The sequence below is a fragment of the Urocampus carinirostris genome, chromosome 9, assembly GCF_059441175.1.
Source record: "Urocampus carinirostris isolate Australia breed hairy pipefish chromosome 9, RoL_Ucar_1.0, whole genome shotgun sequence".
In the NCBI taxonomy this organism is placed as follows: domain Eukaryota; kingdom Metazoa; phylum Chordata; class Actinopteri; order Syngnathiformes; family Syngnathidae; genus Urocampus; species Urocampus carinirostris.
Genome location: NC_142357.1, coordinates 37,346,647 through 37,483,900, shown reverse-complemented (window position 1 = coordinate 37,483,900; position 137,254 = coordinate 37,346,647). Strand labels below are relative to the sequence as shown.

At 39.0% G+C, this 137,254-nt stretch overlaps 1 protein-coding gene across 2 annotated transcripts; it reads right to left on the bottom strand.

Moving 5' to 3' along the window:
• Window positions 1–17,765: 17,765 nt before the first annotated feature.
• On the bottom strand, window positions 17,766–110,885 carry trpc7b (transient receptor potential cation channel, subfamily C, member 7b). 2 transcript variants are annotated; one of them, XM_088343675.1, is made up of 12 exons: window positions 110,255–110,885; window positions 90,693–91,455; window positions 80,868–81,050; window positions 77,080–77,244; window positions 72,304–72,520; window positions 68,098–68,331; window positions 61,980–62,244; window positions 33,064–33,259; window positions 29,729–29,950; window positions 26,818–26,904; window positions 24,890–24,965; window positions 17,766–23,225 (listed from the first exon to the last, which is right to left on the bottom strand). In XM_088343675.1, exons 1-12 carry the CDS (start codon window positions 110,668–110,670, stop codon window positions 23,086–23,088), a joined length of 2,964 nt encoding a protein of 987 aa, XP_088199801.1. In that variant the 5' UTR covers window positions 110,671–110,885; the 3' UTR covers window positions 17,766–23,085. The 2 variants fall into 2 exon arrangements, with proteins under 2 accessions (XP_088199801.1, XP_088199802.1); XM_088343676.1 differs by lacking the exon at window positions 110,255–110,885 and adding an exon at window positions 92,169–92,298.
• Window positions 110,886–137,254: the final 26,369 nt, after the last annotated feature.

Here is a 137,254-nt window from a genome sequence, read left to right as displayed (position 1 = left end):
CTATTGGCACTCACTACGATGTCCATGATGTCTTTTATTTCTTTCTAAATCAGTCTTCAAAGGTGGTTACATCTTCCTTCATCTCTCCCCCAGAAAAAAGGATCAAGTCAAGTCATGTTATTTGTCGAATACCTCCAAACTCAAAGGCCTCAACAACTTATTTAAGCAGATTCCTCCATTCAAAGATACAGCTGAGTGTCTTTTGCATACCAAAGGAAAATAATAATATATTTGTAAATAATATCACCTAACAGAAGAATATAAATTCTGAAAAGAAGGAGTCCAAGTACTGAGCCCTGTGGAATGCCACATTTCACTGTGCAAATCATTGTTATAAGCAGGGGTCTCAAACTAAATTTTTTTGGAGACTGAGATTGGGTCTGAAGGTAGGGTCGAGCCACATTTCTACATAAAAAAGCTCTAAAAATGAAAAATAAAAATATGACAAATTATTAAGAAAACCAATCAATCAATTGTGAATAACAAAAATACAGAGTATTAGAAATACATTCATTTTTTGTTCATACCTCCTATCGTGATTATTAATGTGGGTGCCCCGTTGGCTCAACAGCCACAGGACCTGATTGGCTGTTGGACTCTTTTTAAACTCCTGCCTTCCTGAAAGCACCCGTCAGATCGTTTGTGACCTTATGCTCCCAACTAGGCAAGCTTTTGTGATTCTCCGACTCTATCCTGCCTTGTTTTCTGCCTGGTACCTGTTGCCGACCTCTTGTTTGGACCTGTTTTTGCTCCTCCGCCCCGGCCATCGACCTGTTTTTCTCGCTGCCAACGACTACCCTCACTCGACACGGAAGTGCCATTTCCGCGTTCCTGTTATCTGCTACCCGTGACCGACAATCATCGGATAGTGGATGCAAGCACTGTTCTCTTTCTTTATAAAAACTGAGTAAAATGAACACTATTGGGTTCCAACTCTGTTCCTGGTCTGTGACATCATATATTTGAAAATAATATCACCTAACAGAAAAATATAAATGCTGAAAAGAAGGAGGCCAAGTACTGAGGACTGTGGAACGCCACAGGTAACACTAAGGGGCTCAGAGGTCATTTCACTGTGCAAATCATTGTTAAAAGCTCAAACTCAACTTTTTTGGAGACGGGCTGAGATTGGGTCTGAAGGTAGGGTCGAGCCACATTTCTACATAAAAAAAGCTATAAAAGTAAAAATATTACAAATTATGAAGAAAATCAATCATTAATTACAAAAATACAAAATATAAGAAAAACTTTATCTACATATGCTAGTGCATGCATTATTTCGTATATACCACCGGCCACTAAAAAATACTTATCGGGCTGCCAACGGCCCTAGGGCCCTAGTTTGGTTTCAGCTCCACAAATACAAAACAGAATCGAGTATATTATCCTGTTCTCTTTTCCGATCCTCTTCACAGGTGCTTAAAATGAATCAGAATGTTGATATTTTGATATTGTTTGAGCACTAAACGACACAAAGAAGCCCACTGACCCTGAAAGCTTTAGCGGTCCTTTTCATATTCATATGCACCTGTTCCCTTACAACGGGGCGCTCTACAAGGACACTCGACACAGTCACAGTCACACCGACGTGAAGATCGTAGCAAAACAAAAGGAATAAAAAGGTAAAAATGCTGATTGCGAATTAGAAGCAAGCACACTAAAAATGAAGCGCATAAATGACAAAAAACAAACCTTCCGCATTAAGCGGGCCACACACATTTTTATTTATCTATTTATTCTCTTTGGTGGATTTTCTCACGGGAAATTTAATCCTGCCCCAAAGCTTTGTTTACACGTGTGACGGAGGGTAATTACGCTTTATTACACGCATTTCCTGCATGGCTTCATCAGGGAATCTAAAAATATATAGAGGGCGAGCTGAGAGGAGAAAAAAATTATTTCACAAAAACAGCCTCAAGTTATCGGTCTGGCGGCTATTAGAAAAAAGTATTTGCATGATAAAATAATCTGGATTATCAAAAAGGATTGGGAAGAAAAAAACCTTACGGGAGAAAAAGTACGCATAATCCCTATGGTAGCTGGTTAGCACATTAGCATTAAATTGCATTGAATAACTATGTAAATTGTTGCTATTTCTCTGGTTAGCATTTTACGGTGAAATTAAAATCTGAATTTCTATGGAAGTTTAATGGAATTACTGTATCTAATTTGGAATGTTAACATGAAACTACAATGGTTCTTGGTGCTATTTATCTTGTTAGCGTGATAACATAAAATTATACTGATTGTACATGGAAGCTGATGCTAATTATGTGATTAGCATGTAATCATGAAATTAAGATGAATCTCTATTCAGGTTGATGTGAATAATCCGGTTTATTCAGTTAGCATAAAATTACACTCAATCTCTACGGAAATTGATGCTAGCTGATTCGTACATTAGCATAAAATCACATTGAATCACTATGTAAATTGTTGCTATTTCTCTGGTTAGCATTTTACGATGAAATTAAAATCTGAATTTCTATGGAAGTTTAATGGAATTACTGTATCTAATTTGGAATGTTAACATGAAACTACAATGGATCTCTATGGATATTGGTTCTAATTATCTAGTTAGCGTGATAACATAAAATTATACTAATTATATATATTATATGCTAATTACGTGATTAGCATGCAATCATTAAATTAAGATGAATCTCTAGTCAGGTTGATGTGAATAATCCGGTTTATTCAGTTAGCATAAAATTACACTCAATCTCTACGGAAATTGATGCTAGCTGATTCGTACACTAGCATAAAATCACATAGAATCACTATGTAAATTGTTGCTATTTCTCTGGTTAGCATTTTACGATGAAATTAAAATCTGAATTTCTATGGAAATTTAATGGAATTACTGTATCTAATTTGGAATGTTAACATGAAACTACAATGGTTCTTGGTGCTATTTATCTTGTTAGCGTGATAACATAAAATTATACTGATTGTACATGGAAGCTGATGCTAATTATGTGATTAGCATGTAATCATGAAATTAAGATGAATCTCTATTCAGGTTGATGTGAATAATCCGGTTTATTCAGTTAGCATAAAATTACACTGAATCTCTACGGAAATTGATGCTAGCTGGTTAGCACATTAGCATAAAATCACATTGAATCACTATGTAAATTGTTGCCATTTCTCTGGTTAGCATGTTACCATGGAATTAGAATCTTAATTTTTTATAGAAGTTTAATGGAATTATCTGGCTAGCATGTTAACATGAAATAACACTGAAACTCTATGGAACTTGATGCTAATTACCTGGTTAGCGTGTTAACCTAAAATTATACAAAAATATCTACGGAAGTTGATACCAACTATCTGATTAGCATGTTTTCATAAAATTAAGATGAATCTCTTTATGTTTACGTGAATAATCTGGTTTATTCGGTTGGCATAAAATTACACTTGAACTCACTTTAAGTTCATGTTATTTGTCTGGTTAGCATGAACATACACTGAATCTCCATATAGAGTTGCGTTAATTATCTGGTTAGCATGCTAGCTTGACATTAAACTAAATCTCTGTGGAAAATTATGCTACTAATCCTGTTAAAATGTGAACCTGAAATTATGCTAAACCTATGTACATTGATGCTAGTTATCTGGTTAGCACTTTAGCTTATAATCGAGCTGTTTTTATAAATAATTGATTGCAACTCTCTGTGTAGCATGTTAGCATGATATTAATGTTTTTGTTTTATTTTGAATTCCTGGTACAAAGCACAAAACTTCTCATTTTAGATATACATTTGTGGATTTTAGGATACAATTTTTTTTAGCAAAATAAGAAAATGTATACTTACAATGAACAAAATTGGCACGTCTAGCAGATCGTAGATGATTTTGTTTACTTTAAATCTTTGTCAAATATATTTCTTCAAAAGGGAAAACATATCCGCTGTTAGCTAGCTAATACGATTTTAATTATATTAGATCTTTTTTCATTTTATTAATGAAAATAAAATAAGATAAAAAGATTAAGTAATCTACTATCGGGGTCGGATTTCTATTTGATATTCTAAAATGTAGCGTTGTTAACTTTGGGTAGTTTTGGGGCCATTTGGCTACATGATAAATGGAGCTAGCAATAAGGTTGAGATCATTAGCCGTAAGCCGCTAGCATTGAATTTCAATGAAAGGAAAAGGTCAATTGGAATTCTACGCAGATCTGCTGCCTCCATTATAACCCTTTAACAAACTGCTGCTAAAAATAGAAATTGAAATGTAATGATTGCTGCTGCCATTTAGCTTCTCCCTCCCCCACCCCCTTACTTTCATGTTCTGTACTTTTTGTATTGTCATGTTCTTTGCTTTGCCGCTCCTGTTATTGTTCTATAAAACAGTCATGATATGTTTCTTTCATGTTTTGTTCAGTTTAAGCCAGCAAGTGTTCTAGCGTATCGTGCCTTGTCACACTTTCAAGTTTTGTTCAGTTAGAGTTAGCGATTGTTCCAAGATATCCGATGTTGTCTTCGTTTTATGTTTTGTTCATTTAGAGCTAGTGTTCCAACTTCTACTGCATCATCTCCCCTTTCATTTTTTGTTAAGTTATTTAGCTCGTGTTGTAACATCTATGTTTTTTGTTTTGATAATTATAGCTGGAAAGTGTTCTACCATATTATCTGTTCCTGCATTGTCTTACTTTATTGTTATGTTCAGTTAAAGCTAGTAAATGTAGTTTATCTTGCGTCAGCTTTATTTCAACTTTTGTTAAGTTAGATTTATTTAGTGTGGCAACATATCCTGTGTTATCCATTTTTCAAGTTTTGTACAGTTAACGCTAGCAAATGTTCTAACATATCATGCATTGTCTAGAGTTCTAACATCATGCATTATCTTTCTTTTCATTTTTGAATTCAGGCAGAATTAGCAAGTGTGGTCACATATCCTGTTTCAGCCGACTTTCACATTCTGTTCAGTTACATATCCTGCTTTTTCTATGTTTATGATTTGTTCAGTTAGACCTAGTTAGTGTGTCTGCATTATGTGTCATCATCTTGATGGCACTCTCGTTTTTCTATCCTCTGGTCTTTCTTTCATGTTTTGTGTTGTTAGTATACTCTTAGTATTCATTGGCACTCCATATCTTGTTGCGTTCTTTGATGTTTTGTTAGTTAGTGATACAACATGTTCCGCATCGTCTTTGTTTCATGTTATTGTTCAGTTAAAGCTACTCAGTTTTCCAGTATTATATATTTCTTGTCATCATGGCTCTCTTGTTCTTTTCCCGTGCGTAAATCTTTATGTTTTACTTTCATGTTGCGTTCAGGTAAAACTACTTTGTATTTGAACACATTCGGCTCATTCACTCTTTCATGTTTTGTTCATTTAGATCTAGTAAGTATTTTGACTTGATGTAGCAGGGATGTGTAGTTGAGCCTGTGTTAAGAGTCATTTTTAGGTCTTTGAATTTTGAAAAACTTCCTTGTTTTGTTTCTTTACATAATCCAATTCCGATTCCTTTTTTCTCTAAAACATTATTTTGCGTCTACATTTATAGCATGTACTTCTCCAGCCACCCCATGAAAAAAAATTACATCGTGTCACATACGAGTATACGTTAGGGACCACGCTGCGTTTTCAACTCTTATTGCCTTTTATCTGTCCTCCATGTTTTGTTTCGTTATTCCCCCCATTATCTCCTCCGTGCTTCCTTCTACAACCATAATCCACTTAATCCAAAACAACAACCAAACTAAAGCAATGGGAAGACAAGTCATCCATGAAGCGCTCTCCAAGCTTCAATTTGAGATAAACAAATTCAGGATGAAGATGAACGTGCCAATTATTCTTATGACTTAAATAACATTGCGGGGAGGTGGGGGCAGGGGGTACCTAATGTGCAGGGCCTTCACTCCAGAATTCACTGTATTAATGTACATTATATGTGCATTTGTTTTAATAATTTTTGCCATTTCATTTCCATAGTGTATTAGTGTTTTTCTAATTAAGCATTTGTACAATTGAAAACCACATCTACTTTTTTTACCCGTTGGCATTTTTTAGGGTGCGGAAGGGGGCTTGGGGGTTGGGGGCTCGGAGGGGGTCTTGCCCAGGGAGTAATTTATTGTATAACCATCATCTCATTTTTGTTACACTGTTGTCATGGACGATTTTGGACAATATTTAAGGCTTGAGGTTTCGTTACTGTCATGCACTTTCTGGACAAATTTCAACATATTACCTATGATTCTTTTTATTGATGTTGACTATGTATTATGTACTGTTACCCAATGCTAACAGCTATTGTAATTGGTAATTGCTCATTCTTTGTCCTTCAGTGACACTCGCCTTTCACAGCCAAGTCCAGACAAAATTTTCCACGTTGTTCCTCTCTAGCCACTCATGTTAAACATTCGGTTGTGGGATATGACCTGCAACTAGCCCCTGTTGTTATTATTAATTGCTCATGCTTTGTCCTTCAGTGACACTCAACTTTTACAGCCAAGGGCGGTCATTTCGTTCTTCTGTTTCCTTCTTTAGCCACTCATTTTAGCCACTTGGTGGCAGGCTATGGCTCGCTGTTAACCACTATTGTTATAATTAACAGCCCATGCTTTGTCCTTGAGTGTCCTTCATTCGTCACTCATGTTAGCCACTTGAGTGCAGATTAGGGAATGCCACAAGCTGCTATCATTATTATCCAGTCATTCGGGAATTTCCACTTTTTTCCACTGTTTCCTTCTCCGACCACTCACGTTAGCCTCTGAACTGCAGGCTATGGATCGCTGCCAGTCTATATTATTGTTAACTTCTCTTGCTTCATCCTTCAGTGTCACTTGCCTTCCACAGTTGCACATGCAAGCGAATGTTGCCGAGTTCCGCGATTCAGGTAGCTCCAACAGTTTTCCACCAATTCCTTCTCTAGCCACTCATGTGAGCCACTTGGCTACAGGCAATGGCATGCCACTATCATTCTTAGCAGCTCCTTGTAAATAAAGCGTGCATGGTCCTTCAGTGTCACTCCCCTTTCACAGGTGTTCAGTGACTTTTTTTTTTTTTTTTATAGTTTCCTCCTTGAGCCACTTGAGCCATGTTAGCCACTTGGCTGCAGGTTATGGCTTCTGCTTGCCACTATGATTGTTAGCTGCTCTATATACATTTAGCTTACTTTATTTGAGTGTCACCCGCTGGTCATCAGATTTTTATCCACGTTTCCTTCTCTAGCCAATATTGTAAGCCACCTGCTGCCAGCCGGACTTATGGATTTCTAAAACTAATATGAAGCGTGTAAAAACCTAATGACCTGAAATCTCTCATTGGGGTGGGAGGGGCATGTGTGCCAGCTTTGAAGGATTTGTATTTAATTTTCAGCGTTAGCGCCGTTACCCGCAGTGTTGAATCCCACACAGGCTACAATTAGCGACTTGATTATCCTGCCACAGTACACAACGCTGTGTAAAAGATGGCGATGCTGTAAAACTGATTGGGAGTTTTGGTGCAGGCTCACAACACCCCCACTCATGATTAGGACCACCACAGAACATAAAATTTACAGGAAGTCATTATGCAGCCAATCAAAAATGTTTGCAACTAAATAGTCTGTAATCAGCGTCAACTGATGCGGACAATCAACAAGGTCTTCTTTTTGGAGAAATGTAAAAAAAAATGATTGATGACTCTTTTAAAGTAGGGGATGCACAGTAATTAGCTGATAATGGACAAATGTGACACACAGTTATCAACCTAATGGAAAAAACGACGGAATAATTAGTGACTTGACACGATGATAGAATATTCAATTAATAGAATATATGTTGATTTTGTATAGAAGTAGCATAGACTGGTTGTGTCGCCTCTTGTCCTCTTTGTAATGTGAGCTGAGTACTGTAGAGCTAGGCTTGTTAGAAATATTTCAAGAATTTATGTTCTTCACTAGAATACATTTACATCTTCTACAGCGATATTGGCACCACTGGGTTGTGTCTCCTCTTAAACTCTTCATGTTGTGTGCTCTCATACTCTCTCTCTCTAATTTCTCTCTACCTTTATATCTCTTTCACTCTACCTCTTTCTCTCTCTCCAACTCTCTCCCTCTACCTTTCTTCAGTTATGTCTATCTACCTCTTTTTTGTTCACTACTTCTCTTTCTCTTACTGTTTAATGTGTACATGGATGGTGTGGTGAGAGAGGTGAATGCAAGAGTATTTGGCAGAGGTGTAGAGATGATGGATAACAGTGGAACGGTGTAGCAGGTAAAGTGTTGACGTCATGGAGTGGGCATGGCATTAGAAATAAGGTTGGATGGACAGGTGTTGGGTTGTGATGTGGCTACAGTTGGTGGAATGGAGTGCGAGGTATTGCACGGAGTCAATCAAGGAAGCAAGATTTTGGGTGCTCTGAGAAGATAAGTAACAAGAGTATGAGTACGGATGTTAAAAAAGGACTGTATTGTGCCGACTGTGTTGTATGGTGCAGAGACTTGGAGCCTGAACGCAGATTTAAGAAGGAAATTAAGTGTTTTTGAGATGAAGTGTTTGAGGAGTATGTTAGGAGTGACAAGATTGGATAGATTGAGAAATGAAATTTTGAGAGACAGAACTGGAGTAGTAGTGGAACTGAGCAAGCATGTGGATAAAAGAGTACTTGGTGTGGACACATGGAGAGGATGGATGAGGAGCGAATGTTGAAGAGGATCTACAGAGCAGAAGTAAACGGAAGGAGACCAAGGAGAAGGCCGCGATTGACGTAGATGGATGGTGTTATGAGTGCACTGCAGGAAAGAGGTCTAAATATAATGGAAGCACGAGCTCTTGTTAGTGATAGGAATGAGTAGAGAGGTGTTGTGAAAGGATAGTGGGATGTTTGGACGCATTCTAAGGGATGGGCAGGGCACCTGTATGATGCGGCAGGGGTAAACCAGTGAAAGCTGGCAGGCCCTGCTGTTGAACAGAAGAGTGTGTTGTGTCACTCTCACCCGAGTGACATGGCCGCTTTCTTGTGTCGCGTTTCATTTGGAGGGACGAAAGCATGACTTGGGTGCCGAGGTGCTTACCTTGTTTGGGCATTTGGGTTGGCCATCGTCCAAAAACTTTTGTGTTTTTTGTGACTTTTTACCTTTTTAAAAAATAATTCTTTGTTTTTGTATGTGTTTGTCTTGCTGTCGGTCACACATCTCAAGGGATACGACCAGGGTAGATAGATAGTGGACTTCTCTTTCTCTTAACACATTTCTCTCATTATATCGTCCTTTACTACTTTCTCTCTACTGCTGTGCCCAACCACCTCTCTTTCTTTCTACCTGTTTCTTCCTCTCTCTCTCTCTCTCTCTACCTAGACCCTTTTTTTACCCTCATCTTTTACACCCGACCTCTGTCTTTTTCTCTACCTCTTCCTCTTTACCCTCTTGGCTCTCTTCTCGTCTGTCTCTCTACCGTCTACCTCTTTCTCCCTCGCTTCACCTATACATCTTTCCCTCTTTCTCTCTCCCTCTCTACCTCTTTCCCTCTACCGGTTTTTGTTGTAAAAGAGCAAGAGCCATGCGTCTCTGAGTGCAGGACGAGTATAAAAAAAGCAATAGAAAAGCAAGCAAAGTGGCTACAGAGAACAGGAAAGATGAACGGTGTCACAATCGGCCCATAAAAGGCAAAGTATGTCGCGGCAGCGTAAATACACCGCAGCGTATTGTTGCTGTACATTACCGACAATGGCTCCTGCAGTTGCAATAAACACAGTTTCCTTTTTTTTAAATTCACAAAGTGCTCAGTATTTGCTAATACTCAAAACATTCGAGTAGTCTGCATCGCCGGTCACTATTTCAGGCACTGCGATACTATTAGTATCCACTCGTAGCTGTTATTGCCGCTCTCAAGACACGTATAAACATGCTTTAAATTCAAGTAGATGGAAAATTATTCAAAGCATTTCGTTATTTGGGAATGCGGGCAGAGTATTTGGGGAAAAAAAAACGCAGGAATGTTGAGAATGTTTAAACAACACGAGGGTCTGATTTTAACCTAGAACTATTGAGTTAAAGCGGTTTTACCGGTTGTTGAAGCTTTAAATATGCTTGGATTCATGAGATAAAGCTTCCAAAACTTATTCAACACTTGGAATAAAGCTTTTAATTTTGTTCACGGGAAATGGGGAGTCATGCACGTTAGGCAGCAGTCTGGCATGGAAAGACAGGAAGCCAGAGACCGACGAGATTGATAATGAAACAGGATATCGAAATAAACAGGACAAACAAGAAAGGAACGAAAACAGGAAAGAATAAGAAACAGGACAAAAATAGACGGAACGAAACTGGAAACCGATATTTAACAGGACAACGGGAACAAAACCGGACAGGAAATACCAACAGGAAACCAGGACCGAGTCAGAACCCACGTCTTGCGGGACAGAGGTTCTTGACGGACTGACCGAGGAAAAATGAGAGCACTGAGCTTAAAAAGACGGAAAGCCAATCTGTCAATGAACCGCAGCTGGCGCCACACGGGTGGGGCCAATTGGGCGCCATGGCAACTGTGACATACTGCATAAGTTAAAGCTTTGAACCTAGTTCATTACATATATTTACTGAGTTCAAGTTGGTTTAACTCTAAAGTATTTGCTTGTAAACAGCTTTAACTTGAGCTGCTTCGACTTGTGAGTTTAAAGCTTTCAAATTGCTTTAACTAACAAGTTAAAGGACAGAAACGACTAACTCTAGAGTTAAAAGGGCTGGGTAGGTCACGTTTTTTTGATTACAAATTACATCAATAACCTTTTTTTTTACAAATTTACATTGCTTACAATGAGTGAAAGGTTCAAGATACTTTAACTATTGCCTTAAAGGTCTAAAAATGTCATGATTACTGATGTGACTCAGCTGTGCCCAACCTTTTGGTGCCAACTGCCGCGGGTTTTGATTGGCTCCCAGTCAGTATTTGAACCCAGTCCCGTTTGTCACCTTTTGTTAGTCCGTCTGCGAACATCAGTGAACACTAGGCAAGCCTTTTTCGACTACCACCTGTCCCGTTTTTTGCTCCCGTCTGTCCCCGGCTTCGACCTGTTTTTGATCCTGACCACGTCTGCTCTTCCATCCCGGCTTTCGACCTCTTTTTGTCCCCGACTACGTCTTCTCTCCTATTCTGGCTTACGACTCGCATCCGACCCCGACCACGCCTTGCTCTCCCAGACCCGGCCACCGACCAGTCTTTTCCGTCCCCAACACCGCAATCGTTCGCTACGGTAGTTCCGCCATCTGAGTACAAGAGCGACTTGCTTCCCGCGTCCATCGAACACCGGATCGTGGGCGCAGCCCTTTCTCTTTCCTCTGATAAAACGTGTGAGAAACGTAACGCAATTGGGTCCTGTTTCCATTCTGGTTCTGACAAAAAAATGCTTAAACTCATACTTTAAAGCTCTAAGACTGCTTGGACCTGTAAATTAAAGTTTTAAAAGCGATTTAACTTTAGAGTTTAAAGTTAGGGGTTGATGACAAGTATTATTTTCTTCAGATATTTGTTACGTTGCATGGAATTAGTGCAGTTCGGAGTTAAAGCTTTATGTCTGCTTTAACTCTAGAGTTGAATTGTGGGCTAGGTCACAAATATGCCGAAATACATGCTGCACATATTTTTTCTACGATTAACATCACATAGAATTGTTGCAGTCCAAAGTAAGAGCTTTAAATATTTGTGCTTGGCTTTAAAACTGCTAAAACTCATGATTTGAAGCTCAAAAGCTGCTTTGACTTGTGAGTTACATTTCTTGAGATGCTTTGACTTGCGAGTTGACGCTTGGAAACTGCTTTAACTTAATGTGTGGAATACAAGACTAAATTTGGTGAGCGGTGTCATGATTTTTAAGAAATTAATTTTAATGCTTTAACTCATTTGCTAATGTTGCTTTAATGGTACTATAAATGTAGTCAAAGTGTACAGGTTGCTGGTGCAAAATTACGGCCCTAAATGTTTTTGCTAATATGCCAAAAAGCGAAGTGATGTTGTAGACTCACTTTAGACAGTGTGAACTGGAGTTATTTCGTTTTTTTTACTCATGATGATAGCAGATTTCCGTTTCAAGTCCTCGAGGACTAAATAGGCACAACGGACAGCTTTTGCCGCCATTCCCTATTTCAATTCATCCATCTTGGAGAAACTCGATCATTGCTGCAGAATTGGTAAACAGTCGACAGCTCTTTAATTTCTGGCAACCATAGGAACGGACTTCGGCAAATGAGATTTTGAGATTTCACCAATCATTGACTCACAGAATAGAAGAGTTTCACTTTCATACCAGATCGTTTTTGCAACACTGTAAGGACGTGCTCTGATTGCTAACAAAACAAAAATAAAACTGGCTGGAATTGTAATCCCCTTTCTAAACATCACTTTTTCAAGCTTTCTAACTCTTGTTTTTTTCTCTATCTCTTTCTCATCCTTCTCCTGGTCTCTCTCTACCTCTGTCTTTACTACCATCTATCTCTCGCTTTACTTCTGTCTCTTGCTACCTGTCTCTCTCTCTCTTTCTCTCTTTCTCTCTCTCTCTACAATGGTATTTATCTCATACCTCTTTATCTCTCAATCAACTTCTTTCCGCCCACATCTTTCTCTTCACCTCTTTCTCATTTTCTGTCTCTTTCTCTACATTCCTCTCTACTTTTACGTCTGTGTTTTGCTACCTGTCTCTCTACTTTTCTCGTCCTTTCAATGGTAGTCATCTACCAACGTGTCTCTTTCTGGAAATCTACCTCATTCTGTCCACCTCTCTATTTAACTCTCTTATTTTCAATCTCTTTCTTTAGCTCTTCTTCACTACTTCTATCGCTGCAATTTTTTCTCTCTACCCCTTTCTCCTTTTCTGTCTCTTTCTCTCTCTCTACCTTTATTTTTAACCATTTCACCCTACCGCTCTCTCCATGTTTGTCTCTCTACCTCTCTTTTCTTCTTTCTCTCCAATTATACCTCTCTCTCTCTCTACTTCTTTCTATCTTGACCTCTCTCTCTAAATTGACCTATCTCTCTCTACCTTTATAATTACTTTTTTCTTTGTATAGCTCTCTTTCCCTCTCTACAGTTATCTTTATCTATTTCTCTCTCTCCACCTTTATCTTTACTTCTTTCTCTCCAATTCTACTGCTCTCAATCTACTTCTTTCTCTCTTGACTGCTCTTTAATTCTACCTTTCTCTCTCTCCACATTTATCTTTACCTCTTTCTCTCTACCTCTACAGCCGTCTCTCTCTTTCTACCATTATCTTTATGTATTTCTCTCTATCCACCTCTATCTTTACTTCTTTCTCTCCAATTCTACCTTTCTCTCTCTCTACAATTATCTTTACCTCTTTCTCTCTAGTTCTACTTTTTTCTCTCTACCTCTATGGTGGTCTCTGTGTGTCTCTCTCTCACTCTCTCTCTCTCTACCCTTATCTTGATGTATTTCTCTCTCTCCACCTTTATCTTTACTTCTTTCTCTCGAATTCTACTGCTCTCTCTACTTCTTTCTCTTTTGACTGCTCTTTAATTTTACCTTTCTCTCTCTCTACATTTATCATTACCTCTTTCTCTCTTCCTTTATGGTGGTCTCTGTTTCTCTCTCTGTCTACTGTTATCTTTATGTATTTACCTCACTCTACTTTTATTTTTATCTGGGTTTCTCTACTCCAATGTCTTTGGACCTCCCTCTTTCTTTCTCTTACACTCCACCTTTGTCCCTCTCAAGGTGGACGCCTCTCTCTGACTCTCTACCCGTTTTTCTCGAACTCTACCTTTCTCTCTACCTCTCAACCTTTATTTCCACCTCTCTGCACCCCCTCTCCTCAACCACCCACCGATCCATCTAAGAGTGTGTGTGTGAGACCATCACTCCAAGCAAACAAGACGAGTAATCCATTCCCCCCCAGTGAGGCAGCACTCGAGAAGAACAACAGAAAGATCCTCCAAATCCTTCTCGAAATCCTCCCTTGGTCTGAGGCAGGAGGTCACCTGGCTCTGAGAGAGAAGGGCCAAACGGACGAAGAAATGAAAAAAAAACGTAGGTCGATGAGACGAGAGAGGGGGCCAAGGAGTCAGAGTTGCGGGGGGCGTGAGGGGGAGGAACCTGTAAAGATCTTGTTTGGGCCCCCGGGGCAAATTACACCAGTAAAGAAGATGTCGGTGAGTGTGTTGTCTGAAAAGCACGTACAAAACTACACGCTCCAGTTTACGAAAGCACATACACAACAAGGACACAAACGCGGAGCTAATAAAGCAAACGGCGGCCGCGATGGAATCAAACAACGTTGACAGAGAACATTATTAAGGAAAGCCCCGAAGGCCGACACTCGCATCTGACAAGGGAACGTTGAAGGAACAGGAAATGGAAAATTCGTCCACTTGATTGCTGTGGAGATCTTTCTGATTTGGGTTTGTTATTGTGCTCGATTGCGGCATAAAAAAAAATCACGTTTGCGTGGTCTGGAGAGCAAAGATCTTCAGAAAGGACCACGTGGCAATACCTCTTTATAGTTTATGGATTCAATTTAAACAAAGTTGGACATTGAGAAGAATATGATTTGATCAATTGTCAAGCAATACCCATTGAAATGTATGATATGTCTGGTGATTGCCAATCATTCAGCTCTATATGATCTAATTCAGGGGTGTCAAACTCATTTTAACTCAGGGGCCACACGATAGAACAAACATTTTGTCGGGGGCCGGACTTGTACATTAAAGAGAAAGAAAAAGAGAGATCAAGAAATAAGAGAAAGAGGGAGGGCAAAGGAGAGAGGGCGGGAAAGAAAAAAAAGGAGAGAGGGAGAGAGCGTGAGAAAACAAAAGAGATGAAAAGTGAAGTCGTGAGAGAGGGGGAAAGAAAGGGAGAGGAAGAAAGAAATCCAAAGAGAAATAGAAAGACAGAAGGAGAGAAAAGAGAAAAGAAAGCACAAAGGGTAGAAAGAGAAAAGGAGAAAAGAGAGCAAAGGAAAAAAGGAAGTTAGAGCAAAAGAAGTTAAAAACACAGAGAGAGAGAAAGAGACAAAGAGCAACAAAGGAAGAGAAAAAGAGAGACATAGAGAGTGAAAGAGACAGAGGCGGAGAGTGGGAGAAAAAGGGTGGAAAAGAGAGAGAGAGAGAGAGAGAGAGGAAGAAATACAAGTACAGTGTCTTTGTTCGAGGCACCTGGCTTTGGCAACATCAAGTTGACATATTCAACCTGCAGCTCTTTTTTCTCTTGCGCTTCTCCGAGTCCTGTCTCGCGGGCCGGATTCAATCCCTTAGCGGGCCTGATCTGGCCCGTGGGCCGCCTGATTGACACAGTGATCTAATCCATCCATCCAAAACCATGTGTCCATCCTCTAATTACTCCATTTTCTAAAGCTATACATCCATCTATCTTTTAAAGCTATCTACTGTCCTCTAGAGCCATCTTCTCATCCTTCTTGCCATCTTTTTCTTAAGCCACGCAACCGTTCTCTAAAGCCATCCATCTAAAGCCATCCATCCATCCTCTAAAGCAGGGGTAGGGAACCTATGGCTCGGGAGCCATATATGGCTCTTTTCATGAGTACATATAGCTCCGAAATAAAATGTAACTATTGCACATCTCTCTGTGGCGTTCCAAAGTCAAGTGATTTCATCCCTATTTTGGTCCATATAAAGCCGAAGCAACTTAATGCAGTAGTTCGATAAGAAACAATTTAAACTGAAAAATAAAAACGCTGGCAAAAGACTTTGATTGATTGGGTGAACAGTATAGGTGGGCGGATCCCTGCACACAGCGCAAGGCACTTCCTTCTCCCTCTCTCGCTCAGTGCAGTCTACACCGAAAGTGAATATGACGAAATGCTTATCGTTTGCAGTCATTTGTGACATTTTTACAAAATAACTTTGCATGCACATTGTTTTGAAACCGTTATTAAGGACAAACTTTACGGAAAAAATTTGCCTCAACACTCTTAACTGAAGGTGGAAGACAAATTTTAAATGGCACATTTACATTGATTTGGCATTATTATCATTTCATACATTTGATTAAATCATCAAATGACACACGGTGAAATAAGATGTGCTGAACAATAAGCTTTTGTCTACAGAGCGCGTTTGGCAGTTTGTAGAATTTTGTCTGAAAATATATGGTGTGGCTTTCTCAATTTCTTTTTGAAACATTTTTTTGCTTTTACGGCTCTTTGTGCCAAAAAGGTTCCTGACCCCTGCTCTAAAGCATGGGTTCTCAACTTTTGAAATCGACAAAAACACAAATATTTCTTGCACACAATACTTCGTGCCTTGAACACATTACCTGGCACAGCTTTTAGCCACCGCAAAAAACGTTTGTTGGACAGCAACTTGTCAAGGTCCAAACTAAACGTTGCTAAGTGTATAGTAAGTAGACCTGAGACATGCGTCTGCTCTGAAAGGTCCGACTAAAACCAAATCACCATTTTGATAGTTATTATAGTTACGTCATGTTACCACCAATGTAAATCGGTTGTTAGGGTCTGGGACGCCTACGTCCACCAGAGGGCGCCTAATTTGTAATTGGGTTAGTGTGTCCAATCACCCAACACCTGTCTCTAATTAGCCTCACTACATAAGGACATTTTGGGACTACATTCAGGGTCGGGTGATTTTCATTTCCACCCTGGTCTTTCATCGTCACATTTTCCGGTCCATCTTGCTTTCTGAGGTTTGTTTTATTCTTCCATGATTAAAACAGTTTTATTTTTGTTTTTCATCGCTTGTTTGTTACTTTATTAAGCATTTTTGTGATTGAATACAATACTGTGAGTTTCCTGCGTTTGGGTCCGTCAGAAACCATTACATAGGAGAGTTATTAAAAAGAAATTGATAAATGTGACCAAATGTTTTTAGTTCGAACAAATATAAATCTTATTAATGTATTCACATTCTCAAGACTTTCGAAAATTGAATTTCTGACATTATAATGCCTTATTTTTAGACAAATGAATTCAATACCTTTTAGGAATTTTTGTGGAAAAGGCCCGCGACCCACCAGTTGAGAAACATGCTACTCTTAAAGCAGAAGTGTCAAACTCCTAGTCTGCCACATCACTTTATGTCGCATGCGAGACAATGCTTAGAGAAGCACAAGAAAAAAAAGAGCTGAATTGTGTCACACAATGCCTCGCAGTTTTAATTAAGTCCATTAGATGTCCCCAAAGCCATGTGTCACTTGCAAAGCACCCACTGCAACTGCATTTCCTGACTTCGATTTATCAACCAGAGAACCTTGAGGAAACCCAACCCCTTGTTATTTTACTTCAAATAAGTCACAAACACGCTGTCGTTTTTGCAGAAGTTTAAAGAATATTTAGATCTATTCTATAAAAACAAAAAGCGTTTAAATCATGAAAACGATCATTTTAATGAATGTTCATCTGCCATTTTTGTCACTTTTGAATCTATTTCCACAAGTTAAACAAACTTCAGTGGAAATTAATTCAATAGTTGTTTTGTTGAGAAACACAACAAGATCTTAATACCTTAATAATCGTTTTAGAACCAACTCTTTTATCCATGAATCATAATTTAATTATGAGCCCCCCAAAAGACCCTGAGCCCTCCAACTTTTTATGCCATTAACTTACTAGTCTGGCCCCTGTGAGCATGTCTCTTCTACCATGAGGCCCCCGAGCTAAAATGAGTTTGACACCCCGATTTTAAAGCCATCCATCATCCGTCTCCTACAGCCACTCATCTATCCAGCCATCCTTTCGGGGATTTGAGGTTTTTCAGGCATCACATTTACACTTAGAAGATAAAAGAGTGAAAATATATCTCCTTTAAAATACAAACCACAAGGGAGAGCAGTCATTTCCTTGGACTATTTATTTCAAGGAGGCAAAAATATGACAATATACTGTAAGGTTTAATTGGAATATTTGTTATTAAAAAATACAGTATTTTCACTTTGCTTAGAAATGAAAGGCTGTGTTTTGTCTTTTGTAACTCTACCTCTTCATAAGCCGCTTTAATATTACACAGTTTAATAAGCCTAAGTATGTAAATGGTCAGATCTATAATGGAGAAACACATCATTGAATGAGAAGATGTAACAGAATTTCATATTCCTTGAAATGGACGTACAGTGATACTTAGGTACTCGACCCTATTGTAGAGGATCGGTGTTCGGAAACCGAATTACTCGAAAACCGAAACAGTTTTTCCCTTACAGAGTCATGGTATTTCCTATTCAACTCGATATTTTTTCTCCCCGTTTCCTTCCCCTTACTTTCTTGGGATCCATTATTATCGGCACAAAAGTCAATGAAATGCACTAAATCGTCGGACTTGCAATCCCTCTCGAAATAATGCTAGCCGACCGGCTAGAATAGCCAAGATGGCAGCTCATCTCACTTGTATTTTCCCATACAAAGTTGTGGGATTTTTTATAATACAAGTTTGTATAAACTACAAAATACTAAGTTACCGTATTTTGCGAAGTCGCTCCGGTATATAAGTCTCAGCAACCCAAAAAATTCATAAATAAGAAGCTTAAAACATATATAAGTTAAACCAGAGTATAAATCGCAAAAAATGAGACCTGTAGTCCAGAAAATACGGTACTTAATCATAAATACCCCAAAAAATACAAATAAATAAAGAAACGTGTTGTCGTATTTACAATCTCACTTGAAATGCTAGCGGACCGGACTACAGTAGCCAAGATGGCCACTCATTTCACTCAGCCACAAGACTGGGAGGTCGCTGGTTCGCGCCTCGGCCGAGACATACCTAATTGGTAAAATGGCGGCGCCCTCTGTTGGCTGCGGCTGCATCGACTCGCTACAACGGGTCAGGTGTATCGACATTTCGTTCTGTGTACATTGTTACAAAGAATGACAATACAAAGGAAATTATTATTAATTATTATTATTATTGTGTTCGGGTTGCTATTTTCATCTGGATACCAAAGGTAAAATTCCCAAATTTTTGTTCGAATAACAAGGTAACAATGTTTTTCCCATACAAAGTAACGGGGTTTGATTTTTCTCTGCATTTCAAAATACACAAAATATGCATTAAAAGTGGAGCTTAACAACCATAACTACGCAAAATATAAATAAAACCTGTACCTATAGAACGAAACAGATCGCCGGAATGACTCTCCGAATAATGCTAACCGACTCAGCGAGAGTAGTCAAAATGGTTGCTCATCTCACTCGGCCACGTCTCCGTTCGGCTGTGTTCGAGTTCAGATTGTTCAATCCAGTACAGAAGCAAAATTCCGTTTTGAGTCGAACACTGAAATTGTTCAAAAATCGGAAAAAGAATTACACGTTCATACACTTTACAAAATACTCAAAATAGAAAATAAGATGTACAGATGCTGCCCTACTTATGAAGGAGATTCCGGACGAGGCTTGAGTGTCTATTTTCCTCAATTTTAGTTTGAATACCGATTTGTTTGAATACAGTCATTGGAGTAGTTAAAATACTTTTTTTCATTTTAACTCCATACGTTCTTAAGCATTCCGAATTTCCCAAAATACCCATAAATAGTGTAACTTACCAACCATAAATATCAAAAATACAAACAAAACGTGTAACTAAACAAAACGGACTGCCAATCTCGAAATTATGCTATTTGAATGGAAGAATAACCAAAATGGCGGCTCGTCTCACTCGGCCACACCTCTATTTGGCTGTGTTTGAGTTGTGAATTTTTGTTCCGATACCAGAGCAAAACTTCCTCAAAATTAGGTCGAATACCAATTAGTTAGAGTACTTTGAGTACCGAGGTATCACTGCACCACACAACTTCGATAACATTCAATATTACCCGATACCTCATCTGTCCAGCCAAACAAAATAAGAAAAAAATAAACGTTTTTCTCGAGCCCCGTGCGATCCTTATTTGCATTTCAGGCTTTGGGAAAAAAACAATAAACGTAAACAACAGAAGGACAAATTAAGTCGCAAACAGCGGATTGGTTATTGAGATGTAATATTCTCGCGTTTAATGGCTCCTCTGAATATTGCCGGAGCAGTTGGGATTTTAAAATGAGATCCTAAAATATAAAAACAAAGTCAGGCTAGCAGCTGAGGCTTTAACGATTCCCATTTTTTAAGAGGTGATGCTATTTATGTCATCTTGTTTTGTTTTTTTTCATTTCAATGAGCGACTGCTACGAATACGAAGTGTGCCGAGAGATAACGCCGTTGAAGTTATAATCGTACGGTTAGCATATAAAAAAAGTCGTACGTTTTACATTCGGTCTTCCCGACTCGCGATTGGCCAGTTTAAAAAGGTGATATTTGACTCAGGGGTCAAGCAGTTAGCATCACGAAAAGATCGTAAGCTACAATTTTGTGTTGGCTTGTCTCAAATAGTGATATTTAAACGGTGGTCGAGTCGTTAGCGTTAGCAAAATATCGTACGCTACAATATTGCGGGGTTTGTTTCAAAACATGATAAATGACCATGTGGTTAACGGTTAGCTAAGCGCAAAGATCGGAGGTTTCGTATTCACGATTGGCTCATTTCAAAATGCTATATTTTACCAATGTTTGAGTGGTTAACATAACAAAGATCGGAAGCAACAAATTTGCTTTCCCCGACTGGCGATTGGCCCATTTACAAATGTTACTTTTGACACAGTGGTTGAGTGGTTAGCATTACAAGAAGGTCTTAAGCTTCATATTAATATTTTGACCAAATCTAGAAGTTACATTTGACAATGTGGTCTAGGGGTTAGCAAAACAAAAAGATCAGAAGAATTTCACCGACTGACATTTCTATAGGTTATATTTGACACAGGGTTCGAGTAGTTAGCATAACGAAAAGATCATGAGCAACAATTTCGCTTTGGCCCATTTCAAAAAGTGATATTTAAATGGTGGTCGAGTCGTTAGCATAAGAAAAACATCATAAGCTACTATCTTGCATTGGCCAGTTTCAAAACATGATATTTGACAATGTAGTTTAGCAGTTAGCCAATGCTTGAGTGGTTAGCATATCAAAAAGATCAGAAGCTACATATTCAATTTCACTGACTGGCGATTGGCCCGTTTCAAAAGGTAACATTTGACACAGGGGTCGAGCAGTTAGCATAACGAAAACATCGTAAACTACAATTTCGCTTCGGCCCATTTCAAAGCATCATATTAAATTCGTTAGCATAAGGAAAATATCATAAGCTACTATTTTGCATTGGCCTGTTTGAAAAACATGATATTTGACAATGTAGTTTACCAGTTAGCTAAGGGCAAGATCGGAGGCTACATATTCACATTAGCCTTATTTGAAAATGCGATATTTAACCAATGCTTGAGTGGTTAGCATATCAAAAAGATCGGAAGCTACATATCCGCTTTCAACGACCGGCAATTGGCCCAAATTTACAAATGTTATTTTTGACACAGTGGTTAAGTGGTTAGCATTACAAGAAGATCTCAAAGCTTCATATTAACGTATGGACCATTTCAAAAAGCTATACTTGACAATGTGGTCTAGTGGCTAGCATAACAAAAAGCTCAGAAAATTCAAATTCAGGGTTGACTCATTGCAAAACGTTTTGTTTGACACGGTGGTCGAGTGTTGAGCTTAACAAAAATATTGTAGGCGAAATTTCTCCTCTCACTGATCGACAATTTGCCCATTTCAAATGTTATACTTAGCACTGTGGTCGATTGGTTAACATAACGAAAAGATCGTACGCTACTTTTTCGCGTCGGCCAGTTTCAAAATGTTAGATTTTGCATGGTGAACGGGCGGTTAGCATGAGAAGAAGACCAAAAGCTACATATTCACTCTTACTGTCTGGTGTTTGGCCCGTTCCAAAACTATTTTTCACTGTGTTTGAGTAGTTAGCATAACGAAAACTATTGTAAGCTACATTTTCGCATTGGCCCATTAAAAAACGTGATATTCTGTGTTTATTATAAGAAAAAGTCTGGAAGTTTCATATTCGGGTTTGGACAATTTTTACATGTTGGTCAAATGGTTTGCATAAAGAAAAGATCGTAAGCTACATTTTAAAAATGTTATATTCACAGGGTGGTCGAGTAGTTAGCATAACGAAAAGATTCCTTAATATTTGTGTTTATCGCTTCAAAATGTTATATTTCACATTGTGGTCAAGCATAATAAACGATTGTAAGCTACAAATTCGCTGTCAACGATTGGCGATGGGCCCGTTTGTAAGTTTGAGCGATGGTCGAGTGGTTATCATAACAAAAAAGGTAGAAACCCAATACTCTGGTTTGGCCGATTTTTAAAACGTTATATTTGATGTGGCGTTCGAGTGGTTAGCACACTGAAAATATCGGAAGCTTCATATTTGTGTGCGTCTCGTTTTAAAAACGTTACATTGGACACAGTGTTCGAGTAGTTAGCATAACATAAATATGGTAAGCTAGGTATTCGCCCTCATCAATTGGCCCATTTGAAAAAGTCATATTTGACACGGTGGTTGAGTGGTTAGCATAACGAAAATATCGTAACCTACATTTTCACGTTGGCCCGTTTCAAAACGTTATATTCAAACAGTGGTCAAATGGTTAGCATAACAACAAACGGTAAGCTACATATTCGCTCTCGCGACTGCCGTTTGGCTCATTTCAAAATGTTGTATTTTGCTAATGTTGGAGTGGTTAGCAGAGACAAAAAGATCGGAAGCTACATTTCCTCTCAAAAACATAAACGATATCCGTCTCCAGAAGAAAAATGTTATCGGTTATTGTGCACCCCTATTAAAAATCGTCACGATTTTTAAAGTTGGCGTGTTTGTACCCTGCTTAACTTATTTTGTTATCATTGCGTTTGAAGGTCATCTTTTTTAGCGAAGTGATTGCAACCGAGAGCGCTAATCAAATCTATTTCTAGGACAGTGAATTTTCCCTCGTCGCAAAATCGAAAAGCGGATGAATTAATTAGACTGCCTGCCGTATAAAAGGCCGTGTCGTCCCTTGACAAGCCTTTGCAGAGTGAATCAAGATGTTTTGGGGGTCGTTTCCTCTGTTTTATCATTTATTGTCATCTCTCATTTACAAAGGAGATGTTATTCACCCGAGAGTCATATTTGTTTTCGCAATGTTTTGTTTGCTTTTTTTCGTCCTCCCCAAACATCCTGCTTCCCGTTTTCCAGTCCTCCGTTCCACCAACCGGAAGCCCCGTTTTCTAACCGTCCTTTCCAGTCCCGTCAGTGCCTCATGGTGTTCTGGCCAAATTTGTTGCCCAGTTGCTGAATAAGCAACGAAAGCTCGCCGGCGGCTTCCGATTTTTCCTCCAGGAGCTCGTAGCGGAGGCTGGAAATATCCTGCTTGATTTCCTTCAGCTCACCTGTGAAGAGATTGCAATATTGAATTAGTAGTTTATTAGTTTTCCCTGCGTTGGCTTTCCAATGCTGTGAAAAAATGCATTTCAGTGTGATACAGTATTGTTGGGATGCATGACAGCCAGTAGCATGCAGAGATAAACATGAGGCAGTGCTATAGCTCATGTGTTCTGCCCTCCTCAAAAAATGGCTCTTTTTGACTTTCCATGTGTCACAGTGTTGTTGAAATACATTGCTAAAAGCCAATGGAGTGCAGAAATGGACATGAGGAGGTGCTAAAGCTCATGCCTCCTGCTCTCTTTAAATAATCACTTTTTTGATTAGGGAAATATCTTTCTGGGTGATACAATGTCGTTAGAATAAATGAGAAAAGCTGATTGAGTGCAGAGATGGACAAAAGGTGGTGCTAAAGCTCATGCTCTCCGACCTCTCTCAAAAATGGCTTCTTTTGAGTAAAGAAATGTCTTTCAGTGCGATACAGTGTTGTTAAAATACAAAAAGGACCACCTGATATATTTGAATAAAGAAATCTCTTTGCATTATGATACGATGTTCTCGGAATACATGGATGACAGCGTTGTGTGCAGAGATGGACACACGGGGGTGCTAATGCATTCCGACCTCTATCAAAAATAGCTCGTTTGGTCTTTCGGTGTGATACAATGTTTTTAAAATACATGAGTCACAACCATTTTTGTGCCTAAATGGACATGATCCGCCCGGTTTAGTCTGCCACCCCGTAGAGCCGGGATCCCACCGCGGGCCGGCGCGCGCCGGCCCCTCACTTTCATTGCGCCGTCGGGTTTCGTTCGTGCCCTCAGACTCGCGCGTGCGTTAGACTTCTTGAGGTGGTGCTAAAGCTCATGCATTCGGCCCTCTCTCAAAACTATTGCCAAATATAAAACATCTTATTACAGAATGAATAAAAAAGTTCAGATTCTGACACTTTTTAGTATGATTGAAGACTACCGGTACTATTTTTAGGTTGGAAGTGCTTCTTAGACAATGTTATAATTTAGAAAAAAAAGTGCATTTTTTATGGATTCCTGTAGGTAGAATCTTTGTTCAAAGATGCACTGGAAAAATAATTGAACTAACCTTTCTATTTAAGCTAAGACCACCATGTAGAGGGGTAAAATGAACATCTATTGATTTTTTTCTCTTAGTTTTCAAAGAAAATGCATATTTCGTAATCCGCTAAAAACTGGGATTGTAAACTACATAATTTAGTATTTGTTAGCCCTGCATAGAGGTTGAAATGTGCCAGGGGAAAAACATTGGTGTCATTGGAATAGACAGATATCAGTCAGTTGCGTGCAGAGATGGACACAAGATGGTGCTAAAGCTCATGCCTTCTGCCCGCTCTTAAAAATATTTCTCTGAAATAAATGTGTATTCAAGTGTGGTACAGTATCGTTGGAATACATGGATAACAGCTGATGTTGTGCAGACATTGACACAAGGTGGTCCTAAAGCTCATGCTGTCTGCCCTCTCTTAACAAGAGCTCTTTTTGAAGTAGATTTTGTTTCTCATAGTTGAAAAATCAATATGAAGCCCAAATATATCGTCAGATTATGATACCAATCAAGCTACTTTGTATGCTAGTAACATATTAAGAAATGGTCTGTATGAAACAAGCAGGCGTTAAGTGACGTCTTGGTCGTTTACCCTCGTTGACTTCATCGCTCTCTCGATCCACTTGGGCCTTGAGCACGTAGCGCTTAATGAGTCGCTTCATGATTTTCTGCAGGGGACAGCGAGGACAACAAAATGAGGAAGAGAGGACACTTGGACATCTGCACGCGAAACCGGCTGCTCGTGAAAAATTCAGCTGATGACTATTGATCTCAGATATGTCCTCTCTGTTTAATATAAGCTGCCGTTATTTGCTTGAAAATAGCTTTTTGAACAAGAAAGAAAAATATAAAATGAGCTCCATTTTCTGACAATGAAATGGGATTATCATCTACCAAGAAGGTTGGGAAAGATGGAAAAAATATCTCAAAACAAGGAAAACATTATCTCAAAATAGCAAACTTTTCTGCCAATGAGGGAATATAAAAGATCTTATAACAATATAAACAACATGTCTGACCAATACAATAAGAAAGATAAAATAAACCAAAATAGGGGACAAATAATCATGAAAAGAATACATTTTAATACCATTAAGGTACGAAAAATATTTAGAGAAATGCAAGCTCAATTGAGAAAAAAATGTCCCATAGAGGTAAAAGGATAACATAACTAAAAATGAGAAAAAAATACCATAAATGAATATACTCTCTGTCAATAAGCTAAGAAAGATCAAACAGGAAAAAAAATTAAAACAAGAAAAAATACAGAAGAGCAACATTTTCTGTCAATAGTGTAAGAAAAATAAAACATCTGAAAACAACAAAAAATAAAAATAAAATGAGCAAAACCAAAAATATAATAGAACATAAATACATAAAAGTTTAAAAATGAAGTTTGCTTTTCATAAAAAAAGAGGTAAGATATTATTAGATAAATTAAAACAAAACATGCTAAAAATTGACAAAATGTTATTATTTGAATGAAATGAAAGATGCAAATATATATAGAAAAAAACCCTAATGTGAGCATATTTGCTAATTACATGAAAAATAAATATCCTAAAAAAAAAAGAGAAAATTAAGAGAAAAAAACAATTTTCTGCAAATAATGTATGAAAGATAAAATATGATCCCCAAAAAACATTCTAAAAACAAAAAATAATTGTATGTACTAGCCAAAGAATCACAAAACCCTGTGCACATCCTGATCTTGATTGAGCTCTCCACTGCCTCGCACAGATTGTGAAGAGGTGGAGAGGAGACACGACCAAGTTGTGCTTGTAGTTAAATAGAAAATTAAATTATAATCTAATGAGGAACATAAATGCTTAGAATATTATCTTGGCCTAGCTTTCCAGTGCCTCGCTTACATGACAAAATGTAAAAAAGAGACACAACCAATCTGTACTACATCTTCAATAGAACATAATAATATATTCTAAAGAGTGACATAAATGCAGAGAATCTATCCAACAATCCAAGCTCTCAAGTGCCTCGCTTACATTACAAAAAGGTAAAGAAGAGACACGCTCATGGGGTGGTTGTATTTCAATAGAAAATCAAACTATACTCTAATGAGGAACATAAATGCTTAGAATCTTATCTTGGCCTAGCTCTCCAGTGCCTCACTAACATTATGAAGATGTAGAGAGAAAACACGAGTAAGTTGTGCTTCCACTTCTACAGAAAATCAAAATATATTAGAACATAAAGTATTGTAATCTTTCCATCAAGTAGCATTTGCTGACTGAATATTATAGCCTAATTATCGTCTTTTTTTCCATGAGCCGATAACTGATATTATATTCAGCCATTATCACTTTGATAACTAGCCAATAATTATCATGCACCTATGAGAATTGTCATTCATAGTTATAGGGATTTCGCAGCTTGGCTCCATTTATCAGGCCAATAAATGAGATGTCTTTTTTTGCCATTATCTGTTCCGTAATTACGAGTTTCCAGTTGAGTTCTTTAACACTACCAGTTATCTTTTTTTTCTTAAGCTTTCCCACTCACCTCATATCTGGTGGGATGTTTTCTGGAATTTCTGGACAAATTCTGGAACTCCTCTCCTGGCGGCTGGTAAGACCTGAAATGTTCTGCCTGGTGCAGGTGCAAACAAGAAAGAAATGTTAACAAAAAAATAAAAATAAATTGCTTTCCACAACATAACAATTTTGCAAAGAAGAGAGGGCAAAATTCCTTCACAGCACTGTGAAAGCTTTTTCTACCAATTATGGTAAACGTTTATTACCAAAGGGGACCAACCGGTAATAGATTCTAGGGGCAATTACCGTTTCACATTTATTTGTATAGCCTTTAATCACAACATCGTCTCAAAGGACTGCACAGGATTAAAATTGCGCCTGATCTTAAACCAACATGCAGGCAAGGAAAAACTCAAAACTTCAGCATGAGGAAAAAAGAAACCTCGAGAAGGGGCCTCATAAGTGGTAATAATCCCCCTTCCAGGATGACCAGGGTGGAATAGATTTAGCATTGGGTCACTGTACACAAACATAGTAAACATCAATAAAAGAGAACACTAGGTAACATGTCTAAATTTGTCCAGAAAGGGAAATAGGTTTTTATGTTTATTTTGAGCCTTATTTAATGGAATCAACATTTCCAAACTGCATTTTGTATTCCGTTGCAATGTCTCTCTGATAATACAATTGGTTTAATGATCTGAAACCTTTGTGAATGATACATATGCAAAAAACACAGAAATCAGAAAGGGTGCAAATACTCTCTTACAGCACTGTACTTAAAAACAGCATACTCACAGACCAATGAGGACAGATGGATTAAATACCTTACAAAAATGAAATGAAAATAACTGATGTATATGTTTCTCTTCTGACATGATTAAACAAAGTTCCATTTGAATAACTCTGAAAGAGAGATGAAGAAAATGGAAGTCTATCTGCACCTCGACTGACTTGTGCCTTAAAGTGTCGGCGGCGCAGACGCCCGTAGAACCCGTGGAAGCGGAACGTTTCTCTAACAAGCTGTCTAAAAGCTTCTTCTGACGGTATTGGATTGATTCCCCGTTGCACGGCCTGTTTGCATTTTATGCCGGAGACCTTCCCTGGCGCTGAGGAACGCAAAAAATGACGTTTCTTTGCTCAATTACCTCGATATTTGTGGGAGGATTTGACATTTGAGGAAATCACGATAGCATTCGAAAATTGTTTTGTTTTGGCTGCAGTTTAAATTGATTGCACTTTCCAACTTATATGATGCTTAAGTCACAATAGATATTTATTTCCTTGAAGGAAATAAATAATAGCAATTAACAATATTAGCAGCTGAGCTAAACCGGAGAGCATTGCTATGATATCCTTACACACAAAACAATTATCGAGCCGATAACAAATATAACTTCGCAGTAATCGTTCCGATAGAAGAAAATGCTCCTATAATTAGTCACTTCGAGTCACAACAATTTTTAATATTTACAATATGACTGTATTTTACAATACAACATGTTTGTCCTAATTAGAAACATATTTTTTATACAAGTAGTGCCACAACTTGGTCGTTTCTCCTCTCTACCTTTCATAATGTGCACGTGGCGTTGAAGAGCTTGGCTTCTCAGAAAGACTCAAGCGTTTATGCTACTAATTAGATTTCTTTTTTTCATTTTATAAACTTGGGTTGTTTCTCCTCTCAAAATCTCTTTATAATGTGCGGGAGGCATTGGAGAACTTGACTCGTTAGAAAGATCCCACGCATTTATGTTCTTTAATAGAACATATTTTTATTTTGTATGGTTAGTAGAGCAACATGGTTGCGTCTCCTTTCTACTTCATGATGATGTGTGTGAGGCACCAGAGAACTTGGCTTGTTAGCAAGACTCAAACAATGTATGTTCCTTGTTAGAATAGATTTGGATTTTCTAGAAAAGTAGTACCAAAATTTGATCTTGTCCCTTCATTAATTCTTGATCATGTGTGCGAGGCACCGGAGCATTTGGTTTGTTGGAAAGTATTTTTGTTTCTCATTAGGATAAAGTTTTATATATATATATATATATATATATATATATATATTATACATTTTTTAAGAAGTAGTAGCACAACTTGGCTATGTCTCCTCTCTACCTGCTCATTATTTGCACGAGGCCCTGGAGCATAATTTTCTCTGAAACAAGTGGTTCTATAAATTAGTTAAATCAATACATCCATACATCCATCATCTGCACCGCTTATCCTCAAAAGGGTCGTGGAGGTGCTGTAGCCGATCCCAGCTACCTCCGGGCAGGGGACAAACCTGAACTGGATGTTTTTGGAAACCGGAGTGCCCGTAGGAAACCCACGCAAGCACGGGGAGAACATGCAAACTCCACACAGGGAGGTTCGATCTCATGACCTCAGAACTGTGCCGCACATGTGCTAACCACAGCACCGCCGTGCTGCCCTAAATCAATCCATAACATTTGAAAAACAATTTTGTAAAATAGGAATCAACCTTAAACCGCAAACAAAAATTGGAACACATTTTTGGGAGTTGTTTAAAACAAATGGACAACTTTTTAGGATGAAATTGGATTTTTCTTAGTTTTATTTTACACAATGCCCAAGTTTTGAAGAGCATCTGTTCTATAACATCTACTGATAATTTTTTGGGGTTGTTTGAAATGAAGCACCTAAAAAAGCTGGAAATATGGTCAAAAAGAACAGAAATTCATAATCATTCTTAATAGTTATGTTCTATGATATAATTTTTTTTTTTCCCTGATCGTTTTTTTTTCATGCAACCCTCGCTCTTACTGTAGTTTAAGTTTCATGCGCCTTATAGTCCGGTGCACTTTATTCATCAAACGAATAACTCACAAATGAATATATTTTGAAGATAATCAGGTGCGCTTTATAGTCCTGAAAATACGGTACTCTCGGATTTAGTTTCCTTCAGCGATCCTCACCTTGCCCTGAGAGTTGAGCATGCCGAGCTCCAACTCGTTGCCGCGCTGGTGTGCGCCCGCTTTGCAGATCCCCAACAGACCCGACTTGATCCGAAGCACCAAATAGTAGAAGGACTTAGGACTCGGAACCAGGTTGAAGGGGGCAGGCAAGGTGCGACCCTCGTCGAAATAGGACAGCCACAGCTTGGCCCGGGCGAATTTCCACTCCACGTCGGCGTCCTCCTGTAGATGACAGTTTTGCATTAAAGGTGAAAGGAAGAAAAAACGCTGAGCTTGGAGAGAAAGGCTCAAAAGGGTCAACAGGTGCAGTGTGTTCCCAAGTGGCTCACGAGTACCAAGGCGCTGATCTCTCAAGGACTTTTCAACAGCCGTCCTAGGGATGCATGACAACTGTTTCTACCGATACTAATAACTGATATAATCCTGCTCTTGGAGACCAATACAGATTGTTTACCAACATTATCATGGTTAACCGTGACCAGAATTATTAAGATATGAAGAAATCCACAAAGTAGCCCAGCCCCAATTTTTACTCGTTCTCCTGGTCTCCACTCGCAGCAATAGTCGACTGAGGATAATGGATCTTGGCCACAACTGTGCATTTCATTTAAGGTGGGCTAAAACAACACGCCTCTTGACAAAAGTGCTTTCTGTCAGTCCCATCTTGCAGCAATATGAATAAAAGAATGGTCTTTATTGTCATTATACAACAGTTTAAAATAATTGTGCAAAGGCAAGTAAAATGCATTAAAAAAAATTATTTCTTTGTCCCACCCTCTCTCCTTTACACTCCATCTTTCTCTTATTTCTTTATCTCTCTTTTTCTTTCTCTTTAATCTACTAGTCCGGCCCCCGAGAGAATGTTTGTTCTATCGTGTGGCCCCAGAGTTAAAATGAGTTTGACACCCCTGTGCTATAATATAAGAGCAAAAAACTTATACCAATGATATACTGTATAATATGTGCATATCCAAAGTGGCAGTTGTACAATGCATTGTGCAAATGGATGCTCTAGAGCTATAGATGGGTTTACAGGGTCGTAAGAGCTCTTGGGAAGATGTTCCTCATTCTGTTGGGGGTATGAAATTGGGGATAATGGATTGTGGCTGTTAAAGTGCAATACATCTTAGGTGGAAATAACCGCAAAAAAGAGCCACCAGGACAGAAAAAAAATCTTGCAGCAATATGGGATTGGAGATGATGGATATTTAGTTCATCTAATAAAATAAATATCCTTATTCAGAGCACAATTATGTACAAGATTTTTTTTTTTACAGATATTACAGTAGGGTATTTGACAACTGGAACTGCATAAAAATGTGGAAAAAACTGTGACTAAGACACATTCGACCGGTGTCCTTCTTGCAAGAAGATAAAGTGTCCGTACTCAGACTTCTGTCTTTTTATTTCACATGTGAGCGGACTGAACCAAAGTAATAGAGGTGATCACACAAATATGGGAGTGGCACGGCAGCGCAGTGGTTAACGCGTCCGTGGCACAGTCCTGAGTTTGTGGGTTCAAATCCAGCTACGCTGAAGAACTGCACACTATGTATGCTACCCTGACTACTATGGAAGGTTGATTTTTGCAGTTTGTGGTCTGAAATGGCAAATAGCCCATTTTTGAGGCATTCAGGGTAGTGTGCATGCTGTGCACTTCGGAGTCAAAGTGCCCGCCTCGGCACCAGGCTGTCTGTTGTGGTGATGGCAAAAATCACCCTTGCAAGATCTTCATGTTAGCCAGCATGTGCCGCAACTCGGTGCCGGGCTTTTTGTTGTCGGCGACGGCCAAAATCACCTCTCGTCCCCACAAATAAAATGTGAAAATTCAGGTTTTTAAGAGGCTCAGTCACTCAAATCAAATTAATTTGTCGGGTTTGGGCATTTATGGGCTGGATTTTTTTAGGCCCGATCTTATCTCTACTTAGAATACTAATGTAGAGCAAATAAGCCCAGCACAAAAATTAGGTGCACCTTCTTTGTTTCAAATAACTCACTTTGGAATGGATGGAACGACGGCGTCCACTTTTGGACAGTTACCGGTCGTACTAATTCACCATGTACCATAATGATATCTGATCACATGAAGTTGTGAATGTTATTAAAACATCCAAGGCAATGTATTGATAAAACATGTTCTCACCATATATAATTATGTCGATTGGAGTGACATTCTCAAGTACAGAACATTACGCAAATTTCTCACATCTTGGGCTTTCCAACAAGTTTAGCTATTTCAAGCACCGTCACCCGGTACTGAGAGTATCAGATATTTGAGACCACTTCCATGGAGGCATGATCTGGTCGAGCGTTACTGGTCCATATAAAAAGAATTGGCTGAGCAATAGTCTTTCTCTTTTTCTCCCACCTGATTGACTCATCGCAAGTTGGCAGCATTGCGCGGGCCTGCTCTGCGCCCTGGAGTTCAGGCCAAACATTGCGGCCATCTGCAGCATGAGACCAAATCTCTCCACAACGCAAATAAGGTGACTGCTATAGAGTTAAATCTATGTTAGCTGGTTCTTGGGAATTAGCGTTTTTTTCTGTACAAGAGAATTACCCCAAAGTGACTAGCATTATAGCAGAAACTATCTTTTTGTGCAAGTACTTTCAAGACTTTCAGCGGTCGAAAACTCCCATAATCTCTGGCGCCTTTTTCTATCATTGATTTTTATGTTAATAAACTGTGTGTGAACGGCCTGGTTCATTGAATCAATTTTCTTGGAATTAGTAATTCATATCAGAACTCAAAGCAATAACGCATTTTTTTTTCCTTTATCAGTGTAGGAATTCTAGCATCTTTCAGAGAAAAAAAAGATTTATGGCGGAGCACAAGCAACACCTAGAGTCAAATTTGTTTACCGATTACAGGAAAGAATAATTTGTTTCAATCCAAATGATTTTCAAAATTATTGCTAGAAAAATCCCTACACTAATATTTAAAAGAAAAAAAGCAACAAAAATAGTCTACTTTTTTCTTTTAAGTCTGGTTTCTTTATTTTTATATCTTAATATTTTAAAATTATAAAGCATCACTTGTATTATTTACTACAAATATAAGCCCAACAATCTACTACTTTTAATATGAGATTACGTTTTCTTCATTTTATTCAAATATTTTAACATCAAAATGCCACTCAAAAAGCAAAAACAAAATGAAACTGCTCTATCAGTATTTATTTTTGTTAATCATTTGTTGATGCTGCTTTGTGCTATGTCTACATAAAAAAGCTACGAGCAAGCAAAATGTGGTTAACTAAGCACCAAATCCTTGTCCTTGATTGCGATTTAAGTCCTTCAAAAAAAAAAAAAATAGATAATGCATACGGTTATACCTCGATCTCCTGATAGGAGCTGTTGATCATGGCGATGAGCATGTTGAGGAGGACGACCACCATGGTGACGTTGTAGACGCCGTAGAGAACGTAACCGATGTTCTCGATGAACTTGTGGTCGTACTTCAGCACCACCGAGATCACTTCTGAAAGACCGAAGATCGACCAAAACAGTGTCTTGAAACTCTCCTCCACTCTGGCGAGACAAAAAGGGAAACAGCAAGAGGGTATCAATTCATTTGTTGTTTTTTTCTTTTTGAGATAATAGGTTTTTGTTTTATGCAGAAAAGACTTGAACAGCCACAATTAAACCTGTACGACCCAGATATGGAAACACATAAAATATTTTATTAAAAACTTTGATGGTGGTATGGGAGACCTTTTGGAGGTAAAAATTAAATGTTTGTATCAGGGGCATGCTTCTATACAAATTTCCCACCCAGAAGAGTTGTGAGTCTGAACAATAGCTTCTTATAACTATGTTAATGTGTAGAAATTCAGAAAACATTTTTCCACATATTAGGAAAAAGAAAAATGGGGTGCTGACGCATGCTTTTATCTTCTATCGTTCTGATGACAGTAATTCCTTGCTCTCCGGTTCCCTTTCCTCACATAGTTGAATGGTGCTTTGCCATATTTTTACATAATCTTGTGTATAAATAGATAGATACTTTATTCATCCCCGTTGCGAAATTCAAACTTGAAGCAGTATCCTTGTGTTGAAAATAAAACAATAATAAAGTAAAAGGAATATGATACATAAATACCCAATGTAACGTGTTGATATAGAGTATTTAGATAGTGCTACATTAAATACACACTGTAATAAAAATAGGGTAATATGCAATGTGGGGGTGTGGTTTAATGTGGGCTTTTACTCCCCCGGGTGGAGTTAAAGAGCCTTATGGCATGAGGAAGAAATTATCTCCTCAGTCTGTCCGTGGAACAAGACTGTGACAGCAGTCTGTCGCTAAAGCTGCTCTTTTGTTTGGAGATGATGCTGTGTAGTGGATGTGATGAATTGTATGTATAACCCATTATGGGATGTTGGGTGGGGAGAAGAGGCTTTTTAAACTATATTTTAAATACATAGTAGACCCTTGGTTACAGCATTCCTATTATGATATTTTCACGTTACAACGTGGAATGCAATGTTTTTCTGCCGCTCATTAAGATATTTTTCCTCACTATAAGACACGGCGGCTGGGTGGTTAGCGCGCAGCCTCCCCGTGTGGAGTTTGCATGTTCTCCCCGTGCCTATGTGAGTCTCCTGCGGGCACTCCGGTCTCCTCCCACATTCCAAAAACATGCATGTCAGGTTAATTGGCCGGTTCGAATTGTCCCGAGGTGTGAATGAGCAAATGAGTTGTTCGTCTCTGTGTGCCCTGCAACTGTCTGGCAATCAGTTCAGGGTGTCCCCTGCCCACAGCCCGAGGGTAGCTGAGATGGGCTCCAGCACCCCTGCGACCCTATTGAGGATAAGCGGGGCAGATAATGGATGGATTGATGTATATTTGACAATGATAAATTCTTTCACGTACTCAAAATTTGCAATGTTTGTGCATATAGGTTCGTCTCATATGTCTCTAAGATGACTGTCAGCCATTTGTCGCCATCACCCAAGATACTGATTACTATTAGTTTGTGCCATGGCACTATGAAGATACCAAGATGTTTTTTGCTGAACTTCTTCCAGCAATGCTACCTTTCTATCTCTCTCTACTTAGTACTAAATCTCATGGAAAAAACTAGAATTTGTTTGGCAATATGATCCAAGACTTGCAGTGATGCTGAAGGTAGAAGCAAAAGTTAATGACCTTGGAAATGTATGGAAGCCCAATAATGCCAAGACGAAAACAATACAATAAAAAGGACAAATAGAACTAAAAACGTAAGAACCGTTAAAATATAAAAAACATTTGGCAGTATAAAAGGAAATATAAACATATCTTAAGTTTTATTACAATTTCTGTCATAATTAAATATTACATAACATTCATATTCAATGGAAACGAAGGTTGAGATAATAAAGATGGACATGCATTGTTATCATTGCTAGAGAATATGGCCATAACAAATGATCGATTATTAGGAATAAAGAGTCCATCTGAGCAACACATTCTTCTCAGGTCAATTTCACAATCAGCTCTAATTATAATCCGCAGACCCCCACCCCCCACAGTGCATCCACCCACTACTCCATTGTTCCAGCTCAAGTCACATCACACAAACTGTGAATAAAATGTCATTTTTCATTTTCATACAGTTATTTTTCTACTGTTCTTTAACCCTTTAGACGTATAGTACACATAACCAGAACTAATTATATAATATGTTGTGAATGTCCTGTTTTTTATTCGGGTTACCTGGGGTTTGGAACACTAGCTAATTAGCAAAAGTTTGTATACCCCGCCATACAGTAATTTCACTTTACGACAGAACAGATTCATGACATATCCTGGGGTCCACCATTTATATTTTTTTGGTCATAGTTTTCTGAGGAGTGGTGCAAAACAAACTAAAGGCTGGCTCAGCGGGGAGGAGTGCGCCGGCCGGTTGAGTAGCTGCAGGCAGGTAGCGGCAAAGGCCAGCAGATCTGTCAGCTTCCCCGTAAGGCTCTGTGGGTGTCTCCCAAAATCCACTCGCTTCAAAGACACACTTTTAATGGCGCAGAGAGAGCCAGATGAAGGCACAAGAGGAGGGGAAAAAGTTTCAGGACAGGCTCAGACTTTTCTTGTTTGCTGCATTTTTAAAAAAAAAGACTGCATGCATTTGTACATTTTTCATCAATATATGTGGGACCGTATTTTCATAAGAAAGCGGTGGGAAACTTCAATAAATGCAGAGATCATTGGAATAATTTGATGCGTTTTTTCTTAGTCATGTACAAAATACATTCCGAGTAGCTCCAAACCATTTATTGTTGGTCAACTTTTGCCAGCTACTCTTAAATCAATAGACCGTTTACATTTTGGATATATAAAAGGAGTCCATTAAAGCAAGGAAAGGCGACCTTTGCTTAATTGCATGGTTGTAACCAAATGAAAATCAGAACTATTCTTAAATCAAGTAGAAGATTAAAGCAACAAAATATTCTAAGAGAAAAATCTGTAACTTTTGCTTGTATTTAAATGTTATTTGTCCCAAGACGTGCAGTGATGCTAAAGGGAGAAGCAAGAACATGATGACAATGGAAAAAAAAACCTTCATTTTGCAGTGCCATGAAAAAGTATTCACCCCTGCCTGATTTCTGTGTATTTTTGCATATTTATCACTCACAATAATTTCAGATCAAACCAATTCTAATAACATACAGAGACAGCCCAAGGAATACAAAATGAGTTTGAATGCACGGCCTGATGTCTGGACATTCTGGTAAACACCAGAATTTGTGATTCTGTCAACAACAGCAAGTTGTCCTGGTCCTGAGACAGCAAAGCAGCCTCAGACTATCACACGGGATCCACCATGCTTTACTGTTGGCATCATTTTTTGGGGGGCAACCGCTGAGCCATTTTTATGCTAGATGTAACTGGCTGCACAACTTTACAAAAGTAAATTTTTGTACTCATCACTCCACAGAATGTTTCTCCAAAAGTTTAGAGGATAATCAAGATGCTTTTTGGCAAATGTGAGAGGACTCTTTGTGTTATTTTGCGTCAGAAGTGGTTTTCTGCCAGGAAACTCTCCCATGGATGCCATTTTTGGCCAGTGACTTTCTTATAGTGGAGTCATGAACACTGACCTGTGCCACCCCCTACTATTTGAGAACCACTGCTTTACAGCTATACTTATTTAAAATTGTATGTGATCAATTACATGAATATTACCCATAAATACGACTTACTTTATATATACTGTATACTTTTTGGTTACTCATATTTAATAAGTATATACAATTTTATTGTTTTTAGGTGGCATGCAGGCAATAGCCAATTACCAGTTGTTTTTATCCCCAGCTATGGGACAGTTTCACCTTTCTATCCCCCCTCAAAACGGATTTTTGTCATATCCAAGTTGATCAACAAAAACTGTGAACTGTATATCGATCCGATCGTAAACACACAATTGGACCTTGCGCTACCTTTTGCAAAACCTTAAGAAATCTCTAAAGTTTGGACTTCACGGAACGACCTCCGGCATAACTGGCAACGTACCGAAGTGACAGCAGCTACTTAAGTAGCCGTCAACAACGCTTCTCCCCGTGTTTTTTTTTATCTTTGTGATTTATTTTGCAAAGCCCAAAAAAGCTTTCTAGCGATCCTTACCTGGCAGCCACCAGGCTGTCACGAGGACGGCCGAGCAAGGTGATTCTGCCGGACTCTGCCTTGAAAGCCGGTTATTTTCAGCCTTTTAAAGCGCGTCTCGTCCCTAATCCCGGCCCCCTCCATCCTTTGAAATGAGCCGCGTTCAAACACAAAGGATAATTGCAGAGTCTTGATGATGTGTTAGCCCAATTACGCTTTTCAAAAAAAAATAAACGTCCGTCCCCGTCATTTTTGCTCCTCAGATAAACACGAAGAATTGCTGTAATGTTGAAGAGTGGCTCCCTGGGAGATCTTTATGTTATTATAAAAACATAAACCCACTGAAAAGTCCTAAGTCAGATTGACTAGTTCTAGAAAAACTTCGTCTCATGGGCCACAAATGGTTCATTCGACTTTTTAATATGGCCCACTGAATAAAAATAGTAAAAAATGATCGTAATAAAGTACGATAGACCCCCGGGATACGACAATCGTATTGGAATTGCAAAATTAAATTGTTGTATGGTGGGAGATAAAAACCTGTACTAATTTGCTAATCTTCCAAACAACTGGTACCCCAGATGAAAACATTAAAATTGTGTATACATTTTGAACATTAGTAACAAGTAGTATAAGGTAAGTACTATTTATCTGCAATATACCTGCATATGATTAAATAACATTAAAGATAAGTATACATGTGAGAAAAATTAAATATTTTTTTTATCTTTGGTGGAACATGACTTATGTTGGTACAGTGGAGTTAGTGGGTGGATGCAGTGGGCAGATGAGATGGTGGATTCTAACTAAAACTGATTCGGAAACTACTACTTGCGCATGTTCTCATGACCTTAGATGATTTCTCTTTTTTTATGGATCTGATTGCTGATTGGTAATGGCCGTGCTAGATAGCGATTCTTATATCTTTGTATTTCTAGATAATTGCAAGCTTGCTTTGTATGCATGTAAATCATCTTTTTGCTTCTCCCTTTAGCATCACTGCAAGTCTTGAGACCCGTAACCAAACAGATTCTAGGTAGTTACACAAGATTCTGATCTGAATAGAGAGAAAAGGGGATTTTGGGGGGTATTTCAACCAATAGCATAACTGCATTTTAACTATGACCAATAGTAGATCAACATCTTGATGACATTGACCAATAGCAGACAGGCGTAATTCTTCATACACTGGCACCCTGTAATATTAATTTTATGTTGATGTGGTGGGAATAATGGTGGCAAAAAATGTTTTATCACACACTGTAAAGTATAAACCTAATAAAGAGAGAACTCTCTAAGCTAAGTGTCTACGGCTGATATGTTCAAAGTCTGGCCCGGGAGCCAGTTACGGCCCGTCAAATATTTACTGGCCCACAGCGGATGTCATAAAATGAAAAATATGTGGCCCGTCAGTAATGTTGACCGCAATAAAATAAAGGTGTACAAAAAAACAACCTTTCACCAGAAGATGGCAGTAGCGAGAAATTTAGCCCACGCCATTTCTGACAGTCACTGTACAAAAAAAAGAAGGAACGTTAACTGTCAGGGTGGTCGCTCCCAGGACAATTGGAAATTGGAGTATTGTTTTCACCAAAACGACTGCGTCTGCCGAATTCTCTAATAGACTGTGGCTGTTTTCAAAGAATATCGAAAGGGACTGACTGACAAAACGTGCAGACTCCTGTCCAAAAAATGTACTGGAATCAAAAGCTGTGAAAAGGTGAAGGAACTGGAAGCTGAGAAGCAGGGCTTTTTCATGAGATCTTGCAAGTCAAACCAAAATGCTACGAAGGCGAGCGATGAGGTCAACGCTGATCGACAAGCGCTACAAACCATTCATAGAGGTTGAATTTATGAAATAGTCAGCCCTCATACATTTTTAGCTCACCAAAGCTGGCCCGCTCTCTGAAAACTTTGGACACCCCTGGTCTACAATATTAAAAAAACAAATTTAGAAGATTGGCAGCTCTGATTTTTAAGAGATTGGGGATCAATAATCGGCCCATATCTGCAATCCGTGCACATTTGTTTATTCCTGCTCGGCGAAAACTGGTTGAAAAATACGTTTAAATATTTCCATCTAAAGCAAGCCTTTATTTTGCTTGAAAGATTTAAAACACATTTTTAGAGGCTAATTATGGATCACATTAGACCAGCTAAGCACAACAACAACAGGCAAAACCAAATGTACTGCATCAAGACTGTTTTGGAGCTACTTGAAGGGACATTGAGTATTAATTAGCGCCACCCAGTGGCAGAAAAAACACACAGATAATTGAAAACTATAATTTTGCTTAAAATTAACAAAAATAAATTACTTAAATATAAACAAAAGACTTTTAGGTCTCTCTACCCTAACCCTAATTGATTTTACATAACATAAACCTCACCTTGGAAACTGATAATTGTCCACCATCTTGCTGCAAACAGTACCTAGAAACCTCAAAAAGACGAGGCAAAATAATGAGAAGTAAAATGGTGCGTTTTGGTCACTTTGAGTCTGTGTAGTTTAGACTCTTCAGGAGGTTTTTAGCACTCTTTTTCCGGTGGCACTACACAATAACGCAATATTTAGTGACCAAATATTACACAGCGTGATTTCAAAGCAATTCATTCCATCAATTCATTAATTTTCATAATGGCCTGACCCCTTTTATAAAATGTTAGAACCCATTGCAGCAGTCAAGAGGTTTGCCCACCCCTGAGCTAGACAAACCTCGAGAGTCAGTAAAAGAAAAAAAAGATGCTAGTGTTTGTATGAACTAAGGTCTTGAGTTGTCCTGGTTACTTGAGCCTGTGTTTGTGTGTGTTTTTGTGAGTGTGAGGCAAGCCATTAGAAAAGCCTGTTGGGAAATGCCACTCTTAATAATAGATAATAGCACGCCATCCATCTCTCCTGCCAGATGTCCACTTCTCCTGCTGCTTCGACAATGATGTCAGAACACACAAACGTGTGTCACCAGATCACAGACGTGACCAAATCAAGCCAAAAACCTATTGAAGAAATGAAATGAATCTGGTATGTTTACCTTTTCATTTGCAAAACCATTAGTAGAGTTTTGGGTTTGTTTTGTATTTTTCAAAGGCGCTCAGCAAATGTGTCGCTGTGATGTTAGCCATTAGCGTGTGTGAAATGATCCTTCTTGTTGATTAGCTCGTAATTGGGCTGCTTTCCTAAAGAGCCTTTCTACCGCTCCCGCTGTGCCACTTTAAAGTGACAGTATGTGATAATTCACGAATAGTGGTTATTGTACCTTTAAATGGAGCTCGAACGATACCACTTGGCAAAAGTCAGAAAACTACTTCAATATTCATCAAATACTAGCCAGCGCCACGACATGAAAAGTTATTACAAAAGAATGATCCAGTTGGATACATCGGGAGCCAATAACTGGAGTTGGTGTAAGCAGATAACTGGTGGTGAGCATGAGAAGCTACTAAAAAGGTTAGTAAAAAATTGCAAGAGCAAGACGAGTTATAGTTTGCAGGCAAGTGGCTAACAAGAGTGGCCGGAGAAGAAAACAGTGGAACAGAGAGCGCCAGATCCCTGAATTACAGAACATGGCGACACTCACTTGCAAGACCACCTGTTGAAGGCGAGTGACACTCATTGTTGGAGTAGTAGCAGCTAACAATAACAATAGTGCTAGCCATACATTGCAGCCAAGTGGCTAACATGAGTGGATAGAGAAGGAAACAGTGGAGCTAAGGTCCAGATGCCAAAACCCAGAACTCGACAATGTTCGTATGCATTACCAGCTACAAAGGCGATTGACAATGAAGGACAGAACTGACAATAACCATAGGGGATAGAGGCAAGCTATAGCCTGCAGTCAAGTGGCTAATATGAGTTGCCAGAGAAGAAAACAGTGGAAAAATAAGCACCAGATGCCTAATGACAGGACTCAAAAACTACCACTATTGGGGCACAGTTGTGTGCGAAGTAACCCACATTTCTAAATTGTGTTACCTCGCGTTTGAAACAACCTGATGGAGTTTCGAAAGTTTAATTTACGTAAAGTAGCAAACAACAATAGTTGCTAACCTGTCCCCGAGTGGCTAGAGAAGGAAACAGTGAAAAAAATTACAATATGTCGGGATTTGGAGGCTATCACAGCAGGGTCCTTGAATGCTAACTTGGACAAGCTAGCTTAGCAAAATCCTCATTTGGGCTTCCTTAGTAGTAAGATGGCGGGCAAACACGTCAGCTTCTAATTGTTTACCCTAAAATCAGGTATATGAGATGCATGTATTTTCCCTTATTATCTGTTCAAAGTTTTTATTAAAATGCATGAAGTATTTTTACACCCTTATGGATAGCAATATAATACATACTTTGACCTTAAGGGTGATGTCTGTAACTTCAAAATGCTCTACTTGCTGACGCCATCTTCTGGCTGAAATCATAATTGAAGCCTCCGTCCAGCCTTGTATGGCGCGTGCACGTACTTTTCTCTCTTAGATGCGCTCAAATAAACTCTTTCTTTTTCATTTTTATTGGACTTTGGGTTTACATTTGGACTGTATCTGAAACAGTCATTTTCTTACTTTCATCATTCTCATCCTAGAAAAAAAGAAAAGCCTCGAGCACGCCCGTGAAGTAACTCTCCTTCCCCCGTCCCCCCCGCCTGCTTTCTTCGAGCCTAATGTCCTCCGTAGCAAACACTAATGATAAAAGCTAAAATAAGATAGGCGAGAATAAACATATATAAAGGCTCTTTGAACTCAGTTGGGCATTGTTAATGCCTCGTCGACAAAATATTTCATTTTAAAATGTTTAAGGATAGGGCAGCATGGCAGTGGTTAGTGCGTCTGCTGCACAGTTCTGAAGTCATGGGATCAGATCCAGCTACCACCCTTCCTGTGCAGAGTTTGCATGTTCTCCACATGCTTGGTTGGGTTTTCTCCGAGCACTCCGGTTTCTTCCCACATTCCAAAAACAGGCACGTCAGGTTAATTGACCCTAGGGGTGACTGAGCAAGTGAGTTGTCTGCGTGCCCTGCGACTGGCTGGCAACCAGTTCGGGTTGTCCCCTGCCCGAAGGTAGCTGGGATGGGCTCCAGCACCCCCGTGACCCTACTGAGGATAAGCGGTGCAGATAATGGATGGATGGATGTTTATAACTCAAACAACGCATCCCATTGTTAAGAATAAAATCTTATATTCTGAAATCATAATTCAGCAATTTTAATGCAGTGTTCGTGGATGCTCATGCACCAAACCTTGAGTAAAGTGTGTTGAAGTGCACAGTAAAATGGATCGAAGAAAGCAAAATCTCGGGAGGCTCAAAAGACAAAATTATTATTGATAAAAACGCCAGAGTGAATGTAGGAAAATAAATCAATGGCAATCGGAGGGGTATTGCGACGCGGCAAACAAAAGAAAAGGGGATGGAGGCTGCAAAGAGGAAACGGACAAAGGCGAGGGATGCGGAACAAAGGGTGTTTGGGGCGCAGCAGTTTATCCAAGCACAAAAAAAAATAGAATTGTGGGAGAGCTGCCAGCACACAAAGACAAAAGAGAGCAAAATGAGCAGAAGATGAGAGAAGGTCAAGATGACTGCCAGCTGTGACATGAAAACTGGCATTTTGCTTCTAATGGACAACAGTAAATACATTTTCTTAATGGTATTGCATAACTGCCTTTTTTTGCTGGGAAAAAACATTTAATATGGAAGCCCAGGAGTGCCAAAATGCAATAGAAAAATAAACGTTTATGTTAGAAACAAACACTTGACTAAATGACAAAAAAATATGTACCAGTAGTTATTTCTTCCTCAGGGCCATCACCACCCTAATAAAAGTGTGCAAAATTGTGGAAATGTTTATCTTATGACTTATTTCGGGAATTTTTGTGGCTGATAAATGTTATTGAACTAATTTTCATTGCACTGCTGTTTTCATTACACTATCTTTGAAACTTTGGACAGTATTTAAGCATTATGTTGTAAATTATTTTGTCTATTTATCCTTCCATCCATCCATTACCTGCACCGCTTATCCTCAGTAGGGTCGCAGAGGTGCTGGAGTCCATCCCATCGGTCTTCGGGCTGTGGGCACGGGACACCCTGAACTGGTTGCCAGCCAATCGCAGGGCACACAGGGACAGACAATTCGCCCGCTCATTCACACCAAGGGACAATTCGGACTGACCAATTCACATGACATGCATGTTTTTGGAATGTGGGAGGAAACCCACGCAAGCACGGGGAGAACATGTAAACTCCACACAGGAAGGTTCGATCTCATGACCTCAGAACTGTGCCGCACACGCGCTTACCACTGCGCTGCCGTGCTCCCCCTGTCTATTCATCCTTATTCCATTTGTTTTTAGCTTTTCAAGTCTTTATTACCGGTACATGTTCACTTTACTTTGTGTTAATTTGTAGCATACAATGTCTAACTACGTTGTTATTGAAAATTTTCTTTCAAATATATTAACAAAAAATATTATCGAAACTAAATATTCAAAAGTGTGAACCAATTTTGCTAATCATTTATTCAATCTATCTTAGCACATTTTTTTTAATGTTTTTATCACAATGTTGATTAAAATAATAAAATAATAAAACAAATGCCCCCCAAAATTTTCCACTTAAAAACATTGAGAAACTACAGGAAATAAGAATGTTTTTTACAAATATTCGAATTAAAATGTAATCAAAATAGAATATTTCATTAGTTTCACATGTATGAACATCATACTGGATCATCATTTATTTCATTGTATTGTATTGTCCTTATGTTTATTATTTTCAATATTTTAAGAAAACAAGAATATATTTGGTAGTTTATTTTATATAATTCTATCCATTATTATTAAATATAAACTTATTTTCTTTCATTTATTTATTATCATTTGAACATCAAACCTTTAATAACTTATTTTATGTTTTGTGTATCTACAACGGTTAATTTTAAAAAATGTTTTAACTATAGAAAATTGGTTTATTTTTCCTATTATTTAGCCTTTTTTTTCATTTCAAAGGGGTATTTTTTTCGTAATGATACTTTTTAAATTAAAAAATAGGATTAATAACAAAGTTAAGCAATATGACTATTCAATTTTAAAATATCATTATAAAATATGCACCTTTTTATCTTAACATAATAAAATAAATATTAATAAATATAATAGAATAAAAAATGCCTTTACTGAAATCAAATAATTATAGTTGTAACGATAATATTCGTAAATAGAACATTTCTAAAAAAAATTATACATTTTAATTCTTATATTTAAAATAAACAAGTTCATATTTCATGTTATATAGCCAAATGCTTTCTATTTCGGAAGGTCATTTTTATTTATTGCACTTTGGCACTCTCGGGCTTCCATAGTTAAAAGGAAAGAAGCAAAAAGAGATAATAAAAGAAATGTCTGCAAGAGCACGTTGTGCAGAAGTCGACGCCACAAGTAACCGAGGGCGACGCCGTAAAGAAGATAAAACAAAGCGAGCGTGACAGAAGGTGAGAGGAGATTTTATTAGCTCGGTAGGGAGTCGCCATCATCATCTGCCAGGATGACGAGGAAAAAAGAAGAAAAAGACGATGTTGTGACAAAGACAAACTAGACCATAAAAAATGAGATGAGAAAATGCAACCAAAAAAAAAAAACACACGCACATTCAGCTTTTCTATGAATGTTTCATGGTTTTTCGCATAAAATGCCGAGCTACAGCACAGATGTAATGGAACATGTTTAAATACGTCATAAATCTAGCAATTGTCTTCGATCAATCCTAACATAAAAAGGCTTACATTGACTTTAAATTAAAAATGTTCAAGACCACTAAGCAGTGTCTGAGGGCGTGCATCTTTTACGTCTGCCCGGGTGGCTGACAACTTTTTCGAGAAAAAAAAAACGAAAGACTTTTTTCAAATCAAATGTTTGCTTTTTTCCGATTTCGAAATGTTCGTTCAGTTTGGAAATTTCGGAATTTTGGTTCGTTTAGAAATTTGCATACTAATGGCTAATATAATGGTTCATTCCAACAATTTAATATTCTTGTTCTTGCCGTGTATTGTGAGATTTTGGGGAATAACTTCCTTTCCTCAGTCCGAGATGGGTCGTGGGTGGGTCTTCCAAAACGACAACGACCTGAAGCACAGGGCCAGGAAAACCATTGAGTGGCTCCGTACGAAGCATTTCAAGGTTTTAGCATGGCCCAGCCAGTCTCCAGACCTGAACCCAATCGAAAATCTTTGGAGGGAGCTCAAACTCCCCGTTTCTCAGCAACAGCCCAGAATACTGACTGATCTAGAGAAGATCTGTGAGGAGGAGTTCTGGATTTTTCTTTTTAGTTTATCTCTCTCACAGTGGACATGGACCTAGGATGAAAATTTCAGACCCCGCCATGATTTCTAAGTGGGAGAAATAGACAAATAGCAGGTGTGTTCAAATACTTATTTTCTTCACTGTATAAATGTATACATGTATAACAATTGTATCAGGAACTGTTTCACTATTCAAAAAACAGCGTATATAGTTTTAAAGCAATTCCTTTTACATCCCCAAATTAGGTTACCTTGATATGAATAGTGTTAACATTTTATGATTCCAATACCTTCTAATTCTTTGTTGTGAAACGTCCACTTGAGGGCAGTCAATAGCATTGGACCCTGATACAATTCTTAAAAATAGATAGATAGATACTTTATTCATCCCCATAGGGAAATTCACACTTCCAACAGTATCCTTATAAATACCTAATGTAACGAGTTGATATAGAGTATTTAGATAGTGCTACATAAAATACACACTGTAATAAAAATATGGTAATATGCAATGTGAGGGTGTGGTTTGTTGTGGTTTAATGTGGGCTTTTACTCCCCCGGGTGGAGTAAAAGAGCCTCATGGCATGAGGAAAAAATGATCTCCTCAGTCTGTCCGTGGAACAAGACTGTGACAGCAGTCTGCCGCTGAAGCTGCTCTTCCGTGGGATTGATATGACTAATATAATTTTTCTTTCTTCACCCCCCAAAAAGTTGATTTTAAAATAAATTACCTTAAATACCATTATCATATTTTTATTTTCCAAAATATTGGATTGCAGCCTGGTCATCCTGGAAGGGGGATTAGCTCATGTGCGGTCCCTTTTCAAGGTTTCTTCATTTTCCACATGTTGAGGTTTTTGAGTTTTTCCTTGCCCTCATGTATGTTTTAGATCAGGGGGTGGTGTAATAATAGTCTGTAGTTTGCAATTATCTGTGGTCTGTGTCGCCTTTTGAGACTCCTTGTGATTAAGGGCTGTACAAATATAAATGACTTGACTTGATTCATTTATTATTCCAGTATTTTCTAGTTATTTATTATTAACTGTGCACTATTGGGCAGTACTGTCGGCTCCCAATTTGATTTTACTTTTTAAATTGGGATTTTAGTGTTCTTGATCCATGCATCACTGCTCATTTTTTCAACTTATTTTAATCGTTGAAAAAAAGGGTGGATATCAAAACTGTATCGGTACTTGCCCATCTCTATTTTGAATGGAATCACATCTCAAAAGAAGCTAACATAGGACAGTTTGTGCATACTTCTCTTCGTAAATGTACTTTTTTTTTTAGCCTAAAAAGTTTTACTTTTTGTGGCGATTTGTGGTCGATCCCGTTAGATCTTGTTGGAACATTCCATATTTTGACATTCATTAAAACTAAAAATAGAAAAGCCATTTTGACCCACATTTTTGAGAAGCGTCACTTAAAGAGATGTTAACTCGTCACTTAGAAAGTAATTTGCTGCAGCCGTGGCTCAGGTGCTGGAGAAGCCGCCACATAATTGCAAAATGTTACACAAACTTTCTCGGAGTGTCGCAAACAAAATGAGAGACTCCGTAAGTGAACGGCTTCGGATTTATCCTCAGTGCCTTTAGCAGGGTTCACTCTTTAGAAGTGCCACAATCTGTATCATATGGAGACTCCCTAGTGGTGTATAAATGCTTCATTGATTTACAGAATTCAAAATACATCTACTATGTCATAAACCAAATTTGAGGTTTAGAAATTTGTAATGATATGACAATTTGCAAAAAAGACATTCTACAAATACTGAATTATTAAAAAAAGACACTTTTTTTAAAAAAAACTCTAGGTTTTCTAACTCAGGGTATCACAACTCAGAAGCCATGGTTTGTTGAACCTCTTGCGTCAAATGGACTCCAAGTACAAACAACATAGTACAAACACTGGAAAGCGAAAAGACAATTTTTTTAGCTCAGGGTTTTCTGACTCAAGGTATCACAACTAAGAAGTTAGGGTTTGTTGAAATGTGTGAAATGGACCCCGTGTCCACACAACATACTACAAACACCAAACTACAAAAAAAGACTAATTCTGTTTATTTCTCACTCAAGGTTTACGGACTCATGGTATCACAAATCAGAAGTCAGGGTTTGTTAAACTTCCTATGTGAAGCACGACACACTACAAATACTGAGTTACAGAAAAGACAAGTAGCGTTTTTAACCCAATGGTTTTCAAAATCGGGGCATCACAACTCAGAAGTCATGGTTTATTGAATTTCCTATGTCAAATGGACTCCTAGTACAAACAACATAGTACTGGATAGCAAAGAGACAGAATTATGTATGTATATATATCTTTATTATTTATTTATTTTTCCCTAAAGGTTTTCTGCTTCAAAAGTCAGGGTTTGTTTAACCTCATGTTTAAAATGGATCTCGCGTGATATACTACAAACACTGAATAACAAAAAATACAAATTACTGTATATTTATTTAACACGGGGTTTTCTTACTCAAGGTATCACAACTCAGGGTTTGTTAAACCTATGTGAAATGGATCCTAGCTCGACACGACATAGTACAAATACTGAATTACAAAAAAGGCAAATACTGTTTATTTTAGACTTACTGGTTTTCAAACTCAGGGTATCAAATCTCAGAAGTCTGAGTTTGTGAACCCTTTATATGAATTGGATCACATGACCTACAACAAATACTGAATTTCCCGGTAAATACCATTTAAATAATAAACCATAGCAGATTTTAATAACCAAAGTTATGTTTGAATCATTCTAAATAACCAGAGTATAGATTTGTGCTCCCGCATTTGTGAAGTGATGACTTTGCAGGTTTTCAACAGTTCCTCTGAGGTGACGTCTGGTTTTAATTGCCGAGTTGGATAATCCCGGGGGTCGCATACGTTCGGCAGCCGGCCCACTCCTGAGTTAGACTGAGCCGGACTATCTATTGTTGTGCTGGCTGCGAGTGGTCCCATATGTGCAAATAGACACGGATACACACATGCATCCTGCCTGTGATGTGCATAATTTAACAGGTGTTCAAACAGTATGTTTGTACACACACAGTTATCAGGATTCATATTTGGACAGTCCTAGTGGACTTTTTTTGCATCACATTAAAGTGACAGTGTGTCATAATTCACAACAAGGTTAAAACACGAAACAATTACCAAGATGGTGTGTGTGTTTGTGTGCCTTTTTTTGACATTTTTAAAGGCGCTGGAAGTACCGTCTTGTAATCGCTGGGTACATTTTTAAGTGACAGTGTGTAATAATTCACAACTCTAGGGTCATTGCATCTTAGAATGGAGCTGAAGCGTACACATTGGAAGATGACAAACTACCTAAGCCCGAAGGATTCCACTTGGCATAGTTCCGAAGCCTACTACCTATATTTTCTTGGACAAATTTCAGCTAGGGACAAGACACAAAAGCAGCTTTTAATCACCTACAGCGACAACAAAAGACTGCGAACAAGATACGACCGGAGTGGCTGAAAAGAGTAGCTGGAGTTGATCAGAGCTAGTGGAAGCGGTTAACTTTAGCCGCAAACAGGAGAAGCTACCTAAAGGGCCAGTAAAATATTGTGAGAGCAAACTGGAGGACAAAAAGTTTTATGTAAAGTTTTATTTACAAAGAGTAGCTAACAACACCAATATCTGGCTAGCGGTGAGCCAAATTTTGCAGCCAAGTGGCGAACATGAGAGGCTAGAGAACGAAACAGTAGAGAAAAAAGCGCCAGAGGCAAGCTTTAATTACACAGAGCAGCAAACAATAACAACAGCGGCTTGCAGTGAGCCATCTCCTGCAACCAAGCAGCAGACACGAGTGGCTAGAGAAGGAACCAGTGCAAATAGGTACCGGATGCCTGGCAACTATCACATGCAAGACTCAGTTGTGGGAGGCGAGTGACACAGAAGTACAAGGCAGGAGCAGCTAACAATAACAATATTGACTAGCTGCGAGGCATAGCCTGCGGCAAAGTGGCTAACATGAGTGGCTAGAGAGGGAAACAGTTGGGGGAAAAATACACAGAGCAGCAGAACAGTGGAAATAAGTCAAAGATTACAAGCACCAGATGCCTGAATGACAAGACTGGGCCGACTATCACATGCAGGACTCAGTTGTGGAAGGCGAATGACACAGAAAGGCGAATAGTGACTTGTGTCGATCTATAGCATGTAGCCAGGTGGCTAACATGTGTGGCATGAGAAGAAAACAGTGGAATAAAACAACAGATGCCTGAATCTTTGGACTCAGGGTCAGCTGTCTTCGGTAAGTGATGATAGTGTGTTTTTACTTAATAAATAGTGTTTTGCTTAAATGAATTAGTATTTTCACTAAGGGTCAATATATAGCACACACTGGCCTTTTAAAAAAAAAAATCGAACTTGTGTGTGTGTGTGTGTGTGTGTGTGTGGAAGACAGTACTTTTTCATCCTCTCCTTAAAGCCCCCAACCCAAACGTCTCCTCTTGGGATATCATTAACCACTCCACCTGGCCCTCTCCTCATCTTCCAGCTTCAGAACATCCAACATATGTTCCTCAAAAGATGGCTCAAGTTGCACATATACACACACACACGAATTAAACTTTGCATTTAGGGGACCATGGTCGAGTCGGAATGTTTGTTTTTGGAATTATCGTTAGAGATAAAAATAAATTGGAAGTTATCCATCGTAACACTTAATATGCTGCAGCCTCTCACATCATAAAAAGGAAAAAAAAAATACAGTGCACCAACAAATGAGATTTTTATCGAGTAATAAATAAGGGGTGTGTCTCGCTACTTTCTTCCAAGTAGCATATAGTTTACAATACAAACATTCATATAAATACCGAAAATAGGACGGACGAAAAAAATTGAGATATATTTATTTATTTTCCCCCAAAAAACATCACCATTGGGGGAAAGTTTTTCTCATTTTAAGTATACTGTATATTTCTTGTCTTATTGTCATGATGACTGATTAGTATCACCTGTGCCCGTTCGTTGGCGCCAGCCGCTGCGGGCTACCTGATTGGTTCCCTTTCCTTTTTAAGCCAAGTCCTTTCACTCGCCTGTTGTCAGTCCGTCAGCGAACCTCTGTTTCTACAAGGCAAGCACTTTTTGCACCTGTTTTTACACTCGTCCGTTCCTGATCTCCCTGTTTGTCTCCGGCTACGACCTGTTTCTGACCCCGACCACGTTTGCTTTCCCGTCCCAGCTTACAACTTGATTTTGATCCCGACCACGTTTTTGCTCTCCTGTCCCGGCTATCGACCTGTTTTTCCCGTCCTCGACACCTCCATCTCCCGCTCTGGAAGATCCACTTCCGTATTTGGAACACGATCCGATTGTGTGAGCGACTTGCTTCCCGCGTCCAGCGAGCACCCGATCGCAGGCGCTGCCCTTCCTCTTTCTATCGATAAACTTGTGGTTAACGCTACTGAAAGATTTTATATTTTATTTATTTAACTATAAGGGATTTTATACAAGTTACAGTTAGTGAATGCAATGAAGATTTTTCACAGGTTCGTGTAGGTTCGATGACAGGTCGTGCCGTTCCAAGCCTGGAGTGTTTTGGCTGGGGAAATTTGATAACGGGGCGCTGACGAAGGACGTTAGGCCTTGTTTTGTTAAACGCTTGGCATTGTTTTGAGAAGCGCTTTATTGTTGTGAGTTTTTTTAGACGTTGCCGCGCCTTTCAGCGAGGAGGTGGTGAAGCTGGCACCAGACCCGCCCCGGCGGAGGAGTCAGCACGCCCAGGGGAGGAGTCAGCACGCCCCATGGGGGAGGGCGACACGCTGGCTTTTGAAAAGACGTGGGCACAAGACAGAGGACTTCGGAAGAGAGATGGGAGATTGAGAATGAGAGGGAGGCTCGACGAAGACTAATTCGACAATAATTCGGCTAAATTCGATGGAATTCACTTAGTTAAATACTTTAAGAAAATAAATCTGCCCCCGTGTGGAAATGCTAGTCTCTTGCCTATGTTTTCCCTAAATTAAGAAAAGAGCATGCATTGTTGGGAGAATGAAGGTTTTGTTTGGTCAGATAATTAATTCGAATAATTTGGTAAACGCTACATTTGTAATGTAGTTTTTTCCCCAACACTACGCATTTGGGTCCTGATTCCGTTATGGTTGTGACACTTATACCTACAATAAAACAGATAAAATATCCTTAAAATCACCAAAATCCTTTATTAGCTTATTTTGCTCAATTGTTTCCTAACACACTTAAGACTTAATACAATTTTGCTTCATTTAAAAGAAAAACAAGTCCAGATATTATGCTTAAAATAAGCAAAATGTTTCATCTCTTTTATCTAAAATAAAACAAAAAAATCATGAAAAATAATTATAATTATATGAAATAATTTTAAAATCAACATCTCCTACATAAAACAATTTTACTCAATTTATTAAAAATAATATCTAAATATTAAACTGAAAACAAGCAAAATGTTCTGTCATTTGGTATGTGTATTAGTTAAATTTCAAGTTGTTAAATAAAATCAATTGAAATAATCCAGATAATATGGTAGAACATTTAGATCCAATTCAAAAATATTTTTCTGAAATAAATTCCTTATGGAAAAATTAAAAAGTTAAAATATTGCACTTAAATTATTTTGTGCAGGAGTTTATCACAGCATGTGCCAAATAAAGAAAATACCAATTGACCCCCCCAGCCCCCCCGAAAAAGCAATATTGTGTTTAAATAAGTCTCGATATCATCTATAAATCCTAATCCAAGGGTCACCAACAAGGTGCCCAGGTAACCCTTTAGGACCCCACGAGTAGTCCATGCCGTCATGATTTTCTAGAAAATGTAATTTCTAATCATTGATAAGATCGGTGTCTTAAAATACATGATCAATTCTTTTAAAATGCATTTTAAAATTAGCCTGTAATTGATATATGCTAATCTTTCACTGCCTTTGTTACAAGGTGGGTATTTTAGTGGTTGACTAATCCTGTTTTAACTCTACTTCTAATCACAAACTGATAATAACGTAGTAATAACGAAGTCGTTGCAACTTTGGCAGACTTCACACGACGGTGCTTGTAGGAAGCCCTATGCATCTTAATATTATTTTTTTTTCAAATCTTGCTTTTTGTATTTTTTGGACATTTTTATCCTGGAGTGCCATGTCTAATCTCATAAAATGCTCACCAGGAATCTCTAACCTTTTTAATGCTGAGAGCTAGCTTTTGTTACCAATGAGCGCAAAAAGCACCCAGTTTGACATGCATTACTAAAATAAAACCTGATGTTATTACTGCGTTATTAGGTTAAATATTGGAAGTAGGATTAATTAGACTCAGTCAAACACTGTAAGGAAATCATTTTACCAGAAAATCACAATGACTCAGCACTGGGGAGCTATTTTCAAAACAGGTCGATCGTCATCTCAGCTGTCTTTAAGGAAACCCCAGGTGCCCACGGGCACCACGTTGGAGACCCCTTATGTACACTCAGGGTTGGGTAGGGTTACTTTAACTTGATTACTTTCAATGACTTTTGGATTACTCCAATACCAAATATGCTAATAAAAGACAAAAGAAACTAAATATGAATAAAATGACTAAATTTTGTGCAGGCTTGGGGAGTAACGGAACACATGGAACGGCAAAAATGATGTTGGCAAGCTGTTTGCATTTATTTTCATTTTGTTTCTGTCGCATTTTATGTTAGTTTTGCCGGAGATCAAAGATCAAAGCCAGTAGAGAAAGCTTACCACGTGTTGTGAGTCATCATTTTATTCATATTGAGTTTCTTTTGTCTTTTATTAGCATATTTGGTATTGGAGTAATCCAAAAGTAATTGAAAGTAATCAAGTTAAAGTAACCCTACCCAACCCTGTGTACACTATGTTGTAAACAATGACAATAAAGAAAATTCTAATTCTAATTAGTGTCTACTTTAGGAATGCAAATGGAAAAAGGTAGACCGTAGCGCCAATTAGTAATAAAAAACATTCTCCCAGCTTCTAAAAGGTTAGTGATCCCTGCCTTAATTATTCTCATGAAATTACCCAGGTATAGGTAACCTCAGGTCATCGTTAAGGCAGCAGCGCTGCAGGCTTGAACCAAAAGCCACACTGACCCCTGGTGGTCACCATCAGAACAGCATCAAACCAAAATCTTGCAATTGTATCCATCTCCACTAAAAACACAGCTTCTCGAAGAACACACTTATCGCTATTTGACTAATGAGAGCTCTTTTCAACCTCAAAGGAGAGGAAAAAAAAACTCTCCCCACCCATCTGTCTCTCTCCTGGAGGGCGCCTTTCTCGATTACAGCCGGTGAGGTTCTGCTCATCTCCTCTCCTGGATCTTGAGCAGCCAAGCAGAACTGTCCGAGACGCCAGCGTGGCAGAGAAACTGCTCTATATGCACGGCACGGACGCCGGGAAAATAGTGGAATTCTCACTGCAAAGGTTGTACCTCTTTGAAAATGTTTCCCGCAATCTTACAAATTCCAAAGAGAACCCGTGTTAGATGAAAACCGTGAAGTACACGTATTTGAAAATAATAAATATCATAATTTTAAAGAAAAATAATGATATATATATATTATATATACAAAACTCAATTCCAATGAAGTTGGGAAAGTGTGTTAATTGCAAATAAAAATTGATCCAAGTAAATTGCAAATTCTTTTCAACCCATATTTAAATGAATGCACAGCAAAGACAACATATTTATTGTCTTCACTCATAAACTTTATTGTTTTGGGAGAAAATCATCAACTCTGTAATTTGATGACAGCAACACGTGCCAAAATAGTTGGGACAGGTGTCAATAACTACTCAGAAAGTGGATGAATGGAAATCAACCAACTATTTGCAGGTGAACAGATGAATTAGCAACAGGTGAGAGTTGTTACTGGGTATAAAAAAGGGAGACCCGAACAAGCTAAGTCATTCACATGCAAGGATGGGGCGAGGTTCACCTCTTTGTGAACAACTGCGTGAGCAAATTGTTGAACAGTTTAAAAACAACATTCCTCAAAGTACAATTGCAAGGAATTTAGGGATATCATCATCTACAGTCCATAATATTGTGAAAAGGTTCAGGGAATCTGGAGAAATCACTGTGCGTAAACGGCATGGCCGTAAAGCATTATTGAATGCCCGTGACCTCCGAGCCCTCAAGCGGTACTGCATTAAGAACCGACATCAATGTGTAAAGGACATCACCACATGGGCTCAGGAACACTTTGGAAAACCACTGTCAGTCAATACAGTTCGACGCTATATCCGTAAGTGTGGGTTAAAACTTTATGTTGCAAAGCGTAAGCCATTCATCAACAACATCCAGAAACGCCGCAGGGTTCTCTGGGCCCGAGCCCATCTAAAATGGACTGATACAAAGTGGAAAAGTGTTCTGTGGTCTGATGAGTCAGTTTTCCAAATTGTGTTTGGAAATTGTGGACGTCGTGTCCTCCGGTCCAAAGAAGAACAGAACCACCCAGACTGTTATGCACGCAAAGTGCAAAAGCCAGCATCTGTGATGGTATGGGGGTGCATGAGTGGCCAAGGAATGGGTAACCTGCACATCTGTGAAGGCACCATTAATGCAGAAAAGTACATTCAGGTTTTGGAACAAAGTATGTTGCCATCCAAACAGAATCTTTACCATGGGCGCCCTTGCTTCTTCCAGCAGGATAATGCCAAGCCACACACTGCACGTCTCACGACAGCGTGGCTTCGTAGTAAGAGGGTGCGGGTGCTTGACTGGCCTGCCTGCAGTCCTGACCTGTCTCCCATTGAAAATGTGTGGCGCATTATAAAGCGCAGAATAAGACAAAGGAGACCCCGGACTGTTGAACAGCTGAAGCTGTACATAAAGCAAGAATGGGAAAGGATTCCACTATCAACGATTCAACAACTAGTCTCCTCACTTCCTAAACGTTTATTGAGTGTTATTAAAAGGAAAGGTGATGTAACACAATGGTAAAGAAGCCCCTTTCCCAACTACTTTGGCACTTGTTGCAATTATAAAATTCTAAGTTTATCATTATTTGCTTATGGAAATAAAGTTTATGAGTTTGAACATGGATAATCTTGTCTTTGTGGTGTATTCATTTAAATATGGGTTAGAAAAGGTTTGCAAGTCATTCTATTCTAATTTTACTGACATTTTAAACTTTTTCCCAACTTCAATGGAATTGACTTTTGTATATCAACAAGATGGAGAAAGAGAGAGAGAAAGAAGACAGAGTGAAAGCCAGAGAAACAAACACGAGGAAAGAAAGACAGAGTTAGAGAGGGAAAGAAAGACTGAGAGAAAGAAAGAGAAAGAAAGACAGAGTAAGAGAGAGAAAGAAAGACCGAGAGAAAGAGAGAGAGAGAGTGAGAGAGAGAGAGCGAAAGGCAGAGAAAGACAGAGAGAAAGAAAGACAGAAAAAGAGAGAGAAAGAAAGACAGAGGGAATGAGAGAAAGAAAGCCAAAGAGAAAGAAAGACGGAGTGGGGGAAAGAAAGACCGAGTAAAAGAGGGAAAGAATGACAGCGAAAGAAAGGGAAAGAAAGACAGAGAGAAAGAAAGACAGAGAGAAAGAAAGAGTAAGAGAGGGAAAAAAAGACAGAGAGAAAGAGAGAGAGGGAGACCGATACTTTGTTCATCCCCATAGGGAGATTCACATTTCCAGCAGTATTAAAAAATAAAACAAAATAAAAGCTATGGAATACAAAAATACCCAATAGAATAAAACGTGTTTCAATAATGTTCCCAAAAATAGACACTGCAATTAAAAATTAAGCAAAATACGCAAAAACGATGTTAGGGTTTAATGTGGGCTTTCACTTTTATTACACATTGTATTTTACAAAGTTTTCTAAAGGTATGTCCAAGCGATTCCAAAAGTGTCCATTTGAAGACCAGTTTACAGCCCTCAAAACTTTGCAACTGTTTAAATTACTTTGGCCAATTTTTAGACATTGCGAAAGAGTTGAAAATGTTTGACTCCGTTCCAGAAGTTAATCACTGGTTGTGCACACTTGCGCGGGATAATCACACAAAAAATGGATCCCTGGTTGCATTAATGTGCGTTTATTTCCGGCTCTGATCTAAAGTACAATTGGATGAAACAATGTTGGGAATTCCATTTAATCGGTCACTACTGGCTGATGAAAAAAAAGCCAACGTTATGCTTTCCATCTTTTTTCAATACAGGCTGAAATAGGCTATCGCAGGCTAAGGACCTGGAAAGAAAATGTTGCAATTGGCCGAGAGCGGTGTCAATCTAAAGGTCTGAAGCCAACCTGTATATTGGGAATCATCTGACGAGTGTGTTTATTTCTAAACAGGATTTATGGAGTGAAACTAACTGATTACAACAGATTTCATGAAACAATACAGGAATATTTTTAAGCAGATTTTTGTTATCTGTCGGCATTACCGTTTGTTTTAGAGTAAATATTTCACAAAGTTGGATTCACTGGACTCTCGTGAATGTAACCAGACCATGTTTGCGAATAGTCCGTTCACGAGTGAAATGTTACAAGATTTGGGTGAGTTATACGGGCTTTATGGTTTTCGGGTATCTTGTTTCAGACTGATCTTGATGTTTCTGTGATGAGTACATCTTGGAATGGTCATCCTATCTTGAATCCCAAGAGTTTAAGCTTTCCAATAATATTTGGCACTTGAAAAAACACAACATTTAAATACAACTATTTTGAAGGATTTCAAGCACCCATACGAACCCTGACAGTAAACCCCTGGTATACAAAGCATTTTCCCTTCTATACAACAACAAAAATGCAAATTGGGATGCTCGAAAACTCATCAAATTCAATCTTTGCAGTGTTTGTGCATATGACGAATTAAGTCTAAAGTCTGCTATTGGTCAATGTCATATACGATACTGGTCTCATGTTATCATGAAAATGAAGAAATGCTATTGGCTGAAATACCTCCCATAATGCCTTTCTCTCTTATTTCAGTTCAGAATGTTGTGTGCTTCCATAAGACTGTGTGAATTAGTGATAAAGGTGCAGTGATGCTAAAGGGAAAACCAAAAACATGATAATGTAAACAAATCTTGGGATTATCAAGAAATACAAAGAAGGTAGACAGATTGCTACCCTTGCAAAGATGCATGGCAGTAACCAATCAACCATTGGGACAGTTATTAAAAATAAGGGATTCTAAGTACATGACCATCTTTGCAAGTGGGAGTTTTTAAATCATTTCTTTAATCTGCTGTCGCACCCCGTCCCCTTTTTTGCATCCTCCCGCTACTCCACAGAACCAGCCCAAGTTACTTCATACCAAAGGTTAATCTAATTAATTTTTTTCGTTTATATTAATATTTATTCCTGAATTAAAAACCTAAAAAAAAATTAATAATAAACATTAAATCCTAAACTTGAAAAGGAGTAAAAAAATCAATTTTTGCCAAATAAAGTATTATTTGTACTTACCGTAAATTCCGGACTATAAGCCGCTACTTTTTCCCCTAACTTTCAAACCTGTGGCTTATTCAGTGATGCGGCCAATTTATTTAATTTTTCTAACGGCCGCTAGCGGCGCTCGAGTGTTGCTACCATTAACTGCCCTGTCAAAGCTATATAAATATTATTATTAAAGTTTTGAAAACTCTCCCTGTGTACCGTCTTTCTTTGTAAATATGTGTAACCCATGTATAATATGTATTTGCAACTGTATATTTTTGTAATGTATTTATTTGTATTTTTTTTTTTAGACACTTATTCTGATTTGCACAGGTGAACGAAAAATGAGGAGCGGAACAAAGGCGGGGTGCCGAGTTTAAGTGGGGACCGCTAAAGGTGAGGGACAGACAAGGAAAGAAGAGGGGGTAAAAAGTTGGTTAAAGAAAGAGGAGTTGCGTGAGTAAATGTGTTCATCTGATATATTTTTCCCACCCTTACACCTTTGGAAATATACACCTTTTTCCTTGGATTACTTTCAACGGGACCTGGACTCTGCAGGTCTGCATCAAACCTTAAGTAACGGTATCATTTTGCCGGCTGTGATTTTTGGACTGTGGACTTTGATGAAGGACATTTAGTTTCAATCGCGGGACTTGAAGTCGGGTTTGGGTTAATTTTGTGTTTGTGTTACATGTTTAAATGTGGGCGCATGCAGCTTATATACAGGTGCGGATTGTGTATGTACAAAATCGGTTTTCCTCTCAAAATGTGGTGGGTGCGGCTTAGAATTTACGGTACTTGGAAACACACGTTTTACCTCTTGTTTGACTACATTTCATTACCAGGACATGAATGATCAATTGGTTATCACCATTAAGTGAATTGAATAACGTTGTGCAGCACACCAGACAAGATTTCACGGCACACTGCTCAAAAAAATGCAACAAAATACAGATTAAGTCTAATCTCCGAAGGCCATTTTGGTTATCAGACAGAGAAAAGGGATTGTCGGATTGAGCTATCTCATGCCGGATGGATTGTTGGCTCCTTCCCTCATTTGTCCTTAACGGAAAACAAGATAATTAATGCAAATGACAAACCGTCCTATCAGATTCAGCTCAAATTGGGTCATTTCGACTGATAACAAAAAAAGCAAAAAATAAATGTAATGTACCATTAAAACGTTGATTTTTTTTCTCTTAATAAACACGATGCTTTTGTCTTACACTATAGGTACAAAATGCACAATATTTGTTGTGTGTATATTTTAGAAAAAAATAAAATAATCTTCCAATTTCGAGGCTCTATAATCGTATTCATTTAAAAAGCGCTCCAAGCGAGACTTAATACCCCAACAACGATAAAGTTAATTATGGTAGTTTGTGCCGTTACATTTTGCCCTTTAAGTTCATAAACAGTTAGATAATCTGCACATCGCTGGTACTGTATGGTATTTATCACTAATTTGAGCAGTGACGGTTATTATATGAGCAGAACCTTTTTATAAATCGAAGAACAAAGCAGCTGTTGCTCAATGTTTTTTAATTTTTAATTTATTTGTTTATTTTTATTCATTGATTTTATTTATTTGTTACTTTAATCTATTCGGTTTAAAATGCGAATTCATTTTCCAAATTTATTTATTTATTACTTTATACTTTTCAGAAGGAAAAACAGCTAAAGTACATCCCCAATACAATCATGATTATTAATTAACTTATTTATTATTTGTTAATGTTTTCATTTACTGTATTTTCCGCACTATAAGGCGCACCTAAAAGTCTTAATTTTTTTCAAAAGCTGACCATGTGCCTTATAATACAGTGCGCCTTATTTATGGATCAATATTACCGGTAAGTCGCAAAGTCTTGCAACTAATGCAGCAGCCGCCGACTAGATTTTCCCCCGAACGCCAACTAGTCCGCGGTGTATGCTGGGATTTATTTACCGGCGTTTCATTGGCTAACCAATGTGTCAATCAACATTTGAATCGATCACTATTGGCTAAAGTTATTCGGAGGTCAAGGGGCAGATCCTTTTTATCATTTACAGGCTGGCATAGGCTTAAGCTGTAAAACAAAGCCAGCAATTGGCCGAAAAAGATGTGTCAATCATCAGTTGAATCGATCACTATTGGCTAAAGTTATTCGGAGGTCAAGGGGCGGATCCTTTTTATCATTTACAGCCTGGCATAGGCTGAAGCGGCAAAACAAAGCCTGCAATTGGCCAAAAAGATGAATGTGTATAGCACGTGGTTGACGGCATACAGAAAGCATTTTTTTACTATTCTGTCTTTGTAAATATTTTATTATCCTGGATTTACTAAACTCACGGATATAAGAGGACCATGGCTGCACATTATTATTGAACACAACGACTTCGGTGAGCTACTCTGGCTATATATTTTCCCTGTATCTTGTTTCAGACTGAACTCAATGTTTCTGTGAAAAGCGGTGCAGATAATGGATGGAATGGAGTGTCTATTTTTAAATTAAATTCAATTCCAAGTGGTTATTGTCATATGCACAATAAAGTCGCGAGTGAAAAAGAAAATAGAAACTAAGGAATGGTTGGCATTTCTTGAATCCCAAGACTTTAACCTTCCGAATGATGGAACCATGCATTTGAGTGACATCGTACGGACACCGCATCCGCACGTGTTCTCGACACGTATTTGCGTCTTTGCAAGCTTTCGGAACGTTAAGGGGGTAATCAGTTGGACTGAACTATCTGTTTTGTCGACGTTCCCATTGTAGCGCCTTATAATCCGGTGCGCCTTATCTATGGAAGATATACTGTAGGACCAAAAAACTATTTTTTTGGGGTGCGCCCTATAACCCGGTGCGCCTTATAGTGTGGAAAATACGGTATTTATTTTTACTTATTTATTTTTAATAAATATATTTATTCCTTGTCAAAATGTAGTTGGTAGGAAAAACTGTGCATTGTTAATATTTAGAATGCTACAAGACAACAGTTATATTTTTGTAATAATGTTTTTATTTAACTCTAATTGTTTATTTGAATTACTATTTTTTTGCTTAAATTATTATTTTTAATTGTATACTTAGTTTTTTAAGTAAAAAACGTTTTCGTGCATCCCCGATATTAATAGAATTACAAAGCACAGGTTGTTAGAATGATTGTTTTAAATGTGTTTATTTATATTTATGTAACTATTTAGCTCTAACCTATTTATGTCCATTAATTGTTCATTTACCAGCTCAGTAGCCTAGATGGTAGTGTGCCGGCTTTGAGACTGGGAGGTCGCTGGTTCGCGCCTCGACCGAGACATACCTAATTGGTATAATGGCGGCGCCCTCTGGCTGCGGCTGCACCGACTCGCTACAACGGGTCAGGTGTATCGACATTTCGTTCTGTGTACATTGTTACAAAGAATGACAATACAAAGGAAATTATTATTATTATTATTATTATTATTGTTAATGTATTTATTTTCATTATATAATTTTATTTATTACTTTTATTTTTTTCTTATAAAATCTGTCAAAAAAGAAGTTATTGTGCTTCTTAATATTATTATACTATACAACATTTTATGGATTTATGAATGTATGTTTTACTTTTTATTTCTACTTACATGTATATTCTATTTTCTAAAATATGTATTTAAAACGGTTATCCGCAGCCAATGATCATTTTATATCTAATGATTTGTTTATTTTTATGTATTTATTGTATTCTTAAATTTATTTAGGTATATTATTTATTTATTCAGGTTTTTTACTTGATTTACAAATACTTATCTGATGCCATTGTTAAAATTATTGTTTTATATTTAATGATGTATTTATCTTTATTCATGTTTTTTTTCTACTTTTCCCTTTTTTATTTCATTCTGAAATGAAATTTCTTTAAAATAATAACTCCTTTTTTCTTTGCTTTATTGTTTTCTTAAATCATATACTTATTTCATATTAGTTTATTCCGTAGGAGAAAAACAGTTATTATGCACCCCCAATATTAATAATAAAATATCTAAATTTGAACTCACGTGGTGAAGGCCGGGTTGTACTTGGCTCCCAGGTAGTAGGAATAGAGGTTGAACATTCCGATCATGAAGGCCACAAAGACCATGATGAAGATGACCATGAACTTGAAGATGTCCTTGACGGTGCGTCCCAACGAGATCTGCAGCGGCCCAAAACTTTCGTTTGCAGGCAAAATGTAAGCGATGCGAGAGAAGCTCAAGACCACCGCGATGGCATAAAGACCCTCAGAGATGATTTGAGGGTCCGATGGTCGCCACTTGTTCCTGGCTGGAGAATCATAAAGGGTAATTAATTGTACTGTTACGAAAATAATACATATAACCTCATTCAAAGTGTAGAACTGTTTATTTTTATAGTTAGAAAAGTCATACATCAACTGATTATTGTATTAAGTTAACGTGTTATGACCAGTTCTAACCACAGGATGGCAGCACTGGTGAAGATTGTATTCCAAGACTCCGGCACTGTACAACAGGCATTGAGAAATGCTGCAGAAAAATAAATAAACCATTTTTATAATAATGAATGCATAATTGAGGAAAAAATGTCAAAAAGGTAATAAATTATTCAATTAAATATAAAAATATGCTGATTTTTTCTATAAGTGAAAAACAATATATAAAATTGGGAAAATAAATAATAAAAATATTTCAGAATTATGCATTAATTATATAAATAAATATATTGATTAGATTGCATTTCATATACAAGTGAAAAATAATACATAAAATAAAGAAAAATAATAATATAATTTTTTAAATGTGTGCAATATAGAAAAAACTTTTTATATATGTATATACACACAAACACACACACAAAGTATACATACACAGTATATGTATCCATCCATTTATTTTCTGCACTGCTTTTCCTATATATATATATATATATATATATATATATATTTTTTTTTTTTTTTTTTTTTTTTTTTCTATAAGTGAAAAAAAAATCATAAAATATGCTTAATATTGAAAAAAATATTTTTAATATGTGTAAGAGATTGTATGAATATATTCAGTTTTATTATGAGTAAAAATAATACATCAAATCAGCTAAATTAATTCTTAAATTATGTAAGAACATGGATACATTTATATTTCGTTTTTTATGAGTGAAATAATATTTCCTAAAACCAGCACTATATAAATAAAATATCTTTGAATTACAAAAAGAAATAAACATTTCTAATAAAAGAAGAAAAACTAGCTGCTGATATATTTATTATTACAAATATAAGTCAGTAATCAAACAAAGAGAAAAATTAAAATTCTAATAAAACATGTAAAATGATTCCTTTGTTTTCTATTATTTTTATTTAAAAAAAAAAAAAAAACGTGGAATTTTAAAGAAAAATAATACCTAAAATTATGTGTTTTAATTTTGCACATTTACGAAATTATATTTTTATAAGATAAAAATATATGACTGTTCCGAAAGGGTCGTCAAGGCACCAACGAGGATGCAACTCTGGACAGCCTTCTCCACTGTTGACAGTCCCTGGTCTATTCTTGAGTCGTGACAAAGTTGGCAACATAAATTCCTTAATGTTGTTGGCCCAGTTCATTTCTGGTCTTCCTTTCCTCCTACCACCTAGGGCTGTGCCATGTAGAATTATCCTGGTCAGTTCTGATGATCTTGTGACGTGACCATACCACTGAAGTTTGTCAGCGCAGTTGACAACAGTTCTCCATAGGGTCCAATGTGTCCTCTGATGGTGTTGGATACCATTTTGTTTGTCACATGGGCTAAGTAGCTGATGCCTAGAGGTTTCCTGTAGCATCGCATTTCCATGGGCTGGATTTTCTTTTCCTGTTTTGCTGTGAGAGTCCATGTCTCGCAAGCGTGGAGCAAGATGGAAGTATTCAGCGCTTAATTAAGTCTGATCTTTGATTTCACTGCTATGTTCTTGTCCCTCCAAATGTGTTTAAGTCTGGCAGGTGCTTCTGTTGTTTGAGCTACGCTTGCTATGATTTCTGGTTCTGACCGCTCATTTGATATGACAGCTCCAAGATATTTAAATTTGGTGACAGGTTTTAGTTCGCTGTGGTTGATGGTGATGTTTGTGATGATACCTTGGAGATTGCTGGCCATAACTTTTGCTTTTCTGTGCTGATTTCTATCCCATACTGGCTTGATGCTATGTCTAGGTGATTGACCAAATCTCTGAGTACATGTTCGTCTCCTGCCAATCCGGCAATATAATCAGCATGACTGTAGTTCATGTTGCTCCAGAGCTTTGGACATGATCCTCTTTAGGAAGTTGTTTAATTGGAGAGAGAGAATGTAGCCTTGGTACCATTGATCAGCACCGCAATGTTGGCATTTGCATACAGTTGTTTGTTTAATGGTCTGAACATGTTTCTGGCCCATGTTGTACTACAGCATGGTGGCCCGTAAAGCGTTTGCAATACTCTGTCAAACGCTTTCTTGAAATAAACATATATTATAGTATATATTATAGTAAATAATATATATATATATATATATATATATATATATATATATATATATCTCATCTCATTAACTGCACCGCTTATCCTCAGTAGGGTCGCGGGGGTGCTGGAGCCCATCCCAGCAATCATCGGGCAGTGGGCAGGGGACACCCTGAACTGGTTGCCAGCCAATCGCAGTATATATATATATATATATATATATATATATATATATATATATATATATATATATAGTACAATGAAAAATGAGATAAATTACAATCACTACAATGGTTTTAAAAAAAGCTAAAAACTGCAAATAATTAGTATTTTATTAAAAAAGAAATTTAAATGAGCCAATGTGTCTCATTTTATTTAATTTTCTTACTTGAAATACGATCAAGTTAAGTAATGAGAAAGAAAGTTATGATAAGAAAATAAACTTAAATGTATCTATTTTCAGTATATAATTACCGTAAATTCCGGACTATAGAGCGCACCTGATTATAAGCCGCACCCACCAATTTTTAAGAGGAAAACCGATTTTGTACATACACAAGCCGCACCTGTATATAAGCCGCATGCGCCCACATTTAAACATGTAACACAAACACAAAATAAACCCAAACCTGACTTTAAGTCCCGCGATTGAAACTAAATGTCCTTCATTAAAGTCTACAGTCCAACAATTATAGCCGGCAAAATGAACGGAAAATGATACCGGTACTTAAGGTTTGATGCAGACCTACAGAGTCCGGGTCCCGTTGAAAGTAATCCAAGGAAAAAAGTGTATATTTCCAAAGGTAAGGGTGGGAAAGATATATCAGATGAACACATTTACTCACGCAACTCCTTTTTCCTTAACCAACTTTTTACCCCCTCTTCTTTCCTCGTCTGTCCCTCACCTTTAGCGGTCCCCACTTAAACTCGGCACCCCGCGTTTGTTCCGCCCCTCATTTTTCGTTCATCCGTGCAAATCATATCAGAATAAGTGTCTAAAATAAATACAAAAAAATACATTACAAAGATATACAGTTGCAAATACATATTATACATGGGTTACACATATTTACAAAGAAAGACGGTACACCGAGAGAGTTTTCAAAGCTTTAATAATAATAATATAGCTTTGACAGGGCAGTAATGGTAGCAACACTCGAACGCCGCTAGCGGCCGTTAGAAAAATTACGTAAATTGGCCGCATCACTGAATAAGCCGCAGGGTTGAAAGTTAGGGAAAAAAGTAGCGGCTTATAGTCCGGAATTTAAGGTAAACCATTTTTTAAATTATCTGCAGTTATTTTGCATATTTTCCCAAATAATTTGTTATTAGAAAAAAATATAATCAAGAAAAAACAGATTTTTATTCCTGTATATTACATTCTTTATTATTGTTATTATAATGTACTACTTCATTATTAAACCGTTGTTTATTTATTTAAATAGTAAAGTAAGACAATTAAAAAATACACATTTACTGATTGACATCAAAACTTTATAATATTTATTTATTATTATTCCAACCAAAATTGCATTTTGCTGGCTGTTTTAAAAGCTTATTTTATTGTCACAGCACGATTGAAACACTAAAGCCTGTAGCATGAAATAAACAAAAAAGCTACAAAATCTCGCTTGACATTCTTCAGACGCTTCAGCGAGTGATAAAGCTTAACCTGTAGCGACATTAGCTCGGTCAAACGCTCGGAGCAAAATGATTATGTCCCTGCACAACCTCAGTAAAGCTTTATCCACTGAATTGAGCCTTGCTGAAATGCAACCCTCCGGGTTCTTAGACTCTCATGAAATGTTGTTCCTAGGGTTCCTAAACCTTTTTTTCATGGCCAAAATCAAGGACTTTTCAAGCATTTTTAATGTTTTTCAGTACCTTTAAAGAATGAAATCCAGCCCCGATCAAAAGAACGGATTTTTAATAATGTTGTTATCTTGCAGCTAGCACATACTTTGTGCTATTCTAAACTGTTTCTATGATCTACGATAGAGCTACACGATTAATCGAAATCTATGACTAAAATAAAGTCACTATCTTGCAGCTAGCACATATTTTGTGCTATTTTAAGCTGTTCTTATCTCTGATCTAAGATAAGGCTGCACGATTAATTGAAATCTCATCGCTATTACGATGTGACGTAGTGGGATAGTGTAATCGCAACATTCTGCGGTTTGAGCCTTGTGTGAGCAGACAGAATCCCTAACAAAGTATCCCCAAAAGAGGGCGCTGTTTCGTTAATAAAGTGTGTCAATAGGATTAATTCTACTGTTTTCGTTTCAAGAACCGTTTTTTGTAATTTTTATACAGCTTACATGGGAATGTGAGTAAAATGTCAGTTTTCTACTGTTGGGACCAATCTTAAAAAAGGAACAAGTTAAATACAATATTGTTCAAGTGGATTTTTGGGGTTTATAACAAAACAGTGGCATGTAATTTTGAGGAGAAACAGGAGTGTTAAGTACTCACACACAAAAAAAACTTCGCACAGAAAATGAACTTTGTTTCAAAATCAAAAATCACGTCAAAATTAAAATACTGGTCTGAAAAATCTCAGGTTTTTTTCCAAGATCAACTAGCCCTAATCTACGATCTTTTGGTGTCATTTGGATGCTTTAAACTGACACTAATTCTGCCATTCTGCTTCAACTACGCACACACACCTTCAATACATCACACTTGTTAACAAACACGGAAAAGGCTCTTTAGAAAGAATGTACTGAATGCGAGGACCTGGAGAGAACACCTTTGTTGGATTTGGTGGCTATCTTTAGCTGTTCCGTCCACCAAAAATTGAAATGCACTCATGCGGCTGCAATCCATTATCCCGATCGCACATTGCTGTGAGCACACTTGTCAGGAGTGGTGGCTCTTTTTTGCTGTTTTTTTCCCACCTAAAATGAACTGCGCTTGTGTGACCAGGATTCATTATCCCCAAAGTCAGCATTGCTGCCAATGAATGAGCCAAATTTAGACTAATTTCAATGCTATTGATTCAATGCACTCTGCTTCTGAACAATCTTTCAATCTTTGGGACTTCTGATCTTTTCCGATTGTTTTACTTATTTTAATTTATATTTTTTTCAGACCTGGGTCTAAATTGGTTAAAAAAAAGATAATTGTAAATAGTAATTTATAGCACCGTAGAGAATGTTTTTAATTCATATTTTATTGTTTTGCAATTTTAGGCATTTGTGTTGTTGTTTGCTTTAAATCTATTCCATGTGTAAAAAGCTAATATCGTTGTGTATTTTTTTGTAGATCTGTGAATATTTTATTTGCTATATTTCATGTGTTCTGCAGGGATCCCCTACAAATCATATGGGATTACCAAGTCCTAAATCATTTGGTGCATAATTATATTATCTTTATTGATAACCTACCACTAAAAAATAGAAATCTGGAGTAGTACTGCTTCAGATGACAACTACAATGTGGACTGTATCCACCATTGCCGTCATTTACACACACACACACCCCTTTTTTTATTTTTCTTCATTTAAAAGTGTAGTCTATTGAGTCAGACTGCCATGAAACATGGCAATGGCAACGGTTCAAGCATTTTCAAGCACCTCACCCAAAATTCAATCAATTGTGCTGACTTTGACAACACACCATTAAAATTTAAAGCATTTCCAAATATTTTAAGCCACCGCACGAACCCAGCGTTTCGATAGCTCACCGAAAGTGAAGTAGGCCACCTCGTCGGGCAGCGAGGCGTTGCTGATATCTTGGTCGGGCACGTGCATGTCCACGTACTGCTGAGCTTTGGAAGCCTTAAGGAAGGCCATGAAGCGTGCGGTGAAGGACGCCACGAATATGGAGAGCATGCCAAAGTCCAAGACGTTCCACAGGTGCATGATGTACTCCCTAGGACCGTCGGTCCAGATCTCCTTGCACTCTGACCAGATCATGCCTGGGGGAGACAAGAGCAAAAACTGTAAAAGTGAAATGCACCTGTGTGGCCATGACACATTATCCTCAATGGCATATTGCTGTTGACGTGCTTCTTGGTTCGAATCCCTGGACTGTGTGCAGAGTATTTTAGATGAGAGGTTTATGAATCGCGAGTCGAGGTGTGTGTTGTTGACGTAAGCGGTGACGTTTGTAGCCCCGCAAAGCAGGTATACCACATGACTGACTGGTGGCTCTTCTTTGCCATGCTGGTTGGTTGGTTGGATCCCTTAACCACTGGGTTCATAGGGGCACCTTTTCCTGTTGTGTGTCTTGGGCAAGTACAGCCTGGTGGCGAACATCCCTCTCCAGGCCAACAAATGTTTCTACCTGGTCTCGATCTTTTCCACCCAAAAAACGAATGCACTTGAGTGGCCGCGTTCAATTATCCTCAACCTCACATTGCTGCAAGCGGGGACCGAGAGTGTACACTTTTGTTGGGTTGGGTGGCTATCTTTAGCTGTTCAGTCCACCAAAAATTGAGATGCACCTGTGCGGCTGCAATCCGTTATCCCGGTCACACATTACTGAGCAGAGACCAGCACACTTTTGTCAGGAGTGGTGGCTCTTTTTGCCATTTTCTTCCTACCTAAAATGAACTGTGCTTGTGTGACCAGGATCCATTATCCCCAAATTCAACATTGCTGCAAGTGTGGACTGGCAGAATAATTTTTTTTTGAGAGGCATGCAAGTCTGGCCCGCCTAAAATGAAATGCACAGATGAGGTCGCGAATCATTATCCCTGATCAAGTGTTGCTAAGAACAGGGGCAGCAGAACGCATTTTATTCCTGGTTAAGGCTGTTGAAGTGTGCCCGCTAAAAAAAGACTACACGTGGAGCAAATTTGTTTCCCAAGTGGTGGCTCTTTTTTTGCTTCACTCATGCAGCCACAATCAATTATCCCCAATCCCATATTGTTATGAGTGGGGACCGGCACAAGGCATTTTTGTCAGGGGGCATGCCATCTGGTCAGCCTTAAATTAAATGCTTGGCTGTGGCACCGATCCATTATCCCAAGTTAACTTTTGCAGAGAGCACCAGAAGAGCACTTTTTTTTCCCTTTAATTCGGGCCACTCATGCGTGCTATTGCAGCCCGCCTAAAATGAACTGCATTGTGTGGTCGCGGTCCAATATCCCCAACAGATTAATGCTAAGAGTACATTATGAGAAGGAACATTTGTGTATGCATGGCGGGTTTTCTTTCCTATCTATTATTTACAATATTTTGATGTCAATGGGCTGTTACAACTTGACATGAATTCCGCCTTTCTGCTTCAACAATGCACGGCCATACTTTTTTTAAAAATACGGGAAGGAATTTAAATCATTTTAATGATATTGATTGCTCCGATGCAGAGTACATACAATCTTTTCAATCTTCGAGCATGCTGATCTTTTGCTTTTTGTTTGACTTATTTTTTTGGGCGTGTTTCTCAGAGAATTCGACTGTAAAATGGTTCAAATAGAATTGTAAATGTCATTTATTCATAACAATGAAGGGTTAATATATTTTTTTTTTAGATTATTGTTTTGCATTTTCAGGGATTTTGTGTTGTTGTTCGACATAAAAAGCTAAAATTGATTTGTACTTTTTGTAGATCTGTGAACATTTGTATTTATATATCTTGTGTTTTTCCAGTGATCCCCTGCAAAACATATTAAATTACATAATTTGGTTATGTATGATATATCATTTAAAAAAAAAAAATCTGAGGAGCTATTTCGGAGGCGAGCCAAAAGAGCAAATTTTCTAAATAGAGCGGTCCTCCTGGATGCGACCAGTAGGGTGCGGTGACACTTTACATGTCAATTCCATGATGACAAGCCACCAGAGCAGACGCAGCGGCATCATTCTAACACACTTTGTATTCTTTTTTTATTAATCGCGTGGTCTATATAGTCAGACTGCCAAGAAATATTGCAATGGCAACAATTTCAAGCATTTCTCCCAAAATTCAAACATTTTCCTGACATAGAGAACACAACATTGAAATTCAAGCACCCATGCTAACCATTTAATAGGTTTCTATCTCACACTATACAGCAATTTCACTTTTCGATCCTCACCTCGAAACAGATTTGCGTCGTATCCTAGGTGTCTAGTGCATTCACAGAGCAGATGTCCAAATTCAATATTCAGAAATGACGCCTCGGATTTCAACGTGGTCCAATTTTCAAAAATAATAAAATAAAAAATAAAAAATTCAAGGCTGATGCCTTTGGCTCCAAAGCGGCAACAAAATTGCTAATTTGGACGGCAGCCATCAGTGTCACTCTGACCAATTACAGAGACTAAGAAGCCAGATGCTGGAATCATCGGCTCCGATTGAGCCAAACGGGTGAAAATTGATTGCGCTCGAATACGAACGCAAAGTGGGTCGATGGAAGGTTCCTTTACTAGGAACAGGGGAGTACTGAAATCTGGTATTGGTTTGGAGATGATTTTTGAAATTGGTCGGCGCAAAATCAATATTTGTTGCCCTCTAGTGACCCATTATTAACCTTTTAATTAAAATTTCATGCAATTTAAAGCCTCACTTCATATTATATAACAATCCCTAGTGGTGAATTAATATTTTAATAAAAAAAATAAAACACGAGTGATTCAAATGAAGAATAAACACATGTAACATATCATAAAAATATGATTTTATGTTTAGAAATATGTAGTTACATTACAGTTCTATTATGATACAGCTATAAGACAGCACTTATATACACACTTTGAGGAAGCTGACATTGTATATTGGGATTTTTAAGCATTTATCTGTCTTTTGGGGAGAATATTATAATTGTATGTATAAGTAGTATCTGTACAGAGTAAAATTGTTCATATTACTCACGAGATGAATATCAGTATTTGTTTGAAAATAATGATGTACCAAATATACTTTTCTCCCCACTAGCCAATATTTCTTCATATTCTTCATATTCTATTTTCAATTTATTGTTTTATATATATATATATATTGTTTTTACGCTAAAATCTGCCTTGTTCACTATAATTGTGTTCATTTGACAAAAAAATTGTTCTTACAAATAAATCTTAAATTATAAACCACATAACAATTATTTGTCAGTGAAAAAGTACATTTTACTTGGACATATTTAGTATTTTTCTTCTAAAACAACATATATTTTTTTCTTACTGTAATTTATTTGCAGAGTAAACGAGTACAGTGCTAGAAACTTATGATGAGTACCGTTATCAGGTATCCGGACAGTAAAAGTTCCAATTTTAATGTACAGTATTGGCACTCGCAATGGCTACCGTAATTGATATCCAAAGACAACCTTGTAGAAAACTGAAATTAGTCTTTATTGAATTAATTTATTTTTAACACATTGAAAAACTAATAATAAAGCTTATACTTCAAATAATCAAGAAATAATCAAGATAATCTCTCAAATGTGTCAAATAGTAACTTGTATTGGTCTGAAAAAATGTTGTATTAAATAGACCTTGTAAGACATTCAAAACTGTGCCTCTAATTTAACAGAGCAATATTTTAGTGCCTAATTGTATAATGTACATGGAATTAAATTGTAAAAAGGATGATCAGTTTTGCTGGTTCTCAGCTCAGGGATGCTGCTGGAAATGTGAATTTCCCTTCGGGGATGAATAAAGTATCTATCTATCTATCTATTTTCATCAGCAAATACCTGTAATAAAGCGAATCCAAAAAAGCAATTCTTAATCTTTCCACTGTACTTAAATAAGTTCAGGTATTTTTTCATATTTCTGCCTTAAAATTTTGATAGATTATGACAATATTGTTGGTTTTATAGCATGAAGGATCTTCCCACCTCACTTTTGTCACAATGCCGGCTTAATTGACTTCATAAAAGCACCATAAAAAAAGAAAAATAATGTAATGATAATGTAATCCACCCCTGCGCTAAAGGAAAGAGTCGTCGTGGCGGCCAACTCACCCAAAACCCACTTCATGATCAGCATCTCGGTCCAGGAGAACTGCGTGGTCTTGACCCGGAAGACTTGCCGAGGGTGATCTGTGATGGTCTCGTTGGGCAGGTTCTTAACGCCTTCGAAGCGGTCCGAAGCGTTGATGACCAGCAGGCCCAGGAAGATGGTGAAAGAGACTGCGTGGGCCACAAATTTCATAAACGGGCTTCGCAGGATTTGACCCAGCTGGGGGAGCAAATAGATATAAAAACAAATATTAGGATTACAAATTGACAAATTAAAATGCCTTTCACTATTCAAAATATGGCTTATCTCAATCTCTCCTCTTGCAACAAAAAAAAAAAAAAAAAAAAAAAAAAAAGGAAAACATTATTAGGGATAAAATACATTTAGGATCCAACGCTGTGAGAGTGCCTTGAATGCACCATGTTCCCTGAGGCCTCCCTAAGTGTATCTTAAAGTGACAGTATGCAATAAATCCCCACTAAAGGCTTCCCACACCTGAAGATGTGATGCATCTTGGATGGTTTTCTACCGTTTCCTTCTTGAGCCACTCTTGACTGCAGGCTATGGCTCACCGCTAAAATCTATTGTTAATGTTAGCTGCTTTGGTTTTGTCATTCAGAGTCACTTGCCTTCCACAGCTGGTCCTGGAAGTGAATTTTGCCGAGTTCCGTGATTCAGGCATCTGTCGCTTCATCTCCTGCTGTTCCCTTCTCTAGTCACTCATGTAAACCAATTGGCAACAGGCTAGTCGCGGTGTTCAGTAATTTAGGGTCTCGACACTTGACAAATTGTGGTTTTCTCTTGCAATCTTTAGAAGGCCTTTTAAGAAGCTTGTCCCGCTAGCTGCTAGAATTAGCCACTTCCACAAGCTCTGACCAACTCAACGTATTGGCTCTTCTCAGCAGCTCGAGGTGTGTCAAACTCACCCGGTCTTTTGTTATAGTAAAGCTTGACAGATCCTGCTTTGCTCATGAAACCTTTTAAAGACCGTTTTAGTAGCTACTCCTGCTAGCCGCTTAAGTTAGTCACTTTCACCAGCTCTGACCAACTCCAACAAATGACTATTTTCAGCCCCTCTGGGTGTATCTACCTGGCTCAGTCTTTTATCAACGCTATGCTTTGGGGTCTTCTTCCCATGCACACACTTTGGCTCCATTCTAAGCTACAATGACCTCGAACAGTTATATCCACAGGCACCTCAAAATTTGAATTTTGTAAGTTTAAATAAAGGCTAATTCCTTAAAGTGATGGTGTTTAATAAACGTCAATACGATCCAAAGACCATAAAAGAAAAGCTTGAATTTACAGGGATCAGAATGGAGATTTTCATTTTCAGCTGAAATAGCCAGCGTCCAGGAATAAACCAGGGCGGAGCCCCCCCAACGCTGATCCCTGAATTTATTAGTAGTATTTGAAGTAGTAACACTATTTTAGTTATATAGTTCTTAGGCTAAGGTCATAGTTTTGATAAGTTGAGATGAAAAATGTATACATTTGTGTTAAAAAAAAACAAAAGATCACAATTTTAATCCTAATCGGAAGAACTGTGATGATTATTATAACATTTCTCCCGACCCTTTCACTATAAAAGTCATTGTAATGCAAGTCAGGACAACTCCCCAAGCTGCAAAAGATACCATCGAAACAAGAAATAAAAGGAAAGAAAAATATGGTGTGATCACACCAACCTGAGAAGCATCTTTAAAATGATCTATAGTGGAAAGATGAGGGGAGGGGGCAGCAATATACCGCAGGACTGTAAATGCGGTAAGAAAGTCGCATGGACTTAGACAATAAGGTGATTTCCCGCTTAGTCTCTGCTCATTTATGTGCTGCATATAAAGTCTTTACACCCCAGTTTGAATTATGGGAGTTATAGCCGATGTAAAATGGGGTCGGATCACCAGTTAGCGTGCATTCTTTTGGGGTTTGTGCTAAACTTTTATGAATTACAGCCCAAAAAGTTCAACCTTTACTTTAAATGGGGAAAAGTAAAATCTCTGAAAGGTGCGGGAATTTAATGTAATATTGGTATTGCTGTTGTTTATGTTCCCTCTCCCTCTGGATATTTTTTACCAGCCACTTTCAGTTGCACAGGTCAGAAGTTGGAAAAAGTTTTGAATTTGTTTTTTCTGCTCTTGTTTAACGACACCCTAAAAAAACTCGACATTTCAATGGGAGGTTTGAGATTTTTACATCCTTGGTAACTTAGACAGTAAAGATATGTTTTTTATAGAAAAGTTGAACTTGAAAGTCTTAGAATTTGGACAACTTTAGCGAAAAGAGGGCTTCAAATAATTACTTGATCATTATTTTTTTTTTTGATTCATTTGACGGTGTGGAATAAGATGCTTTCTCTTGCCCTCCTTAAGGCATTTTCAACAACAGATTGTTCTGTGTGCCAGAAGTTATAACATTCAAACTGCAGCCTTCGCGCAAATGACAAGCTATGTTGCTATAATGCCTGTCTAAAATTGGTCGAAGTCATAAAATGCTGGTCTGATATTGGGTTGTGTCAGGACTCAATGAAGATACAGACAAACTATTGGCTGAACTCCATCCCACAATGCCTTTCTCTTAATCCATTCAGTTCAGTTGTGTTTGCTTCATTAAGACCAGGCAATACAATACAGTATTTTTGTAATATATGTATTTACTAAGGGTCCAGAGACTTGCAATGATGGTAAAGGGAGAAACAAAACATGTTAACCATGGAAACCTGGATTTGTCAAAAAATACAAGGAAGTTACATGAAAGTAATTGATGTGTGTTGCCTGACCGTAACCAATTAACCATGGAGGACTATTACTAACATTAAGGAAGCAAATAAAGCTTCTAAGAACACGACAATCCTCACTAGAAGTAATTAAAAATCAGTTTGATTTTTTTTTCCCCCCTCTCACTCTGCCTCCACCCGCTACTCCACTCAAGTCATGTCACAGCAAAAGTAAATAAAATGCCAAATACAAAAGCACGTTTTATTAGGTTGTACTATTTAATCAATTTGCACAATTTCGTTGTCACAATATGTTAACCCATTTTGTAACAATGACAATAAAGGTATATTCTATTCGATTCTATTTTACTTTGGTTACCAGGGGTTCAGAATGCGTTAGCTTGTTAGTATAGGTTTCTATCCCCCCGCTACACAGCTATTTCACTTAGTGATTACCATCTCAGAATGAATGGATTCATGTCAAAAGTCTTCTGTACCATTTTCCCAATTTCAATTTAATGTTGCCCTTAAATGTAATGCTTTGGACTTCCTGTTGACCCATTTTTAGGAACGATAACTAAAATTGTAGGCCTTTAAAAAAATGTTCTCAACAATTTACTGAAAAAACAAACAAAAACTATGGTAAATTTGTTATCAGTTTGTGTAAGATTTTTGGGGGGGAGGATTGGTGTTCACCTTTTTCTACTTTCTTGCGCCTTTTTATTTGCATGAACAAACCGCGTACGCACATGCGTGTGTGGCATCGGAACCTCGGTGGGACCTTGTGTGAAGCAGTGATCTCCTGCAGAAAGATAATATTGATCCCAGCAGGTTGTCAGTGTGGGGCTTCATATGTGTGTGTATTTTTATTGGATTATTTGATTACTTGCGTACTGGAAACATTGGTCAGCATTAAATTTCTAATCATAAATTCGTAACAAAAATGATGGGACAAAACACCTAAAAGTACATTTTTAAAAACATTCAAATCAACAAAATAATGATTCTGTTCTGAGGTACGGATCGTTAAGTAAAATAGCCATATAGGAGGTAATAGAAACAAAGGTTTAGTTTTGAACCCTCAGTACCACAGAAACAAACAAAAATGGTATATTGTAAGCACTACTTATGTGTAATAAACATACATATGATTAAATACCTTGATTATAATAATACATATGTAAAGGATAAACATATTTTAATTTAAGTTGTTCCTGTAATATGACAAGAGCTGGTCAAGAGGAGTTAGTGGGTAGATAAATAGGGAGGGGAGATGGCAATGAAGGATTAAAATGACATTGATTTAAAAACTTCCACTTGCAAGGATTTACATTGCCTTAATAGTCTTCGCCCGAATGTGATTTGGTTAAGGTCATGCAATTTGGGGAAGGTAGAGATTTATGTTCTTACTTCGTATTTCTTGATAATCACAAGCTTCATTTCTATGGTTATCACGTTTTAAATTCCCCTTTACCATCACTATGAGCTTTAGCCCATTGCAAAATACAGCACAAACAATACAGTAATGTATGGCAGTAATACATAAAAATCACAAGATTCTGAACTGAATGAAGAGAAAATTATTATAGTGGTGGATGGGGGGCCAATTGCATATCAACATTTTCAAGATGGAGTAATGGAAACGCGATGTAAAACGTCCACCAATATATGACAGGCATTCTACCGAAGAGAAGTGTGTCGTTGATGTCGAATAGTGGGGAAGAAAAGCGTAAAGATGAGTCAAAATCCTTCTATTTTAATCGTAAAGTGAAAACGTTGTAAGGCAAGGTCTACTTTAAAAAACTCCTGTATTTTCCGCATCTTGTCAACAAAATTAATCAGTCACACCTTTGAAGCACTTAAGGGCTCCTTGACGAGATTTATCAAGCCCCGCTGCGAACATAAGTGTGCACATGTTGGGACTTCTCTAAAAGCCTGATAACGTTGAGGATTAAAAAATGCTTCATCTGGAATTTTGCCGAATAGCTCCCGAATCTCAGGAGAATGTCAACTTTTCAGTCCTCAATTGAAAATAAAGTTCGGCAAGAATGTTCTGTCATACCTTACTACACGGCATGATCCAGTAGGCTAAGGCCAGAAAGGGCAAGCCAACGGTGACGCCCAGCACAGTCCAGCATTTTACCCCCACCGACTGCTGCCTGAGACCAGGGAGGTTCTCGTACCAAATGGTCAGGAGCTGCTGCTGACAGTTTGGATGGGCCACAAACTAGGGAAGACAGTGAAAAACAAAAATTAGAATGAGATAGACTGGGTTGTATACTAACCGTTGGAAGTAAAACTTAATTTAGAGCCAGAAAAACAATACTGTAATCCCTGGTGATTCCTGTTATTGGCAAACAGAACCCACTGCGATAAGCGAAAAACCCTTTTTTTAACATGCGCTCTGCCGGCCCTCTTTTTTTGTAATAGGGGACTGTGGATAAAAGATCCTGGCTTCATGATCGCTGTTCATTTTAAACGAAACGGACGGAAGAAAGAGCTGAGATGCATGACAAACTCTCCCACACTCAACCATTATTGACTTGGGATAAATGCAGATCACTTTAGGCAGGCCACAATAGCATACTTCAGCAGCCTGATTTGGAATAAAAAAATTTGCTTGGTCGGCCCCGTACATAACAATAGTTGACCAGAGATAATAAATCACTGCCGCATAGGGGCTGTTTATTTGAGACAGAAAGAACACAAAAAGAGCTGCCATACATAATGTTAATTTGTTCCATCTATTCTCGCTCTCAAGGTTAGTAGACTGTAGACAATGGATCTAGGCCAAACAAAGCAGTTTATTTTAGCAAGGCAAGAAGGGCACACCTGACAAAAGTTTCTTCTGCCGGTTTCCCTTTGCAACAATACAGGGATAAAATATTTTATCCGCATGAGTTTAGGTCATTTAAAGAAATGATTCCCGAGATAAATATTCATTTTCTGCAACCCCGCTCTCCGCAATTGTCAACTAGGGAAAGAGGATCAACGGCAGATTTCTACGGTACAAACTGAATAAAAAATGCGCTCTCGCTGCCCCTGCTTTCAGCAATACTCAACCGGGGATAATGGATTGCGGCCCCAACTGTGCATTTCATTTGTCAGAGCGCCACACTTCCTGACAAAAGTGCCTTTTGCCAGTCCTCGAGTTATATTGGATTGCAAAAGGCACTTTTAACCAGAACTACAGTAACAGCGGAAAAAAGGGCCACCAGGCAACAAAAATGTCCTCTGCTGTTCCCTGTTTGCAGTAACATACGATTGGGGATGATGGATCGCGGCCAAACATGTGCAGACACTATTTAGTGGACAGAACTCCAAAAAAGAGCTGCCAGGCCTGACGAAAATGTTCTCTGCCTGCCCCAGCTTGCAGTACTAAGCAGTCAGGGATAATGGATCACGGAGTATTTTGCAGCTCAGTCTCAATTAACTCATCCACTGCCATTGACTTCTATAGATGTCAATTTACACTTTAAATGAGCTGGCAATGAAAACTACATAATATATTAGCCGGAATTAGCTTCAGTAATAAACACATAAAATATGCAATATGAGAGCCAAAGTATACATCAAACACTACCGGATTAATCAAACTTGTCGTCCTTCGTACATTCTTTTCGCCCGTCACTTTCACGGACACATGATCTCCTGTCGTTAGCCAAATCGATTTGCACGCATAGAAGAAAAACAATCCCCTGGAACCGGCAACATGCATCACACACACGGTTATGCACCACCTGGTTTCCATGGCAACAAGGCCCCCTCCCTCTCTTTCTGCTGCGCAATTATCTCCCTCAGTATATTGGCCATGCTTGCCTGTAGAGAATGACGTGAAGTATCAACAGTTTGGCCGATACTTGATGATGACACGGACCAAATCAAAAAGATTTTACAGAGGAAGGTCAAACTTATGGGTGAAAATGGAGGAAGCAAGAAAGTAAATTGACATTGACATTCAGTTTGGCAAACAGTCTAGTCCCAGTGAGACTACTTCCCCCTCCTCTCAAGGATGAGCAAAGGTAAATGGCTACTGCACACCCAAAAAAAGGAAGTGTCTTAGAGCAGGTTCTGCAGTAGGCAACAGGTGGTTTGGAATCGATGTGCTTGAAAAGGTTGTGTCACTCAGCTGCTTATTGACCTCTCGTGGGAGGATGTCACCAAGATTCATTGAGACGGAAATTTGGGGGCTCCTGACACCTGACCGAATTATAGTACACTTTGAGATACGACATAAATCTGAGGTGAGGTAAGGATTGCAAAGAGAAATCAATGTATGGCGGGAGATAGAAACCTATAGACGTTAATTGCTTTCCAAACTATGGTACCCAAGATAAAAACGTTCATCAAATAAGTGGTTATGTGTAGTATATGATTAAATAAAATGATTAAAAATATAAATGTAAAGGAATAGTGAAATTTTATTTACCTTTAGTGTGACCTGTACCTCTCACAGGATTTACTCTCTCCACTCTGTAGGATTTTTTTTTAAAAAAGCTACAAAACCTACCTAATTTTAAGGTAAACAAGCACACTTTATAATCAATATGCAGACACCCTAACTCTGATTTTCAGACCATACACCTCAACCCTTACCCCTAAACCTACACCGATCCCCAATTCCTAACCCCTAAGCCTACCGACTGTATCCCTTGTCCTGACCCCTACCACTAGAGAAACTATATCATTTTCCATTATCAAACATTTTTGAAAAAGTGGCAGGTAGCCACAAAAGGGCGCTAAAGAGTCGCATGCGGACTCAGAACAGTCTGTGGCTGACCCCTGCTCTAACCCCAGCCCTTAACTTTATCTGTAACCCCCAACTCCAAACTAGCCCTACCCCTAGACCCCAACCACTAACCCTACCCTTTTACCGTAAATCTAACCCCAAACTATCAACTACTAACCCTTATCATGATCCATAACGCTACCATAACTTCTAACCAGCCCCCAACCCATAACCCTACCTATTAACCCTCGTCCCGAGCCCTAAACCCAAACTTTATTACAGGGGTCAGCAATCTGTGGCTGTAGAGCCGCATATGCTTATTTAGCGCTGTACTCAAGGCCCTCTAAAGATTTTTCAGAAATGTTTAAAAATGAAAACAAAAATGGCAGAGAGAAATACATATGTATTTTTTGTGCGATTGTTTTCGTTGGAAAAAGTATTAAATAGCGAATTTCTCACTTTTATGTATGAATCACGTGTTTTATTGAAATAAAAGTTTTTTAATTTATTACAGCTTCAGACATATTTGTTCTTTGGGTCCGTAATGGATCTTTCAAAATTTTGGGTTGCTGACCCCTGCCCTGTACAATACAAAGTGCTGTGCGATTTGAAACACAATAAAACAAAAGAGAATTGACCAGGTGAGAAAATTCTGGCATCAAATGAGAGTTGAATAAACTTTGTATCCCCAGCTGTCTCTGTATACATAAATAACCGGGAAGGTGGATTCATTGAGAAAATAGCCACGTCTGTGCATACTTCCTCCTGCAGTCAAGTCAAAAGGAGGATTAGCTCTTAAATCCAAACATTATCGCTTAAATAGCAGACAGAATTCAGTCTGGAATCTAAGATAGAAACCTTCAGGATGAAATATGAAAAGTGTTGCCAATATTTGGGTTCCACCATTTAATGCGTGGTATTAAAGTAATATCTCTCCAACTGAGCATGATTATATTTGAGAAGACGTCATTTTTAATCAAGTTCTTATTCATTGATCTCACGATTTTGCCCTTAAACTGGGATTAAGGACTATATTTCCTGTTCGGTTCCATATTACAAGCTGGTTTTTATACGCTAGGCAACAAACCATAAAAGGAAAATTGTGGGAGGGTTTGGTTTACCTTCTTGACTTCATATTTGATGGCCAGTTTGACTCTGCTGAGGCAGGGTCTGTTGTAAGGGCTTGGGGGGCACAGGTCCACGTCGCCGTTGACGATGGCTACCACTTCTTCCGTGTCCCGGCAGAGGTCCAAAACGCCCACCACAAAGTCTTTACATTGCATCGATAACTTACGGTAGTCATTCTGAAACGTGGAAAGGAAATATGAACGTTAATTTTACATCCAAATTTTACTTTTATATCCATTCCATCCATTATCTGCACTGCTTATCCTCAGTAGGGTCACGGGGCTGCTGGAGCCAAGCTATCTTCGGGCAGTGGGCAGGGGACACCCTCAGCTAATCGCAGGCCATACAGAGACAGACAACTCACTCGCTCATTCACATCAACAATTTGGACCGGTCAGTTAACCTGACTAGCATGTTTTTGGAATGTGAGAGGAAACTGGAGTGTCTGGGGGAGAACATGCAACCTCCACACAGGAAGGTTTGATCCCATGACCTCAGAACTGTGCCGCACACACGCGAACCACTGTGCTGCCTACTTTAATATCAAAATGTAAAACCATATTATTTCTTTTAATCTACGCTAAAAATAATGTTTCAGGGTTTTTACTAATCTGACAATACTTGACGCTACATCTCGATGATTACCTAGATACTTATTATATATTTACTGTTTAAGGGGGCCTCATTCTTTTTGGCCCCCCTCTCAGCATCACTCACTGTCCCAGTGCATGAGCATGAAGTTATACTTTTTCAGTAATTTACTATGGGCCTCATTCTTCTTGGTGTAACAAGACCTGCAGGGTTGTACTAATGCTCCTTTATTCTGGGCAAATTTGCAGTGTCAAAATGCATTCAAGGTGTGTCACGCATACAGTTAGTTTCAAAGATGAAAGGGCCTTGTATATTGGGTGAAGTGCTTGTAAATGCTTGAAATGTTTCTCAACAAGTCTGCTTAGAAATAACGCAGACACTGCTCCACTGTGGCTTGTCTATGCCATTGCATTTGGTCTTCACTCTTAAATAACGGCAGCTGGCATGAGTTTGTATTATATTGTCCTATAAAGCGTCATTGCTCCCAAGAAGACATGTGCATGCTACACCTAAACAGGGCACTGTGAAATGTTTAGTAGTGCAAGGATTACCAATTAAGGACATTTATTAATAGCCATGCAGAAAATTAAGGTAGCGTTTCCCAATGGTAAATTCTAATGGGAAGAAAGGTGCATTATACAGAGACTAGATTACACACAAGTGGATTCCATTAATCATCGTTTGTCATTTAGATCAACATTGAATCATTCAGAGATCCTCACTGAACGTCTGGACATGGTTTGCTGCACTGAAAGTAAAGGGGCTGAATAATGTCGCACACCCACGTTTTTGTTTTTTATTTGTTAATTTTTTTTTAAATATCCAATAAAGTGTGCTCCACTTCATGGTTGTGTCCCACTTATTGTTGATGCTTCACAAGAAATTGCAGTTTTATATCTTGATGTTTGAAGTCTGAAATGTGGCAAAAGGTGGGCCAAATAGTTTCGCAAGCCTCTGTATTTACTAATTACCTAGTTTTACCATGGGCTTCATTCTTTTTGTCTGCCTCCTAGTGTCACATGACATGCAGGGCCTTAAAATGGGTCGATTTCTTTTAGGTGTCAAAAGATATGATATAAGTGTGCCACAGAGTTATCATGTATTTCCTTATTAACTGGCTTTACCATGGGCTTCAAACTTGTTAGCGTCCTCCTGGAGTCAAAAGACGGGCAGGGTTTTGATATGGGTCTCAGTCTTTTGGCCTCATCATGATGTCACAAGACAGGCAGGGTGTGTCACACATATAGTTATCATATATTTACCTGTTAACCAGTTTTACTATGGGCTTCTTTCTTTTGGGCTTCTTCCTGGTGTCACAAGAGGTGCAGTGTCTTACTATAGGTCTTATTCATTTTGGCCTTTTTGTGTTAGAAGACAAGCAGGTTATGTCATACATAAAGTTATAATATATTTAGTCTTTGACTAGATTTATTGTGGTCTTTCTCTTTTTGGCGACCTTATGTCACAAAATGTTCAGGGTCTTACTATGCGTCACATATCTTTTGGCCCTCTTTGTGGTGTCACAAGATATGCCGGGTGTGTGGCGCATAAAGTTACCATATTTTAACTTATTAACTGGTATTACTAGGAGTCCGATTTGTTTTAGCCTCTTTGTGGGGTCACAAGACGTGCAGGGTCTTACCGATGGTCTTATTGTGTTTAGCTGCTTTTTTGGTTCATCAAAAAATCCAGGGTGAATGTCACATAAGGTTATAATTCACTAGTATTACTATGGCCTTTATTCCTTTTGGCCTCTTTCTGGTGTCACAAGTGCAGGGTCTTACTATGGGCATGGGTTTTTTTTTTGGGCCTCCTCGTAGTGTCACAAAACATGCAGGGTGCATGACACATATAAAGTAGTTATCATGTATTTTTTTTGGTTTGAACAAATTTATTGACACTAATAACAGAAAACAATCATGACAATCTCAACAGCAATTTAGCACATTCACAATATTATATTCCAATATGAAGTTTTTAACAGCAAACACAATGTGAGGTTTGAACAACCATTCTCGAAAATCTTATTAACAATCAAGCATATTCACAATTTCATTATATAACATCTTTGTTAGTGTCAATAGATCCGTCCAGGCCAAAGTCGATTGTCCTCGGTCTGAACAAATCCACCGACACCAACAGCAGCAAAACAAACACGACAATCTCAACAGCCATCAAGCATATTCACAATTTTTTTATATCTGACAATATGACGTGACGATATGACGTTTTAACATTTTTTCCTGACATTTTCAACATCAACCAGTATCACTACAGCCTTCATTCCATTTTGCCTCCTCTTGATGTCAAACGACCTTACATCAAAATACATGCAGGGTGTGTGATGGTTCAACTGCAGGCAGCAAGTCAACTAGAAAGGTCAGCTCTTCTCATTTCCTTCACTTATTATGTATAGACCTTATTATTTGTTATAATAATGTGCTTCAAATTTTGTCAATAAAATGTCATTAAAGCATTAAATCGGTCTAACATCCTTCCCTTGTGCGTAAATCAAGCTTGAGTGTTTTTTGTCTTGTTCTGGATTAAACAAGACCCTGCCTGCCTTTCTCTGCAATTGCTGCTTCCACTCATGTTTGTGCGGCGATTCTATGACGGTACTGCGTAAGAATATCAATGAAGCTTGCATCGTAAGACCGACATGGGGTTATTACACGCACATTTAAAATTACACTCACGGCTACGCATATGGTTTTGTGGGGGGTTGGGTCGCTTTTAAGATAAAAGGCAGTGGAATGATGTTGAGAGAATGGAAAAACAGAGCCAGTCGTGTGAAGTACAGGGAAATCAGTTACATTAAAGTGGGGAGAAAAGGAAAAACTCTTTTCTTCAGGGTTCGTACAGCTTTTTCATGGCCAAATTCACTCACTTTTTGAGGATTTTCAAAAACAATTTTTCAATTTCTCCAGTACCAGTAAAAGAAGAAATCCAGTGTGGAACATGTATTTTGCAAATCCGCAAATGTATCTGTGATTTACATATCCAATTTAACTTAAATTTTCAGTTGCAGGAATTTCTTCCCATTACAATTTACCACTGGGAAACGCTACCTTAATTTTCTGCATGGCTATTAATAAAAGGCCTTAATTGATAGGTAATCATTGCACTAATAAACATTTCATAGTGCCCTGTTTAGGCGTAGAATGCACCAGTCTTCTTGGGTGAGACCTGTAGGGAGCAACAACGCTTCATAGGACAATATAAAATAAATGGATGCCAGCTGCCGTTAATCAAGAGGGAAGAAGAAATGCAATGGCAAAGAGAAGCTACAGTGGAGCAGTGTTGGGGTTATTTCTAAGCATAATTGTTGAGAAACATTTCAAGCATTTACAAGCACTTCACCCAATATACAAGGCCCTTTCATCTTTGAAAAGACAACATTGAAATTCAAGCATTTTCAAGGATCCAAGCACTCGTACGAGCCTTCCATCTTCATTGTTTAAGATTTTAGATGTAAAAAAGTTTGGTTCTACCACTAAAAAAGGCCTGGTAGCAGAAAATATTACTATATTAAATAGTCCAATTCAGATGTTTTTTTATAGCATTTTTACTCAAATAAGAGTCAATACTCAAAGAGCAAAATTATTACTTTTATTTTCATTGAAATATGAAAAATTCTTCAATAACCAAAGCTATTACTTGTATGGAAATGTTGAAATTAAATCTTCCGATTCAGAATCCAATTGGTTTTATTTTATTTATATTTTTAACCAAATAGTAAAATCAATACTTACTACTTAATACTACTGATTAAAAGAAGTTTTCTTAGGGTATGACAATACTAGCAAGTTTTAAAATAAGTTTCAATTTGAATCCCCCCCCATCCCTGTACCAGTTCGGATCACGTCACATAAAAAAATACATATTATATAATTTACCCATTACATGTATATTTTTTATAATGAAAAGGAATGATAAAATTGAATTTATTCATATACATATGAATTACATATGAGTTGTACTTACTATACACTATCTTTTACTAATGTTTGATATGCATATACAATTTTATCGGGCGGGCTGATTATTGGCACGGATATTTTGAAATTTGATGGATATCAGGATCAGCATTTTTATTTATTTGACAGGCCGATTATTCAGGCTCAGATGCAGCTGAGACTCTCTCGCCCTCTCTTCCCTCCCTCGGTCTTGGTTGCTACCCACCCCACGCCTTCTGATTGTTTATGTGACTGGGGGCAGAGCCACTGAAGCAGGAAGAACAACGTTAGAGCTGAGTAAACAGCAGCAGCCCTGCTAACTCCCGACTCCACGCCTGTGAATCAAGACTGCTGATTATACTGAGATTTTTAAAAGTCTGTTAGAAAAGCGAGTGTGATTAAGAGATATTAAATACACTGTTTACTCTGTTTAGGGAAGCATTTTCAGGTGGAAACTGATATTTTAGCTCTTATAACATTAGTTTGTCAATAACGCACATGCGTTTAAGATCAAGAGAGTGCATAAAAAGCACGCTAAAGTGGAAGGCTGAGTGATTAGCTATTACCATAACATTAGTTTGTCAAACTGCCTCTAAAACAGGAGTGCCAACCCTTTTCAATTTGCAAGCTTTGTTGAAGTTTCAATGCACTTTTGTTTTGAGTTAATTTAATTAAATGTTGGTTGAATTGACGTTTTTATTTATTCATTTAAAAAATAAAGGGAGCTATTTTAAGGTTTTATGTACTTAATACAAGTTGCTGCTAAGGCTAATTTTATTTCCTGGTCTATTAGTTTTGGGTTAAGTGAAATATTAGTCAAGTTAATTGTGGTGATATTCCAATTTATTTACTGTAAAAAGTTTTCAGAGAGCTAGTCAAGTTTTATTTGACTTTATAACAAATATTCTTTGTTTCTTTTTGCATTGTCTGAAAATTATTTGTGACCATTTTTAAGCTTTTCCAGAGAAGAGCTATTGGCTCCAAATATCAGTTATCGGACAATTACCAAAGATTTCAAACTCCCGCCATACCAGCGTTTCCCTTTGAGAACGGATTCATGTCATGTTCAATTTGATTCCTAGCTCATTTAAAAGGGCTGTGCATTATATATAACACATATTTTCTGGTCTCAGTTTTTCTCGCAAGCCACGGCTGTAAAGAATTAACACGGCCTATTGTTTTCCCCGCGCCATAGTTTGGACACCGGTGCCCTCCAAAGTCTTCCAGTTGTATCTCATCTCCTTGATTTGCCCCCTCGTCGTCACTCTCCACAGGATTGAGAGAAGAGACTTATGAGAAATTGATGTGCTGTCTTGAAGATAAATATTCCGCTGTCGGGGAACTCCGCCACATCTTTTCATAAACTGTTCTCATCCCTGCGTTTGTCTTTGTGCACACGGGATTAGAATTTCCTGTATGAGTGTGAACGTCCCATAAAACATCATAACTCTGAGTGTTTAATCAACATGTTGACATTGAGGATGTCCGAATCTTATGATTCATAACAAATATGTCCCAAGTCCACAAAGGATGCTATCTGTGAGTGATGAAATTACGTGTCACAGGCAGGATTTCTTTTTTCTTGAGTATCAGCAAAGTATAGAGGGACTAAAAAAAAACAAGGATTAAAACTGTATCAAATAAATAAGCAAAAGTAAACGGGAAACGGATGAAAAACATGTGAAAAGGTAATCCAAAAAATAATAAAATAAATACGGTACACAAAAAGTGAGAATAAAAATGTAAAACAAAAGTAAATACAAAACAAATTATGGATTTAAAAATGTTAAAAAAAATGCGTAAAAATAATGGATATCGAAAAATATTTCAGATAAATGAAAACTAAAGAGAAAGGAGAAAAAACAAATGTTAGGTAAAACATTTTAAAATAAACCAAAAACAAGACAAAATTCAATCAAATAATGAGGTAAAAGTAAATGAGATCAATCAACAAACGAAAGCAAAAATAAAATTGTCTGAAGAACATTGTTATTAAAGGGAATTTGTGTCATATGTAGTGCCTCCTAGTGGTTCTTAAAACTTATTCAGTAAAAGAAGATTTGAATACTAGAAAAAAAATACATCAACTATAAAAATGTTAACATTTACCAATTAACAATGGTAATTTTGTAAAATAATTCAAATTTCGAGAAATTTGCATTTCATTTACATTGTGGAATCCTTTCTTAGGTCGCCTCCATTTTTGTCATTATGTTGCCTGCAGTGGCACTTGTTTTCATTCGCATTAGACAACAGTGCCATCTAGTGGTGAGATATTACACACTGGGGCTTTAAATGACATACAATATATATTGATACAAAAAGCAACAACATGTAATTAAACCAATCAATCAGACAATAAATAAAAAGACACATAAAATAAAGGAAAAATAAAGTCCCGTGACTCAGGAATCTGTCGCTTTTATCCTCAGTTTTCATCTTTAGCCACTCATGGGTTCAGGCTATGGCTTACCTGTAGCCACTATTGTTAATGTTACCGGCTAGCTTCTTCATTCAATGTCACTCGCCTTCCACGGCTGCTCATGCATTTTAGTAGCTTCTCCTGCTAGCCGCTAAAGTTAGCCGCTTACACCAGCTCTGACGATCTGCAGCTATTGGATATTTCTGACTGATGCGGATGTATCCAGCTCGATTGGTCTTCTTTGTACTACTCTTCGGTCCCCCGAAGTCTAGCATCAAAAGCCCGCGGCTAGTACCGAATGCTCAAGCGAAGCGTTTAACTAAGACAAGGAAGTTTAATCACATTACCCTGATTTTGGCTGACCTCCAATGGCTCACTGTTATTTTAAAATGTGATTTTTGGGGGGTAATATGCAAAATTATGCATGAACTTGTCTCCTCATATCAATCAGATTTAATTGCCTCCTACGTCCCTGCTTGGAGCCTTCGCTCGGAAAATTCTGGTCTATTAGTGACCCCAGGAGCCAAGAAGAAATCCGTAGGTCCGAGAGCGTTCTCTATTCGGGCCCCGGTGCTGTGGAATGCACTGCCCTTTGAGATTTGATCTGTAAAATCAGTCAAAGTGTTTAATTATAGGCTTAAAACAAACTTATACTGAATAGTTTATGAATGATGTTGACCTCAAGAAGCAGCCAAGCGAACCCTTTATTATGACCTGGATTTCATGTTGATTAGGTTTTTGAGTTATTCCTTGCCCTCATGTAGGTTTTAGATCCTGGGATGGTAGAACAGCCCTTTGAGACTTCTTGTGTTTAGGAGTGACACAAATAAACATGACTTGCGGGCTGAAATTCATATTGAAGAAATAGGTTTCTGAATCTGCCGAATGAAATCTTTGGGGCTTCTGTAGTGTGTCCTCTTCATATATACATACATGCTTCATCTCCATTCTAGACTAGGACCTCTAGTGGTGAATGATTGCACAGTGTCCTTTTCAATACCAAATTTTACTGGCCCTTCAACAGCTGCCCACCCTTCAGAACCATACCCACGAGCCCATTCCAAAATTTGGACAAAAAAGACAGGCAGCTGATAATGAAATGCTAATGAGACAGATGAGAGCCAAAGCAAGCATATTCCCTCAGGTGCGGCCTTCTCATTAACTTGTCTGGAGACGGCAAGTCCGGCTAGCCGAGAGGCTGTATGACAAACAAGATTGGGCAGAGGGACGGATGAAAGAGTGGGCGGATGAGGTGAGGGACGAATTAAAAGAGAAACAGATAAAAGCACCGGACGATTCATCAGCGAAATTGAAATTGTTATCAGATGGTTGCTATCCCGTGCAATGATCTCGGACTGTAAATACAACGGCGAGGGTAATCAACTGCAGCGGCGCAACGGGAACAAACGACTTGGGAGTCTGCGATTAAGTCTGATGCGGGCGAAAATGGAAACGTACAAGGAGATGGCCTTCTTTTTACGGTTATGATAGCTTTTTGATCTTCTGGGGTTTCTATATGGCCCTTGTGCACTGAGTCATTCTGGAGAACAAATTCGACAAACCTCAGAGCACGGATGGACTTAAATCGGGGCGGTCGCACGTTAACATTAAAGCTGTCGGGGGACACCTTCTGCATCTGATGTGTGAAATGCTATTTCATATGGCAAATAGTGGAGGATTAAACCAGGGGTGAGCAAACTATGGCCCGCAACTCTGTTATAGTCCGTAAGGCTTTCTAACCCTTGCATGACCTACCTGTACATGCACTCTTCTATGAATAGGGTCAAAAATTAGTGGGGAAAAAGTAAATATGTCATGTCATGAAAATGTTTTATGAGGAATACCTAGAATATAACATTATTACATCTTTTTTAATGACTACATTTTGAAGAATAGCAACCCATAGGGCAATTTATGACCCCACCTTTGCATCCAAAAGGTTAAAAAGATTGTCTACAGCCTGTGAGATAATCCTGAGTTATTGTATCAAGCACCAGGAATTGTTTATTTTTCCCCACTGTCCTGAAGAAAGAATATGACAGGAGTTAAAGGGACAATGTGTATTATTTATCAACGAAATGCCACTGTACTGTGTAGCACAACTGAAAAGGTGTGCAAAAACACAAAGAAGAATACAAACTATTGAGGCTCAAAGTCACCAAACCACAACTTTTTTTTGAATTATTTTTCCCAGCCTTTCAAAGGATTTTTGTTTCTTCGATACCCGTGGCAGCAAGATGGTGGACAATCATGTCAGCACCCGCTACGTTAAACTGATGTAAAATAAATGCAAATTTCTCAACCTATGAGTATTTTAAAAGCCTCCACATTTATATGATAGTTCACATATTTTTACTTATCATTTCAACATTTTTTATATGAATGATCATGTAGGAAGCGCTACATGAGACACACTGTCTCTTAAGAATAAGGAGGCAATTAAAGCAAAAAAGTCTTCTAAGGGAGTGACACTCTTTGCAAATGGAGGGTTTAAAATCAGTTTTATTTGTAATATGCCGCATAGCCCCACCCTCTGCATCCACCGGCTACCCTCTGTACCAGCTCAAGTCGCATCACAACAAAGGAAAATATAGTTTTATGTTTTTTTTATGTATATATTTATTTAGTATGTTATTTAGTCATATGCCATGTATATTATGTACAAGTAGTTCTTACTAGATACCATTTTTTTTTTTCAATATTACGGCACTTTCACTTTGGAATTCCACTGCACAAAAAATTGATGTTGGATCCCAGGATCTACTTTATAGGTGTAATCAGATTAAATTTCTGACAAAACATTTTGAAACATTCTAGGTAGAAGTTAAATTAAATCAAAATTTGCTCACCTTGAACTCAGTCTCAATGTTGGCCAATCGCGCTAGCTCGTTGCTAAGCTCCAGGGCAGTCAGCACTGGATCTTCACTGCTGAGGGACAGGTAAGCGGCGCTAGCCAAACCCTTGTAGGCATTCATCCTGGAACGCGAATGGCTGAAGGAGTCCTTCTTCTGCTTCTCCACACACTCTAAGCACTTACAGAAGTAATCGTGAGGCCTCTCGATACGGGCCCCTTTGGTGAGGAGAATGTGGACTATTTCGTATTCTTGGCAGTGGGCAGCAAGGATTATTGGCGTGACGTCATGCGAGAACCTCGTGCCGTCCTCGTCGTAGGCGTAGAAGTCATCGTCCCGCATCTCCTGTTCCAGGGGGCTCAGCGCCAGGCGAAGACCCCCGCCGAAAGCCGGGTGGCCCAGGATGGCCTCCACAATGCGGACGTACCCTTTTGAGATGGCCAGCAAAAGGCCATCACCAATCCGAGCCAGGCCGTCCTTCTTCAGGAGCAGCTCAGTCACCTCCAGATGCTCGTTCCCCACCGCCAGCTGCAAGGCATTCTGTCCCATGTAGTCTACGCAGTTGAAGTTGAGGGTTTTGGAATCATCCAGCATTTTACGCACAACAGGTATATTTCCATACTCTGCTGCATCCAGGAAACGCTCTTCTTCTGAGGTGAGGGCCGAGCCTCGCTCGTTGAACATGTAGGCGGGGCCTCGGACCGCCTGGCGACGCCCTTTCTCCCTCAGCGTGGTGTGCCGGCGATGCATAGCCTCCACCCTGGAGGAAATGTTCAAGAACTATTAAGCTAATGCAGCTAATAATAGCGAGGTCACAAAGCACGAAGGGGTAGAGTCGTTAGCAACTGCTTAATTGTATTATGTTGGCAGTAATCAGTGTTCGGGTTATTGTAAATGCATTTATCATTCGATACATGGGTGATTATCGGACATGACCCTAAAGTTGAGTACAGTGGTACCTCTTCATACGTTCTTAATTTGTAACAGGATTGTGCTAGTAGCTCGAATTGCTCACGAAATGAATTGGACCATTCCCAAACTTACAAACCCACCAAAAGGTAACTCTAAATAGCTATAAAACACATATTTCTGATCACCAAAAAATAAGAAAATAAGACTGATCTCATCTTGCCCATTTCAGCTCTAATCTGGATCGTCTCGGTCACTGGTAGCAGACGACAACATCATCGTAGATAGCTATGTATAAATAGCAACACTAAATTAACAGCAAGTGAATAAATCAAATAATTTATTGAGTTGTTGTTTGATTGGTAAATAAAATAAAATTGTTTACAAAAATTTGCCTTGTTTTTATTCTACATCGTTTTTCTTGCTGTAAATAAATAAGTGCTAGGTTGTTGATGTTTTTTTAAGGGTGCTTGCAATCATTATTAAGCAGAGCAATTGGTTGAGGTTGACGGTTATAATACATTTATCATTTATTTGATATCTTAAAAATGAACATGATCCTACCGTTCAGTATTGTCCTGGCTCCAGATAACTTCATCGCCCTTGCCGGCCAACCTTTGCTTCGGCAGAGCAGTTGCATTTTGTTATTAGTGATGCTGGTGTCTGTTGGTTGTAGCCTTCACATGATTTGTAATTAATTAGTGTGTTCCCTTAAAATGCTACACATTCCTCCCCTGAGTCTATCTCGAAAATCCTTACAATAAAAGGAGGAGGTGCGAAAGATCAAGCCGGGACATGGTCACGGTTTCAACTGATCACACTCTTCTTAAGAGTTGAAATTGACGTATCTTGACTCTCATTGTGTTTTTTCCAGGAGTTATATGGTAATCCAATGAGCAAGTGGACTGTGCTGGAGTTGAGCAGTTATGTTAATATTTGTATTAAACAGAATACTCCGAGCATGGTAAGGTACAGTACAGGGCTGTTTGGTTTCACAAGTAAGCATCAAAACAGCTGACAAATCACTTTCATACTAAGAGAGTTCTATGACAAAAACTTTAGAGGTAATGGAAAAATCCCTGCTTCACTCCTGCTCTTTGTAAATAAATATAAATATCAACTAAATGACATATATCAAGAAGTCCAGTGATTAAATCAAGAAGTAGGCGATACATGAAGAAGTCATACAATCATGACATTATATATATATATTATATGCAGTGACACATAACAATAAAGAGAGGCTAAGCCAGAATGTGTTCAGGGTTTCAGACGATCACACGCTTCTCATGAGTTGAAATTGGAGCCTCTCTTCTCTTATTGCATGTTTTATTCCAGAAGTCAGGTGATAAACCTGACAATCGTAATTAACAGTGTTGAACATGGATCGTTCCCCTGGCGCCCATTCAGAACGCATGAGCTCGTTGAACTATGACTGGGGTCAGAGCTCGTCAAAAAGCCCTTGCAGGTCAATGGCTATTAGAGAGCCATGAAGCCATCACCTTAATTGTATCTGGCGGCCATTAGGACTCGATACCAGCCGAATCTCTTTGTAACAGAGTTTGCAGAGAATGAAAACACACAGCAAAAAATATTTGGAAGAAATGTTTGCCAGATGTAGATGACATCCCAATTTCTCAGGCGAGGACCAATCACAGTAGACCTGGTCTATGAAAGTTTACGGTGATTGGTTGTTACTTGAGTCCTGCATAACTGATGAGATTTTTCATATTCGGGAATATTTTTCACATTCGCATTTACTGTCTTTTTTTCTTTCCAACCCCCTTTATGACTACTCTTGACTGAAATATTTTCAACATGCAGAAACACACACATTGAAGTAGACAACACCGGAGTCTCCTTGCCCGTAACCAAAACTCCAATTTTACCATGCTTTTCAGTGCTTCGCTTCCGATAGAACGGGTGTCGTAATTGGAGTCTGTACAATGCGTTAATTAAGAAACATTGATTGACGTGATTAAAACAAAAAAGCTAGCGTTGTCTACATATTGAGTTTATTAGGACATATTCCTGCGAACAGCACCAACATTGGAGGTGATGTGACCAATGTAGCAAAATGCTTTAATATTTACGACAAAAACTAGTAAAGTAGTCTTTATATAGTGTGCTATAGTAGCCTTATTGTACATAGTTTTAACTGATCGCTGTAACCAGAGCACTATTGTGAATGGGACCCTGGTTTCATTGGATTTCCCTATTTAAATAAATATTTGAATTGAATTTAAAATCTAAACATCTACTCTTTGCAAAGTAAGACACACTTAAAACATTGTGTTGTGTGGCTGTGGGAAACTACAGAGGAATACCACACTTATGAGCCATGTGAGTTGTGTTGGAATTATATTTTATTTACTCTAAACCTCAGTGCACTGTGGATTGAAAATTATTCTTTTAAGAATTTTAAAAATATTTAGCAAAAATTTAAAATGGCCACGATAAGTTGCCTGCACGCCAATATAAAAATGGCTGCCGCCAGCGAATGAACTGCATGCAATCAGGTAAGTGCAGGAGAAAGGACACAAAACCAAGAATCCATCAAATGTACACCTCGGATTGGCTGCCCAACATCTATTAACAAAGCCCAGCGAGCTCATGCAAGTCTTGACACACATTCAACAGTGCTGGATTGTCTCTTGGACTTTTTTTTTCTCGTTTCTTAAGCATCTTTGTGACACCCTTGAATATGGATCCTAGATATCCATCTAGAAGATCCTCTATTGAACCAAAAACAAGAAGGAAGATGCTAACAGTTAAAGAGAAAGTGACTTTTCTGGATATGCTAAAGTCAGACCATAGTCGCCTGTTATTTTGGCAAGAATGAATCAAAGGTTCGCTTTATATAAAGAAAAGGAGAAAACATTTGTAAAATGGCTGCATTAACCATGATAAACAAGGCAATACAGTAGCATATAGATAGGTCTTACTTCTGGGAAATTCACCAAATACCGGAAGTTATACAATGGATTAACCGCAAAGAAACTGAGGGAATACTGTACTCAAAAAGTCGACGTCGCCAGGAAAAAGCAATATCAAGGTCTTTTGTATGCTGTGGCCAAAGAATTTGACCTAGATAGTAACAAAAAGACTTTATTAAAAAAAAGACCAGCGATAAAACTTCTATTTCTCAAGTTGACATATGATCCAGCCTACAAAATCGCGACGGCAGCTATTCTTCACAGAGAAAGAAATGAAAAATGTTCAAAGCATTGTGTTGCAAAAGTGCCATGCCTTTTCCGCTTTGAAATGATTGTGTGGAAAGGAAGGTGGTGACCTGCTAGGAACCGTAATGAACTCTAGAAATTGGCGGGAAGGTGTTTGCCAGCTTTGCTACGGGGACAAAAAAAATCTAGTTAGATTTTCATGTTCTCAGGTTACTTAGGTCAAGATCCCGTTCATTGTTATTCATAGGGAATGGATTTTGCCTTCCTACTCTCAAACAAAGCCCAACCAGCACCAAATGTCGTTCGATTTAGAGCTTACGGTATGTTCAGTCTCAGACATGATTCAGGCCAAAAATAGACGTCTAAAATCTGGTTGAGTTTTGCCCAGGAGTCGGCAAACAAATTAACCCGGCCTGACAAACCAAAATGTTAAAATGACTTTGCACAAAATGAAAATAAATAAAAAATACTGCTAACAAAATGTGTGGTTTGGTGCCACTCTGGTACTCAGTGTCCACCCCACAATAAACAAAATATTTTACATGAAATATTAGTGTGTACAACGCCCAAATCCAAAATTAAAATAGCTGGCTACTTTTTTTCTGTCCATGCAATATTTTTTAATCACATTTTTATTTATTAAGATATTTATTAAATTTCATGCAAAAAAAAAAACACTTTTGGCCTAGCCCTAATTTATTTTCAGTTTTTCAATGCATATTTCGAATTTAGTGCCGATAGAACGGCCAATAAGATCTGACATCTTTTAGGAAATTAAGACTGAGAAAAAAGGCGAAAAACAATGTGCCCATATTCAGGAAACAGGGGCCAATAAAACAGCCAATTACGATTTCCTGAATTCAGGAATTCCGGGCCAACAAAATGGACGATCAAGATCTGTGGAAATTCAAGAAAACGACACAAAGCTGACTGATCACATTCTGCCAAAATTTACAAAATAGGGGCCAATGAAACGGCTGGTCACAAAAAAAGCAAAAATAGAAAATCAGGCCTGGTGAAACCGCCAATCATTATCTGATAATAATATTGAAATCGCGAACAATAAAACAGCTGATCCCTATCTGCCAAGATTCAGCAATTCCAGGCCAATAAAACGGACTATGATAATCTGCAGAAATTTGGGAAATCAGGGACGATAAATCGGCTGAACGAAATCTGCTGAAATGTAGTGAAATCGGGGCCAAATTAACAGCCCAGCACAATCTGCCGATATTTTATAAATTGGGGCCGATTGAAAGGCCAACAACGATCTGCTAAAATTCGGTAATACGCCTGATCTAAATCTGCTGAAATTTGGGAAAATGGGCGTGTTAAAACAACCCAAACACTATCAGCCAAAACTCAGGAACTTGGCTAAAAAAAACGGTCCATCACCATCTGCCAAAATTTGGGAACTCGAGCACAATCAAACGACTGATCACGATCTGCCGAAAATCAAGAAATCGGATCCGATAAAACTGCTTAAAGAAATCTGCTGTAATTCGGGAAAACGGGCCTGTTTAAACAACCCAATCTGCCAAAATTCAGGAAATTGGGGCAGACAAAACAGCTGGCAGGTAGTTACGCCTCAAATAGGAATACAACGCGACCAAAAAGCTTTACCACAACTAGCAACATAAATTTAATTCAAACGGATTGTTCCTCACATGTCCTGCAACATAATACACCGACCTCCATCCTTTGTATGCTTTCATTTCTCTCTTCCCACTGTGATTCAAATCAGAATTCGAATTACAACAAAGCTTTGACAGTAATGTGTGTATGTGTGTGTGTTAGCGCTCTACACAATAGATAAAATAGATAAAATAAAGTGTTTACACAAATTGTGCCTTTTGAGCAACATGCTGAAACACGCTCCAATATAAAAGACTAGTCGCCTGTTTATTCAGGTCCATTGTGTGTTCAAAAGATCAAATAGCTACTTTTCATTATTAAATTGAGTTAATTCATCCCAAATATGAAGTGGTAAACGGAACAATCGTCTTTTAGTTCTTGATAATTGACCAGTCCCTTCAAAGATGATTAATAGGGAGGCATGACAATTAATGGGCTTATATTTATCGAAGAGCTAATGGCCAAATATGACGTCAAAGTTGCTGCAAAATTATTAAATGATTGCAAAATTAATCATATTTTTTATTTGTATATGTGCTTATTGTATCAAAACTAACATATCTCCATTTTTAAAGAATAAAACCTCTGACAATAAAGATATTTTATTCCTAGCCATGGCATGTGTGACAATTTCTCCACTGGCAGATAGTCATTTCTTATTTTACTAGTAAAACACAATAAAGGAGCAGTGTGTAATAGTTAGGGCATCCTAGTGGTAAAAGAAAACCCAACAACCTGTATTTAGTTAAAAAAAAACATTGATTTGAACACTGAGCAAATATAATTAAACTATCATACAAATGTTTGTTTTTTGAAATATTTAAAAAAAAAAAAAAAAAAAAACATGGGTCGAGAAATTTGTATTTCTTTTACACTCAGGGTTCCTGCCATGTTTGTCGGACTGGATGCCTCCACGCTGTGTCGTGTATCACTGGCCCTCGATTGTACCAAAAAACACAGAGTCATCAAGCAGTCAAACATTGGGGCTTTATAATATCATATTTTTTGCATCCCTAAGTACTTGATTATTTTCATATCTTCGTCAAAAACAACTGAGGTAAACATTGAAATCTGAAAAAAATTGCAATGATTTTTTTTTTTTTTAATGTTTTTATTGCATCAGTGCCTACATAAAAAAACGGAGAAGGAACTGCGATGATACAGGAAACTTCTAGGGATCAGCTACTTAGCCCATGTGACGAACAAAATGGTAAGCAACACCAGAGGACACTTCGAACCCTAGGAAGAACTGTGTTCAACTGTGTGCCGACAGAAACTTCAGTGGTATGGTCACGTCACAAGATCATCAGGACTGACCAGGATAATTCTAGGGCACAGTCCAAGGGGGAGAAGACACAAAAAGAAGAGGGCAGACAACATCAAGGAATGGTGCCAACTTTGCCACGGACCAAAAACAGGCCAAGAACCATCAACAGTGGAGAAAGCTGTCCAGAGTTGCGTCCTCGTTGGTGCCCCAACGACCCAAGGGGTTAAGGGATCCGTGAACTGCGTGATTCACATATACCTAATTTTTAAGGAATAAAACCTTTGCCAATAATCTAACTTGATAAGAAGGAGATATTTTTCCTTAGCCAAGGCAAATGTTCCATTCAGCATTCAAGAACTTGTATAGTGTATAGAAGTCACAAATTTTCCTCAAAAATCATATGCATTTCTGCAATATCTGATTGTCACTGTTACTGTCATTTGTCATTATAGGTATAGTGGTTAAGGGATCCAACCAACCACACCATTTAATCAGGGTTGGGTAGGGTTACTTTAACTGGATTACTTAAATTATTTTTGGATTATTCCAATACCAAATATGCTAATAAAAGACAAAATAAACTAAATATGAATAAAATGATGAATCACAACACGTGGTAAGCTTTCTCTCCTGGCTTTGATCTCCGGCAAAACTAACATAGAATGCGACAGAAACAAAATGAAGATAAATCCAAACAGCTTGCCAACATCATTTTTGCCGTTTCATGTATTCCGTTACTCCCCAAGCCTGCACAAAATGTAGTAATTGTATTATTATTTAGTTTCTTTTGTCTTTTATTAGCATATTTGGTATTGGAGTATTCCAAAAGTAATTGAAAGTAATCCCACCCAACCCTGCATTTAATATTGACAAAGTAAGTATCGATTGATTGATTGATAATGTCAAGCTTTGATCTCTTCACCTCAACTTTTGGAGACATGTTGACTGGATCTGTATTTTGTTTTTGTACTTGTCAACAAAAATAAGAACACACAGGATTTTATTGGTTATCAGCTACCCTGCGGAGGAAACTCATTTCAGTCGCTTGTATGCAGGGTCTAGTTCTTTGAGACAAGAGAAAGACACTATGAAAAATAAAGAAAAAAGAGAGAATGAAAGAGACAAAGAAAGAGATACATAGAGAAAGAGAGGGAAAGAGAAAGAGAAGAGGGAAATAAGAGAATAAAATAAAGAGAGAAAATATGATAAGAGACAAAGAAAGATGGAAAAATAAATAGAAATAGCAAGAGAGGAAAAGAGAAAAAAACAAGAGAAAGAAAAAGACAGAACGATAGTGAAAGAGAAAAAAGAGACAGGAAGACCGAGCCATAAAAAAGAGAGAGAAAATAGAATATAAAAGAGAACAATAAAACTGAGAAAAAGAGAGAGAAAGACAAAGCCAGTAGGAGAAAATTAGAGAAATAAATCCAGCACCAGTTTTGTGAGTAGCACCTGGCTTTGGTTGCATCCAGTGGACATATTTAAAACTGAAGCTCGATTTTCTCTTACACGTCTCTCACTGTTGCCTCGCAGGCTGGACGAAAACCTTGGCGGGCCCAATCCAGCTTGCGAGACGTACGTTTGACACCCCTGTGCTAAAGTCCTGTTAGTGGAATACTCCAGTTAGATAATCCTAAAATAGTCCAAGTAGCATATTGTTACAGAGTTGAAAAAAATAACACACGCACGAGCGAGCGAAGTAAGACACGGACGTCTTTGAAAAGAGTGCATGGACTTTTCCAGTTGGGTCTTTTTCAGCATGCAATTTTCATCAATGCCAGACTTCTTGCAATTTAGAGCCATACGAATTAATATGACAAGACTTGACTTGACTATCGTCAGGAAAAAAAACAATTATAGAGCATCCCTGACGTTTATAAACCGGCAGGAGCAGGCATCCCCGTCTCAGGCAGGAATTCAAAGCGAGGCATCCCGGATTGGAGATTTCTGTTCGATGAAGTGTGAAGAGCGTCTCAACGTTTAATCTGTCCTTTAACCAAAGCACGTCTTTCCTGCCTCCGAGTCACGGATGGCGGTATTGAAGATTGATTTTTCACACTGTACACTCGCCTCTTGCTGGTTTGCTCCCAGGTGCTATCTAAAGCGAAAAATCATGTAGCCACACCAAAACCAATGGTAACACGTCAGAATTGTGATGCAATTGCATGCATGTAGGGATTTATGGGTACTTTTGTTCCTTGTTTTTTTTTTATTCTTTTGTATGTATCCTTTGTCTGAATACAAATTTGCATATTTGGCACCGAGCCATTTTATTTCTACTCAGGCTTGCTACCAATGTTCCCTCTAATTTTCCACGGGTCTGAGCGTTCACACAAAGTCGGTGAGCAACGCTTAAAACAACAGTGAGCCACCATAATCCCAAGTGTGGAAAGATAATTAATTATCAAACATGCCCAAAACTTGACATCAAGTTACATTTTGCTGAGTTTCCGGCAATGCAAAATTATTTTTCTCTTTTGAATGAATTGCCTCATGTACTATTGCATAGGTTGTACGGCCTACAAATGTCGTTTGTTCTTACAATTCTTTCACAAGATATGCATTTCTTTTTATTTCCTGAAATATTTTGTCGCATAATATTAACATTTTTGGGGGCTTATTTAGTCTGTTGTAAGATACAGAACTGTACTTAATCACATTTTTAGTGGAAGTACAATGTTGGCAACAAGATTCACTTGATATAATTGGAAATTATTTGAATGCGACACAAACTTTTTCTTCTGTGGTTTTTTTCTAAAACAGTAGATTCTTGTTTCTGCATCCAAATTACTGATAGTGAATTCTTTAATCATCCAAATTCATCAAGAGGAAAAATTTAGTTGTTGTAAAAATACAATTTAATACAGTGCATGAAATCTGGCTGTGTTAAAACATCAATGTCAAATGTATTACATGTTGAATTTCGATGAGAGAAATTATTTTCAGTGAGTGAATTCGGTGCAGACATAATTTTGTTATGTAACAGAATAAAAGAGAATTGTTATTTTTCCGTTATTGATTACAACATAGTGTACATAGTTAACAACAAGATAAGTCGTGGGACTACAGGGTAAACATGTTTTAGGGATTTTTCTAGCTTTAACTTTAAAAATCACTTGGATTGAAACAAATTATTATTTACTGCAATCTGTAAACAAATTTGCCTGTAGTTGTTGCGTGTGCTCCACCATAAATCCTTTTTTTCTGAAGGATGCTAGAATTTTTTTTACAATGATAAAACATTATAGTATTACTTAGAGTTCTTTGAGTTCTGATATGAACTACTAATACCAAGAAAATGAAATCAATGAACCAGGCCGATAGACATAACACACACAATTTATGAACACAGAGGATTAATTATAGGAAAAAACGGGAGGGGAAGGCACTGGAGATTATCGGAGTTTTCGACCGCTGAAAGTTACTGGCACAAAAAGAGAATTTCCCGCTATACTGCTAGTCGATTTGGGGAGATCTCCTTTCACAGAAAAAAAGCTAATTCCAAGAACCAGCAAACATGGTTATAAATCTGAAACAGTCCTTGTTGTTTGATCTTGTCCTCTGGATGGTCGCAACGTATGGCCCACGTGCTGAACTCAAGGCCGCAGTCCAGCCCGCACGGCCGCGCCATGCAGTCGACATACGTTGAGTCAGTCAGGGAGGACAAAAAAAGAGCAACTATCGATCAGCTCCTCTTTTTATATGGACCATGGATGCTTGACCTAAACATGCCTCTTTGGGCGTGGTCTCAGATATTTGAGACAACCAGGATTGGATGACTGTGTTTGAAGTTGCTAAACTTGTTAGAAAGCCAAAGTAGTAAGAAATTTGCGTAATGTTCTGTACTTGAGATTGTCCCTCCAATCGACATAAATACATATGGTGAGAACATTATTTTATTAATACATAGCTTTGGATGTTTTATTTACATTCAAAACTTCATGTTATCAGATTTCATTATGGTACATGGTGAATTGGTACGTTCGGGAAATGTCCAAAAGGGGAGGCAGTTGTTCCATCCATTCCAAAGTGAGCCACCGGAATCAAAGATGGTGGAAGTCATTTTTGTGGTGGGCTCATTTGCTCTACAACAGGGGTGTCAAACTCATTTTAACTCAGGGGCCACACGATAGAACAAACATTCTGTCGGGGGCCGGACTAGTAGATTAAAGAGAAAGAAAAAGAGTGATAAAGAAATAAGAAAAAGAGGGAGGAAAAAGGAGAGAGGGCGGGACAAAGAAAGAAAAAGAGAGAGAGGGAGAGAGCGTGAGAAACAAAAGGTAACAAGTCGTGAGAGAGGGGGAAAAAAAAGGGACAGGAAGAAAGAAATCCAAAGAGAAATAGAAAGACAGAAAGAGAGAAAAGAGAAAAGAAAGCGCAAAGGGTATGAAGAGAGAAAAGGAAAAAAGGAAGTTAGAGCAAAAGAGGTTAAAAGACACAGAGAGAGAAAGAGACAAATAACAACAAAGGAAGAGAAAAAGAGGCACAGAGTGAAAGAGACAGACACAGAGTGGGAGAAAAGGGGTGAGAGAGAGAGGAATAAATACAAGTACAGTGTCTTTGTGAGAGGCACCTGGCTTCAGCAACATCAAGTGGACATATTTCAACCTGCAGCTTGTTTTTCTCTTGCGCTTCTCTGAGTGTTGTTTCGCGGCCGGATTCAATCCCTTAGCGGGCCTGATTTGGCCCGCGGGCCGCCTGTTTGACACCTGTGCTCTACAATGTAATAAGAGACTTAAAGGATGAAAATACAAAATAATATTAGGCTAAGATATATCTTCAAGGTAGTGCTTGTAGGCTGGAAAAAATTGTAAGTGCACCAGAAAAGAGGGCTAAGAAAACCAGTGGATTGGCATTAAGAGCCATAATGTGCAAAAATAGGAATAAAGAAATAAAATATAAATCTAAAGACTTTTTTTCCACTGTCTGATAGCACAAATTTTCTTCCATTAGACTTCAGCTCGTCTGTATCCACACGTGACTCATTTTGAGGATCAAAGTGGGCTGTCATGTTCCAGTCGTAATGGCAAAACGCAGCTTTCAAGGCCTTTCAAGGCCAACACTGCCGTATCAAAGGCGCACAGACGACCATCAAAGAGCCAGCGGCGTGACCTGCCGCTCTCATTAAAGAGTCGCCGTTCCTTTCCCATTTGTCTCAGCGTGTGAACACGCCTCTTGCTAGCGCTGCACACCATCGATTGTTAATTTTTACCGAGAGTCGGTTACGCTTTTAGGAGAGACACGATTGAGGATGACCAGGAGCTTGCAAAGCAAGGTGAAGACTTAAATTGAAGACACACATAAAAGCCTTGAATGCTGTGTTCGTGCTAGATAAGACGAAAGCACGTAGAATAAATTTTAAAAAATAACATTTTAAAAACTGCAAACAAAAGGTGGTAAAGAGATACACGATGACAAGTTTTCCCTACCAATTTTATCTAAACTTATTTATGAATACTGATTTACATGCGTGCGTATGTGGCTTATAGGCTCTGAAACGGCGGAATGGATTTTCGTTAAAATGGACACAGTTGTTCTTTAGGCCTCTGCAAGTGTCTTGAGCTAGATTTTGTGTCAAGGAACACTCAATAAATACCAAAATAATTGATAAACATGGTGTACTACCATGCCCCCGCCAAGACAAGGGTCAGCCTTTCACTGCAGCCGAAACAGTCAAGTCCAATCAAGACTGCAGCCTTTAAAAGCTGCTGGAGACAAACGGCCGGTGCTTGAATGTTGATCATTTCTGGTTCGTAAAGCCGATCCATGTTTGAAGATGTGTGGAAGAAAAATAAATCACTCATTCTTGTAATGTGGCATTGTTTTAACTCGACACATTAGTAGCTATAATATTTAAGATAAGAATAAGAATGCCACATCGGGAAATGTAACATTTGTCTGATTACCAAAGATTTATGGTGGTGATTTTTTCTAAAACAGTACAAAAAAGTAAAATATTACGCCACATTTGGAGTATGTCTAGTATGAAAAAGTAACACATTGTCAAGATACCTGTTTGCAGACTTGGTTGTCAACTGTCAATCATAATCAATGGGCTGTCATTCTTAATTAAATCAATGTTTATGCAAAAACACAGGCAGGAGTGCAACAAATAATGGAAAAAAACTCAATGTACTAAAGTTCAGAAGCCTGTACCAACACAAATGACTCGCTTACATCACATTGATGTAGAGAGGAGACAAAACCAAGCATTGCAACGACTTCTATAGAAAATATATGATAATGAAGAACACAAACACTATGGAAGCTTCTAAAAGGCCAAGCTCTTCAGTGCCTCGCGTACATTATGAAGAGGTGGGGAGGAGAAACGACCAATTTGTGCTACTATTAGTATAAAAAATGTGAATATATTCTAGAGGTCAACCAATTATCGGGAAGGCTGATTATCAGGCGTGCCGATTATCAGCACAATAACATTAGTTTGTCAATTTGGCTCTAAAACAGGAGTGCCTATACCTTTCAATTTGTGTGCTCCATTAAAATTTTCGATGTATATTTTTTTTAAATGCATTTAATTCATGTTGGTAACACCAACATTTTGATGTATTCATTGTAAAAAAGCTATTTAAATTTTTACGTACCATTACAAGAATTGCTGCAAAGCTGAATTGTATTTCCTGCCCTGTTAGTTTTTGGTTTAAGTAAAAGAGGAGTCACATTAGTTGTGTTACAACTCTCATTTGTTTACTGTAAAGGTTTTCAGAGAGCTGTTTGATTTGAATTTGAATTTTAAACACATATCATTAGTTTCTTTTTTCATTATTAATAATGTCTTACCCCAATTTCAACAATTTTACAGCAAATGAATATCACGTCCAAATATTATTTACCGGTCTTCTCTTAAAACTCATAATCTGTATCAAACCTTAAAAACCCATATCGGTCGATCCTTAATATATTCTAAAGACGATCATAAATGCTTAGAATCTTATCTTGACCGAGTTCTCCGGGGTTTCGTGCACATAATGAAGTGATTGAGAGGAGAAACGACCAAGTCGTTTTACAGCTTCAATAGAAAATCCAAAAAGCTTATCTTGGCTAAGCTCACCACTGCCTTGCACACATTATGAAGAGATAGAAAGAAGACACTCAAAGTTGTGCTACTACTCTTATAAAAATTCAAATATTTAATAAGGAGGAACAAAAATAACTACATGACATAAATATCTATCTGTCTATCTATCTATCTACTCTGGCCAGTCATATCCCTCGAGAGGGGTGACCGACAGCAAGACAAACACATACAAAAATAAAGAAAATTTAAAAAAAAAAGAAAAAGTAGCAAAAAACACACACAAAGATTTTGGGACCATGGCCAACCCAAATGCCCAAACATCCAGACAAGTTAAGCACCTCAGTACCCAAGTCAGTCATGCTTTCGTCCCTCCAGATGTAACGGGACACAAGAAAGCGGCCAAATCACCCGGGTCAGGGTGACACAACACACTCTTCTGTTCAACAGGAGGGCCCGACAGTTTTCACTGGTTTACCCCTGCCGCATCATTCGGGTACCCTGCCCAACCTTTAGAACGCGTCCACAATCCCACTATCCTTTCACAACACCCTCCACTCATTCCTATCACCAACAAAAATTCCAGCTTCCACTGGATTTAGACCTCTTTCCTGCAGTGCACTCATAACACTATCCAACAAAGTCAATTGCGGCCTTCCTCTTGGTCTCCTTCCATTTTCTTCGGCTCTGTAGATCCTCTTCAACATTCCCTCCTCATCCATCCTCTCTGTGTGCCCAAACCATCAGAGTACTCTCTCATCCATACGCTTGCTCAGTTCCACTACTACTCCAGTTCTGTCTCTCACAATTTCATTTCTCAATCTATCCAATCTTGTCACTCCTAACATACTCCTTGAACACTTCATCTCAAAAACATTCAATTTCCTTCTAAAATCTGCGTTCAGGCTCTGAGTCTCTGCACCATACAACACAGTCGGCACCATACAGTCCTTTTTTTAACATCCATACTCATAGTCTTGTTACTTATCTTCTCAGAGCACCCAAAATCTTGCTTCCTTGATTCACTCTGTGCAATACCTCACAGTCCATTCCAACAACTGCAGCCACATCACAACCCAAGTACCTAAAGCTTTCAACTTCTTCCAGCACCTGTCCATGCAACCTTATTTCTAACGCCATGCCCACTACATCACGTGAACAATTCATCACCTTACTCTTCCCAACATTTACACATAACTTTCGCCTATCACACACTCTTCCAAACTCCATTACCAACCTTCTCAATGTTTACCAACCTTCTTAATGTGTATATTTATGTCAACATAAATATACATATAACAGATAACCGCAAGTCTTGTCGGCTGATTGAATATCATAGCACGGCTCCAAAAGACCAATTATCATCTCTTTTGTTTTCTGTCGTGCTGATAACTGTGCCGTTGTTAACGGTTCGATAAATATCGACCCGATAATTATCGTTCATCCCCAAAAGAGGTAGACTCGAATAGAGACTCGCGCTGTTCCAGAAAGAGTCAAACTGTGCAGCAGGTCGAAGCCGTACTTTTGAATTAGGAAGCGGCGCTCTATTGATGAAATTACTGGTGAACACAAGCATCAATGGAGCACTGGGGAGCTTTATTGCTTTACTCGGAAGTGCTCATTCAATTGTGGCCGTAACCGGCATTTAGAAGCGAAGCAAAGCATCCTGAATTGTTTGCCGTCAGCTGTCATTTTTGCACAAAATTTACTAATCCAATCATAATGAAAATGTTGTTTAGTGTAGTAGGAGGCGGAGCAACGGGTTGAGCGGATCAACCTAAATGTTTCTATTCTCAAATGTCAATTACTTTAGTCTTAGGATCCACCGATATTGGTTTTTCAGGGCTGATGCCAATTATTAGCATCAAGCGGAGGCAGATAACCGATATTTGGAGCAGATATCAAAACCTTAAAAGTGCTGTAACAATTGAATAATCATGAAACAAAAAACTGAATATTTGTTATAAATCAAATAAAACTTGAATAGCTCTCTGAAACATTTTACAGTAAATCAATTAGAATTAACACAACTATTATGTCCAACCTTTTCCCTTAAACCCAAATCTCACAGTGCATGAAATAAAATTAGCAACTCGTATAAAAGGTACATGAAAACCTCCATAGTTCCCAGTTTTTTTTTTTGAATAATAAACTCAAGTCATGTTTATTTGTATAGCCCTTAATCACAAAGTCTCAAAGGGCTGCAGAGACCACAGATTATTGCAAGCCACAGACTATTATTGCACCATCCCCTGATCTAAAACCTACATGAGGGCAAGGAAAAACTCAAAAACCTCAACATGAGGAAAATGAAGAAACCTTGAGAAGGGACCGCGCATGAGGTAAACCCCCTTCCAGGATGTACAGGCTGCAGTGGATGTTGCAATATGGTCAACATAAAATATAGGTTATTCATATGCTATAGAATAGAAGTGTGTTTAGCCTAGAATTAAACAATTCCACTGAGGTTACAGATCAAATCTCAGGGGGAAGAGCAAAAATAAATAAATATGGTCAACACAACCAACATGATTTAAAATAAATCTAAGGCTACGCAAAAAAAACCCTCAAAAAAACATATTGCAAAAGCAATGGAAATTTCAACGGAGCTCGGGGATTGAAAAGTGTGGCCACTTCTGTCTTCGAGCCGGATTGACTAATGTTATGGTATCAGCTAATTATCACTTAGCCTTCCTCTTAAGTATGTTTTTTATGCTCCCTCCCTTAATCATAAACACACATGCTTGATTGACGGTTATGATAAGAGGTAGTATATCAGTCTACACCTGATCATGAGACGGCTCATGGAGCCGTTTCGTTTGCAAACGACACGAGTCTGTTGCGACTCAGCCCTCACTCGCCTTTTCTTTCGTCACATTAGTAAATATTATATTTGTATTTGCTATCGAACAATATAGTAGGTGCTATTTTGAATGGTGACATGAAACTGCGCTGCTGAACATTGCGTCAGGATTGCGTGGAGTACACAGCTGTTGGTGTTCAGAGTGCACTTCTGTTGGGCCTGGTGATTCTTTTTTTTTTTTTGCCCTTATTTTTGCCGAAGAGGAAATTTACTCATGTGGCTGCGATCTTTTATCCAATACGATATTGTTGCAGGCAGGGACTAGTAACAAATAACTTTTTTATGGACCACTTAAAATGAAATGCACAGTTGTGACAAAGATCTATTACCTCCAGTCGACTCCTGCAGAGACCAGGAGCCCCCAAAGAGCATTTTTTTTCATTTTGGTTTGCTGAAGCCTGACAGTGTTGCACAACTAGAATGAAAAGAACCGTTTCAACCATGATCCATTATCCCCAGTCAACTATTGCTGAGAGCTAGGGACAAAAGAGCAAATTTGTGCCATGTGTGGCAGCTCTATTTTTAACATTCCTAGACTTCGAGCGGCAGCAATATCCGTTATCCCTGGTCAACTATAGATGCGAGCGGAGGCCGGCAGAGCGTATTTTAAAAATGGGGAGGGTGCTACTTTGTGGAACGCATTAGCAAATTACCATAGTTTTGAATCCCTGGTTAATTTCACTTTGCGACCTCTACCTCAAAACAGATGTACGTTTTATTTATATCCATCCATCCGTTCATTATCTGAACCGCTTATCCTCAGTAGGGTCGCGGGGGTGCTGGGGCCCATCCCAGCTATCTTCGGGTAGTGGGCAGGGGACACCCTGAACTGGTTGCCAGCCAGTCGCAGGGCACACAGGGACAGACTATTTGCTCGGTCATTCACACCAAGGGCAATTAACTTGACATGCATGTTTTTGGAATGTGGGAGGAAACCCAGGCAAGCACGGGGAGAACATGCAAACTCCACACAGGAGGTTCGATCTCATGACTTTAGAACCGTGCTGCACACGGGCTAACCACTGCGGCGCCGTGCTGCCGTTTTTTTATATAAATAAATATAAATGTAAAAGGAAAAAAATAAATTTGATTTCTCATTTTTCTTGACATAAATTGAGTTGATTTAGTGGAGTAGTGGGTGAGTCAAAACATGGTCTTTTATTTTGAAAAATTGGAAACCTTATTTAGCTCATGTTGGACTCCGATCTTCAACTATAACTGCAGCTTTTACTTTGAAATTGTGACTCAAAATTTAGCAGGACATTGTTCTTCTATTTTAAATAAAGATAAATCCCCAAAACATATTTTACACATTTGGTTGGTTGGTTGGATCCCTTAACCGCCAAGGTCGTAGGGGCACCATTTCCTGTGGTGTGTCTTGGGCAAGTACAGCCTGGTGGCGCCCATCCCTCTCCCAGCCAACATATGTTGTTGCATATGTAAAAAAGCTTTTATAGTATTTTGATGAAAGTAATGTCTGTGTTTTACACCGTTATTGACGCACAGGTGAAGAAGTGGAGAGACTGTTTAACCTATCAGAATACACTAGGCAACCCAGTGTCTCTGGCATCGTCAGCAAAAACGGTGAAATAATAAGACAAAATCCATTGCCTTTTTGCACGTCATCTGTACCAATGTTTTGGTCCAGTAATAAATAACCGGTGCTCCCACTGCCAAGACTTGGGATAGAATCATCACACAACGATTTAAAGACAAAATGTCCCCATCACCTGTTATTTAGCAGAATGTTTTTAATTTGTTTCATTTTTGTTTGTTGAATTTTGGCGCTCTTGGGCTTCCATTATGTTGGAATAGTAACTATTTAAACACCAGTTTCTTTGAAATAGTGATGCATGTTTGAGCTGTACGTTATTTAATGTTTTGCAGAAAATAAATCCTAAAAATATGATGAATACTGTATTATAAAAAAAACGGTAAATGAGAAAAAGTTATAGTTAGTTGTAGTTGTATTGACTATAACTATTATTTTGAAAAATTGGGAACTTTTTGGGATGTTGGACTTGAAATTTCAACTATTAGATGCTCGGGATGTAGACCGCTCGTCTTGGGATCAAGAGATCGCAGGTTCGACACTGAATACCTAATGCCCCCAATAAGCAGGTCGGCGCCTTGCATGGCCGCTATTGGTGTGTGAGTGTGTGTGTGAATGGGTAAATGTGAAGCACATTGTAAAGCGCTTTGGGAGGTCTTCATTGACTTGAAAAGCGCTATATAAATGCAGACCATTTACCATTCTATTTTGAAATTTCAACGTATGTTTCAAAGTTTTTTATTTGCGTAAAATGAATAAAATCCATTGTTATAATAATTTAAATTAATACAATTTCCGATACATTCAGAAAATTAAAAAGACGTGTTTCTCTTCACTTTTCAAACCATTGCTTGTAACAGTCAAAGAAAGCACTTTTCTTTTGAAAATGTGGGAACCTCATTTAGGTTATGTTGGATTTCGACTATTAAAATGTTATTTTATTTGGAATTTGCGACATATGTTTGAGCGAGGCGTTATTATTTAATTTGCATAAAACAAATACATTAAATTATATATTAATAATATTAGTACTTATAATAATGGATTTAATTGATTGATTGAATTATGCATTTTTAAAAAGGGGGGAAAAAGCGGGAAACGAGAAAAAAACCACTCACGATTGTCGGCAGTCCGAGTTGGACTGCTTTTTCATGTGCTCATGAGCGTGATGGTTGCCACAGTCCGGCGGTTCCGAGACTCGTTGGGGTCCCGGTCTTCGGTGCTGAAGGTTCGGTTCGTCTCCTCCAGGTGGGCTCCCTTTCCTTTCCAGAACCACATCCACGTCATGCGCGTACCGGTGCCCGGCTCGCTCGCGGAACTTTGGTGGCGAAAACCGGGGGGAGTCATCGGGGTTCGGGTCCTCCGGGAAAGGCGGGTTCGGGTCCAAGTCCGGGTCCGAGTCTTCCAGGAGCGGGGAAGCCGAGGAGAAAAGGTCCTGGGGCCGCTGACGGGAAGGGGAACCTCGGGGGAGACGCGAAGGCGGAGAGGGCGACGTTTTCTCTCCGCCATCGCTTTCCTCGCCGTCGTCACACATCGAGTTTTTGGACTTAAATACTTTTCGAACCCCCACCCAAACCTAGACCCGAACCGCCCCCCCAAAAAGAAAAAACTGGGTTTTAGGTCACGTGACGGACATGGCAGAAAGTTTCAAGTTTGGGGGTCCTGTACGCTTGGACTCAAATCAGGTCTCGTAACGTGAGCGTGCACGACGACAACGCGCGCGCGCTCCCGGCGCCAGCCCGCGCAAAAATGGAAGCCTGTCAAAAGTGACATCAGCAGTCATTTATTCGTTATAAAAATCAATAAGAATTCCAAGAATATGTATTTAAGGTAGAGCCCCGGGATACAACATGAATTTGTTTTGAGGTGGGGGTTGCAAAGTGAAATTAACGGGGGATTGAAACATATGGTCATTAGATAATGCTTTCCAAACCGCCGGTACCCCACATTGAAATAAGAATATAGTATGTAGAAAGTACTTTTATGTGTAATGCATGCATATGAATAAATAATATTACAGTATTAATATAAAGGAAAAAATAAATTTGATTTACCATTGGTATGACATGAATTGAATTGATCTAGTAGAGTAGCGGGTGGATGCATATGGGGGTTGGAGACAGCAGATTCCATACAAGCCGACCTTTAGACTTTAAAAAGAGATACATTTAATTGTGTGCTCTATTTTTACGTGCGAAACACAATCTGTCTCCAGAATAATGAAATAAACAAAGAAAAATAACAAGATATTCTTGTTTAATACCAGAAGTGGCAAACTTATGCCAAAACAGAAATATAATGCGATCCTTGGAGAGGTTTTTTTACGCAGAAAGATGTACTTCTGCTTCAAAATAAAGCAACAGAAGACTAGAATAGCAGTCTCAGGTCAAAACTTTGTTTATTGTTTGAATTTAAAAAGGGGTATATTCCTTTTCAAAACTGGTGTGCGTTTTAGGAGGAGAAAAGCAGTAGTCTAACGTGTAAAGAGGTAGCATTGTTAAGTATGCTACTTGCATGTTATAAATGTGCATATGATTAAATAGCATACTTAAATATACATGTAAAGGAAAAGGAAAATTTTATTTACCTTTAATGTGACATGAGTTGAGCTGGTTGAGTGGCGTTGCGGATGGATGCAAAAGAAGTAAGACACAGCGAATTTAACTTCAACCTGATTTTAAAACTTCCATTTGCATGTAGTCGCATGCTCTTAAAATAGTTCTTTCTTTAATAGCTCTCATAATTTTAATAATAGTCCCGGTCGTCCATTGGCCAGATTTCTTAGCACGTGTAAAAATCCGAGCCCCTTCTTATTGATAATCATGTCATGACTGGAACGGAGAGAGGACCCACTTGCGTTACATTTCTCTCAGTTTTATTGGGAAGAAAGGAAAGGATTGCACTCACGATCCGATGATCGCTGGTCGCGGGAAGCAGGTCCTTCTGAACGTGGAACTCGCACTTCCGTGGCGAGCGACGGCGGTGTCGGTAACGGAAAAAAACGTGTCAGTAGACAGGAAAGCAAAAACATGGTCGGGATCAGCAACGAGTCGAAAGCCAGGAGAGGAGAGGAGACGCGGTCAAGATCAAAAAACGGGTCGAAGCCGGGAAACAGACGGGAGCAAAAACAGGAGTGAGTCAGGGTCGAAAAGCTTACTTAGAGTAAACTGAGGTTTTCAGACGGACTGACAACAGGTGGCAGAAAGACGTGGATATAAATAGTGACAGGGAGCCAATCAGAGTCCGAGGCAGTTGGCACCAAAGGAGCGGGCACAGTTACATCGCATTGGTAATGATGACAAATCGCGAGCTTTGTTTCTATGGTTACCTCATTGTTGCTTCTCCCTTTAGCATCACTTGGAACCAAAGCAAATAAATACCCAACAAAAATACAGTACTGTATCGCCAACTAGTTTATACGACGAATATATTCAAATGAAGAGACGGTAAGGCAATTTGGGAGGTAGTTCAACCAATAGCATATCAGTATTTTTATGATTCCATGATCCAAACCAGTAACAAACCATCACCCTTTACGTCACCCAATTGCAGACAGACATCTTGGAGCTCAAACTGTTGTTAAATTATTCAGATGTGTCACTAAATATGTTGTCACTGTCACACAAGTTTTCCAGTTATATTAGTTTGATTATTTTATCACCACATCATTACTTTATAATCACATTAATCATCTAGTTGTTATAAATGCACCTCATGATAATCCACAACAGGAACACTTGTTGTGTTCACTTGAAGTTTCAATGTTTTATTCATTCAGCGACGTTTCGAAGAAGTGTTCCGATTGCTTTGATGAGTCTACCCGTAATCTCATTTTATAAACTTTAACATCCAGTCTTGACAGAAGGTCTGTTTGTGAAGATGTGACTTCCTCATTCTCTTTCCTCTAAAACAGCAGCAAGCAATTTTTCGATGCTTGTGTACTCTGTTGAATTTTTATTTTGTAATTTAGTAATCAAACTCCTCAACTGAACTGCTCTCTACAGCTTTATTGTTTTTCTTCGTCCAAGCACTCGGTCCAAATCCCGGAAGTTAAACACGCAGCGAGACACTTGTCATATATACCACAAATTTCATGTTTTCGGACCAACGAATGAAAAATGTTGTTGATGTTGAATAAAGGGGAAAATGCCTTAGAGAGGGGCCGAAAAAACATCGTATTTCATAAAGTGGGTATACTGTGTACTGGGGTCTTGATGGTTCAAGGATCATGGATTCCTTAATCGCATGGGTCGTCGGTGCACCAATGAGGACGCAACTCTGGACAATTTTCACCACTGTTGACGGTTCCTGGCAGTTTTTGCGTTGTGGCACAGTTGGCACCAGTCCATTCCTTGATGTTGTCAGCCCACTCCTTTTTCTGTCTCACTCTCTTCCTGCCATCTTGGACTGTGCCCTGGAGAACAATCTTGGCCAGTCCTGATGATCTTGTGACGTGACCATGCCACTGAACTTACCGTCCGCGCACAGTTGACAATAGTTCTTGGTTGACAATGTGCTCCCTTTTTCATATGTCACATAGGAGATGTCGCTGATGTCTAGAAGTTTTCTCCAGCATCACATATCCATGGCCTGGATTTTTTCCAGTTTTGCTGTTGGAGCCCATGTTTCGCAAGGGAAATTGAAGTAACCAGGGCTTGCATGGGTTTGATTTTTGATCTAACTGCTATGTTTTTGTCCCTCAGATGGCTTTAAGTCTGTCAAGGTTGGCATTGGGTTGAGCTATAATGGCTATGATTCCTGGTTCTGACCCCTCTTCTGATATGACAGCTTAAAGATGTTTAAGTTTGGTGACGAGTTCAAACTCTCGGTGGTTGATGGTGATGTTTGTGGTGATACCTCGGGGGTTTGTTGGATATTACTTTTGTTCTTTCTGTGCTAAGTTCCATCCCATACAGGAATGATGCTTTGTCCAGTTGATTGACCAGATCCCCTGTTCTTCTCCTGTCACTGCGGCGATACAATGTCATAAGCGGATGTTAGTGACGCTCCATCCCCAAAGCTGACTGTACCTTCATTTTGTTCTTGGGGGTTTTCAGAATTGTTTTTTTGAATCATGTCCTATCAAGTTTGCTTCATTTTCTGACTGTAACTAGACCACATGTAGACATGCTAAAACCAGGACTAAGTTGTGGCGCAGTGCAATAATAATTTACGTGATTTGGATCAAATCTGAATTCTGTGGATTTTTATGGTTTTTGTGACAGATCTTTCAGTTTTGGCTTGTCTATTTTTTAGTTAATGAAACCCCTTTTCTATTGTTCTCTGATTTTGAGACTATTTGAAAGTCAGAGCATGTAACGCCAACCAGTTCACTCTCTTGGCATCATTACCTTGTAAATCCATCACACACCCGTGTCCAAATTGCACTTGCAGCTTCCACAAAGTGACCCTCCCTTAGTTTGACTAAACGAGCCACCCAATAAACACTTATCCAGCTGTCCGCATTGACACGTCTCGCTTCACTATGTCCATAAAGAGACGAGGCAAAGTCCTGCAGTGACGAAGCCCTGGAGCAGTGAATACATTACGAACGCATTTGTTGCAAGAACTGTTCCCAGCGCTGGGCCACCATGGCTCTGACTACTGATGAGTGCAAATAATCAGAATATTTCATATTTCCTACACCCGTGGCTCCACCGAAACAGCCGAGTTATGTTCCGAAATAAGCCATGATAGGAGAATGAGGTGAAGTAGAAAGCTTTATTTTTGTTTTAATTATTACCACAGTCAGGTTGACTACATATTGATTCCGCAACGTTTCAAAAGTGGAATTAAGACAGCAAGCACGCGCACATATCCAGGAGTCGATATGGGCAACGAACCCGACCTAGTTATGATGAACTTTCTCGTTTGCCTTCAAGAGGTCGAGAAGACACAGAACTATTAAGTTTACCCTTGAGTGACTGAAAAGACCCACAGGAGGTCGAGAGCTTCCAGGCCTTTATCGTGGGGGAATTTGCTACTTTCCTTGCCTTGGATGAAGATGTCGAAACCCTGACCACCAAGTTCTCTGAGACGATGACTGAAGCAGCAAAATAAACTGTAGGAAAACACCGGAAGAAGATAAAGCAGTGGGTTACAAACAAAATTCTACAATAGTTCAAAACGAGGCAAGAACTAAAGAATAAAAGAAAGAGCCCCGGAGAAACAGCCAAGTATAAACCATCCAACAAAAAACATAAGAAAAAACTTCAGAGAAGCAAAAGAGAAATGGATCGAAGACCAATGCTCGTAGTTAGAAGAGTGCCTCAACAAGAACAATTCAAAGATAGAAAATGGTGGCGAAGAAACAATAGACATCTCAACAAAGCTTTGCAGAAAGATCTTGCAAATGGCCATGGTCAAGATCGGTAGTAGTTATCCTACCAAAGAAAGGAAACCATCAACTATGCTCCAACTACAGAACCATCAGTCTCATCATCCATTCCAGAGAAGTTATGCTAAAGGTCCTAGTGAACAGACTGAAACCACAGGATAAATACATCCTAGCCAAAGAACAGGTAGGTTTCTGGGAAGGAAACAGCACCACAGAATATATTATAATCTTTAGTGAGAAGTTTCAACAACACCAGAAAAACCTTTATCAGCTTTTTGTTGATTTCAAGGAGAGGTTTGACAGTGTATGGCAAGCCGCTTTATGGGCCACCATGCAGAAGTACAACGTGGGCCAGAAACTAGACCATTGAACAACTGAATGCCAAAGCCACAAATCAATGGTACCATTTGAGTGTGGTTTCGAACCATAATCAGTGTAAGACAAGGTTTTATTTTCTCTCCAGCTTGATTCATTATCTTCCTGGAGCAGGTCATGTCGGAAGCTCTGGAGCACCATGAACTACCGTATGTATTGGGCGAGATAAAAACAGTAACCTCCGTTTTGCTGATGAGATTGGCGGATTGGCAGGAGAAGAACTGGAACTCAGAGATCTGGTCAATCAACTATGTACAGTCTATATATAAATATATGTAAAAAATATAAGGTATCATCGAGACATTGAGAAAGTTAGTATAATTTGTTTGAAATCCATCCTTTAAACTTTTCTTTTGTCAAGAATGGAACATTCTAAGCAACCCCGAACTTTTGAACGGTGGTTAATATCATATACATATATTGAAGAAAGCAAAAAGTCCCTGCTCCCAAATGTCATCAGCCCAAAGACAAGTAATGTAAAGTGAACGTACGGCTGCTTAAGCTTTCCAAAAGATGAAAGTCAATCTCATGCCCTAACGGCCTCGAACATCGATTACAACGACCAAGGCAATTTGGAGGTTAACTGAGTGTTTAACCTGAATCAGGCGCTCGCTGTTTGCCACGGCCATGACAAGAATTTCAAAAATACACTATGGTCAGAGTAATACCAGTAATGCCTTCAAAATATAAATCATACATCCATTATCTGCACCGCTTATTCTCAGTAGGGTCACGGAGGTTGCTGGAGCTCATCCCAGCTATCGTCGGGCAGTGGGCAGGGGACACCCTCAACTGGATGCCAGCCAGATGCAGAGCACACAGGAACAGACAACTAGGAACAATTTTGATTGGCCAATTCACCTGACATGCATGTTTTTGGAATGTGGGAGGAAACCGGAGTGCCAGGAGGAAACCCAGGCAAGCATCGGGAGAACATGCAAACTCCACACAGGAAGGTTTCATCCCATGACCACTGAACTGTGCCAAACATGCGCTTACCACTGCGCTGCACTGCCCAAAATATAAGTCAATGAGTAGAAATTCCATACAACTTTTATCCAGAGCCACACAAATATTTCACGTATTTAAATATTTTTAAATCCCAAACTTCTAATGTTGCAAAAAAATAACATTTAATAAGAATGTTTCTAGTATAAAGGTGGGGCGAGAAGTTTAAGATTTCCCTACAAAGTTTAAATTAAACATGTTCTATATTATGTATGTGGTAACAATGTCCAATTGATTTCAAAGAGCCTTCCAATATATGTACAGATATAAAGAAAGAGATAGGTGTGGGAATGGGTTGCGTTGTAGTGATTTCCAACGAGTGCTCAAAGTTTTTAAATTATTCCAGGATGAAAATGGTGAAAGGAAGAATAGGACTGCCTCATATAAAGTCCTATGGCCGAAAAATATGAAAGAAGAGTTAAATCATGCTCATTCTATGATAGACACATACGTCTACTCGCAATACAAGCAGTTTGACAGAGCAATGATAAAATCACCCAGAAGATGGCGTCAGCAAGTGGAATATTTCTGACACCACCTTTAAATATATATCTTACTTGTTTTCTTGTAATATAAGAACATTTTTGCTCATAATTGGCAAACCAATCTTACCAAGGAGAGGTAGATCACTTATTTTGATATTCTAACCTTAGTGGGAAATATTACTCTAAATGTGCAAATAAATCTGCCACATTTTAGATAATTTACCTTACATCAAGGGTGTCACAGACCAGGAACGGAGACGGGACCCAATTGCATTCGTTTTACTCAGATTGTGATCGCCGGTCACGGGTTGCAGATAGCTGGGAACGCAGAAGTGGCACTTCCGTGTCGAGCGAAGGCAATGTTGAGAGCGAGGAAAAAACAGGTCAGTGGCCGGGACGGAGGAGCAAAAACGTAAACGGGTTCAGTAAAAGGTCAGCAACGAGAATCAGACAAAAAACAGGGCAGAATAGAGTCAGGAGTCAGAAGAGCTGGCCTTGCGTGTAGCTAAGGTTTGCAGACGATCTGACGAATGTCTACAGAAAGGCGGGGGCTTAAAAAGAGTTCAACAGGCAATCAGGGTCCGCGGCTGTTCGCGCCAAGGGAGCAGACTCAGGTGCCCCGGATCAGTAATCATCACAAAAGGAGATTGTTATCATTTCATTAGATAAATAAGACAAAATGTCAACAAATATGAAAAATTATACTGAGAATATCTGCTGATGGAGAGCTAAATGGTAAATGGTCTGCATTCATAAAGTCCTTTTCAAGTCAATGAAGACCTCCCAAAGCCCTTTACAATGTGCTTTACACTTACCCATTCACACACACACTCATACACCAATAGGGAGTCAGCCGTGCAAGGCACCTACCTGCTTTTATATTTTCTAATTTATTTTAGCTACTAATGTGGATAGCTAAGATAGTGCCACTTGATAAGAATGTTTTTTTTTTAGTTTTCTCAGTCAAGGCATGCGTGACATCGCGAATCGGAGCACTTATTCTTGTTTTTTTTCGAAAGTTAAGGAATCCCATGACAAAAAATGTAGTTTATCTGCATCTGACTCCAGGATTCCTTAGTCTTGGGTCTCGGTAGGGACAAAAACAGTTTTGGACATCGCTTGAATAGAGTAATCAAGTATCGAAGGTCAGAGGCAATTACAATGCTTGGACTATCATAAGACTAAGTTGTTTGTTTTGTCCCACAAGTGATTTCTCTGAGGAAGCCGGGAAGTTGAGGTACTCGAAATCATCAAGTGCTCACCGAATCGAAAAGCACATCATGGACTTTTTGGAGGGTCTTTTGATAAAAGGTGACCTCATCATTTCAAGTGTTTTCACTCTTTCAATATCATTCCAAAGTCTGTTGGAGCGATTTCTGCTCTCAAAACCTAAAAGAATCAGAAATAAATTCCCACCTTTGAATGAGGTTGTCCAGAAAATAGGAGAACAATGAAAAACTGTTCCTTGAAAATCCAAGAATGGGGAAAATGGTCTACACGAAATCAGCTTCTATGATTTGATATTTTTCAAACAGGGCCACCCAAAACAACATCATGTTGACAGTGTTTGAAATATTTGACTACGGCGAGCTGAGTAAATTTGTGTAACAAAAAACACAGCTTTGCTTTTTCAAATTACACTTTAAAGCCCCAGTGTGTAATATTTCACCACTAGATTGCATTTTATTATCTAATGCGAACGAAAACCAGTGCCAAGAGCACAGCGTAAAAGCAAGATGACAGACAAACATGGCGGCCTACATGGTGATCCACAATGTAAAAGAAATACAGATTTCTGTCAGGACCAGAACGGAGGCAGGACCCATTCGAGTAACGTTTCTCACCAGTTTTATTGGGAAGAAGGGAAAGGATTGCACACACGATCCGGTGGTTGCGGGGAACAGGTCGCTCTGAACGCGAAAGTGGCACCTCCACGGCGAGCGATGGCGGTGTCGGGAACGGAAAAAAAGGTCAGTAGCCGGGACAGGAGAGCAAAAAAACGTGGTCGAGATCAGCAACGAGTAAAAAGCCAGGAGAGGAGAGTAGACGTGGTCGAGATAAAAAAAAAAACGGATCGTTATTTGGGACAGGAGAACAGACGTGGTCGAGATCAAAACAGATCTTAGCGGGAGACAAACCTGAGCAAACAACAAGACAGGCGAAAAAGGGCTTGCCATGTAAACACAGATTCGCAGACCGACCGACAAAAGGGGACTGACAGGACAGAGTTTTAAATACTGACAGGGAGCCAATCTCTTAACAAGCTGCAGCTGGTGCCACACGGGCGGGTCCAATTGGGCGCCATGACAACCGTGACAATTTTCTCGCAAGAGATGTTAAACAACAAAAATGTCAAACTTCTTAGCGCGCTGGAGATGGTATAGACATAGTATAGACAGTACTGTATAAGTAACTTGTATTGTTTTAACTAAAAAAAAATATAAAGTTCATGAAATAATATGCTCTATAGAGATAAATAGATTTGAGTTTAAAGTACTTTTGGAAGATGGGCTTCAAAAGGTTCTCTGAGGTAGAAAGTGGCAGAAAAAAAGCGTTCCGACCATTTTCTCAACCGCATCAAGCTTTCTTATTCCACTTTCATTTCAAAGGAAACAGCTCGCCTCTTCTTCACGCTTTACACCAACCATATTGAATGGATGCACGAGCAATGAAAATGAAATGAAAATGTCAAAGTTCTTAGCGCACTGAGGATACAGGATAGAATGTTTACACACGAACTAGGAAGAGGACGCGGATATATTCATCGGGGTAGATTCTGACCTCTCACAGCGCCACACGCCGGTAGAGGCGGAAAGAAGCAATACACTAATGTCCTGTACTCACACAATACAAAACCAAACTTACAGCAATGTCCGGGTATTTAATGTTCGTATCTCCCGTTTTTCGTAAGTCGAATGGTCGTAAGTAAGGGAGCGTCTGTATTCATGTTCATGTACCATTTCCCTTATACATTTATAAACGGAAAACGAAACATACATTCCACAAAACCATAAATAATTGAAAAGGAAATATGACATTTTTGCCACTTATTCACCACCTGCCTCCTTAAAGTAGATTTGACGTTTATAGCCGTCAATGGCACAATACAATCGAGATTTTTTTTCCACACCCCTTTGAGCTACGATCGAGAAAAAAAATGCATTCGAATGGACCACTCATGCATTCCTTCCAGAAGTCGGAGGAACCGAAGCGAGAACCTATCGAAGCCTAAAACGCCACCGTGGCGTAAATCAGTGGAGTCGGACCCAACCGTTAATTAGCCTCCTCAGTGGGCCATGAAGGGAGCATAAACGCTGTTTGTGCTGCCCCTCTCAGACGATAAACTCGAAATTTGTTTGACGAGATGGAGGTAAATCTTCAAGTTGTCAGCAGGAGGACCATTTTAGGGGTCCTTATAAAACCATTTCTGACATTAGGGTATCTTGTCAACAGCACGTAAAAAAAATCAAGGGTTCCTTATCTCAGATATATAGAACTACTTCCAGATGTGTGTTTTGATGTTCATTTAAAACAAATGTTTTCATTATCTAGATCGATAGATAGATACTTTATTCATCCCCGTAGGGAAATTCATACTTCCAGCACCATCCTTGTGTTGAAAATAAAACAATAATAAAGTAAAAGGAATATAATACATAAATACATAATGTAACGTGTTGATATAGAGTATTTAAATAGTGCTACATAAAATACACGCTGTAATAAAAATAGGGTAATATGCAATATGGGGGTGTGGTTTAATGTGGGCTTTTACTCCCCCGGGTGGAGTTAAAGAGCCTCATGGCATGAGGGAGAAATGATCTCCTCAGTCTGTCCGTGGAACAAGACTGTGACAGAAGTCTGTCGCTGAAGCTGCTCTTTGGTTTATCCGTTATCTGCACCGCTTAACCTCAGAAGGGTCGCGGGGGTGCTGGAGCCCATCCCAGCTATCTTCGGGCAGTGGGCAGGAGACACCTTGAACTGGTTCCCAGACACATCGCTGGGCAAACAGAGACAGACAACTTGCTCTCTTATTCACACCTAGGGACAATTTGGACCGGCCAATTAACCTGACATGCCTGTTTGTGGAATGTGGGAGGAAACCGGAGTGCCCGGGGAAAACCCACGCAGACACGGGGGAGAACATGCAAACTCCACACAGGAAGATTTGATCCCATGAACTCAGAAATATGCGCGGATGCACCAACCATCAGCCGCAGCTTCACCCCATGCTTTTATTACTTAACACTTATATAGCGATTTCGACATCAACAACACCAAATTTGGACAATTCAAATGTGCAAAAATTTTCTTGGTGAGTTCTTCAGGTGAGTTATATAACACCACGTACTTTCCTTTCAAACAATATTTCTTATTCAATTTCAAGCGTTCAGTGGACCATATTAAGTACCTGTCAACCTTCATGGCTCCATGCCCTTACAAACTGTCGTATTTTCCCTTACAAAATAATCTTACACCATTTTTTTTTCAAACGTGTTTATTTATGTAGTTTAACATGTTATATTGCACATGTGTTTCGTTATATCATATATATTGTTAATTAACATTTTGTTGTGATACCCTGAATGAGGCTTAGTATAAAAAAAAGTTCAAAAATTAAGTAGCTTGGACGTTCACTGTAGAAGAAAAAAATACATGCAAATATAATTAAGTAGAATAATACATTTTCTTATTCATATTATTAATTCCTTTTCTGCATTAAATTATTGTTGGTAATATACTGATTAAAGGGAAAACCACAAACCTGTCTTTTTTCATTTTCTCCTTTTATACTTCCTTTTTTTCTTAACTTCTTTATACAACATAGTCATTCGTAATATAATGCATCAAAGCAAGTGAGCCGTTTGAGAGCCAGCTCTCTTTAATGAGTTGAGCCGAAAAAGCCGGTTCTCTAAAAAGAGACGGACTTCCTTTCACTTCATCAAACCGCTCGCTTCGTTTTCAACGAAAAAAAACGATACCGAGATAAAGGTTTCCGCGGCGACCTCATTTGACTTGATTGATTTGCCGTTTGGTGATAGTCGGTGTATACCGGATGGTACCCATAATTGACAAATTTGCGTTTTTCCGTACAGATTTTCTCGTACGTCGTACACGTCTTAAAATGCATAATAAACGTACTTTGTACGGCAAAAACGCACAGGTTGACAGGTATGATATTATTATCTCTGTCAAGTCAGAATTGTAGATGCCGTTTTTATCGGATCGTACCGATAAAACAAATGCCGCGGCTACTGTACGTGTTAATCCGAACGGAATGTAGCTGCTGTTCAGCAAGACTTTGATCATTTATCATTTCACGCTTTCACTCGCCGTTCGAACCCGGAGAAAATTAACATATAAAGCATGTGATTCTGAACACGCCGGTTCTCGGTCATGCGTGTCCTTCCCCCTCGCCGGAGGCTCCAAGAAACCAGGCGACAACATGAAATCAAATTGTAACGATCCCACCCCCGATGACAAATTTGCTAACAGCTATAACATCAGCCGAGAAATCTCGGGAGAAAACATTAAGGTGAACACACATTTGTGTTGGTTTTTCCTTACGTTGTTCGCAACCCTCTACTGGCCAGGTCGGTCTGGAATTTAAATGAGTTTGCGGATTTTTCCCTGCATAAAAATGAGGAAATGTGAGGAAGGGTTGTTACGTAACAAGTTTGAATAGCATGGTTTGTTTTTTTGCATGACACTGTAATCAGGTAGCTGTCATGATTGCTAATTCAAGGCACCTGTGACTGCCCAATTGGCGCCAACAGCCCTGAGAGCTGATTGGTTCAGAAACTCCTTTTAAACCCCCGGCTTCCAAGAGGAAGCCGTCAGACCGTTTGCGAACCTATGCTCCCAGCTAGGCAAGCTCATACCGACATTTTCCTGCCCTGTTTTCTCCTGCCTGATACCTGTTGCCGACCCGTTTCTGCCCTGATCTGCCATCCCGACCTCCGACCTGTTTTGCCCCGTTTCCTGCCTGATACCTGTTGCTGACCTCTTTTCTGAACTCGATACCGCCCTTGCTCTCCCGTCCCGGCTAGTGAACAGTATCCCTGCTGTCTACGATTCTCCTCGCTCGACACGGAAGTGCCACTTCCGCTTTTCAGCCATCTGCTACCCGTGTCCGTCGATCATTGGATCGTGGAAGCAAGCACTGCTCTCCCTGATTATCAATAAAAGAGAGTAAACAAACGCTACTGGGTCCTGTCTCCGTTTCTGGTATGTGACAGTAGCAATAACTGAAATAAAAACAGGATGTCATTGGGTTTAACAGTTCAATTGACGCTGCCTTTCAACCTTTTCACTTTGCAGTGTGGAAAAATATATTTTTCAGCCCCTCTTTACAGAATTTGTCCCACTATACCACTTATTTTGTGTGTCCCAAAACTAGCTTCTTGTCAGGACCAGAACAGAGACAGGACCCACTTGCATACTTTTCTCTCAGTTCTATTGGGAAGGAGGGAAAGGATTGCACACACGATCCAGTGATTGCTGGTCGCGGGGAGCAGGTTGCTCTGAACGGGGAAGTGGTAATTCCGTGGCGAGCGATGGCGGTGTCGGGAGCGGAAAAAACAGGTCGGTAGCCGGGACAGGAGAGCAAAAAACGTGGTCGAGATCAGAAAAGGGGTCAAATCCGAGAAACCGACAGGACCCAAAACAGGAGTGAGTCAGGGTCGAAAAGCTTGCCTAGCGTGAACTGAGGTTCGCAGACGGACTGACAACAGGTGACAGAAAGACGGGGGTTTAAATAGTGACAGGGAGCCAATCGCCGAGGCAGTTGGTGCCAAAGGTGCGGGCACAGCTGAGTCACCATCAGTAATTATGACATATGGAATACAAATGTGGGAAAAACAGCCTAACATTAATTGAACCAAAAGGTAAGAAAGCAATTTTAACAATTATTACAATTATTTTCATTATATTTTTTATAGCTGATTTCCGGCATTCAGTTTTTGTTAGTCCAGCCAATATGTCAAAAATTGGTCTTTTCTTTCTGGGAGCCCATCAATCATGTTTTTGGGTCATTTGTTTGCATCCTTGTCAGCGGGACCAAGATGAAGTCGTCATTGGCATATAAATCTCTCAGATATAACTCAGCCGCACTTTATTGTGGCCATAAAAGCTTAAATTGCTGCCCTGCAAAATGATAAAAATTGAGCTAGTCCACTGAGGGGGTCCATCGAACTCGGCCACCTTCGACTTTCTTTCGCCTTCATGTTTTCATACATCTAAAAATATGTATCGTAATCAAGAAAATTAGAATAAGTTACAGACCACATGACAGCTTTAGATCAATTATTTCCCCAAAATCAATTATTTTTAATGAAACATCATCTCCTATTGTGATAATGGAATGGAACTATTATTGATGAGAGTTCCCTAAGAGATAGAAATATTCGTTGATATTCTTCAGGGCGCTATTAAGTATTAACCTATAAATTTGAGATAAAAAAGGGAAAAACATATATTATTTTAATATTGATATTGATGATATTCCAGAGATCAAAATTGTTATATTCTGTAAACATTATGTAATGAAAGGGTTTGTGTCATGATTACTGATGTGACTCTGCTGTGCCCGCTCATTTGGCGCCACCCGCCGCAGGTTCTGATTGGCTCCCTGTCACTATTTGAACTCAATACTGTCAATCCCCTAGGGTCAGTCCGTCTGTGAATCTACGTGTATACTAGGCAAGCCTTTTTCGACCCTGACTCACGCCTGTCACGTTTTTTGCTCCTGTTTGTCTGCCGCTACGACCTGTTTTGATTCCGACCACGTATGCTCTCCCGTCCCAAATTACGATCCATTTTTTATCCCGACCACGTCTGCTCTCCCGTCCCGGCTTACGACTCGTTTCCGACCCTAACCACTTCATACTCTCCCAGTCCCAGCTACCGGTGTCACCACCATCGCTCGCTACGGAAGATCCACTTCCGTGTTCGGATCACAAGCCGAGTACGAGAGCGAACACCAGATCGGGGGTGCACCCCTTCCTCGTTCCTTCAATAAAACTTGGTAAACGTTACGCGGGTGGGTCCTGTTTCCGTTCTGGTCCTGACAGTTTGTCAAAAAACTCTGCATCAAATACAGTGCTAATTTCAACCTTGGGAAAAAAACAGTGAATTCTTGTAAAGACACTATGTAATACTAAATAAGTTGGTTTTTTTTTTAGTGAAAAATTAAAGGAGTTATCAGCATAGACATCAAAGGAGCAAAAATGGTTTTCTGTGCTAGTTTATGTCATAGACGAAGACGACGGTTTCAGACCTGAAAAAATTGTGTAACCAAGAAATCTCTTGGCACTCGAATTCTGCAAATTTGGTGTTGACAAGATTGGTGTTTTTGATGCCAAAATTATTATATATATTATAAATATATATATATATACCAGAGCCATATCCACTTAGTGGGGGGTGGCTAGAGTCAAGAACACATTCACATTTTTGACTCTTTCTGGGAGATCGATACAGAGGAGGGGGTTCCCAGCCACCTCAATCAACCCAACTCATGTGTTGCAACATCTCATTGGGAGTTAGGTGACCAAACCCCACAATTCCAACCCCTAATGTCGAGCGCCAAGCAAGGAGGCAATGATTACCAATCTTGTAAGTATGAGCCAGCTGAGCCTCAAACAACATTCGCTCCTCATCCATCCTCTCCATGTGTCCAAACCAACCGAGTACTCTCTTATCCACACGCTTGAGCAATTCCACTACTACTCCAGTTCTGTCTCTCACAATTTCATTTCTCAATCTATCCAGTCTTGTCACTCCTAACATACTCCTCCAACACTTCATCTCCAAAACATTTAATTTCCTTCTCAAATCTGCGCTCCAGGTCTCTGCACCATACAACACAGTCGGCACAATCAAACTCTCATACAGTCCCCTCTTGATATCCATACTCAGAGCACCCAAAACCTTGCTTCCTTGATTCACTCTGTGCAATACCTCACACTCCATTCCACCAACTGCAGCCACATCACAACCCAAGTACCTAAAGCTTTCAACTTCTTCCAGCACCTGTCCATGCAACCTTATTTCTAACGCCATGCCTACTCCATCATGTGAACACTTCATCACCTTACTCTTCCCAACATTCACACATAACTTACGCCTATCACACACTCTTCCAAACTCCATTACCAACCTTCTCAATGTTTCCTCTGAATCAGCCACAAGCGCTGTGTCATCTGCATACGTAGTGAATGGATTTGTCAATCAACTCTGCACAAACTTTCCAGGACACATTTGCTGTGTTTTTTAACTCACCTGAGGAACTTGCCGTACTAAACTCGCCTGAACTTCTGTAATCAAGAAAGTTCTTCACGCTTCAATTGTCCAAATTGTTGTTGAGGAGATTGGTGTTCCTGATGTCAAAATCTATTCCAATTGATCCTTCTGCCCAATGTTGGACAACTTGACGGCAAAGTCGAGGAGGACTGAAGCTTCTTGCGATCTGCTATGTTCCTATATTCCCCCCTATCGCACATTTCTAATTAAATTACTCAAGCATGAGTCTGCATCCCTGAAAGATAGAACACATATTAAAAATTCCTCATTTCTCGCTTGCTTCAACTCGGCACATTATGTTCTTATGGCCTTCAAAGCAAAACCCCCAAAATATGTAGAAAGATGGGGTCGAATTGACAATTTCCAAACAGATAAAACAGTCATTGCCGATTTATAAAAAGAAAAAGAACAATTTTTCTGTGCAAATGTTTATCTCGTGGCTGTCCGTCATCAAATAAGGCAGCGCAAGAGAAATTGTCAAATTATGGTGAGTTATGTGACATAAAATGAACAATAGACCGCACTTAGTGAGTGTGAATGAAGAGCGGAAACTGAACAAGTAAGGAACAAAGGCGGTGAAATTTGTTATTCAAAGTAAAACCAGATAACACTGTCAACAATATGTCCCCCCAAAAATAAATGAAAATGGTGAATCTTAAAAAGATGAAGTCAAACACACAAGAGAAAAAAAACGGTGGGCAAAAGGGGAGAAAGCACATTTCAATTTAAATGAGAAATACAGAGAAAGTAAAAATGATAAACAAAGTAATCAAGAGAGAAAGATAAAAGAGAAATAGAGAAAGGAAAAAGAATAGAGAGAGAACAGGAGAGCAAGAGTGAGCGCTTCTCCATTTGAACTAGAGAGCATAAGAAAGAGAGGGAAAGGGAAAGTAAGAAAAGGAAGGAAGAAAAAAGAGAGCAATCAAAAACAGATACAGCAAAAAATAGAGCACCTAAATTTGAAAGAGATATCAGGTAAGAGAAAAAAAAGGAGAGAGAAAACATGACAAGGAAAGAGAAAGTGAAAGAGATGCAGAGAAAAGAGAAACAGATACAGGAAAAATAGTTCAGAAAAAGAGTGGGGAAGAAAAAGAGAGTAGTTTCCATTTGAACAAGAGAAAAGAGAGAATGAGAGAAAATAGAGAGAGAGAGAGAAAGAGGGCAAAAAATGAGAAAAGATATAGGGGGAAAGGAGAGCAGATAGAAAAAGAGATGAAGCAAGGGGGGAAAAGAAAGAAAGAAAAAGAAAGAAAGAAGAAGAAGATGAGAGAGAGAAAGCATTCCTCAATTTTAAAGAGAGATTGAAATAGAGCAAAAGGAGCATCCCTCAATTTGAAATTGGAAAGGAAAGTAAGAAAGAGAGTATTCCTCTATTTAAAAGAGAAAATATGGGAGAGAGAGGGGGGATAGAAAAAAGAGAGTACATCTAAATCCTAAAGAAAAATGCGAGTGAGAGAGAGGACAATATTCCTCAAATGAAAAGAGAAAAAGAGAGAGAGCAAGAAATAAAGACACTCCTCAAATTGAAAAAGAAAAAAATACTGAAAAAGAGAGAAAATGAGAGAAATAGAGAAATAGAGAAAAACATGAAGAAGAGAGGGAAAAGAAGTCAACAAGATCTTCCAGCCTTCCCACTCTTTACCCCTCCCCCCTCCTCATTTTTACTCCACTGACACCTGCAACTCTTTAATGCATTTCATTAATGACAAAATCAGCTCCATCCACCAGTAGTTCAGTTCCCACTCTTCTCCTCTCTCGACAACTGAACCCTTCCCCGACAGTAATCCATTCTCCTCCTTCGTCTCCCCAGTACCACTGTACTATCTGAATTAATGTCTTTATCCAGGCCCTCCACGTGTCAGCTCGACCCTATTCCTTCATCCCCGGTCAAATACTGCCTCTTTTCTCTGCTTCCCCTCATTTCTGCCATTATCCATTCTTCACTTTCCACTGGTTCTGTCCCCTCTGCCCTTAAAACTACCACTGTCACGCCCATTTGGAAAAAAACCCAGTTCAGACCCCAACAACTTTAATAATCTCTGCCTTATTTCCAACCTACCATTTGTATCTAAAATCCTTGAAAGAGTAGTCTCCCCCAAATTCATGCTTATCTCACTATCAACAGTTTATTTGAACCTTTTCAGTAAGGTTCCTGTCCGCATCACAGCTCAGAAATCAAACCTATTAAAATCGCAGCCGATTCCGGTTTACTCTCCATTCTCATCCTCCTGGACCTAAGTGTCGCCTTTGACCCCATTTCTTACCCCATTCTTCTTAGCAGACTCTTTTCACTTGGCTTAACCCACACACCCCTCCAATGGTTCCTCTCATACCTTACTGGCTCCACTCAATTAACTCAACTCAAGTCCTTTTCCTTTGACCCCTCTCCAGTCACCAGAGGTGTGCCCCAGGGCTCTGTCCTAGGGCCTCTTATCTATATAACCTACCTACTCCCCCTAGGTCATATTCGGCGGAAAGTAAACATTTCCTTCCAGTGTTTTGCGGATGACACCCAACTCTTCCTTTCCTACAAACCAAACTCCACACTCCCACCACCCAACTCCTCCCTTTCTCAGATCAAATCATGGTTCACCGTCAACTTCTTAAAACTAAACAGCAATAAAACTGATTTGCTTCTCATGTGCACCAAATTAACCCTCTCTTAAGTTGACACCTTCTCTCTTTCCATTGTCAATTCTTCAGTTTTTCCCTCCCTTCAGGTCAAGAGTCTGGGTGTCGTCCTTGACAATACACTTTCCTTCAACTCTCATATAAATAACATCACCCGGTCAGCATACTTTCACCGGTTTTCCATCAACCATCTTCAGCCCTCCCTAATCCCCCACACCACCGCCATCCTCGTCCATATCCTTTCCAGCTCATGCCTTGACTGCTGCAATTCCCTCCTCTACTGTCTACCTTAAAAGCTCCTCCATAAACTTCAGCTGGTCCAGGACTCTGCTGCCTGAATTATCACTACGCCCTCTTGCCATCACATCACCCCTGTCCTTGAGCAACTCCATTGGCCCCAAACAACCAAAGAATCACCAACAAAATCATTCTGTACACAATGAAGCCCCTTACCTCTCCCTTCCCCACTTCTCCAATCCCTTTCACGTTACCACGCCATCCCGCACCCTCAGATCTTCCTCCTCCCTCCATTTCACTGTAACCACTTCCTGTCTCAGCTCCATGGTTAGCAGAGCTTTCAGCTGCTCTGCCCCTCAGGTCTGGAACTCATTATCACCTGACTTCCGGAATTCCGCCACCCTGTCTACTTTCAAATCCAGACTCAAAACCCACCGCTTTAGACTTTTGACTACTATCCATAATTATCTGTTTCACATACTGCTCTCTGTTTTTTAACGTTACTTTGAGTGAGAGAATTCCTCAATTTGAAAGAGAAAAAATAGTGAGAGAGGGAGAGAAAAGAGAGAGAGAAAAGTTGAAAAAAGAGAGAAAAAAGAACAAAAGAGAGCATACCTCAATATTTAAGAGAAAATGAGAGCAAGAGATTAAATATATTAATTTAAAAGAGATAGAGAAAAAACAAAAAGACACAAAGAAAGAGGAAGCGCTGCTCAGTTTGAAAGAGGAAAAAACAAAGAGAGGAAAAGAAAAGGAAAAAAGAGGAAAAAAATAAAAACAGGAGAAAAGCCCCTCTCTTTGAAATATAAAAGAGAAAGAACAGGAAAAAGAAAAGTAGATTAAAAAGAGAGGGAGCCTTGTGGAGTGTGTCAATCGCACAGCCCGATGTCATTCCTTTTTCCAATTCTTAGTCCATAAAATGTCAGAACGCCAGCAGAGAAATAATCCAACTCAGCGTCACGAGTCAATCATCTTTCTGAATTTATTCAGGAAGGAGACAATCCATCATCGCAGTGTTGGGCTCTCACAAGCACTCCTACAAAATATAAACAAGAGTAGCTCCTCTTTTTTTCAAATAGTAGAGCTGTTTTGGAAAACTTTTAAAAGCCTTCGAGATAGAAGGATGATCTTGGGCCCTGACCCGGCTTGGAATTCGGTTCGGATAATATGAATATTATTGTAAAGGGAAAATGAAATTGTATTTATCTTTAGTGTAACATGACTTAAGCTGGTCTAATGGAGTAGCAGATGGATGCAGAAGGGGAGGACACACATATTTCAAATGAAAACTGATTTTAAAACTTCAACTTGTCATGTCAAGAGTCCTTTGCTAGAATTGCCTTTGATAATAGTACAGATTGTTGGTTATGCCATGCATTTAGCTTACTCAGCTATTTGTATTTATTGATAGTTGCAAGTTTCCTTTCCACGGTTGTCAGGTTTTTTTCCTTCCCTTATCAAAAGTGTAACGCCACAGCCAATAAATATGGTACAAAAAACACAGTGTTGCATCGCATCAAACCTCAATCATTAGGTCGGGCCAGGCCAGGCTTCTCTCTCTTTTTTTTCTTCTCGGAGGAGAGTGAAAGAGAAGGAGCAAAGGAAAAGAGAAATAGAGTGAACCTGAAAGAAATAGAGAGACAAGAGAGACAGTGAGTGAAAGTGAGAAGTAGATAAGGATAGATAGATAAATAGAGATTAGAAAAGGAGATTCAGAGAATCAAGAAAAGTCAAAAGAGAGACAAATAGAGAATGAAATGGAGGTAGAGTGAGCGAGAGAAGCGGACAGACAGGACAGACAGTACAGACAGGACAGACAAGACAGACAATACAGACAGGACATACAGGACAGACAGGACAGACAGGACAGACAGGACAGACAGGACAGACAATACAGACAATACAGACAGGACAGACAGGATAGACAGGACAGACAAGACAGACAGGACAGAAAGGACAGACAAGACAGACAAGACAAGACAGACAAGACAAGACAGACGGACAGACAGACACACAGAGTAACTCTAAAACAGGAAACTCCAGAAGGGAATTAAGATTCCTATCCAAATTGAGTGTCATCTCATTAACAAGACCCGAGGCACTCGTGGTAGCGCCCATAAAAAACCCGAACCATTATACCTTTTTTTTCATTTGGGGGTTTACAAGGCTCATTTGGAGCCACGTTCGAAGTCCTGATGCAAAAGTTGATTATTTGGAACTTTACTGCCACTGTTGCTGGCGGCGTAATAGAAGGACGGGGCTAGAGCGCCCTCTTGTGGAGAGTTGTGGGATTTAGCTGTGAAAATACCGTACGTTTGGTTGGCTTTGGATTTTATGTCTCTTGGTCTTTCAATTCATTTAAGGTACAATAGGGGTTAGAGGTAGGTTTAGGGGTTATGGTTAGGGACCAGGGTTAAGTTTAAGGGTTAGTGGTAAGAGGATAGGTTTGGTTTAGGGGTTAGGAATTTGGTTCAGGGGCCGCGGTTACAGGTAGAACTAGGGTTTGGGGTTTAAGGTTACAGGGTTAGGGGTTTAGCATATGGGGGTTAGGGTAAGGGGAAAACAATTCGGGCTAGGGTTTAGGGGTAAAGGTTAATGGTAAGGATTAGGATTAGGATAGGGTTGCAGGTAAGGGTTATGGATTGGGTTTAAGGGCTATGGTTAAGGGTTACAAGCTAGAGTTAGGGGTTGGGGTAAGGAACAGGAGTTTAAATTAAGGATTATAGTTAGATATAGGGGTGGGGCTTTGGGGGTTAGTTTTAAGGTTAGGTTAGTGGTAACGGTTAGGAGACAGGGTTAGGGTTAAGGGTTAAGGATTGGGTTTAGAGGGCCAATGTTAATGGTTAGGAGCTTGGGTTAGGGGTTCAGGATAAGGGCTAAGTTTATGGGTTCGGGTTTATAGATTCAATTTAGGGATGGGGATAGGTCTGGAGGTTTGGGGTTTAGTCTTTGGGTTGAGGCCTAGAGGCTATGGTTGGCTGCTAGGGTTAGCCTTAATGGTTAGGGTTAGGCTTGCTCGTTATGGGTTATGGTTAAGGATTAGGATTTAGTCTTGGGGTAATAGTTTGGGGTTAGGCCTGGGGGTTATGGTTAGGTGTTAGAGTTAGGCTTAATTGTTAGGGGCACAGGTTAGTCTTACGGTTAAGGATCAGGGATGGGGTTTAAAGGGTCATGGTTAAAGATTAGGGGCTATGGTTAGGGGTTTAGGGTTAGGTGTTAAATTTAGGGATTAGGGTAAGGTTTAGGGATGGGGATTAATAGTTTTGTTTTACGAATAAGGTTTAGGCTTGGCTGTTATGGAGTGGGGCTAGGGCCTAATGGTTAGGGTTAGGGTCAGTAGTCAGGGGTTATGGTTAGGGATTATGATTTAGTTTTGGGTTAAGGGTTAGGGGTTAGTCTCAAGGGTAAGTAGCTAGGGTCAGGTGTAATAGTGGACCCAAAACAACCCCAAAATTCGCAAAATAATTTAGACAAAACGACGCCTTCTGTTTTTAGCGTTAGCAGCAGCTGGTGTTTGACGGCCGCCCTCTCAACGAGAACCCTGATGACTTTTAATCACCAATTCACGACTTTGCTAATTTACGAGCTGCTTTGTCGAAAAAACATGAAGAGCTGAATGCCAGATTTCCATTCAAATTCTTCAAACAGATGGTTGGCACGCATTCAAAGGTTATTTACTAGGCGTTGCTCTTTTCCCTAGAAACCAATCTCTGATGGGTCGCCCTAGGGCGCCCTCGACCTAACTGTTGCCGATTCATGGCTTATTGTTCGGCAACCGATAGAAGGTCCGAGATGCGACACGTTCTTCGCAACTTGCGTCCAACTTTAATTATGTATCGATTATATAAGGTTGATAGATCGGGCCACTTTTAAGATATCGATTCAGCCCCACAATTGCAAATGCATCGTTTATATATGTATGCATTTCAAATTAACAAGGCCACGTATCTGTAATTAGGGAACAAATGGCTAAAAGCTGTAAAAACCTCCATCGGATGCCGCCTAATTTAAGGCTGATTGCTTAGCTAGTGGCCGATCGATGTTTTTAAAAACCAAGTAACGATCTCGATTTTATCAAGATTCTTTAAGAAAAACAGTTTTTTGGCTGTTTGCCAATGGGGAAATGTTTTGACATTAAGCAGTAATGTAATGAGATTAGCATTGGCAGCTAGCTACAGTCTCTACAAAGGTATTATTAGCATCTGCAGTTAAGGTCTGCTAAAGTGACGGTATTGTTTTAAGCAAATCTATCTACCTAAGTTATGATACGTTTTGCTAAAAAGAAAATTCTCACAGGATTATTATTTTTTTGATTTCTGGAAAAAAAATATTTTTTAAAAAATTGTTTCATATTTGTTATTAATGCAGAGACATTAGCGGCTGGCTACCATTCGCTAAACTATTTAGCACCAACCGCTTAAGTTATTGTAGCAGTTTAAACAAAACTATCCACCAAAAGCTGTTATTAGCCAAAGCTGCTAGCGTCTGTAATTGTGAAAATCTACACTTTTCTTTACATTTTAGGAAGGGGTTTATTTCAAATAGTGCAATTTCTTTAAATCAAAATTAGAATACCTTAATGCAAAGACATTGGCATTAGCTGCTAGCAGGCGTTTTCTACTTTGCTAGCCTAACCAGTTAAGGTCTGCAAGCCTGGCATTACCTGCTAAATCATTGAGCAATAAATGCTAACGTGGCGTTGGCGGCTAACGTGGCGTTGGCGGCTAACGTGGCGTTGGCGGCTAACGTGGCGTTGGCGGCTAACGTGGCGTTGGCGGCTAACGTGGTGTTGGCGGCTAACGTGGCGTTAGCAGCTAAGGTGACATCATCCATCACAGTGATGCTGTTTGCTAAATCCGCTAGCATCGGTGTTAGCGAAAATGTATGCTAAATCCAGGCCAAGGACTGCCAGAACAGAATATATACAATAAACGTTGTCACAAATCTGTGAGAAACGTTTTTACGTCTAATTTCTTGTTTTTACTAAAAAAGAACATCTGTTATTTTATAAAATGCGCGGCGGGGGTCACTCCCGGGCCGCGCGACAAAGCGAGTTAGGCGGACGCGGCGTCACACGGCGCGACGCGAGAAAAGGCGGCGGGCATGATCGGGCTGCCCCCAGTTACGTCAGACGACCCCAGTAGCGCAGCGCGACGACAGGCGGCCCCGTAACTGTGTCGGTGTCGTGCGTATCGCGCCCGAAAGTACCCGCGCTGCGGGTTAGGGGCTCGCTCCCAGGAGCGACCGAACGGCACCCGCGGTAAAAACCCTGTCGTGAATTTGTCTCCGGGACGGGCGGACGGAAAATCGCACAGCTGTACGACTCATAGCGGTGGATCACTCGGCTCGTGCGTGGATGAAGAACGCAGCTAGCTGCGAGAACTAATGTGATTTGCAGCTGCGATTGGCTAGCAACCGGTTCAGGGTGTCCCCTGCCCACTGCCCGGAGATGGCTGGGATGGGCTCATAATGCAATGAAGATTTTCACTGAGTGGGCTTTGGTTCAATGTACAAGGTCAGGGCAGGCTGTTAGAAATGCATAATATTTTGTCTAGGGAATTTTTATAACAGGACTCGTGGAGGCGATGTTGTTTTGGGAAGCCATACATCAAGGCGCCGTGTTGTGAGAACGATGGGCGCAAACAATTCCTTGGCACGCCCATGGGAGGAGCCGGGACACCATCTTGCAGGGAGACGTGGGCCAATAGGAGAAAGCTAAAGGACTTCAGAAGAAGGCTTCCCACAGACGCCGATGTCACTTCTTTGCCCGTCTTGATGGAGTACACTTAGTTCTTCTGTGAGGGGAAATAAATCCGCCCCCGTATGGAAATGTCGGCTTCCTGGTCATTTTTCCCTAAAGAAACGAGCCCGCATGATTGTTGGGTGAATGTAAGTTGTGTTTGGTTAATGGAGTCAGATAACTAATTCGAACAATTTGGTAAACGGTACTTTTTCATAATTAATTCCCAACACTGGACAGGGTTTATTTTTAAAAAGTGTTTTTTTTTTTCAATTACAATCTGCATGGTTGACCATTTGGCATTCATGCAAAGACATAAGTGGCTAGCATTAGCATCTCATCTCATCTCATCTCATCAGCTGCACCGCTTATCCTCAGTAGGGTCGCGGAGGTGCTGGAGCCCATCCCAGCAATCATCGGGCAGTGGGCAGGGGACACCCTGAACTGGTTGCCAGCCAATTGCAGGGCACACAGGGACAGACAACTCGCTCGGTTATTCACACCAAGGGACAATTTGGACCGGTCAATTCACCTGAAATGCATGTCTTTGGAATGTGGGAGGAAACCAGAGTGCCCGGAAGAAACCCACGCAAGCACGGGGAGAACATACAAACTCCGCACAGTAAGGCCGGGAGCTGGATTTGAACCCACGCAGGAGGTTCCCACGACCTCAGAACTGTGCCGCACACGCGCTAACCACTGCGCCGCCGTGCTGCCTAGCATTAGCATTAATTGCTAAATTATTGACAGCTGCTCAACTTATCCTGCCAGCAAGAGCAAATTTGTTCGCTAATGCGGCTAGCATCTGTGATAGCAAAAATGTACGCAAAATCCAGACCAGAGACTGCTATATACCATATATATAAGAGGCTAATGCTAACGCTATCTCGGGAAACAGATTCCATCCGCGCCTAACAATTACAGTGCCTGCCGAGCTGGCTGTAAATCAAACTCCGTGGAGACGGCGCTAGCGTAATTAATGAACCTAGCATGCATATTGTGGGCGGAGCCCAACCACAATCCAGAGGAAGTGCAAATGAGAAAGCCGGATCGAATTAAATCGGAGGACGGCTACCGTTGCCTCCTGGGACTGATCCCAATTCCGCTTATTTATTCCTCTGCTTTAAACTAATTGAAGTGGTAACCGAATCAAGCGTTTTATGAAACGACTTTTATCATCGAAACGATTCCATGAATTGCTTTTTATCGCCGATCGTGTTAAGTGAGCCGATCCCGAGCATCGACTTAATACAAGGTCAGTCTAATATATTTGATAAACACACGGTCGCGGATAGTTAAGTCGCTGTAGAAGCTCGCTATTAAAACAGACCGCCCATCTGTAGGATCGAAGGGGGCGTGGCCAAGATGGGACGGTCAGTATATGTGGCAAAACAGACGGCGTTTTGTCCTGTTTTGTATTTTTCTATAACTTTTTTATTGATTTTATTTTATACGTGTTCAGTAGACCCCAGGATATGACATGAATCCAGTGCGGATTTCAAAGTAAAATTTCTGTATATCAGGGCATGAAGCTGATGCTTTTCAAACCACGGGTACCGCAGGGAAAAACATTTAAAAAGTTAGTCCTAGAAATGTGTAATATATATGAATACAATGAAACGACATTTTAAATAAATATTAATGCAAAGGGAAAATGAAATTGTATTCATATTTGGTGTAACGACTTAAGCTGGTCTAATGGAGTAGCAGATGGATGCAGAGGGAGAGGACAAGCATGTTTCAAATGAAAACTGATTTTAAAGCTTCAACTTGTCATGTCAAGAGTTCCTTGCTCTAATCGCCTTTGATAATAGTACAGATTGTTGTTTATGCCATGCATTTAGCTAACTCAGCGATTGTTATTTCTTGCTAAATGCAAGCTTTGTTTCCATGGTTGTCAGGTTTCCCCCTTATCAAAAGTGTATTCCCACAGCCGATAAATACAGTACAAAAATACAGTGTTGTATCGCCAACTCACAAAATATTTACGAAACACCCGAGA

Excerpts from the sequence above, each read along its gene's own strand:
- trpc7b (XM_088343675.1), bottom strand. The coding sequence starts at position 110,670 with ATGTGTGACGACGGCGAGGAAAGCGATGGCGGAGAGAAAACGTCGCCC. Across the intron at positions 81,051-90,692 it reads ACATTGAGACTGAGTTCAAG|AATGACTACCGTAAGTTATC; the intron begins GTGAGCAAATTT and ends TCCACGTTTCAG. Across the intron at positions 26,905-29,728 it reads TGCTCAACTCTCAGGGCAAG|GCAGAACATTTCAGGTCTTA; the intron begins GTGAGGATCGCT and ends CACCTGCACCAG.